A 118,253-nucleotide genomic window follows, 5' to 3' on the forward strand; every position below is an offset into this window, starting at 1 on the left:
CCTTTCCCCTCATTTCTTTATTTAAATTTAAATTAAGTTTTGGACTTACATTTATCACCCTCAAACTGAATGTGAAACTCTTTAAGTTATGATCATTCTTCTTCCGCGGATCCTTTTCTATAAGATTGCTAATTAATCCAATTTCATTACCTGTTTTCAGGTCTAAAAGAATCTCTTCCTTGGTTGGGTCCACAACGTATTGTCCCAGGAAACTGTCCCCATTGTATTCCATGCATACATCCTCAAGATTATCCTTGTGTTCTGATTTGTCTAGTGTAAATGAAGGTCATTGCATTGCCTTTCATACAAGCACCCACAATTATTTGTCTGGAATGCCTTTAATGCAGTGAAATATCCAGAAGTTCTTCCAAAAATTGAACAGGAGCAGGTATTAAAAGAATTGGGGAGCTGACTGAAGGGGTTAGACCGCCATCAGAAATGGAGCAAGTTAGAAGCACAGAAGTATGGTCTCAAAATGACTTGCATACTAAGAGTTAAAAGGATTCCCTACATCTGCCACAATGAATATTATCTGACAGGGTCCTGAGGCACATATTTCAGAAAACATGCCATAATTTTTAAAATAAGATACAATTATTTTTTCAGTTCTGCATGAGATGATCTGTGCTGATTAATCTGATTTAAAAGCTTTGATTGAGTTCATTACTCCTTGAGGATAAAGGCTGTTGAAGGCTTGGAATCTGATTAGCTCTGAGTCAGGAAAAGCACTGTTGACTTCCCAAATTTAAGCATGTGAAGAATGTGAGATGAAGCAATGTGGGTGATGCAGTGTGAGCCTTCTGGTGATTTCAGAACTAAAATCAATCTCAAAGTCATGGTGTTAATCACGGAAATAGAGTTAGAAAAATAAAGCCTCATCCAAGGATTCAGTAGATGTCTGCAGCCTTGTTCTCTTGTTGAAAAGCAGCTTTAAGGGCCAGAAGCATTTCAAAATCTCTAAAGCCTGTTTTTATTTTTCTGGTGGACCGCTCTCATATTATATCTCTCCTTGCCTTTTCCATTTATTGGTCCTTCTTTGTTTGTTTTTTAATTTCAAGCTCTCTTTTTGCCAACATCTTTACCTTTTATCTAAAACTACCTTTAACCTGTCTTATTAGCCACAATTGGATCAATTTTCCTGTAGTAGTTTGTAGCTTAAAGGGATATATATCTTAGTTGTAAACTTTATATTAATTCTTCAAGTATCAGCCACTGGTTGACTGCAGGCACACTAATTAATATTGTTTTGCAATCTACCATAGCCACTCACACCTCCTGCTTTTGTTGTTTGCTTTGTTTAGATTTAAGACCCTGAACGAAATAACTTACAATCTTTCTCTAAAATTCTGTCATATTATGATCACTCTTCCCTAAAGGCCCCTGGACTTCAAGATTATTAATTAACTCTTTCTGATGACTAGCCTGACATCAGTGGTAGGGAAAATGCTGGAATCTATTAGTAAGGCAATAGGAAAATAATAATAGGATTGGCCAGAGTCAGTATGGATTTATGAAATCAGTGAGAGTTTCTGAGGTTGTAAGGAACAAAATAGATAAAGGCAAACCAGGTGATGTGATGTATAGTAAAACTCCAATAATCTGGCACCCTCAGGACTTTGGTGGTGCCAGACTGGCAACCTATCCAGACTTTTGGATTTTAAGATAAGTCAAGATAAGATTTCTTTATTAGTCACATGTGCATCAAAACACACAGTGAAATGCATCTTTGTGTGGAGTGTTCTGGGGGCAGCCCGCAAGTGTCCCACTCTTTGAGCACCAACATAGCATGCCCACAACTTCCTAACCCATATGTCTTTGGAATGTGGGACGAAACTGGAGCACCCAGAGGAAACCCATACAGACACGGGGAGAATGTACAAACTTCTTACAGACAGTAGTGGGAATTGAAGCTGGGTCGCTGGCGCTGTAATAGCGTTACGCTAACCGCTACACTACTGTTACTTCTATTAAAAAACCACAATTTTAGTTAACTTTTTTTTAAATTAACGGTAGTATGATACATTTTCCAGTGAACAAGGTGAGTTTAAAGAGAATGTGGGAAAGAAAACCCAGTGAGTTTACAGGGAGCACATGAAACATTGCCTGTTGAGTTTAAAGGGAGTGTGGGAAGACAGTGAGCTTACAGGGAGAGTGGGAATAGGACTCTGGTGAATTTACAGAGATTGTGGGAACCTGGCCCCAGCGAGTTTAAAGGGAATGTGGGAAATAGAAGCAGGTGAGCAAATGATAAGCCATCAGGTTTTCTGAATAATAGGATAGAGGATTAATGGATTTCTATTGTAATTAGACTTTCCAAAGGCCTTTGATGAGATTCCATGCATGAGATTATTAAACAAAATTAGAACACATGAGGTTGGGGCTAATATGTTGGTCTGCATTGAGGATCAATTAATGGATAGAAAGTAGTAACTAGGAATTAATGGATCATTTCTGAGTCGGCCATTCCTTGGGAGGCTTTGACTAAGGAAGCACCATGGGGACCATTCCCACTGTTCACAGACCAGATCAGTGATTTGGAAAAGAGGAGTATATCCAAGTTTGCTGTTGACACAAAACTGGGTGGCAGTAGAGGTGGGGAGAAGGATGCAGAGGAGATTTAGGTGGATTAAGTGAATGTGCAGAGACATATAATTTGGAAAAATGGGAAGTCTGTGGTAGGGAAAAGGAAAAGGAGCATAGTTTCTAAACGGAGAGAGATTCAAAGGTGTTGGTGTTCAGGGATCTGAGTGCCCCTTGTACATGAATCACTGAACGTTAACACACTGGTACCCCAATTATGAAGGCAAACAGTATGTTTGAGTATAAGAGTGGGGGTGTCCCCGCTCCAGTTACATAGGGCCCTGGTGAGACTTCATATGAAATATTTTGCACAGGTCTGGTCTCCCTATAAGACCTGAGAGGGTAGACGTAGAGTTTTGTTCCCCTGACTGGGATGTCTGGAACCAGTCTCAAAATAAGGGGTTGACCATTCAGGACAGAGGGCAGTGGATTTTGTAATTCCTTACCCCAGAGGGCTGTGAAGGTCAGTTGCTAAGTCAGTGCAAGATGAAAAGATTTTAAGGGAATCTAGAGATGTGGGGTTAGTGCAAGAAAATGGCACCCAGGTAAGATCTTATTGAAAGTCAAAGCAGGCACGAGGGGCCGATTGGTCGCTTCTACTTCTGCTCCTTTTAACATCTAAGGCAGCTGTTCCCTGCTTAGTCCCTCAAAATACTGATCTAAAAAACATCTTGAATTCACTCCACAAATTCGTCCTCCATACTATCACCACTAATTTGGTTTGTCAGGTCCATATGTGATTAAAGGCCTCATGATGATTGTTTTCCACATTACATGCACGTGCCTGCGGCAGCCCAGGTTTGGTAGTGTCCTCCACCTCACTATAATGTGGTCTTGATTTACAGGCTTTCTATGGAAGTTGGATAGGGCTGGGTAGATGTTGTTTTCAAAGATTGATCACTGGCTATGCAGAAGGGATTCTGAAAGGATCTGGATGCCCCTGTACATGAATCACTGAAAGTTAACAAGCTGGTACATAATGTTGTGCCAGTAACATTATCTTGAAATCCTTGAAACATTACAAAAAACCCAGTTCTGATGAAGGGTCATTGACCGGAAACATTGACTGGTTTCTCTTCATACAGATGCTGTTTGACTGTCTGTTTCAGATTCCAGGATCTGCCGTTTTCCATTACTGATGAAAATCACCAGATGGGAGTTGGAGGGAGTGTGTCCTCACCTGCACTCACTCACTGCCACACCCCCACCATGGTCCATCCACCTGCACTGCCCCCACATGTGCTCACTAACTGACAAACACAGACTCAGCACCACACTTTCCGTCTCAATTCTCACATATTCTCCGCACCATTCATGTTGAGCCTTACTAACTCACACCTCACTCACCACAAATTCCCTTGCACATTCACTGTGCAAAAGTCAGTCCCCTTGTGACTGGTTTCTGATTTGCTTACACAACTAACTTCAGGACACTGAGGTATAACTATGGGACACAGTCTGGTAGGGATGGGTGTGGGTTGGGGTGTGGAAATGAGATGTAGATTAAACTGTGGATTGAAATGCAGTTGGAGATTTTCTCTCTCTCTCTCTCACTCTGTCTCTGTCTGTCTGTCTGTCTGTCTCACTCTGTCTCTCTCTGTGTTAAAATCCAAAGCGTTCCCTCATACTCTTTAAAGTGCAGACTGAATCCAGAGCAGTGTATGCAGTGGGGCTGCAAGTAGAGTTGCAACCACACAGCACCAGAGACCCAGGTCCAATCCTTACCTAGGCTGGTGTCTGTGTGGAGCCAGCATGTTCTTCCCGTGACTGTGCAAGTTTCCCCAGGTGCTCCAGTTCCCTCCCACATCCCAAAGACATGCAAGTCGGTAGATTAGTTGGCTGCTATAAATTGCCCCTGCCGTGTAGGTGAGTGGTAGAATCTGGGGGGAGTTAATGAGGATGTGGAGAGAATAAAAAATAAGATTAATGCAGGATTTGTGTAAATGGGTGGTTGATGGTTGGTACGACTCACTGGCCAAAGAGGCTGTTTCTGTGCCCTGCTCCTCTATAACTCAACGCTTCCACGGTTTGCTGGATTGACCTCCAAGCTCAGAAGGACACCACTGCATTTTTCCAGGGGCACTTTATGGGAGATGGATCACCAGCTGTGACTGTACTAAGCAATTTGAGCCACTATGCACTGAAACAAACTTTTTTGTAAATGGAAATTTAAGAAAACTAAGGAAGGGCCAGGACCTGTTCAAACTGAATTTAATTTACTAGCAGGGCGGTCAAGGAAGGTAATAGCTTTTAAAGTAGAAAGAGCACCCCTGTAAACCACGGTTCCAATGAGTGAGTTTGCAAATTGGATCTTTGATCAGATACAATGAGACCCGTTGAACAGGATATAACAAGGTTTCTGTGAGTGGAAGAACTCCTCCAGAAAGATAGATGAAGCAGGATAGGAGTGGATTGAACATTTCACTTGATTGTTACAAAACCTCATTTGTTACACAAGGTTCCCTTAAAGGGAGTTGAACAGTTGTTAATGGGTAGGGGCGGTATTAATGAGAGTCTAGTAGGGTGATCGCTTTCATGAGACTTCATCATATATTTCTACACAGTTACGGAATATAAACTCTCCATCTCCACCCCTTTAAAAAGATGACAAATTCATGTGGGACGTATCTGTGCATTGCCAACAAGGCCAGCATTTATCGCTCATGCCCCAGTGCCCACGAGAAGGTGATGGGGAGCTGCCTTCTTGAACCACTGCGGTCCTTCTGGTGAAGGTGCTCCCACAATATTGTTGGGTGGGGAGTTCCAGGATTTAGACCCAGTGATGGTGAAATATTTCCAAGCAGGGATGACATGAAACTTTGTAGGGTTACCTGCTGCCTTTGTCATTCTTGGAGGTTGAGGACACAGGTTTGGAAGTTACTGTCAGAGTAGCCAGGGGTGCATTTTGTAGGTGGGACACACAGGAGTCACTGTACACTGGTGGTGGAGGGAATGAAAGGTCTGGATAGGTGAGGGGTACCAATTAAACAGGCAGCTTTGAATTGTTGGCACCACACTCACCCAGACAAGTGGAGAGTATCCCATCATGTTCCTGATTTGAGATCTGAAAGGCCCTGTGCGTCAGGAGGTGAGTGACTTGCCACAGGATACCTGCTCCTGTAGCCATGGGATTTATGTGGCTGGGCAGTTAAGCTTCTGGTCAGTGGTGACCCCCAGGACATTAATGGTGGGGATTTGGCAATGGTGCGGCATTTGGTCCTGTTGTCTCGCAACTCCAGACACCTGGGTTTGAATCTGACATTGGATGTTACTTAGATGGAGTTTGCACATTCTCCCTGTGCCAGTGTGGGTTTTCCCAGGTGCTGCTTCCCTCCCACATCCCAAAGGTCTGCCGGTGGGTTAATTAGCCGCTGTAAATTACTCTTTAGTGTAGATGAGTGAAAAATAATCAGGGCACAAAAGCGGAAGGGATATTGCGAAATAAGAACTAGGAATGGGTCTGATGGGATTACTGTGCCGAGAGCCTGCATGTCTCTCAACACCTCCTGCATTGTAATTAGGAAGGTTCGGTATTTATGATGGCACTGAATGTCGAGGCCAAGTGGTCAGACTCTCTCTGGTTGGAGGTAGTCAGTGTTTGTAGTGTAAATGTTACTTGTCACCTTTCCATCTGTGACGGAATGCTGCATTTGCTATCGAGCTGCTAATGGAATTGAACATTGTTTACCAAGTATCAGTAAATCATACAAATTAAGTATTTAAAAAGTATTCCTCAGTTTATAAGTGTCCATTTTATGAACTGTTACAATATGTCTTTGGGGTAGGTGCTTTTAATTAACAAAGCTATATTTTGTTATACTAAACAGCACACCACTCTCTGTGCCCAGGAGAACGTTATACTAGAGTTCCTATAATGCACTTTGACCAGCATTTTTGATTTATACAATCTCGCTCAATGAAATGTTTTCTGGGAACCATCCCTTCTGTAAATTGAGGAAGGCTGCAGTTCACAAATGTGTAACATACCAGCCAACTAATTTCCACACAGACTGAGGAGTAAATGTCAGTCAGAGCCCTGTGGATAACCCTATTGCTCTTCTTCCAATCAGTGTAGACCAAATGAAGGAGGAGGGATTGGCTTAACAGCTTATCACCACAGTATTTTACTGAAGTATGAGCCTCGAGGAAAACAAGGTATAACTTCTGAAATAAACATTTGCAACAAAAAGAGAGAGAGAGAGAGAAGAAATAGAGGCAGATCAGCAAAAAACTGAAACATAAGAGAGACTGCAGATGCTGGAAATCTTGAGCAACACACAAAATGCTGGAGGAACTCAATGGGTCAGGCAGCATCAAGGGAGGGAAATGGACACTTCGAGACCCTTCATCAGGAAAGAAAGAGGGCAGAAGCCAGTATAAAAGGGTAGGGGGTGGGGGTGGAGCAAGAGCTGGCAGGTGATAGGTGGATCCAGGTGGGAAGGGGTGATAGGCAGGTGGGGGAGGGGGACTGGGATTGACGTAAGAGGCCGGAAGGTGATAAGTGGAAGTGTTAAGAGGCTGAAGAAGGTGGAATCTGATAGGACAGGACAGTGGACAATGGAATAAAGGGAAGGAGGTGAGGAGGGGAACCTGAGGGAGGAATGTGTGGGTGATGGGCAGATCGAGAGGGCAGGGGAGGGGAAAGAGATGGGGTGATGGGGCTGATGGGATAAGGGAAAACAAAGGGGGTGACAAAGGGGAGTCGTTTCTGGAAGTTAGAGAAATCTAACAAAAAACTGAAGATGTTGGAAATCTGAGATGAAAAAGAAAGTGTTGGAAATATTCAGCAGGTGAGACAGCATCTGTGGAGTTAAAAGCAGGGTTAACATTTCAACCCAATAACCTTTGATTAGACCTTCATCTGGAAGGAGTGTTTGGGTCCAAGGATAGTGGGAAGGGAAGAGGCAAAAAGGCAGCTGTTGTGGTTGCTGTGGTTGCTCAGGAAGGGGACGGGGTGCTGATCGAAATGGAAGAGTGAGCCTGGGATTTCTCTCCCCTCCTCTTACTCTGCAACTTAAAACATACCTCTTTTCCAGCTTCTCCTAACTCTGATGAAAGGTGTGTGTGGCTGTATATGTTGTAGAGAGACAAGGACAGAGAGATAGAAAATAGCAGGGAGAAAGGGAGGAGGTGGGAGCCGGGGGTGCAGAGAGAGCAGAGTGGAGAGTAGGTAGTGTAAAGTATGGATGTCATAGAGATTTGGAGGAGTATCGGGCTGGAAGTTGGAGAGCTGGGGAGGATGACGGCTAGATGGATTTGATTATGAAGATGAGAATTTTAAAGTCTGGTTTTGATGGACAAGAAGCCAGTGGGAGTCAGTGATCCCGGAGTGAATGAGAGAACGAGGGCAAGTTATGATGCAGGAACCAGAACTTTCAATAAACCCATGTTTAGTGAAGATTTCAGATGGCATTCTATGATAAATATTAGCCTGGAGGTAATTGAGTGTATCAGAATCATCCGGGCAAAGGCAGGAGTGGAGAACTTGATGGTAAAGATGTGAAAAATGGCATTCTTTGTAATGGAAAGGTCAGACAGCCAGGGTCACATGGGGAACTGTGGCTGGGTAAAGCCCAGCAAGGAATATATAAAGCTAATCCATCTCACTATTTTCTGTAAGTTGTTTAAATAAGGCAGTGCTTTTCCTAATAAAATGCTTTTCAATTTGTAGTCCAGTAAAAAAATGCATGCAAGCAGTAGTCCAGGTGATGTTTCTGTTACTAAGTGGAACAAGACTTCTCTATTACAATCAGGTCTTGCTTAACCAGAAGACAGAGCTCTTCAAATCATAGGGAACATGAGATCCATTTGCTGGAGTATTCATGCATATGCAAAGCTCTGCCCCGGACAGAACAATATGTTAGAGGGCACAGTTTAAGAAAGTTTTTGTCTTGCTAGAATTAATTCTGCAGCTATCAATTTCATGCCAGTGTTAAGGAAATTTGAATCCAACACAAATGTAGGATATCCGGTTGGATTTAAAACATTAATATACAAACACAAAGGGACTGTGCCAGATAAATGAACTTAATTTGTCAGCAACTGGCCATTGCACTTCACAGGACTGAAGTGTATTCTGCCTGAATAGGCCCTCATCACGTGGTGTGTGTCTGCATGGCTGAGTCAGTGAGGGTGCAGGTAAAAGGTTCATTTGTTAAGAGGAATGCAAAGCACAGCTGGAGCACAATGTTCAGACATCTCCATTACAAGCAGCCTTTCAGAAATCTTTCATCATTCCCTTCCAACATCTTTGCTTCGAAGCAGGAGAAGAGCAGAATCTTAACACCCATTGGAGCTACTTAATAAGACCTTGTCTGCAGCTGAACCTTGAGTGACTAATACTTTCACAAAAGTATGCAGTTATCGTCTTCCTTTAACCTGCTGCTTTGTAGTCACTGTGCGTCACTTGTCTGCCTCCTGTCAACGAAAGAACTAAAGAGTTCAACTCATTGCATTCCGCCTTTCATTCAGAGGAATGTACTTCACCGATCAATGGCACACAGACACAATTGTATTGAATACGGACAGAGAACTCTCAACCTATTGATTAGAACATAAGAAAGAGGAGAGGGAGTAGGCTAGGCAGCCCCTCGTGTCTGCTCTGCCAGTTAATAAGATCCTGTCTTGGCCTCAACACCATTTCCCCTTCTCCCATTCCCCTCAACTCCCTTGTGGTTTAAATCTCTTAATCTCTGTCTCCAATGATTCTGCCACCACAGTTCTTTGGGATAAAGAATTCCAGTGATTCACAATCCCAAGAGGAAACAATTCTCCTCATCACCACCTGAAATGGGTGACACCTTATTCTGAAACCATACTGCTTGTTCTGGATACCCCCATTAGGGGAAATACCCTCTTAGCATCTGCCCTGTCAATCCCCTTAAGACTTGCATGTTTCAGTAAAATCACCTGTCATACTTCCATACTCTAATAGCAAAGGTTCAATCTCTCTTCACACATCAACCCTTCATCCCAGAAACATTGTCAGCACTGCCTCCAATGCCGAAACGCCCCATAAAGTTTCATGAAAACTTCCCTACTTTTATACTCCATTCCTCTTGTAGTAAAGGCCAACATTCCATTAGCTGCCTTAATTACTTGCTGTACCTGCACGATAACTTTTGATGTTTCATGAACATGGGCCCCTGATTCCTTTGCACTGCAGCATTTTATAGTCTCATTTTATTTAAATGACAATTAGCTTTTTCATTCCTTAATTTATCCTTCCAAGTGGATAATTTAAGAAAATAATGGAAAGTTTTGCCAACACCATGCTAACGATATCCGTCTTCCCATTATTGAATTGTTCCTGATTAAAAAATTAAAATCACATGTCCTTCTAGAGTATTATTTAGTTATGCATTAATTCTATAGACATAGTAAATGAGGATGTGACAGATGGGCAAGACCTTTCCCACAATGTTGGAAATCTCAATAAGATTTTAAAAAAACATAGATGATGGAGATGTACAACTGTTTTTGAGCCCAAACTCAAAACATAAGCACCTTCCTGAGTTATTGGAGTTGACAGCTAAATTTTGGTATGTAGTTCTGACAGAACCTGGATGTAAATAGTGGGACAAATAGAGTGGGTTCAATAGCATTTTCTCATTCCTCTTATTACATGTTATTAATATCTATTGTTGGCTCTTCAGATCCAATTCCGCTTCACCCAATTCAATGTCCATTCACCTCTTAGGAAGTTCTGGATCAAGTCCACTACCAGGACGGAGGGAGTGCTGCATTACCAGACATTTTGCCTTTTGGTCAAGGTATTAAACTGCCTGTCATTCAGATGGATGTAAAAGATTCCACATAATAATTTGAAGAACAAGCAGATCTTCTCATCATCAGACAGCTCACCCTTAAGGGAACACCAGCTACATAATTAACCAGCCATTCATCTCATCTCGGTCAAGAAACTAGGTTGTGCCCAAACTGGTTGATGCAGTTACCTACATAATAGAAAAAAATTAATCGTACTTTATAACTCATTAGTTCAAAGAGTTTAGTTCACAGTGATAAGGAGAAAGCTGCTATATAAATGCAGCTCTTCACTGGCATCAGAAAGGCAGTTGCAAGCTAAAATAGGTCTGACTTCCAAGACCTAATTCTCCCTTCTGAGTCCAGTAAGAAAGATTCCGTTTGAGCTGAATGCCATGCTGATTCTATTCAGAGGCAAGGTTGACCTACCATGGAAGCTCGCACGGAGTAATTTTTATTCATTGCATTGTTGGAGCCTACACACTGAAATCCCAAGATATTATCAATTAGGGAACACTAAGAATTTTCCTCAAATGCAGAGGAGCAGTTATACATTTATAACCTAGTTTTAGGGTTTTTCTACCCCCATAAGACTTTTTTTAAAATCATTTTTGTAATTGACACCCCTTTGGTATTGAAGATTTGGTGTCCAATAGAATAACCTTTGAGAATAAGTCTACCTGCTGCAAATTATTCTTTGCTCCACTGGGTCTCTCTCCCACCTTCAAGTGATAAAGCACTGCAGCATACATTCTGTTACGTATAAATTAGCACAATTAATGATCATATAAATTACTTCTGTTAAATTTCTTGGCTGGAAAACTTTGAGTTATAATTACATATTTTTTGTACTTAAGTACAGATCTTTGACGATAATCTTTGTATTTGCAATGCTCTCTTTTACTAATTCATCATCACTTTGGGAGATGTGCTGGGCTGATTTACGTCTTGGATGTAACAAAGTGAAACATAATGTATTAGGACCACACTTAAAATCAATGTAACACCAATTCCCTGAACAGATCACTCCCAATATGACCATAACTTTGCTCCTTTCAGTCATTGGAGGCAACTGCTAGTGACTGGACTTTGCAAGGTAGCAGCTTTATTCTGGTTTAAAACTTTAGAAGTCACCTTCTCCTTAAACACATGTATTAGTTGAAACATCACTGAAACTGACAGAATTTGTAAGTTTAAAGGTGGCTAGGAGGTGTACTTGGAGATTAAAGTACATTCCTGGGCAACTGCCAGTACATTTCATATTGGTATCTTCAGGCAAAAAAAGATTCAGAAGCAAAATACCATAGAAATTGCAATTACACAAGTAGGAAATGCTGGAAATATTCATCAGGCTGGACTGGTTCTGTCAAAAGAGAAACAGTTAATTTCACAGATCAATGACCACTCTGCAGAACTGGGAAAAAAAACAATATGCTTTCAGGTATTGTACAGATGAAGTGACTGCAGAAGTCCAAGTGCATTACTGAATGTTTCTGAAGTGCAGTCACTGTTGTAACATAGGAAATGCACAGCTAATTTGCATACTGCAACATCCCACAAGTAGTAACGTGAACATGGGCATATATTGTGTTTATAGCTATTGGTTCTGGCATAAATATCAGCCAGGATACCAAGGATGACTCCTTTGCTCTTTTAGTGTCACAGAGTGAACAGATAAACCTCAGTTTCAGGACTCGTCCAGTGCTATCTCATATTGCAACACTGTCTCAGATCTGCACTGAATTATTGGAGATCAGAAGAGTCAATCTTCTACCAGAGAAATGGGAATGCTTCTAATTAATCCACAGATGGAATTGAAGGAAATCAGTTCCACAGGACAAGAACAGACAAACAATGGATCTACCAGGGAAGTTGAGTGTCAGGAAGATCTTTGTGCAGGGTTGGGGGGTGGAGCAATAACATGGTAGTGGAATTGATGGAAATTCAAATATACATTAATAGACAAGTGAAGCACAAAGATATTGGTCAAGCGAGTGTTCATAGGGAATGCAAAACGAGTTGATGGATATTGATTAATGAAACAAAATTAAAGGAACAAGTGTAAAATATCCAGAAAGTCAAAGCAGATTTCCTAATATTCAGGAGTTCTGAAAAGCAGGCTTATCTGCTCAAGGCAGTGGTTGCAAAAGATCCCATGGCACAGACTGAAAGAGCAGAGGAGTTATTCCCGGAAATTGCAGACTCCGAGAGGTTGGGCGACAGAGGCTGGAGACCACGGAGGGACGATATCAGTGGCAGTCTGGGAAACTATATTTGATGGTAGGGTCTAACTTTAGGAGGGTTGGGAAAAAAGAGATGCAATACCATTGGAGTCCAGCAACTGCAAGCTAATCTTTCTCAAATCGCAACATTTTCTGTATCAGCAGGATCGATGACCACGTTGTGGAGAGATGAGAGAATGGAGTGCTGCATGATCAGAGGTAGTTAGCAATGAACAGAATAGAAAGTCAGAGACAGCTGATGTCGAGCTGACAGCTCTCCATTGTGTACTGCCCAAGTCCAAAATCAGGAAGAATCTAACAGTAATTCAGGGAACTGGGCCAAATATTCTCCGGCGATTCCTGAGATCCTGTAATTTTCTGGTGGGCTGTACTTTACTGCTCCAGTGACACAGGTTTGATCCCAATTCAGCTGCTGATTGCATGGAGTTTGCACATTCTATGTGACTGCATGGATTTCAACTGGGTGCTCGGATTTCCTCCCACATCCCAAAGATGTGCTACTGTAAATTACCCTTTCATGTATGTAGTGGTAAAAGAATCAAAGGGGAGTTGATGGACCTGTGAAAGAGAACAAGTTGCAGGGCTACAAGGAAATGAAGGGGAATGAGTTTGCACTGTTGAAAGCTGACATGCATCCGATGGGCCAAATGGCCTCCTCCTGTGTTGTTCACAGAATCGTACAACAAAGAAACAGGCCCTTTCTACCCACCCCGCTCCATGCGAATGTGATGCCTATCGACACTAATCCCATTTGCCCGCATTTCTCTACACCTTTTTTTATCCAAGTTTCTGTCCAAACAGCTTTTAAATGTTGTAATATATCTGCCTCTACCACCTCCCTCTGGCAGCTCATTCCAAATAACCACTACCTTCTGTGTGGAAAAACTTACTCCTCTGATCTCCTTTAAATTTCTCCCCTCTCATCTTAAACCTGTGCCCTCTAGATCCAAACTCTCCTGCCCTGGGAACAAGATTCTGACTATCTATGCCCTCAATTTTATAAACCTCTATAAGGTCACCCTTCAGCCTGCTAGTTCCAGGGAGAATGAACCCAGCCTATCCAATCTCCCCTTACAACTACAGCTCTCCATTCCAGGCAACATCCTGGTGAATCTCTTCCGCACTCTCTCTATTACTACTGTGTCCTTCTTGTAGTGTGGCAACCAAAACTGTACACAATACTCCAACTGCAGTCTAACCAAGAAAAAAAACGGCTTTGCACTTATCATTTTTCATTTTTGTAATTTATGACAAAAACACAATTATACACTGAAAGACTGTTTAAATTCTCTTAAACTCATTAAATTGAAAACAGCATTACTTCAACTTACTGTGGACATTACCCAAACTGGTTGTGGATATATTGCTGTAAATAACCAGAAAGTCAGCAGTGTTCCAAACCTGGTGTCACAATCAATCTTTGATTTGCAAATAAACCACTGTTAGGCTATCACAGAGTAACGAAAGTTATACAAATAATGATTTAATCTTCCAGTCTGACTGGAGATAAATTTAATTTTTAAACCAAAAGCCAATCTTGTTATTATAACCCTAATGAAGACCATTTAGTAGTACTTAGAAGTAGGAACACAAGATGGATATTCCTCCAATAATCCAAAGACACTGTCTACGGAATAAATGTGGGATCTGTAGAACACTGCTCCTCAAAACTTAAACAGCTTTTAAACACAGTTTATATAACGAATTATAGAAAAATAGAATTCTCTTCTCCCAGAAATCTATGGATAGTAGGATAATTGAGGTTTTCAGAACTGAGTAGTATGAATTTTTATTAGGTCATGGTATCCACAATATGGAACTGAACAAGATAAATGAAGTGCAGGTTAGCCAGGATTTATCTGTACAGGGGAGTTGACTTGGAATGGTTTATTTATTTTCATTTGTTTCTTTTAAAAGTGAAACGCATTCCTGAAAAGAAAGAGAATTAACACACAAGTGCTGTTTGTTGTGATTTACTAGTTCTATTTATTTTTTAGGTTGGAGGTTCAAGTACAAGATGTACATTTCAATGTTTAAGCTTTACAAAAGAAACCCTTGCATTCTTTAAAATATTGACACGGGAAAACCTTAAAGGCAATATGTTAGAACTTGTAGAATTTCAGGACAATTATATCATATCTTTTCTATAGTACAATACTGAACATACAACCCTTGTTCCTTGGAAAGTTACAAATGGCAATTATAACATGATGCTCCAGTGAGATTGGGTCTCCATCCCACCACTGTTGTCCGCAGGTCGATTTTATTCCTTGCTTTACATTTTACATAGGCATAACCAGTGTCTTTGAACAAAAAAAAATGCTAGGCCGGTGTTGTGTTAACCAATAAAAATGAAAGTACAAGATGCCTTTTAGTAAATGTTCCTCATATTTGATTCAGAAATAAGCTTTTGTATAGTTTGAAGTAGGTTTTACAAGCTAAAACACAGCATTTTATACAATTCGGACAGGGTTAGAATGGCTTTTAAACAAGAATAGTTTAGGCAAATTTTTAATGGGACAAATTAAAGAACAAAAGAAATAAGAAATAACGTAACTGAAACTGACAGTGCTTTGCTTTTGTCAGTTAGCTATAAGAATCAATAAGGTTGCTGCTGTCTTTTCTTCAAAGCTTCTGCCAAATTAGTTATCAGAGCTTCCTGGCTTGATCTGTCTGCAAGTGATGCCACAGACCTGTGAAACAAATGAACAACAGTTAACTAGATGAAGGACTGCACAACACTCTGCCATGAAAATCAAATCGGCAGGTCAATTTGGTGGTATTAAAACAACAGCAGCAAGGATGACTAAAGGTGATATCACCACAGGTGCATGGTGTGCAATTACAACAGCCCCTAAGCTTAGCTCTTTCATCTCTTGGACTTCAACATGCTTCTCATTATATGTCCTGAATCATCCCAAGCTGCGCATTCCATTCCCCATTTCACCCTTTGCACTGTTCCTGTTTTTTTGGCCTACAGTACATACTTAGACCCACTACACGAATCTGCACAGTTTGTTTTCGGAAAAACAGTCATTTGGAAAATTCACTCTTTTGCACTAAGATCCTGTTAAATTCTGCTGATATGACTGTTAAATGAAAATAAATCTAGGATACATGCAAAATTCCCTAGATTCCAGAGAGGTCCTAGAGGATTGGAAAACTGCAATGTAGCACCGTGATTAAGAGAGAACGATAGAAAACAGGAAATGATAGACCAGTTAGACTAGCATGTGTTATTGGGAAACGTTGGAGTCCATTGACAATGTAATAAGCAGGAAGACAACCCAACATCACTCTCCTGTTCTCTCCCTGCACCCCAACTCCTGTGCAGCTTAAATATGCCAATTTCCACCATGAATATATTCAATGACACTGCCATCATAGTTTTCTGAGAATTGCAGAGATTTGTGATGCTTGGAGGAGAAATTGCTCCTCATTCCTGACCCCTCATTCTGAAACTCTGCCCCTAGCTGTAGATACCTTCACAAGGAATATATCCTCCCAGTATCCAACTTGCCAATTCCCCCCAAAAATAAGATAAACAAGTCAATATAGTTTACCAAAGGGATATCATGTCTGACAGATCTGCTGCAGTTTCTTTGGGGTGTAACAAATAGGGAGTGAAAAAGGGAAACAGTAGATACAATGTGGATCCAAATTTGCTGATGATACAAAGGCAGGTAGGCTAACAAGTTGCCACAAAGGAATACAAATGAATGGGCAAGAAAGTTGGCAGGTGGCATGTGATGTGGGGAAACGCAATGTTATCCACTTTGAAAGAAAGAATGAACAAACAAAAACTACTTAAATGGAACGTGTCTGGAAAATGTTTGCGTTACAAATGGTTCTGGGAGTTGATGTATAAAAAAACAAAAAGTTAGCATACAGGTAAGTAATTAGGAAGGCCAATGGAATGTTAGCTCTTATTATAAGGGGTATGCAATATAAACGTAGGATAGTCTTAATGCAACTCTACAGGACGTTGATGGAACTGGTATCCTGCATGTGGTTTTGGTCTCTATATTTCAAGATGGATTGCAATTGCATTGGAAGCAGTGCAAAGGCGGCTCACTAGGTTGATTCCCAGGATGAAGGGCTGGCCTACACTCATGAGATCACAATGAGAAATAATTTTATTGAAATATTTGACATTCTGAGGGGGATTGACAGGATGGATGCTGAGAGGATGTTTACCAAGTGGGGGTATCTACAACTAGGGGGGCAGAGTTCGTTGAGGATCATGAATCTCTGGAATTCACTAGCCAGAAAACTGCAGAGGTAGAGTATTTGATATATTAAGGTGAGTATTGACAGATATTTAAACCATACGGGAGTCTAGGTGTATGGGGAGAGAGCAGGAAAGTGGTGCTCAACCCAAGATTGGATCAACCACGATCCTATCGAATGGCAGAGCAGGCTTGAGGGGCCAACTGGCTTACTCCTGCTTGTGATGTTCTTGTATCAGCCTGTCTGCTGAAGAGGGAATGAGTATGTTTACTGTCAGATTAGTGTGTCTTAGTGCTTAGATAGATTCTACTGAACAAATATTCTAAATTAGAATGAACCCTCTGTAAAGGGAATATTAGGAAAGGGTGAAAAATGGAAATTTCATCAATATTTGTCACAAATCTCATCAACCAAATAGATTCCTTGAGTTCTCATCTGCTGTCCAGTACAGATGCAAATATTGAGTGTTATCTCAATAAATCTACAAGAAGTATGGCTGGTGGTATTTTGTGGTCTACTGAAAACTAACACAAGCTTTTGAAGCAAAGTGACAGAAAGGTTAATCAACTTCAACATGTTGAGAGGGATTTTATTCTATCAAGACCAGGATCCAACTAAAGAACTATTTCTGTTATCAAAATATTCCAAGGCACTAAGTAAATTTTATCTCAGCTGCCAACCTAAAGAAAACTAAACTGCATGAGGACAGTTCATTTAATTTTAGTAATTTAGGCATTGAATTCAGAATGATCGTTCAAATTGTAGGTGGAAAGAAAAATGTGGCCAGTGCCACAGTAATTGTGCGTTTTGTCTCCTGTTAATCCACAGTTTGATACTTTCCCATCGGAAAACAGGAGGCTTATGCTAAATAATCTGAACAGTGGTAGAATTTCATCTGCACACGTTAAATCCTGGACACCTGAGCATTCTAGCATATTATTAAACTTAGAAATGAAGTTTCACACACTTTTGTGGTCATGGTTGCAACATGGATGATGCAGAGAAATGGTACAACCAAGTGAACTGCACCTTTGACAGACTAACGGCCTCTGGATAGCAGTGAACTTGTGCTTTCCTTCACTGGAGATCCCACACAAGCGTCTTTTTGTGAGGAGTCATATGGAAACAAACTCTGGAATCCTGGCATTAGTATTGGCTCAGTCAATGGTGTTTAACCATTTTAAGATCAAGACTTTTCATCCAAAAGGGAAAGGTTTCCCTTGCAATTTTCTGAACATCAGTGCTTTTAGAAGTCTAATTGCATAGGAAACAAGACTCCAGCTAGAAAGAGAAAATTTGTTCTTCAGTCAACAGCAATTATTTTAGGTTCAAATATTAAGCTTGGGCAGATAGCATGGATGCTGCTCCCTCTCTCAGAAGTGCCACACAAGTGGTGCAGCCAACCCTGGCCCTGCTCCCCTTTACCCTGAGCACTGAACACATCACTGGTACTTCTACAGATGGGGTGACTGGCCTGATATTGAGCCCTAACATTTAAGGAACAATTTAGGCTTGAGAGAACATACAGAATTGCAAGTTTAAAGGAGCTTCGGGTAAGAAAACCAAATAAATGAAATACTGGTCCAACAGCACAAGCCTTTTCAACAAAATGAGAACCTAGAGATTATTACGCTGATCAGAAATGCAAAAAAAGTGAATGTAACTGAACTAACGCTGACTTAGGGTGAGAGGCTTTTTGCAACTTGTGTACACACAGTAGCAACATGTACCAGTACCAGGGCTTCAGCTGTAGGGTTTCTGTGTGCAAGGAGTTATTCAAAAGTTGAAAGCTAATAGTGAAGGATTTTCATTCACTACTGGATACTGGTCATTTTAGGGGCCAGAAGAGCCAAGTAGTTACACAACAATCATTTGTTTTGAAATACAAAAGTTAACCTTTTTAAATAAAAAGTCTGTAAGTAGTCAGTCATGAAGTACAATCACATGTTGAGAATTCTCCTTGCTGAGTTTTTAAGGCCTTTTTAAAGGCACTGTCATGCACAACTTAAAGCCTCTACTGAGTTCCACTACATGCAACAACCAGCATGCAGGGAACTCCCAAAATATTAAACTCACGTGCAATTACTTCATTTAGTTTAATATGACATCCATTTGGCAACTTTTTTCCATCAAGGTTTTTGTTTTATTTTTGCCAAGTAACAGCAAGCAGATTATCAAGGTTATTCTTCAATTAAGCACACACAGGATTTCCATCTCACATCGTAATAGCTACATTCAAGTGAGATGCAGCATCTTTTGTGCATTTAATGAACAGCATTTCCCTACTTTCTTCTGAGACATATGCTCAGTGTCAGTGAATTAATAAGCTGGGGGACTCAATCATTCCTTCATGAATCAAAATAGGTCTCAACTCATTTCACTAATTACTCCCAGCAGTCACACAGAGGACCCATATCCCACTTCTCTGTACTAAACACTGATCAAGAACTTAAAACATGACCAGTCACATTTAGCCACCCTGCAAAGTAGGCAGTAGCAATGGCCTCAAATAGACAATGCCAATTCTAATAGAACTTACACACTGAACTAAATGGTACCAAATTAAAACTAAGATTTAAATTGAAATCTTAACTTGATTAATGTATTAGCTGTATCTTTTTAGAAGTGGCAAAGCTGGAGAATAAATTATTTTTCTCTTTCATGAAGATGTTGCATCCTGGTGAAATGCACTTCATAGATCTTTATGCAACTATGATATTGACAATGAAACCAGAAGACTTTTGGAACACAGACTGCATAGGCAACCTTGATCTCTGCCTCACACTTTACAACAAAATAGTTAGATGGCAAATAGGAAATAACAACCCTAGACCCCAATTCCAAATTCCTATTTCCAAGAGATCAACTGATTGTACAAGTCCAGTAGCTGTTCTGTATGATTCAGTAATCACACTTTTCCTCTGCTAGGATTTGTCTCTGAACCATGAGAGATATTGAGATGCTTTGCTACATTAAATGTACAATGTGAACAAATTTCTGCTATACGCAGGACGATGCATTTACCATTGAAGACAGTACTTAAAACTTTAGTTGGAAGTGGCAGGACTGATGAACTCTGCATTTCAAACTGCCCAAAATTAAAAAATTAGTAATAGTCTATGAAAATTAATAATCTCTCATGGAAGTCATTAGTTTAAAAGCATGAATGTGTATCAAATGAAAGGTCCTTCAGTACTTAGAACATCCTTATAAAAGCTCTCAACTGAAAAATTATACACAAACTTTCAACACAACTGCATGTCAAGATCTAAAGTTATTGAAGCACTTTCACAGACCACGTGTTGCAAGTGTTGTGTTCACTCTGCAGTAAAAAGCAGCAGTTGCCTTGAGTGAGGTGGGTTAAGGGTTAGATTTACCAATAAAAGTTCATGCAATGATAAAGGCTGATCATTTCAGCCCAGTTAAGTGGTGGTTAATCACATTTTAAGCCTCACAGGCAGATACCTGGGCATTTAATTATCAGGCTGGATGAAGATCTGGCGCTGAGTCAGTACTTGAGACAGTTCCCTCTGTAACTGCTTAAGCTTTTGGGTGTCTGGTAAATCATCAACTGATCTATAAAAATGTTTTATTTTTGTATGAAAGTAAAGGAAAAAGAGAAGTAATCCAGAAACATTAAAAAAAAATCAATAAAACCAAGAGATACATACAAACCTTAAGAACAGTGCTTTCTTCATACACAAAACTCATTTTAACAAAAGTCCTATTTTGGATAATATGCTCAAAAATGTGAAGCCAATGCTCCTTAGCTAAATTATGTCTGAATATTTCAATATTATACTTCAACCACTGTTTATTTAAACCCCTCCATTATAATTCCTAACCAGAATATCAGGATACCCACATTTAAAAAAAAGACATATTATTTGTTTGAAACTTTTATCTTTAGTGGGCATCTTTATCTCTGAATACATTCCCTAAACAAAGACTCTTATGAGCTGGAGCTTCAGTCCCAATGAGGGGAAGGCAAAAATCACCTTACATCATAGACAGCATTACAGAAATTTAAGGAGGGGAGAATGCCATTGGCCCAAGGAGTCCATGCTAGCACAGAAAGAGTTATCTGGCCTAACCCCAATTTCTAGAACTCTGTCTATAGCTTTTGTAGGGCATTGGACTTCAAGAATATATCAAAGTACTACTTAACTGCAGACTACTACTATTACTACTGAGTGTGTGCTTCAGGGCTCCACCACCGAGGGAAAATGTTTCTTCTCATCTTTCCCATTAACTTGGCCCGAAATACTTCAAATGTGTGCTCCCTGCTTTTTAATCTCTTTGCTAAGGAAAAAAATCTCTTTCCTTCCCATTCCAACAGAAGAAGCTAAGGCAAGGTTTAATTGAGACCATAGCTGTGGACTAACCAATGTTTTTTTTTAAAGTGTTTCAATGCCTCAGCTGTTAGCTGGAAGAATCCCATATGCTTTCATAACCACCTTCTGCAATTATCCTTCTTATTGTGCATTGCTTTGTCTTGCTCAGTTTACCCAAATGCACCATTTCAGACTTAGCTGCATTGAACCCCCTATAACATTTTCCTGCCCACTTACCTTTGCTCATTGATATCTTCCTTCAGTTTATATCCTTCTTCCTCACTACTCTTGGATTATGTGACTATGCTTGTGTCATCAGCAAAGTCCTTAATCATTCCCCCTACAGTCTAAGTAACTGATGTGTGCCATAAACATCAAGGGATCCAGTACAGAGCACTGTGGAACATCATTCCAGTCACAAAAAAAGCAGTCAACCATTGCACTTTGTTTCCCGTCAGATGAGACCCGAGTGAATAACAATGTTCAAACATTGCCTCTTGCTGCATGTACAAGAACATGAATCTGCACCTGAACAGGAGCTCTGCTGCAAGGCTGGAGTGGACCTTCCCTCTGTTCCTCTCACTAGCTGAGATGAAACAACGCAGCTGTCTACAAGTCAGGGGAATGCTCCCAGCTTTCTCTGCACTCTGAAGCTAGTCTGTTTCCTACCACTTTTGGTTATGCTTCTCTTAATCACTCATGAAGAAAAATTTCAGAAATGAGGTATCACCATACAAATTTGAGTGTGCACACTTTTGAGGTTTAGGAAGGTTCAAATTGATTAAAAATGCCCTACCACTTTTGGTTATGCTTCTCTTAATCACTCATGAAGAAAAATTTCAGAAATGAGGTATCACCATACAAATTTGAGTGTGCACACTTTTGAGGTTTAGGAAGGTTCAAATTGATTAAAAATGCCAAAAATATATTCCACAATGTTTCCTCAGGTGTGGGAGGGGGAGGGCAAGACTTGCCTACCATGAATGAATACCAAAAATTCAGGAGGGCTATATAAACAATTTGTTGGAAAATATGCCTCAATTCCTAAATTGAAATCTTGCAGCTAACATTATGAACCAGAAGACAGAATGTTAACCCTTTAGTATCCCGAAGGTACATGTGTGACTGTGACTACGGTGCACCATGCCTTATCACTTCCCAAGCCTTTGGACACAGGTGGCCAGACCAACCACTTCTGACTACAGATCTCTGTGGCCTAGAATGGTAGGATCAACCTCATTTGGTTTCACTCTCTATCCAGTCTTGGTTATCACATCTCCGTCAACAGCATGCCTTCTTGGTCTACACTCCACTGTTTCCAGCCAAACATCAAAAAGATCAAATCCTGTGACTTTGGCCCCATCACAAACTCCATACCTTTGTTGCTGATATCCAAGCCAAACCAAGTGACATTCTCCTGTCATCCTCAGAACCTTTGATCCCAATGTAAAAAAATGTCATTCTTGTTTTGAAGTTCATTGACGGCCTTGCCAGTCACACCCTCTAATCTCCTCCAACTGTGCACACACAAGGTTTCTGTGCATTTCACTCTAGGCTGCTATCGAGCCATCTCTTTGTCCCACGTTACTCTGTGCTTTCAGCCTCCTTGGCCCACATTCCAGGATCATCCTAAAACTTTCCATCTCCCCTCCTTTTTAAGATTTTCATTAAAATCTACTGCTAAGACAAAACTTTGAGTTAGACATTCTAATATCCTCCATTGGAGCCAATTTTTATTAACATGTCTGAATCATTTGGGGACATGTTAGTTAAAACAGTTCCAAAGTTTACATAGAAATAGCATTTCATACATTACCTTAGTCCATTCACAATATCCTTTGTTTTCCCAAAGTAGATATCATTCAATGTACTTCTGATCTTGTTTTCCATATCCTATGAGAGAAATGATAACATGTATCAATCCATCAGCCAGATATACAAATTGGTTTCTCACACTTAATAGATTTTCTTTAGTTTTCCAGCTAAACCTTATTCATGGCCAACAGTATTTAATGGAACCATTTCCAAGTATTAAGAGTTCTACCAGATGTTGCCAGAGCAACATTGTATCAACTTACAACCTTCACTGTGGCATCATGGAGATGCCAGGGTTCAGGTGCCACATTCCCCTATCATGAGAAAGGTCTCAAGGGTAGGAGAACAAAATGGTAGCAAAGCCTCAATTTGGTTTCTGCCAGATACTCTTTTCTTCCATGTAATGAGCAGCATAACACGAGCCAAACTAAAACTGGAGACACACTGACCCCACGTTTGGCATTTTCTGCGTCCTAGAAAGTCCTTCTGATACTGAGTGAACAAGCATTCAGCAGCACACACCTGCTGATCTGCATATCTGTAACTAACCTCTATTGGTATTGGTTTATTATTGTCACTTGTACCGAGGTACAGTGAAAAGCTTGTCTTACGAACCGATTGTACAGGTCAATTCATTACACAGTGCAGTTACATTGAGTTAGTACAAAGTACATTGATGTAGTACAGGTAAAAACAGTAACAGTACAGAGTAAAGTGTCACAGCTACAGAGAAAGTGCAGTGCAATAAGGTGCAAGGTCACAACAAGATAGATTGTGAGGTCATTGTACATATCAATGTATAAGGGAACCGTTCAATAGTCAACAGTGGGGTAGAAGCTGTCCTTAAGTCTGGTGGTACGTGCCCTCAGGCTCCTGTATCTTCTACCCGCTGGAAGAGGAGAGAAGAGAGAACGTCCTGGGTGGGTGGAGTTTTTGATTATGCTGGCTGCTTCACCAAGACAACAAGTAAAGACAGAGTCCAAGGAGGGGAGGCTGGTGCCCATGATGCGCTGGGCTGTGTCCACAACTCTCTGCAGTTTCTTGCGGTGCTGGGCAGAGCAGTTGCCGTACCAAGCCGTGATACATCCAGATAGGATGTTTTCTATGGTGCATCAGTAAAAGTTGATGAGAGTCAAAGGGGACAAACCAAATTTCTTTAGCCTTCTGAGGAAGTAAAGGCGCTGGTGAGCTTTCTTGGCCGTGGCATCTACGTGATTTGACCAGGACAGGCTGTTGGTGATGTTCACTCCCAGGAACTTGAAGCTCTCAACCCTCGCGACCTCAGCACCGTTGACATAGACAGGTACATGTACACTGCCCCTGTTCCTGAAGCCAATGGCCAGCTCTTTTGTTTTGTTGACATTGAGGGAAAGGTTGTTGTCATGACACCATTCCACTAAGCTCTCTATCTCCTTCCTGTACTCCGACTCATTGCTGTTTGAGATACGACCTACAATGGTGGTATTATCTGCAAACTTGTCGATGGAGTTAGAGCAGAATCTGGCCGTACAGTCATGAGTGTATAGGGAGTAGAGGGCTGAGGACACAGCCTTGTGAGGCACCAGTGTTGAGAATAATCATGCTGGAGGTATTGCTGCCTATCCTCACTGATTGCGGTCTGTCTGTTAGAAAGTCAAGGATCCAGTTACAGAAGGAGGTGTTGAGTCCTAGGTCTCAGAGTCTGGTGACAAGCTTGCTTGGGATTATTGTATTGAAGGCAGAGCTGTAGTCAATAAACAATAGTCCATCGTAGGTGTCTTTACTGTCCAGATGCTCCAGAGCTGAGTGTAGGCAACCAATCTCTTGGCTGCAAAAATACATTTTCAAGAAAGGACCTACATACACGAAAAAAAAATCACGCTCTTTGTTGAAGAATAAAGAGCAAAGATAAGTGTAACTTCTGGCCAAAGCAATTTGGCTCACTTTTTGAATTTCAGAGTTCAATCTTTGAAAAAGGGAAAAAAAAACTTACATCAATTAGGAGATACACCACATTGGCTCCAATCTCTAAGCCATGTGGGAATTTAAAGGACTGTCTGCAATCAGGGTAGTGGAGTACTTACAGTATGAAATATTACCTAGAGCTCTACCATGTGGAGGGAGCCTTTGACATTAATATACAACATCACCAAGGTGCTGGGAACCTTCTCGTATCTTGACAAGAATACTGTGGGCACATCTACCAGCTAGCCCATTCACCTATTTAAGTTGAAGGCATTATCAACTCCATTCCATCAATACAACAGTGGAATCTAAGTATTCTCACCAGATAAACCATTACAGTTCAATACATTAAATCCTAAATCTCCTCTTGCCTGACATTAAATTTACCTTACAATTCAATAAACTACTTTAAATCATTGTATTATGAACGCAGAGGGAACCTCACAACAGCAACATTTCTTCTGACCTCTTACTCCCTGCAATAAAAATTAAACCATCATGTTTCCTATTGATCCCTGTATACTCATCCATCCAATTTTCTAGCATTCTAATACAACCATTAAATCACAGAAGAGCATCGAACTAGACCTTCAATATTCCCAACTTTAATTGGTAGATTTCAGACATTTGACACTGTGGATCTCACTGGTGCACTCATTTTCTTTTTTTTAGATAACATGATTCGTGTTCCAACTTCAAACCCCTTGGATTTTATTGTGAATATTTCATTCGTTTGAGACTTAAGAGCTTCTTGAAGCACCAAAGCCTGTATGATGGGAAGATTCACAATCCACTTTTATTTGTAGTTCTCAAAAGAATCAAGGAAAATGAAACAGGTTCTCATATGGCTTGAAACACTTTCTGACTGGGTATGGTGCAACTTCTTTTCACCACAAGAGGACACTATTAGTCCTTCTCACATGCAATGCCTTCTCGTTAGGTCAATTTCATTGTAGCCAGCTTGGGCTCTGTAGCAGCGCTATTGAACTTTCCAAAGAATTTTGGCTTCTGAAATAATAAATATGTTTTGTGTATGAGCCAGAATTCTGTGGAAAATTTTATAGTACAGCTACAGAACACAGACAAGCCACAGTGATGTCATCCCTCCCAGACTGCACACCATGAAGGCAAACAAAGTTATTATCCTGATGGTGCAAAACATTTGTAATGCTTCAAGCTGAATTTTTTCACATCGCAGAAAAATGTGACTTTGACCAATGAAAGCATAATTTTTATTTTACCGGTTCATTGGTCAACTGTTAATCATGTCTTCCATTAATTAACTTACATCCCTCTTTACAATTATTTTCTTATAAAGTCTACATCAATGGCTACACAGCTCACCAGCCTCCAAATGTCTATAACAAATAGAGTGAGATCACTTGGCATCCAATCTTTTTGTCAGTAAGCTGGTTATTGTATCCAAACATTCTGACCATTATTACTGCATTAAAAATTATCAGTATATACCTGCAACTTACTTTTCTGTAGCATGGTACCAAAAAGAAAACACTGCTGTGGAACTTTTCTTTTATATAGCAGATTCCAAACATGCAAAATTTCAGAGCCACCTGCCTTAAATAGCTCGAAACCAACATCCAAAGTATCTGTTTTTTTTAAAGCATGATTAAGAAATTAATTAAATTCTTTGTGGTTACAAACAGTGATCATATGCAGTGACTCAGTATTCAAGATTGCACCACACATCTCACCAATCAGCACAAAAACATGCAGTAACCTTGTTTTGAACAACATTCATAAAAATGATTGCCAAATTCGGAAGAGGAAGGTTAAAAGGTAGCTGGGTTATGAAGAATGTTTTTATTATGGGGAAAGTGTGTGAATATGAATCCATCAATAAGATGTGCCATTCACTTTGCACTGTACTCAGACAAGAGCTAGTTACTGTCAAGGTATAGAATACATTCTCAAAAATATGTAAGTTCAGAGGATCAATCCAGTTCAACTGCTTTGAAAATGATAGAAACTGATTAAAATCTCATCGTGCAAGAGATTGAGGAAGCAAAATTTTTGATGATCAATGGCCTCAACTCCTGGAAAAATTTCCTCCCTTGGAAAGAATGGGTGTCTGAAGTCTATATTTATTCACTGTAATTTGGATAATGCATGTTGTGTTTACTGAATAGCTCTTTCATCTGAGTAATGTTTGCTCAGCCAGCTTACTTAGTCAGCACTGATTGAACTATGACTATGACTAAGTTGAAATGAAAACAGAAAATACAGAAAGCATTCAGCAGGTCAGGCAGCTTCTGTGGAAAGAGAAACCGTTAGTGTTTCAAGTCTGGAAACCTTCTTTAGCATTGGGAAAGAAAACAAAAATCACATTAGTTTTAGGTAGCAGAGAAGGTGGGGGTGGAACTTTAATTGCCAGCCAACTCCCACTTTGACCTTTCCCTCTATGGCCCCCCGTATTGTCACAGTGCAAGCTTGAAGAACACCTCATTTGTCTGGGCGTGGTGGAGCCCTTCAAGATTCAATATCAAATCTTCCAACTTTAGGTAACTCACATTTTTTTTCCTGTATCAGAGCTAGCTGCTTCTGCCTATCATTTTGGTTCAATTTTTCCTTTACTGTATAGTCTGGCCTGCTGGGCATGTCCCACAACCTTAGGAACACATTACACAGACAAAGAAGCTTAATCTGATTTTAACATTAAGTCACATGGTCTCACCCTATCCTTGGTATACTCATCCCTCCCCATCTTCTCCACTAACTTGCTTTGTCTCTTTTCCACTTCTGATGAAGAGTCTTGGACCTGAAATGTTAACCGTTTCTCTTTCTACAGATGCTGCCTGAGCTGCTGAGTATTTCCTGCATTTTCCATTTTTGTTACAGATTTTCATTTACTCTAAGTTGAAGTTTACAAGTTGGCTGGTGGAAAGTTGGGATTGCAAATTTTGTAGCAACTGAGTTTGATGATCCTTTTGATGGAAGCTCTGTACACAACTTAAGGACAGTTGTCACCAAATCATTCAAGTCAACATTTCAAGTACATTAGTCACTTGAAGTATTTAGATTGTAAATTAACCAATAATAACCATTTAAAAATAAATACAGAAAATGCAGGAAAAATGGGCTAAACAAATTAAAACTGATGTAAAAACAACAAAAATGGAATTACTCAGCAGGTCAGGCAGCATTTGTGCAGAGAGAAACAATGCTTCAGTACTATTGAAAGATGTTTGACTGGTAACATTAACTTTTTTTCTTTCCACAGAAGCTGCTTGACCGACTGAATATCTCTAGTATTTTTTATTAGTATTGCAGAATTCCGGTATCAGCAGCGTTTTTGCTTTTACAACATATGTAGTTTGTCACTTCTATGGCCTGCTGTTAATGCTGACGAAAGCTGTTCAATATACATGCACCAAGTGTCGCAAGAAGCCACTCACTCAGCTCCTCATCCGATAATACGTAGAGAACTGCTGCACCTACCTCTACCAGCTTTCCAATATTAGCAATGTGAGGCGATGATTCACTCACATTCTCGTCCTTCTCCATCTGTAAAAACAAACACTCTGTGAGTTGGACTGGACAGGGAAATCCATCATAAGTGAGGCTGTAGCTCATATCTGTACTCAAAACAGTGAATGAACTCTCAAAATATTCTCAAGTTCATTGTGACAGCAGATGATCTCAGTTGCATACTGTAAAACCACGTTCAGTTCCTCAGTTAGAAACTTTATATAAAAAAAATTGATTTTCAGCACCAGAGACTACAATCAAAGTTACTGCTGCATAATTTCTTTGGCCATCTGTCTGCACATTATAGTAGTAACTTGGTGGCGGACGGTTATGAAAGGAGTTCATGAAACTGGACGCCTCTGGGCCCTGCAGGCTGGTGCACAATAGGGGTATTGATCAGGCCATGGGATTCTTCAAAAGACCCAATTCCGCAGCTGCAAGCAACTCGATAGCTGGTGTCCAAACATTTTCCATGATTCATACAATTACTAACAAAAAAAGCAACAAAAAGATACAAATGTATTAACATGACTCATTATGCTGCATTAGATGGGTGGTCTGCTGAGAACAATGGCTGCACATTCACACTAACAACCTTCGTTACAACAATGCACAGAGAGATTCTTCATACAAGCAGCACTAGAACATAGAATACATCCCAACCTAAACATTTCAACTCAAATCACAAATACATTATTCCCAAGAACATGATTTTTTTATGGTAGGTTTTCTTTAAGCAGACAGGTCCAGTTACAGCATTCTTCTTGTATAATGCCTTAAACAGGATCCCCAAAGATGAACTGAAGTACAAATGTAGGGAGAAAAGATGTGCAGATTGCCCAAACAGTATCTGAGATCCAACAGTGGATCTGTGAAAAGCATTATTTGACCACACATCTTATGCAATACCAAACTGTAATTAACACAATATGTAATACATTTTGCTGTTATAGAGCAACACAATATACTGAAATGTCCTAAGGCTTCCTGCAACTGAGGTTCTGGTTGGTATTGATCTGATTCACAGGGACTACAAGCATCTCTATGTTCCTGAGCTAAAAAGACAAACCAACCAGTGAGCAAACATTAAACTGCTGGAAGAATTCTGCAGGTTGAGCAGCAATGTGGAGGCAGAGGGATGGTCAACATGTCGGGCCGATATCCTGTGTCAGGACGGAAGATAGCCAGTATATACAAGAGTGAAAGGGGTAAGACAGAGGCAGGTAGGCGATAGCTGGAACCAGGTAAGGGAGGATGATGAGTCTATGTTATGAGAAGGGGTGGGGGGAAAGGGATGGAAAAGGTGAATAAAGGAAGAGACCCTGGGTAGACTGGTAGGAGTGGGATAGGAACATGGGTTAACTGAAAATTGGAAAATTCAATGTTCATACCATTGGGCTGCGGGCTACCCAAGTGGAATATTAAGTGCTGTTCTTCTCGTTTGTTTGGCCTTACCTGTGGCAGCAAAGGACAGACAGGTCCGTGCGGGAAAGGGAGTTGAAATGACATGCTACTGGAAGTTCAAGATGGCCACTGCAGACAGAGCACAGGTGTTCTGCAAAACAGTGGCCTAGTCTATGCTTGGTCTCACCAATGCAGAGGAGGCCACAATGCAAGCACCAAATACAACAGGTTGGGGGTGGTGCTCATGAATCTCTGCCTCATCCGGGAAGGCTGTTTAGGTCCCTGGAAATCGTCACTTTCAGAAATATAGGAACAAAGTTAGGTCTTTTATCCCCTCAAGTCTCTTCTGCTATTCAATTAGATCATGGATAATATGTATCTAAACTCATTTCCCTGCTTTTCTTTTAATATGATAATCTTTTTGACAAACAAGATAGTCAGTCTTGAAATATCAACTGAATAGACATCGTAGCCTTTTGAAGGGCAGAGATCCAGAATGCAACTATATTTTAAAAGAAAAAGTACTGTTTTCACCTCTAAATGGCCTAGATCTAATTTTAAGATAGACTCTTGTTCTGGATTCCACCAGGAGAGAAAATATTTTCTGCATCCCTTTATCATTGAAAACACTTTGGTTAGATCACCCATCAACTACTTAACTCAAGGGAATATAGGTCAAGTTAATACTGCATGGATTCACAATTTAACCCTTTAAGCCCTGGTATCATTTTGATTAATCCCCCTCAAAAAATTCAATACATCTTCCCTGTAATTCAGTGCCCAAAATGAAATGTGCTATTCCAAATAAGGTAGATGATGTAGAACACAAATATCACATCTTCTCTTCTGTGCCCCATTAACTCACATTTTGCTGGATTTTTAAAAATTATTTTAATATCTTTACATCAACGTTTAACGATCTGTGCACGTAGATATCCAAAACTTCCCTCCACAGCTTCTTACCTCCCATTGTCTCAAAAATACATTGATTTTTTTGTTCCAGGATTCAAAGAGTATGCCCTTGTGTTTCTCACAATGAACTCCAGCTGCCATAGTTTTCCTCATTTGCTTTAAGCTACACGTCTTTTAGAAACTTCCTGTTCCCATCAAGACATCATTCTGTACTTCCTAACATAGGTTTGTAAAGAAATCAATTGGCAAAGAGCAGATTTAAAAACCCACTCAATTAAAAACGTTATTAGGACATGGTAGAGAAGTGGAAAATCCATTTTAAGAAATTTCTACTCAAGGTTATACCTCAATTTTTAAACTTCGCATGCATCCAAAATCAATTCCTCATTTCTATCTTTTTCTGTGTTGTCTCAATTTAATGCCAAGAGGAAAGAACGTTTATATAGCACTTTTTAGACCTGCGGATATCCCATATGTTTCACATCCAAAGAAATCCTTTTTGAAGGGTAATCAATACAGTCACATGGGGAAAAATCAAGACCAATTTAGCAAGACTGCAAAAACATCAATGAAGTAAATTATCAGATAATTGAAAATTGAGGATGAGGGTGTTGGTTTGAGGGTAAATAATAGTCAAGAGATCAGGGGAAATCTAGGGCTCATTTTCAAATAGTGTCACAGGATTTTCCATGTCTTTCAGGGAATTGCTAACACATGAATTTGTATAATGAGGTTGGAACCCAGTTCATTGTCATCTGCCAAAGTAGAATTTCAAACTCTTTCATTCCCCTTGTTCCAGCACTCTCATTATCAAACTAAAATTAACTAGCACCAATTTATCTGCAAAGTTGGATAGAAAACAAAACTTAACCAATTTGGAAAATCAGTATTGATTGCTTACATAACTTCAAAAGATTCTGAAGTCATTATTAAAACAATCTGATTAGGTTCAAATTATGATCTCTGTAACACACCCATTTAATTTATTCACTTCATCTACTTCGTTACATAAATAGTAATTTTTCATGTCACTGATTTTCAGATTAGGTAAGATCAGAGTTCTCGGACCAGAAACAAATGAAGGCCACTCTGATTAACTGCATCATCTACTTTTGTAGATGAATAAAACGATACTCACTATACCTTACACTTCATACTTGTTACGTGGTTGTATTACCCAATATCACATGCAAGGCACTCATCCATATTTATGATATGAATTGTGAACCATGAACTTGGAGAAGATTCTAAGTGTGCACTGCCAGTACCTAAATTGCAAAGTTGATTTCCACACTAGTTTTTCCATTTAATACCTGCTGCCTAGCCACTTTTCAATGAGACTGAGCAATTACTCATTAATTTCATTATTTTAATTTAAAAAAGTCTGCCAAAATGGTCTTTCAAGCCTGCTCCCACCATTCAATAAGATCATAAATGATCCTGTACCTCAAGTTCACGTTTCTTGTACAATCATTGAGAATGTTGAAATATTTACAAGTTTGCCATTGTTAATAACTGTCAAATCTCTTAATTTGATATCCCAATCTACCTGAACTAATACAGCCCCCATGCCCACATAATTGCCTAAGTTGAAGATCAATTTTGATTAGCGATCACCTTTCCCAAGAGAAAATCTGACTAGGTGATTAATAATTAACTGTTTCACTGCATAAGGAAAAGTTCTAAGATAGCTGCCAAAACATTTTTCCAGAAAACTGTCTGAAGTTAATTCTAAGAACTCATCCTCTACATTACATCTGATGTGATTTACGTGGTTCATTTGAAGATTAATGTTTCCTATGATTATTTTTATTGCCTTTGCTATTGGCTCTCTATTACTTTCTCCAAGTGCAGTGTTAGGAGGCCTGGAAACCAATACAACCAGTGGTTCTTCTTCAATTACTTGCTCTCTTAATTCCATTTATACTGATTCCCCCTGTACCGCTGTCTAAGTCATGCCTCGCTCTTGCCTTCATGAGTGATCCTTTATTATTAGGGCTCCCCCCAGCCCTTTTCTATTTTGTCCGTCTTTTGTAAAAAGTCATGCATTCTGGAATAGTCAATCTCAAGCTTGGTCACCGTATAACCTTGCCTCTGCATGAGCAATTACAGCAAAAGTGAAAAAAACAAGCAAACGCTGGGAGATATGGAGTGAGAGCACGAGTGAGAGAGGTAACATTTCAGGTCAATGATCTTTTATTGGAATGGTCAAACTAATGTGTCCCTACTTGTGCTCTTTGTTACAAATGCTTTGCACATTCAAATACAATACCTTTATTTTAATCTTTCACTTTTGCTTGAAATGACCCTGTTTACTGATGCCGTATTACCATTAAACTGTCTCTTCATGTCCCACTGATGCAAATTTCTACTAGTTCTATGGTCTTGACCTAATTCTGCACCACTCTAAGGAACTTCATCAATCATTTTCTTAAAATTCAAATGATATCCACTGGATCAGGTAGTCCTCAACAAAAATATCAGCAACTTAAATGAAGCATGATGACCACTGGCCCAAAATTTGCAGTTCAAGTGGCAGCAAACTTCGGGCCAGTAATGCCATCCAGCAATCCCCGGCATCTGCAGATAAACAGTTAAATACAGAAATCTGGAAGTCGCAGAACAGACTGCTGCAGTATTCCCACATGCATTCAAGACAGAATCATCAATTTGACAGGAACTTCATTCCCCCCCCCCCCCCATACACTATTCTCACTATAAAAACTAGTGACTATAATGTTCCATATGTAACTGCAATTAACTGCCAACAAGTCATAATTACTGAACAACTTCAATAACCCTGAAAAACAAATTTTGTATAATAAATCTCATTTCCTCAGAATGTGTAAAAAGCAATAATCATTTTACGATCTGTTTGTTTCATTTATTATTTCTCCTTTTCTATAATGTTTCAATTACTTGAAATCAGTGGTTTCTTGTTGGGTGTCTGAGAGTTTCTTTTCCCCCCAATCAGTTGAAGGCACCCATGTTGCCAGTTGCCACAGATCTCACATGGAAAGTGCCTGACTGCAAGTCATGTCAAAGAATGGGAAATGCGTGCCACAGAGCCCACTGGTTCTTTATGGACAGCTTTTTTTTGACAACAGTGCAAACATTGTCACTGTTGACTAGAAAATCCAGGCTTTGTTACATGTTTTTGGCCCAAAACAAAGTTTATCATGCATATGCTCCAGCAGACACTGTGTCTGCCAGATTGGGCTAGAGTGTTGATCTCTGAAAGGCTGAACAATTTTTCCGAGGCTTTACCATGTCATTTACTCAACTACCAAAAAGAGACCTTTCCCAAGAAAAGGCAACTCCAGCAGTCTCTCTGGGAGGAAATCTGATAACATTTAAATCAGACATACTGGTGGAGGATAAGCTGAGTCACAGTGCTATCCCATTACTTCATTACATGAGTACCTTTCATAGCTTCTACAGTAATACTTAAAGGCAATCTTAATACATCTTACATATCCATTATATACCCTCCATGTACAAATTAAAAGCAGAAGCCAAGGTGCCTAAATGGAGAGTCTTAAAGTTAGTCTCCACAAGGCTGACAGCAAGCAGTACAAAAACATCTATTTTCACTAAACACTGTTTTTGTTGGCAAGATCCACAACTCGGCAGTAATACTTCTTGGCTTTATTCTTTGAAAAAAATTAAGCATTTATGCTTCATTTCTATCAAATATTTACACCACACAAGGTTTCACTAACATTTTAAAAACATTATAATTTAATTGTTCAGCATTCAATTATATTTAATGCAATTTTCTGCCCTACAATTTACATGTTATTTATCAGATGTAACCAGAAAATATGGCCATTTCTGAACAAGATTTAATTTTCCAATATTACAAACTAAAACTACTCCTCTCTACGATTCTGATCAGAATTCATCATGAATTGCTAAAAATAAACTACTCACAAAAAAACATTTAACCATACTGGATCTGCACCACATATTAATTTTAAAAAAAAATACACCCAGATGTTTAACTATTCAGGCTTCCCATTGCAACTTCATTTATCACTCAAAATTTAATGTTTAACATCAAAAAAACCTAGTAAAGTTGTTTGACACTACTTGAGTTAGATGGTTGAAATATCCTAACAATTACACTGTAGTCTAATCTCCTCTACACATTGGAATTGCCTAAAATCAAATCAGAATAAAACACATTCAGTATTTTGGGAAAAGTATGAGAAAGTGTTAAAGCTTTGCATTTTAAGGTTCAGACTATAAATTGAATAGATCAAGAGAAGCCCTCCTCTCATTCAAATTTTTCCAATACCACCAAAGATGAATTTGCATCCCTAAAGCTCAGAGGCCTTGAAGACTTGTGGGACAAGATGAAAAGCTTAGGACTTAATTTTTTATATTGCAAATAACAAAAACTATAATCAGTTATTAAAGATTTGAACAAATCAAAACAATTAATTGGAAGAGCTTGCATCAAAACAGCAAAACTATTTTCAGAAACAGAAAGACCTGGGGCTACTCTACAAATCTTTAAAGAAAGCAGAACTCATTGGTAAGGTCGTTAGCTGAGTAAACCAACTGTTAAAGCAAGTTTGCCTAGATCTTCGGAAAATTACTGGTCAGCCCTGGCATGAGTATTGGACTAAAAGTACTTGCTTTTTAATGGTGGTTTGTTAGAGAGCCGTAAATGAGGTGCACTGTGTGGGTCAGTAGTTCCCCACTTCCATACCTATGCACTTCAGTACCAAAGTCAGGATTTCCATGGAGGTCAGATGGCGATGCATCTGCTGCTGAGTCCAGGAGTAGAACTCAGTTATATTGAGCCCAGAAGGCCATCAGAGCAGTCCAGGGACGGGGCCTTAGGAACCACCAGCTGAGGAGTAGCATTCACTGGCAGATCATTTTGCCTTTTGAGACAACCACAGTAAGAAAGCCTGTAGCTCAATGTTCGGCCATGGGAATAACATTGGAGAGAATGGGGGGGGTTGGTTGGAGTGGGAAATAGGGAAGTGTACAAGGCATGGGATGGATCCATTGAGTCCAACACCAAAGGAAGATGTCAAGTATTTGGAGAGAAAGAGTTTTATTAGAATAGAACCAAAGTTCAAGGATTCCCATTATGTGAAGAGATGGATGAAACTGGGATTGTTCCAGTTAATGCAGAGGGGATTAGGGGACATTCATTGATAGTGTTTGAAAGTATGAAGGTCATTGATAGAAACCATTTTCCCAGCAAGAATGCCAGTAACAGGAGATTAGATACAAAGCCACTTGCAAATGAAGGGGGACTGAGGATTGTGAGAACATGACTTATTGTGCAGTATGCTATGATTTGTAATTTTCCTGCTGACAGGATGGTGAAAAATCACATCAATAGTAACCTTTGAAAGAGAAATGAGTATGTAGAAATGGAAAAAAATGCAGGGTTTCGAAGCAAAGGGACAAATTGATTAACTTTTTCAAAGAGTCAACACGAATACAATGGGCTGAATGGCTGCATTGGATTAAATGGAAATGGATTGAATCTCACGTTCAGCATAACTTGATAAGCATTTATTTGTTCCAATCTTAAGAGCACTGTTGGAGATAAACTGAAGTGCAAATGAGAATTTACATAAAAGCATTCACTTTTTAAAAAAAAAATTTGTCCTTGCATTCCTGGCCTCTGTCACTCAGCTACTCACTAGGAGGTACACAGAACAACCTCAGCTATGCCTGGAAAAAACTCTCCCTTCAGAGAAGGCATGTGTCTTCTACACTAGTCCCATTGCAGAGTGAAAATCAAGACCTTGCAGGAAAAAAAATCACTGGCCTAGACCCATTAGAGTCACAATTTGGCAGCATGGTAGAACATCAACGTAATACTTGCATACGGTGCTTTGCCTTCCTTCTATATACAATTAACTTCCTTCCTCATGTCAGACACAAGAGATCCTGACTGTAAAAGTGGCAGATTGAATGTACATAAGCGATCAATGTAGCGTGACCACTGTTTTGGACAATATTCAACTTCGATAATAAAGCTGTCATTGAAGTGAAATTTTCACAAAACTTATTCACTTAGTTCAAGGTCCTGCAGAATCACACACAGCTCTTTGACCCCCTAGTCCAAATCAAGGTAGTGTGTGGCTTAGAGGGGAATCTGCATGTGGTGGTGATCCCATGCACCTTTTGCACTTGTCCTTCTTAGTAGTAAAGGTTGATGCTGTTGCTGTAGCCTAAGCAAGTTACTGCAGACCATTTTGTATATGGTACACATTACAAGTAAATGCCAGTGAAGTGAATGGATATCTAGGTGGTTGATGGGGTGTCAATCAAATAGGTTGGATGGTGTCAACTTTATTGATAAATTTTTGAAGTTATATTAACTTAGGCAAGTGGAGAGTATTCCATTACATTCCTGACTAGTGCCTTGTAGATGGCTTTGGGGCGTCAGGGATGAATCACTCACTACAAGATCACTGGCCTTTGACCTGCTCTTGGAACCACAAACTTTTCTGTTTAGAACAGTAGAAGTATTATCCTATAAACGACAAAAGCATATCACAAATACCTGTCTAGTCAGACTGCCACCAAGGTTCATAGTGCCAGAGCCAGTCTTGTTTGTTTGTAGCCAAAGCATAACTGTGGAGGTCAGCTTGTAGTGAGCAGTACGTCCACTTGATTTCTCCTGGAAAATGCATTACAGAATCATTCAGCATAAATACATTAAAAAGTCTAATTTTGTTCATACATGCACATTTTGAGAATTGTTCAAGCACAGAATGCATTGTTGCAGAATGGGCAACAGACAACTGTATCTTTGAAGAAAAAAAATGGATACACAAATGAAGCAGAGAAACATACCGGTTCTAGAAGACAGCAACTTGGTTTTTAATTGTTCTAGCAAAGAATTAGCCTCCTGCACTGTAAATGTCTATGATTGTGCAATATCATGAGTGATATAAAGTGTAATATAAAGTTGCATATTGGTACATAATGCAATTAGGAATTGTGCCAAGACCATTATCTTTTTTGCATTTTACCTAATTAGATAGAAATGTATAGCTTACTTTTGACTTGAAGGAAGAGAGTGGTGCATCCAAATGTGGAAATAAGTCAAGTTGGGAAACAGTAAATCGTACAGCTGTAATAACTCAGTTGCAAAGGGACAATGAAGCCACATGACAGGGCAACACTGACAAAATTGAGGAGTATGAAAGAAAGAAAAGTCAGAGCAATTTAATGGGAGAAATTAGCAACTTTAGGGGACTGAAATTTAGGGTGCCTATGTACATAGATCACTAAAAATTGATGGACAAATTCTAAAGGTAATGAAAAAATACCAAGACTATTTGGCTGTTATCTTAAAAGGTATTGGAATATAAAATGGAGGAAGTTGTGGACAAATCCTACCTCGAATACACATTCAGTTTATGGACAAACTTCAAGGAGGATAACCCAAATTTGGAAGTCCAGAATCACCAGGACATTGCAAAGGCTTAAAGGATTAAACTACAAGGTCAGTATAAACCTGGTTTATATTCCTTCGAATATATGGGGTTGAGTGATGATCAATGCATTTAAAATGAAAGAAGAATTTGGTATTAGGGATATGAATCAGCTACTTCCTCTTGCAGGGCAATCCAGAACAAGATTACAAAACCTTCAAATTAAAGCTACACCATTTGAGAATGAAATTGCAAAGCATTGTTATTTTCCCCCCACAGCTCAGTGTTAGAAATTTGAATCACTCTTTGCAAAAGATTGGGTGCAAGGTTAATTTAAATTTTAGCACAAAAATCAAAAAACATTTGCCAAGTTAGAGGAATAAAGGATATGGATTAACGACACATAAATGGAGCCAAGGTACAGATCAACCATGAACCTTGAAGAACTGAATAGTACACTCCTATTTCTGTGCAACATAAATTATTTCACTGGAATTGTGTGTCAGTTCACTATTTCTATTAAATGCTTTGTTTCTTTATGGTCATACAAGTTATTCTCTGCACATCTTACATAGACTTTTGTAAGGAAAGCTGCAGATAAGTGGCTTCAAATCTTGAAACGTTTTGGAGGAACTCGATATGTTGGGATTCTAATGTTGATATTATGCGCAATATGTTGATGGTGTGCTAAGATGACAAATCCATTGTAGGTGTTGAGCTTGGTGATAAAACTTATTCAGGTAAATACTAAGAGTTATATTTTGTATATCCTAGTTAGGAAAATGACCACTTCATAATATTTTACAAAGCAAAGAACACAAACTTTGATAGGTTTCCATGAAATTTTTGGACAATTTCAATTTAGGAGCCGAGAGGTATTGTTGCAGCTATATAGGACCCTGGTCAGACTCCACTTGGAGTACTGTGCTCAGTTCTGGTCACCTCACTACAGGAAGGATGTGGAAGCCATAGAAAGGGTGCAGAGGAGATGTACAAGGATGCTGCCTGGAATGTGGAGAAAGGGTTGAGGGTACTCAGCCCTTTCTCCTTGGAGCAATGGAGGATGATGGGGGACCTGATCGAGGTAGATAAGACGATGAGAGGCATTGATCGGGTAGATAGTCAGAGGCTTTTCCCCAGGGATGAAATGGTGGCCAGAAGAGGACATAGGTTTAAGGTGCTGGGGAGTAGGTATAGAGGAGATGTCAGGGATAAGTTCTTTACTCAGAGTGGTGAGTGCATGGATTGGGCTGCTGGCAATGGTGGTGGAGGTGGATACGATAGGGTCTTTTAAGAGACTTTTGGATAGGTACATGGAGCTGAGAAAAATAGAGGGCTATGGGTAAGCCTAGTAATTTCTAAGATTGGGACATGTTTGGCACAGCTTTGTGGGCCGAAGGGCCTGAATTGTGCTGTAGGTTTTCTATGTTTCTATATAACATGATGCCCAGGTAGAGAACAGAACCCTCTATGAACCTTACAATGTCCATGAACTGTCAGTTGGATAGCTACTGGAAAGATACATTTAACAGATCTAAAGTCAGGGCGTGAGAAGTACTGGCTCCTCTTTTTGTTAATAAGATGTGCAACATCACAAGTCGGAGGGACACTTTGAAGTTAAAGTGCATCAGGGCAGAGTGATTCAAATTAAATGGCAGCTAGAAGTCAACACATTGAGCCTTGAATTATAGAGCATTTTTGAGTCTGTAGCATGTAGTGAATTACCTTAAAATATTTTACAAACTTAATTAGTATTAAACAGCACCCTAGCAGCTTCCATCATGTATGTACCTGAACTTCCACCACGTGTATGGAGTCCCAGCAGCCTTTGATCTTTTTTGATCCATCACCAGCTTTCTTGATCAGTATCACACCAGCAAAACCATGGTCTAAGTCCCAGAGGTAGACAGAGGAAACTCCTCCTTCAAAATATCTGCCAGGGAAATTTAGAAGTTACATACTGATTTCTGGGCTTCAGTGAGAACATAAGCTCTTGTTAAATTTCAATTATTATTTTAAACCTCATCTTCATCAGCCTAGTCCATAGACTTAAAAGGTTTCCATGTTCCATTTTCAGAATCATTTGTTTATCGGGAGTTTCAAAGACAGATTTCAGTCTAGCTTTTTGAATTCAGTAATATTAATAAGTATAATCAAATAAATGCATAGCAGGCAATTCAGCATCCAAAGGGGAGGTCAATGATGTGCTTCAAGTAGGATCCATCGCACACGAAACATGGTTATCTTCTTCAACGATCAAGAATTGAATTTTACGGTTGATATTAAAATAATGCAGAACGTGACAACATATTTTTGTCCAAGGTAAACTGAGTTCTTATAGCCAATTATGAAAGTTATGAAGATAGCGTATGTGATTTAGTAGATACAAAGCCATTCTGAAGTGATACATTGATGATTAACGCCTTTCTGTGTTCAAAATAATGTACAAGCATTAATTGGATTGCATCCATAACTGAAATGTCCTTTGCCCTTGAATGGGAACATGCCTCATAGACCTTCCTAAATATTTGTAAGGGTGAAAGCATTCCATTCAATTACATTTATCTGGTGAGGCTGTTTAGAGTCCATGTTTAATGGCTACGTACATACAAACAGATGCTGTATTCAATCATGTGAATGTCTAACACCAAAAAGATGTTTTGAAGAACTGTACTTTGTTATTTTTCTGGAAAATCTTCAAAGAAATTTATAAACATATTTCAGCTGTCATGCATCTTAAAAGCAGTCAATTAAAGACTGTTAGGGGCATGAAACCAATCAAAGGCTGACAGTTTTTCAAAGGTCAATTTTACACTGAGGGTTAGCGCAATTAAGACATCTGTGTTGTTTTGCAATTTGAAAAGGAACAAAGCTTGTGAACATAAATTACATACTTGATGATAAGCTCATTTACCTGTTTAAAGTTACACAAATGTGTCTGTTAATTCATATACAGAACTACAATCAGATGAAGTGAATACCCTTCAATTTGATGATGTGATATATTCCAGTAAATTGGAGTACAGGAACCAGGATTCTTAGTCTGACTGCCAGTCTCACTAATTGATCTAGCTATTGGACAAAATACCACCTAGTTTATATGGTAAGCAAGTTCTGCTTTTGGTAATTAATCTGAATCTAAAAGAAAGCTTCCAAACTAAAATGCTAAACTTTAATGAACTGTTAAGAATGAACGCAGTACTAGTTAATTTTTGAGGTGTACACTATTACATTTAATTAGTGTCACCAGGACATTTAAAAGGCTCACTAATTTTCCATAAGATGTCCAATATAAAAAGTTGTCAAAAGCAGTGTTTACACTGTTGCTCGAGTATCAAAGTAGCTGTAGAATGCTACATTGATGTACATCAAAATGAATGTGCAAGTTAGCATATACGAGATAAACAGAAATTTAGGTGCAGCATTCAATCAACAACAGAACCAGACCAATGTGGTACTTGTAATGGAAATAAGAGCTCAGAAGTGAAAAACTGAAAGCTATTATAAAGAAGCTGTCAGTGGCAGGTACAATATAATTCAATAATCTGTGAATGTTACTTAAACTTATTGAACATAAATTCTTTAAATGGACTTTTCTCCCTTTATGAAATAAACTAGATTTTCGAAAGAAACTGCATTTTAGATCTCAAATAATAGTCACATTAAATGCTTTGCCTCCAATTAACATCTCTTTAAGGCCTTCTGTTTTTATCCTCTGTGATATTTCTACTGCCTTAATTTTGACCTACTGGTTAATCCCAAATTTAAAAATCACTCTATTACTGGTGGCTAAAGCCCAAAACCTCACCACCTCTTAGAGTCATAGAGCACTACAGCACAGAAAAAGGCCCTTCAGTCCATCTGGTCTATGCCGACCTGATTTTCTGCCTAGTTCCATCTACCTGTACCCGGACCGTATCCTTTCAAACCCCTCCCATCCATGTACCTATCCAAACTTCTCTTAAATGTTACAATTGAACCTGCACCTACCACTTCCACTGGCAGCTTGTTCCACACTCGCACCACCCTCTGAGTGAAGGTTCCCCCTCAGATTCCCCTTAAATATTTCACCTTTCACCCTAAACCGATGTCCTCTAGTTCTAGTCTCACACAACCTCGAGGGGGGGGGGGGGGGGGGGGGGCTTGCATGCATTCACCCTATCTAGACCCCTCATAATTTTGTATACCTCTAAGATCTCACCTCATCCTCCTGCACTCCAAGGGAATAAAGTCCTAACCTCTTCAACCTTTCTCTGTAACTCAGGTCCTCATTCCTGGCAACATCCTTGTAAATTTTCTCTGCACTCTTTCAAGCTTATTGATATCTTTCCTGTAGGTAGGTGACCTGAACTGCACACAATACACTAAATTTGGCCTCACCAACATCTCAATTTCAAAATCCCAACTCCTCTACTCAATGCCGTGTTTTATGAAGGCCAAAATGCCAAAAGCTCTCCTTATAACCCTATCTACCTGTGACACCACTTTCAAGGAACTATGGATCCGTATTCCCAGGTCCCTTTGTTCTACTGCACACCTCAGAGCCCTATCATTCACTGTGCAAGTCTGACCCTGGTTTGTCCTCCCAAAGTGCAACATCTCACATTTGTCTGCATCAAATTCCCATCTGCCATTTTTCAGCCCATTTTCCTAGCTGGTCAAGATCACACTGCAAGCCTTGATAGCCTTCCTCACTGTCCACTCTGCCCTCAATCTTGGTGTCATCTGCAAATTTGCTGATCCAGTTTATCATCATCTCAATCATTAATATAAACAACAACAGCACTGATCCCTGCAGCACACCACTAGTCAGAGAGACAACCATCCCTACCACTTTCTGCTTCTCTCACTAAGCCAACGTTGAATCCAATAAGGTACTTCATCCCAAATGCCGAGCCACTTAACCTTCTAGACCAGCCTCCCATGCGGGACTTTGTCAAAGGCCTTGCTAAAGTCCATGTAGACAATGTCCACTGCCTTTCTCTCGTTGACCTTCTTGGTAACTTCCTTGAAAAACTGTACAAGATTGGTTAGACATGACCTACCATGCACAAAGCCATGATGACTATTCTTAATCAGCTCCTGTCTATCCAAATACTTATATATCCTGTCCCTTAGATATCTTCCAATAATTTACCCACAAGTGACATCAGACTCACTGGTCTATAATTTCCAGGCTTATTCTGAGAGGCTTTCATGAACAACATTAGCTATCCTCCACTCCTCCAGTACCTCACCCGTGGCTAACGACGTTTCAAATATCCTGCCAGGGCCCCTGCAATTTCTGAACCAGCTTCCCATAAGATCCAAGGGGACACCTCGTCAGGCCCTGGGATTATCCACCTTCATTTGCCTCAAGACAGCCAGCACTTCGTCTTCCCGTAATCCAGATATGGTCCATGACCTTGCTACTCTTTTGCCTCAGTTCTATAGTCTCTGTGTCTATCTCCAGAGTAAATACTGATGCAAAAAAATCATTTAAGATCCGCCCTTCTCTTTTGGCTCCATGCATAGATGACCATGCTGATCTTCAAGAGGACCAGTTTTGTCCTTTGCTACACTTTTGCTCTTAATATAGCTATAGAAACCCTTGGAATTCTCTTTCACCTTGTCTGTCAAAGCAACCTCTTGTCCTCTTTTTGCCCTCCTCATTTCTCTCTTAAGTGTTCTCCTCGCATTACTTTATACTCCTCAAGCTCCTCATTTGATCCTAACTGCCTATACTGAGTATGCGCCACCTTTTTCTTTACCCAGGGCCTCAATAACCAAGGTTCCCTAAACCTGTTAGCCTTGCCTTTTATTCTAACAGGAACATATGCCAAGCATGAGATTATGTACTCTCAATATTTCATTTTGAAAGCCTCCCACTTACCAAGCAATCTCTTTGCCGAAAAACAGCCTGTCCCAATCCACGCCTGCTGATCCCTTCTGATGCCATCAAAATTGGCCTTACTCCAATTTATAATCTCAACCCAAGGACCAGTCCTATCCTTCTCTATAATTATCTTGAAACTAATGGAATTATGATCACTAGATCCAAGGTGTTCCCCTACACATACTTCTGTCACCTGCCCTGTCTTGTTCCCTAGAGAGAGATCCAGTATCACACTCTCTCTAGTTGGGACCTCTACATATTGATTAAGGAAACTTTCCTGAACACATTTTACAAACTCTATCCCATCCAATCACTTTACAGTATGGGAGCCCCAGTCAATGTGGAAAGTTAAAATCACCTACTATCACAACTTTATTTTTCTTGCAACTGTCTGTTCTCTACAAATTTGTTCCTCTAAATTCCGCTGACTATTGGGAGGTCTGTAATCTAGTCCCGGTAATGTGGTCATCCCTTTCTTATTCCTCAGTTCCACCTATATTGCCTCAGTAGACGAGCCCTCCAGTATGTCCTCTTTGAGCACTGCTGTGACATTTCCCTGATGAATAATGCCATCCCTCCCCCTTTAATACCGCCCTCTCTATCATGTCTAAAACATTGGAACCCCAGACTCATCACCAGACTCCAAGACCTGGGACTCAACACCTCCCTCTGCAACTGGATCCTTGACTTCCTGACTAACAGACTGCAATCAGCAAGGATAGGCAGCCACACCTCCGCCACAATTATTCTCAACACTGGTTCCCCACAAGGCTGCATCCTCAGTCCTCTACTCTACTCCCTATACACTCATAACTGTGTGACCAGATTCTGCTCTAACACCATCTACAAGTTTCCAGATGATACCTTCAGGAAGGGGGGCAGTGCACATGCTCCTGTCTCCATCAAAGGCGTGGAGGTCAAGAGGGTTGAGAGCTTCAAGTCCTAGGAGTGAACATCACCAAAAGCCTGTCCTGGTCAACCACGTAGACACCACGGCCAAGAAAGCTCAGCAGTGCCTCTACTTCCTCACAAGAGGCTGAAGAAATTTGGCATGCCCCCTTTGACCCTCACCAATTTTTATTGATGCACCATAGAAAGCATCCTATCTGGATGCATCACAACTTGGTATGGCAACTGATCTGCCCAGGAACACAAGAAACTGCAGAGAGTTGTGGACATATCACAGAAACCAGCCCCCCCCCACTCCATGGCCTCCGCCTATACTTCTCACTACTTTGGTAAAGCAACCAGCATAATCAAAGATCCTCACCCACCCAGGACAATTCTCTCTTCTCCCCTCTCCCATCAGGCAGAAGATTCAAAAGCCTGAAAGCACGTACTACCAGGCTCAAGGACAGCTTCCATCCCACTGTTATAAGACTATTGAACAGTTCCCTGGTACGATAAGATGGACTCTTGACCTCACATCTATCTCATTATGACCTTGCACCTTATTGTCTACCTGCACTGCACTTTCTCTGTAGCTGTGACACTTGACTCGGTGTTCTGTATTGTTTCAACTTGTACTACCTCAATGCATTGTGTAATGAATTGATCTGTATGAATGGTATGCAAGACAAGTTTTTCACTGTACCTCAGTACCAGGCACAATAATAAACCAATTCCAATTCCCTCCTGCAACCAAGTCTCATTAATGGCTACATCATCACAATTCCACATGCTAATCCAAGCTCTAAGTTCATCTGCCTGACCTACAATACTCCTTGCATTGAAATAGACACATCTCAGAACATTTGTCCCACCATGGTCATCAATCAGTTGATTTCTGTCTTTGCTTGCAGGCTTAACATCTACTTTCCCCTCAGCCACTCCACTCGCTGCCCTGCCACACTGGTTCCCACCTCCCTACAACTCTAGTTTAAACCCCCGAGCAGCACTAGCAAACCTTCCTGCAAGGATATTGGTCCCACTCCAGTTCAGATGCAACCACCCCATCTGTACAGGTCCCACCTGCCCTGGAAGAGAGCCCAATGATACATAAATCTGAAACCCTCCCTTCTGCACCATCTCCTTAAACTGCACAATCTTTCTATTTCTTGACTCACTAGCACGTGGCACATGTAGCAATCCTGAGATCACCACCTGGAGGTCCTGTCTTTTAACTTAGCATCTAACTCCCTGAACTCACTTTGCAGGACCTTTCTGACTACGTCATTGGTACCAATGTGGACCATGACTGCTGGCTGCACACCCTCCCCCTAAGAATGCTGTGGACTCAATCCCAGATGTCTCTCACCCTGGCACCTGGGAGGCAACGTACCATCCGGGAGTCTCTTGTCCACAAGAATCTCCTATCTGTTCCCCTAACCAATGAATCCCCATATCACTACTGCACTCTTTCTACCTTTAAAGCTTGGTTTCAAGCTATCTCATTGGCCAAGTTTTGATCACCTGTCAGCACATCGCTCCATGTAACTCAATGTCAATTGCTTGCATGTTATGCTTGAAAATGTGTTGCCCTGCTAAAGGAAATATAGAATTGGAAGTTGTCATTGTTAATCTGTTTAAATTTGCCTCTTAGACAATGAAATGCATCCTTGGAGTTACAGGCCTAAGGATTCTTTGCAATGATCTGGATATTACTTTCCTAAAGTAAAAATATAAATATGCAAGGAACACCAACAAGTCATACACCATTATGACCAACAAAACTGTTTTTGCCAGCCATATCCATAACCTGAGAATAAATGAACTTTAAAAACATACAAGGGCTCTCACTCATGCACACGTATGCAGGCAAAAGCATACATACATACACAAAATTATGGTACATCAAAAAAATTAAATGTGGTGTAGTTTGCCGATGATGCTTCCACCTTGCATCCATTTTAAGTTAGTAAAATAATGGGCCTACCAGATCAATCTAACATTTTATGAATGCTTCATTTATATAACTATTGTTTGAATAAGGCATAAAATGAATGCAACTTCGCAGAGAGTTGGAACAATCTGTTATGCATTAAATACTAGGGAAAATACTGGCAGGTTACAGCACATGTATAATATTCTACAACATGATAGTGGCATTTTGTCAAACATCATATTTTACCAATCCCTCCCCCACCACCCTCAAATTTACTTGAATACAAAAAGTTCTACCACAGGGCAGAGCAATTTTCAGCTTTTATAGACAAGCTTCATTCCTTGTAAAATATGCAAACTATACATATTAGACGACACAAAGTCTGTTCTTACTTAATTTGCAATTCCTTTGCTGACACAGATCAATTTAAGTTTGATTCAAATACCCCCTGGATAGCTATTTACATTTCAAATTCTATTATATTTTTCTGAAGAAAGCTTGCTAGCAGCTGAACATTCAAAGACTACAGAAAACCTTAACTGCTAGCTTGATTCAATTCATAATACAATGCACCCCAATAAGATTGCACATTCATACCACCCCATTTAACACTCAGCAGCAAAGAGAATGGCATTGTCTGTGATATTTTTCCTATATGATATATTAAAACAAGCCTGACCTGTCACAAGGTTAGAAGTGGCACTGTCGTGACAATTCTACTGCAATCACAACTCTAACAATAAAAAGGCACATGCCAACCTCCAGCAGGATTTTGATAGATTGCAATGACAAGTTAAAATTTATTGCCATAAGTATCAGTTAATGACAATTTCCCATCAATCTTCAAAGGCACTACTAACAGAACAACCACCACATTAAATCCCCAGCCCCACACCATTACAAACACCACTCCCATAACAGATTCTAACCAGGTCTGGGAGATATTTGAAGATGTGGGTTTTGTGGTGATGGCCGTCTTGATGCAAACTGACGGAATATCACCACAGAAGACCACAGCAACAACATTAAGGGGACACTATCATCTCCAAGACAAGATCCAAACTGGACATATATCCGTATGTCCATAATCACTATATCCAAATCCTGAAATTCTCTACCTAACAATAACATGAGAGCACTGCCATAAATATTCAGGGGCTTCAAACAACAGGAAGTGGTCCTTGTGCTGAAGATAAAAAAAATTGATTTCCACTTCTGAACAAATGAATGGAAATAATTCAATTTCCAACAGATCAGTGGAGAAATCAACAAACTATACTATCACATTTTTTGGTGTATTTCCGAGATCACGTATGATGTTTTCTGTTCCAGCCAACTCATTCAAATGAATGTTTGTGTAGCTTTGGTGTTTTTATTTTTTTTAAATAAAATCAGCAAGGCAGCATCATTGTACAACTGATATAAAGAACTCATTTCACTAGGGCTTGCCACAGCCTGTTAGAGATACAACTTAGCATTCCACTGCAGACTTTCTGTATTTAGTAGAAACTCTGGACATTATGAAAAAGACTTAAACAGTCACAGTCTTAAGTCAATCTAATTTCAGGGGATCATTTGAAGTCAAGAATCTGAGAGTTATTTCAACTTTAAATAGACAGCTCAAATGACTCTAATTTCAAGACGATATTTAAAAAGCATGGGATATTCAAAATAACATTTGCAATAAACAAAAGATCAATCTGCAGTTTAAAAAGCATACCTACAGAATTAATAGTACAGAAAACTGTATTAAACAACTGTACAGACTTACAGATCTCGATACTGATCAAATGCTTTGTTGGCTTCAACTTCCAGTTTCCGCAGGCGAGCTGATGGCATAGCACCATCTTCCAGAGGGGGATCATACTTATTACTCCAAGGTGACCTATAAAAAAGACAGCAATGCAATCAGGAACAGACAGGCATTGAAGTCCTCTGTCAGAACTTGGTTTACTTCAGAATGCAAACTGTAATATCCAGTGCATGCCATTTCAATGTATTGAATAAGTTTTACAGCAGGCTACCCATTTAGGTAATGAGTGACATTCTTGTGTGGTGGTTTTCTAGGATGTATACATGCCAAAAATATTTTATTTTGTGAATCTCATGCCTTAAATAGATTCAAGTGCTTTCCTGAAAACTGAGATTGCTGTTCACACACTTCTAGCTTGGTTACAGCCATCAACTATTTGAGATGGATGAATTAATTTTGAATCATTTCAACTATGAAGAAACTGCTGAGAATACATTTAATTCCATTCTGTGTTAAAGTAACCACTACACTCAGCCCTCCATTGCTATTCATGGATCTGCTTACTCGCGAGGTCAGCCCCATTTCAATTTTTTTCCCTGAAATATAGCTATAAACTTGCATGTTGAGGAGCCAATCACTGTGTATATTAAGATGGTGATCAGTTTCTAAAGCACTTGTGTTAAGTAGCTCCCTAGTGTGCAATGTTTTACCCATCTTCATTTACACAGCTACACCTTGTGATGTCAAAAGCTATCAATGCTTGTAGGTATTAATACATTCAATGGATGTAATTTTTCATCTAATATCATTTGTTTAGGTATTTAAACATATTAATGTCCTTATTAAACCTTGTTAATGCTTTTTGAATAGTATGGGGTATGTGTGTATGTATTTGGAGATGTATTTGGTAAAAAGGAGAGGGTCTTGGTGGCATTTGCGCCCTTTTATTATGCACAGGGAGTCCGGTTTCCCCCTGCACCCCCATCCAAGTACTTAGTATATTAGCAATTAATTCATTGTTTAATAATATGTTGAACACCTGCATTTTATCTTAATATTCAAATAAATTTCATGAATCTCAAGGGGAAAAAATATCTTAATTATCTAGTGCTCAGTCACTACCCACCAAACTTAAGGATGAAGATGCACAAAGTTGTAGAAGAGCATTTATGGCTTTGCCACCACAGGCCCTTTCCAAGAATTTATAAGTGCCTTGGACAAACCTAATGATTCTGTTCCATTTATGCTTTGAAAGAATTCAATACAACTTTTGTGAAGTGCTGCACAAATATATCCAAGTGGTGTAGAATGTTCCACCTATATCTATACTTCTGTTTATCAAATTATTTATAAAGTAAGTTGATACTGCAATATTTTCTGCTTCCTGAATGGACAGAAGACATCTAAATAAGCAATCCGCCACATTTGGAGTTAAACTCCACACGGGTAGTCTGGGCAATGGTTTCAAAATTATATTCTCATTCTTTGTTGCTTCGGTCCTTATTTTGCATGGTAAATCTTTCTATATTTAATCTATTGTCTTCTGTTTAACAATTGGAATCCAACCCTTTTGGCTTTTTCTTGAAAGAATTTAAATAGCTTGATCTCTCACTTGTTTAATAAATTACATGCAGCAACCATTTCTGTTGCAATACTCTGAACAGTTGCTCTGCCTTTCCAGCTACACACCTACTGATACTTCAAAAATTCTTAGGTTTTTCTTTCTTGCACCAAAATATTTGACAGATGATATTGCAAATTCCAACATTATTTGCCTTTCTAATTAAGACCTTTTTGACTTTTTTGTCACTGAAGCTGTCTCAAACTTTATTCTCTACTTTTGTTACCTCATAACAAAAGTGCCCCCATTCTGTTAGTAGTATACATGTCATTTCTCAAAAGTGAAAATAGCATATTTAAAGTTATTTGACCCACTAAAACTCTGTCACAGCACACCTTCCATTGTCAAAAATTGCTTAAGTGATATTTAAAATATTTAATTTCTGAGGAAAATATTGCAGTCAGGTTCAAACACAAACATGGTTAAAAAGAGTTGCGCTGTGAAGAAAATTGGCAGAGCTTATCCATGTTTACGTGGCATAAAAGCTTGTTTATTTATATGATACAATAGAGGAGGAGGGAAAGGACAAAATATTAAACACAGATGTTACTGATGGCAGCGAGTAAAAGGTTTGTACAACAAGCACAGGCACAAAAGCACAACTTAAAGATGCTGATTAATTTAACTCGTTAACCCCTACTGTCCAAGGAAGACTGTTGACCATCAATTTTTCCTTGGCCTCAGAGAAACGTACAATATGGAGATCCAATGGAAGAAATGATATCTGTTTCAGAGACTAAGACTGAACTGAAAGATCATTAAATACTTTAAAAATAAAGTATTTATTTTTAAAGTATTTAATGATCTTTCAAGTTCAGTCTTAGTCTCTGGAAAAGGATGGAACTGAATTAATATGGACTGGCTTGCAGCAAGATATAAAAATCATTGAGTGGCTTGGAACTGGAAATTTCTTTGCTAACATTTCAATCAACTTGATTTTCATTCTTCATATAAGTGAGACACATCAGTTGATCTAAACAACCTCATCTACATTCATGCTTTTAATTTGCTACCTCCTGTACAACTTTAAAAGGCTGCCCGCTGGAAATCCTCTCTTCACCATCTGGTTGGTGATGCCTTGGTCTAAAATTTCTTAAGCAAGTTACGATATATTGACTCATTTTCATCAGAAATAAGAGATGTCAAAATGATTGAAGACAGACAACTTCCTCAAAAAAAAACATAGCTTTTTAAATTCAGCAGTACTCTCACGAGTACATTAGACCACTCCTAAAATAAGCATATGATTTTGGCTAATTTCTAGCACAAAAGAATAAGGTAGCAGGTTAAGTGCACCTACTCTGGGGAAATTTAAGATGGCTCCACAACATTGCGTGAAGAGCAGTGGAAGTTCTCTTGGTCTTCGGCAATATTCTTTCTTCAACAAATGCCAAATTATGAATTAGTTATTCATCCCATCACCATTAGTGAACTACTGTTTACTGTCTACATGACCATCATTGCATTTCAAAGTAATTTTCTATATGTAGTGTTTTGGAAAGTTCTTCAAAAGCCCTGGTTGGAAGATCTGAAATCTAATTAGACTATGATGGTTAGCTAATGACAATCACAGGAGAAATTATATCTTTTTTCCCCAAAGCCATATCTCTGTCAGTCACTGGGCATTACATTTTCTCCCCAACATGCCCAGCTTTCTTGTAATCAAATGGCTTTTACCAATTGTTGGTCTAAAATCTTTTAAATTGCCAAAAACTTTTTCCAGAGGGCGAGGCGAGGATGCTATATTAAATCTCACAATTAGTTCAATAAGTCAGTCAGTCTACAGAGTTAATTTCTAAGCAAGTAAACTCTTACTAAAAAACACTTCATAGCTTCCCAGAATGATTTTTCTGACCACTGGAAGTAGAACTCTGAAACATGGCTTTGGTACTGACCAGGGTGGAGGGTAGAGTAATAAGATCCTGGGGTAAATCTGCATATGTAACAGGTGGTTATGGAACAACTCTGTCAGGAAAGTAGAATCAAGTGCTAGCTATCTTCCTATAGAAAATCATATGTGGTACAGTGGACATAGAGGATTTAAAATTGAATTAAAATTGCTTTCAATAAAATTCAAGTTTTACATTTTAGTATCCCCACATGAATACACTTTTGTTTAAAAAAAACTTATTGAAACCATTTGGGAAACATTAGTGGTTCCAAACACCACAAATTTCACAACAAGTATTAAAATTTATAGACAGCAGATTCTGGCAAATGTCCTTTCAGATTAAGAACATGTGACCTTCAGGGTCCCAACATATTAGACAGGCGTATGTAGCAAAGTTATCAAGAGCTCTAATTGGCATGGTAACAATAGATGCCAAGCATTCCGTATTCAATAATTACAACCAAATCAACTGAAGAGAATAACAAACTGCACTAAGGTTAGGTCACAATGACGCCTGTTTGCCTTGGTTTCAGCACGACACAGCTCAAGAACAGAATTGACACATACAAATCACAGTATGTACATGTTTAAACTGTAAGATGGTTTATAGAATCATAAAATATATTAAATAATCAAAAAATACAAAATAAGATGGAATGTTGAAGATAGTGCTTTTTGTTCAGTTTTCCTTCTTTGTTCTTTCTTGCTTCTCTGTGCAGAAAGAATGCATTTGTAACTGACTACGTTTTGCTTTCCTTGCCCAAAACCGAATGGCTTGCACCATATGGCTTTCTGTTGTAAACATTGTATGGCTTTTAAAGGCTTATTAAATTGTAGTTGCAGAGACCCACCATTTCAGATCTCCATCACCCCAATGATGCTGCCAAAATGGAAGAGATGCCTATTTCCTGGAATGTATCCATTCATTTTTAAACAGTACAAGATTTATCAGGAAATATTCTCGAGCATGTGTCTGGAAGTCTTAACCTCAAGAAAACATTCAACAAACATTTTATATATAGATAACCTACTTTTTAATCTCCATACTAGTTAACAAGTCAAACTGCATTTTATGTGTGCAACAAAAAGCCACATGGCCCTAGTCACTGACTAGATGGAACATGTATTTTTTTCCCCACAGAGAATTTTTTTTTGCTAAAGCTAACGACTTCAAACTGTGTAGCTGGCACCAGTTTCCTCATAAGGATTTCATTTAAAAGAGAAATGCAGGAAAGAAAGCATGTGTAGACCTCAGAAGAAAACAATGTGAGAAATCTGAAGTCCCAAATGTATGTGTTTCAAAAACTAGATCATGCTCCAGATATTAAGTTGGCTAGTGTATTAATATTGTATATAAATATAAGAGTTTAAGAAAAGATTGTTTTAATATCCAGAGAGGTCCCCTACACTTACAAATCTTTGGGGACATAGTGAATCATGTGTAAAGAGTAGTACATTCCCTTGCTTCTTACAAAAAGGGTGGACTGACCCCAGAAATTCAGATTTAGTCATTGTGTGCTATGTTACTTGACAATTCATATCAAATAAAAAGTAACAGATTTTATTTAACTAAAACAATCTGAAAGACAAAACTAAAGTTGCAATGTTTTTAAAAGACAGTAAGACAAAGTTAATTTATGCAATTTCTAGTTATCAGAAAATGAAACATTGCAGAAGATGCACATTACATAAAATTTGCACCACCTGCAATTTGAATGACAAGTGGAACAAGCAAAAACCTCGAGAACAATTTACTTCTTCTGGATCTTGCAGGGTGACTGAGCATCCAGTAATGTTGAATCAAAAGAGGAATGAAAGTAACCTTTGCATTAAACAAGGGGATTTGACATCCTCGGGATCAGAGATACCAAGTAACAAGCCTGAGGCATATCTGATAATCAGGAATAGAGATAGAAGAATCTTCAACATTTAAAATCAGATCTATCTGTGGAGGATGATATATTGGAGTGCAAATAATGTCTCTACAACTAGGTTACTTGGGGGGGTGGGGGGGGGGGGCAGAGCTTTTTGGCAAACCTGATGTTGTACATACAAGAGAGTTGTAACAAGTGACTCAATAATGAATAAACTTATCCAATGGACATGGCAAATTGTAGCTTTCAACACAGGTAAGCCATCTCCCAGACACTGAACTCTTAAGTTTATTGCATGAATGACATACTTTACTTAATATCAGCTTTGCCTCAGTGAAAACACTCCCATTTTTTTTTTCTTTACCATTGCACTTAGGCCGGTATGTAAATGATTCATTAACATAAAACAAAAAAAACCACAAAAGCAATAGTTTCAAATGATCTTAAAATGGAACAGTGTTGTTCAGAAATTAAGCAGGAATAATCAAGCTTCCACCCACTTGTGTCACATGCAGTTGGAGGACTGGCAAAGAAGTTCAAATCAATACTGTTGATACGAAAAGACTATATTCTGATTCACTATTCATCCACCCAATCCTGTCCAAACTTCTAGTCAGACAAATTCAGTGAATGAGACAAAAAAAACACAAAAAGCATTGAGTACTCAGGGCTTCAAGGGCTTACCTGAGGAATGAGCGGGGGGGTGGGGGGGGGGGGCGGGTTGAACCATGATGTTAATTACTGTAAAGTTTGCACCATTATTTTGGTTAAAGTCTACAAAGTGCTTCCACTTCAATTATCTCACCTGTAGGAGTCACCATCTCTATTATAGTCACAAAGTAAGTAATCCTTTCCAACCACTTTATCCCTGGCGATCTTTAGTGGCTGATCGACTGATGATAATAGGTCTTCACAGAGAGTTGGTACCTGTTTGCAAAAAAAATAAATCACAAAATATATTACAAATCATTTTAACAAGGTATGGGAAAAATAGAAAGTTCATGCATTTCAGCAGGACTAATGACTATTTAAAACACAATTAGCTGATCCATCATCTTTTAAAACCATTGCAGCAAAGAGAAATACAGATCAGTGAAAACGTTTTAACACAAACTTGTAAATGTTAAACTGAACAAGCTTCTACTTTCAGAATGGCCCCAACAGAATCTTGTTCATCTGCTTGAATGAACATTGGGGCATGCCAAACACAGCATGATCTCAAGCTCTGCAGCAGAAATTGCTCTAACCGCAGAATAAGACATCACATATTCAAGGTTATGCAACCAATCCAGTTTCCTACTTTGTATATAATGTCTGCAAAGAAAATGGGCAAGAACACCATAGTCTACAAGTCAGAAAAATTTCACGAATGGGAAGAAAATTACATCAATCTAAAACCATTTTATTTAGAGAGCTTCATAGCAAATAAAAAAAAAATGGATTCTAATCATCATAAAAAGATTTCATTAAAGACAACTTTTTAAATTATTAAATCTTTAAATAGAAGTTCTTTGCAGGCTTTTGTAAAAGAAAAAGATTTAAGTTTTAAAGGAAGTAGCACACATCCAATATTATGCCTTCAATTTTAAATTCGTTAATCTTAATGGACAATCATACAGCTAAAGGTATTATGCTGATACATTTTGCTGCATTTAAACTGCTTCATAAAATCCTAAACATTATTGAACTGAACTCTGAATTAGTTTCCACTCTTCTTTTTCCTTGTTTATATTTTCAGGGAACATGGAAGTAAAACTTCCACACAGATTTGAATTTAAATTTGTGTTTTGTTGGATGAGAACAAGAAGTTGCAATTCAAATGCATACTTTCAGCCTCCATTATAATGCTGAAATCCAGTCAGAGTCTGTTAATTTTATCACATCAACCATGCTGATAAATTTTAAGAGTTCTATCTATCATTATTAATCTTGATAAGGGTATGGAGAGACACACAAAGGGCAGACTAGGAAAGTTTAAAAACTGAATAGATGACAGAATCATTTATTAAAGTATTTGAAATGGGTAGTTACCAAGAAAATTAAAAGCAGTTCTGTTCTCTCTCAAAACAAAACAGTTAAAGGTGGGGGGGTGGGGGGGGTGCAATTTAATTAGAACATTGAAAATGACTAAAGTCAACAACAAAGTGCATCAGGAAAGACTCACAGTAATACTAAAGCATCATACAAATTATTCACCCCTCCCTCCAAATATTCAGTTTACTGCAATCCATCAAAAAGTGATTTAAAAACATCTCAGTATATTTTTACTTGTGCATGACCAAAGTCCAAAAATTTCATGAAACGGCAAAGCATTCCCGTCATTACACCATCTCTTCCACAGGTGTCTCCCTTCTCAGTAAATAGGCCAACTATAAATTGCAGTTTTAAGTCAACAGGAAATAAAATAATTGGAAACAATGCAAAATACAATACTGTTACTGAATACAAAGAGATTAAACTGAATACAAATGAATAAAACAACTATTTGTATTGATTGTGCCCCTTCCAAGTACATTACAGGAAGCAGATTTTAAAGTTTAATGAAATTTAGGAATTTAAAAAGGGAAATTACCATGTAGCACAATTATCAGAAAATAGTAAATCAAGGAATACTTCACTTCAACTCTTCCATAGAGCAGGAAAATAGACAAATATTCCATTACACAGATAAAGTAATGAGAAGGATAATTATGAAAAATAGATAATTTTTTGTGTGATTTGTTTCACATAATATTCTATCCTATTTCACATGCAGGCTGCTTGTCCCTTTCTGGAGCATCCAGCATCTCCTATAGACAGCGATAAAGGTACCAATACCATCAACTTACTCTGTACTCAAAAGTTCCTGGTCATCCATACCAACAAAATGGCTGACATCATGATATTATTATATAGCAGACTGTGCATGAAAAAAAAACAAATATTAGCAACATGCCAGCACATTCAAGTTTCTGTGTGGACCTACAACAGCTGCACAAAGTTTTAATATCTGAAGTAAAACTGGACATTTAGAAGAGTGTTTTATAAATTTATTCCACTTTTTTTTTATTATGCCCTTGCATGGTCTCATCATGAGTTACTATGGCACACAGAACTGTTTGAAAAGCAATTTAAAATACACCTAGGGGATTCAGAGTACATGCACCAGATTTCAAAATAGAGTCATAAAGAAGAGGTCAAGCTGTGAAGGAATGTTAACAAAGGAAAGTATTTAGAATTAGAGTTTGTACAGGATGCAATATATATATTTAGGATTATACAGTCCTTATTGAATGCAATATGTATTTAGAGTCAGAGAGCTTGCATTGTATGCAATCTGTAAGAGTTTACAATCATAACTTGTATTGTATGCAATATATTAAGATCAAAGGGCTCATGCTGTATACATTCTGTATAGATTAAGGATCAAATTGGCCTTTATTCAATCAATATTATTTAGGTTTGCTAGATTTGTACTATATACAATTTTCTTTTAAGACCATAGTTTTAAGTATAACTTGACTATGGAAAAAAAGTGCACTGACAACATCACCACTGTATGAAGCCGGATCTATACTTTTGTGTTTAGTTTTCATCCACTGCCTGAAGCCCCCTATTTAAATATTTATTTCAAAATGGGGCATCGACACAAACCACAAACAAGATTAACAGTCTGCACTTGTCTCTAGCATTATGAAAATAGGATTCACTAATTTGAGTTTTAATAAAATGTTTCAGTTACTTTAATCATAATGGCTGTGAATTATCAGCACATGGAAGATGTCATGTAGGTCAGTTAAAATAGTGTGGTTGGAATTTGTGGGAAAAGCATGGATTAGTTGCTTTAGCTGATGCTGCAGAGCTCCAGAGATCAGAATTTGATTCTGACCTCAGGTGCGTGTTCAGCTTGTGACTTTGCGAGTTTTCTCCAGGTGTCCGGTTCCCTTCCACATCCCCAACACATGCTGGTGGGTTAACTAGTTAAATTGTTCCCAGTATAGGTTGACCTCAGGAGAATCAGGAAGTTGACGGGCTTGTGGGAGAGAGCAGGTTATAGGGAAATAAGTGATGGAAGGGGACAGGTGGGAATGCTGAGCTGGCATAGACTCAATGGGCCAAATGGCTTCTTTCAATTCTATAATAAAATGTGGAAATGCGAAAAATAAGGTTTGGATTTAAAAATAATACACATTAATTAGGATACAGTTTTTCACACATTTGCATTTAAGGAACAAAGTTTAGATCATCAGTACCTTTTATTTTAAAAAAAAGAATTTGAGATGTCATTTTATGCAAAACATATCGTCAATCTTTTCCAATATTTTTGTGAAATGAAAAAGTAATGTGGATTTATGTAAAAAAATGTGTTTGCAGTTGTATACTGTAACAATGTCGAAAACAGGCAACTCTCTGTAATGTTTCCTTTACTGGATTAATTAATTCCAATCTGGGCTAATGCAGGCCAAACACGTTCCCTCCTACACAAGTAGGCAGTAAAAAAAAACATGTTCTTTTTGGGGAAAGGAGAACAATGTAAAACTTGGATCAATTGTGTCTCTATGTTACATGTCAAAGAATGTGAAAAGTGCCATATAAAAAATATCAAATCATTGAACTGGGACACAAGGAAGCTAAATGCTGTTTGGAAGAACTGAAGTGTATTGACACATGACAAAAGATCAAAATCATTTAAATTCTATCAAGTTTTGCAGGATAGTTATCAAGATAGTTTGATACAGCAGTATATTGCTTTGGCTAACAAACATCAGATTTTGAATATAGACAAGCAATGTTTCCAAAAATGGGCACACATCTCACATAATCATACGTGTTTTAAGTTCTTTGATATTTTGCTGGACATACATCTGGCACAACCATATTTGCATTTTTAAGTACTTTGACATTTTGCTGAGCTGTTCACCTGACAATTTCTACTTCCAAAACTCAGCAGAAATACAGGATGACCTGCTCCTGCAGTTTTATATCCGGACCACACTGCAACAAAAACAAACCAGGATTCTCTAGGGCAAGTTTCAGCTGTTCAAACTGTGTGGTACAAATCCAATAATGCTGGAGAGTGTGCAGCTGGAAAAAGCAATGCAAAATAAGTAACACTACATAAGGATAAAGAAAACCATAAGGAATGGCGAAAATAGCAATCCGCTTAAAAAACTTTCAGAACAATGCTTCCATTATTCACCATGTAAGAAAGCTCTTCAGTGCTGTTAATTAACCAAATAATACTACTATAATTAATATTACGCACTTGATTGCTATGTAATCTCAAGAGTATACAAAGTTTAAAGGGAAACTTAAGCCCAAAAACAAAAGATAGATGCTGTTCTTAAAATGACTAAACAGAGATCTTGCTGCATCTGTCCTTTTGCAATACACACAAGTACTGTTTTAGATGGTTGGATGGCAGCCCAAGACCACTGCCAGGCACTAAACTGCTGACATATGGAAACTGCTACACTGGTGGCTACAATTTCGTCACAATATAAAAGCAAGTTAAGTATATCATGTCATCAGGTGGTAACATTACAACATGCAAAATGCTGGGTCAGGCATGTATGTGGTGATGTCAGAGAACGTGCCCAAATTATTTCTGCTGCAATGTTTTTATAAAGCACCATTAGATCAAGAGTTGTCAAGACCCAGGTCACTGATATCAAAAATCAAATTCTTTTTGCTTCTCTTGGTCTCTGGTATTATGGGTTATGTCAACCAATGGTCAAAGATCATTAACAGACAGAGCAGTACTTTATACATCAAGGCTTTTAACTTAGCTTTTGATCAGCTGAATGGTTGCTGTGGTTCTGTACTGAAACAAGATATTTCAGATGCTGTGTGTTCATACTAATGTTTTAACGGGTGCAGAGCATGCATGCAGCATGTCAAAAATGAGGACCAACTGCACTTCATTAAAACTTTTTCATTAAGGATCTTCTCTATTTTCACATTCATTGCTGTGATATGACCCACTACCAATCTAAACCTTATTCTTCAAGTGAGCCAAAAGCAAAATGCTAGAAATCTGAAATAAACACAAAGTCCTGGAAGTACTCAGTGGTGAAGGAAACTCCCATCTTTTCTCAGGAAAAGATCCTTTCTTCCCCTCTTTCTTTCCCCCCCCCCCCAGTCAATTGTTATGTGGAACAGCCCAAATTGAATTAGAGATTCAAAGAATTTGAGACTTTGTGATATTTGTCCCAATTTTAGTCACCATCTGCAAATAAAAATTAGACATGAACAAGTTCAAACAACACATTATCTTAAGATTCACCTCAAGTTTTACTCATTGCTGTAGAATATGCAGCCATCAGATAGTTTATTTGATAATGTACATCTTATAACCACATAGGAGGTTGTCATCCAGTCCACGTCAGCCCTCCTTATTTCCATTTACCCCTGCAAATTATTCTCTTCCATCAACTCCCCTTTGACTTTTTTTTGCCATCAACCTACATTAAGGTGCAACTTACAGTTGTATTTAATCTGCAGCACATCCTTGGAGGAATTGGAGCACATGGAAAAAAAACCAAACAGACAGAATGTGTAAGCTCGACACTGATAGCATCCAAGATCAGGATCAAACTTGAGCTGTGAAGCAGCAGAATTAACATGTCACATATGGGCTAATTACAGCCACAATGTCACATATGGGCTAGTTACAGTAAACTACCAATGACAGTTGTTACTAACACAAATTACCAAAGATAGCCTTCACCTAACCTTGGGAAATTTCCATGAAATTTACAAATAACCCCTCCCCTAGCAATGCCTATCAAAAAGATTGTACTTTTGAAACCTTTTAACTAAACCAAAAGTAACAGCTGCAAGATACAGAATCTGCCTTTTAGGGTCTGATGGCAGTAATATTAACTGAACATGGAACCCACCAGCATGCATTTTTAAAGACTGAAAAATGATTAATAAACAATGGTTAATAAGTAAACCCTACAGAAAATATTAATTTCTTCCAGAGTAAGGTAAGTTTGTATTTACAAAAATGTCAAGCTTAGTTTCTTTCATTTCCCTCCAAGAGACCAAAATAAAGAGCAAAATGGGGTTTGTGTGGATGGATTCTTAATAAAATTGGCAAAATGTCGAAGCGTGGATGGGCATGGGCAGCCTTGGCCCAAGGAACTGCGCACTGGAGTTGGGCTGCGTATCACTGCTTGATATTTAGGAAGAGACAGCTTTGAGGTGGTTCCAAGCCCTCAGAATAGCTCAAGTATTCTTGGCTGTCTTGTCTCCCAAAAAGTCCTGGTATTACCAGGATGTGACCAGGCAGCATCAGGAATACGTGGAGGACATGGAAATGTACAATCTCCTTTATAACAAAGGTGCTTCTCTTCAGCAATAAAACTGACAGGCTGTTCTACCTGCATGTTAGTATAAATATTTTGTAAAAATAATTGATTCATTTTTTGGGATCTTGGTGTCACTGGTAAGGCCAATAATTATTCTCACTTTTTTAAATGCCCTCGAGAAGGTGACTAGATGGGCGTATGATGGAATAAGGCCTTTATCTGAGAATGGATGGGAGTTTGGACACAACTAACTTACTCATACTTTTTTCATTGATCTTCAATCGGAATTTGTACACGAACTTATTGAGCAAGCATCACCAATAAAACAAACCTGCAGAAAAACATCTAACAGCATCCTTGGCATTCGAAAGGAAGCTTGCATCACACTGAAGACGACACGAATCTTATGCTTCCCACACCACCTTTTGAATAATCCAGAGCTATAAAAACATTTAGCCATCTGCACCTTTCATAAGGCTGGGAAAGATGTGTTTTTTTGCTAAAAATCTGTCAGCACTTCATCAGGGGTGATCCAGCCACATAGGCAAGAATCCTGCCACCCTACTGGACAGAACTGCATATGTTTTAACCCTTCACAGCATTAATCTGCAAGCACATGAAAAATGTGCTTTAAAGTCTGCACACCATTAGAAAGCATGGAAAACTACACAAACAAAATAAGAGCAATGGGACAAATGATTTGATAGGGAATGGATGCAGGGTAGGGAGAGATACCGTACCCAACTTAGAGACCACTTTGATACATGTTAAATTGACTGAAGTGATGTTTCCATTTTGAAGTCACACAGAAAAGCTAAATTACTGCTCTGGTAATTTTGCTAAATCTTAAAACTTTACATGTGTTTATTAAACACAATTGTATTTAGAGTGAGGCCAAGGATGACTGGGACCAGGCCTCTCCATAGTTTTTGTGATGCACTGCCAGAATTGGAGTGACAACCTGTACGGAACAAATTCAGCCATTTTAACTTATCAATCTGCACAAGCTATTTCCTATTAAGCTTCTAGGTTGTCAAAAAACAAATGAAGCACAAAGTAATGCATCATGAAGATCAGAAAACTTCGGAATTGATTTTTCATCTTTGCTTTTTCAACTCACGTCAAACAGTAGGAGATGGGGCCAGGTGGGGGAGGGGTGTGGCAATGGCACCTTCATTTTAACATTTGGGATGGGATATTGTTTTATGTTTCATGTACAAGTGCACCCAGATCTCCCTCTACTATCTAATTTGCAGCCTCTTTCATTTCGAAGGTGGTCTGCCCTCTGATTCCTCTTACTGAGGTGTATGACCTACATTAAACTCTAATTGCCTAGTTTTCACCCACTCACTCAAGCTATCTGTATGCTGTTGCACAGTCCAAATACTAGCGGCATCTGTCAGTTACTAATCTTATCACTAGTCTCTATTTTAAGCTCTACATAATTTGTTCAACTATACTTCATTTATTTCATTCATGGGTATTAAAAAATCAGAAAGAAATAAAGACAGTGCAGCAGATAGCTGTTTATCCTTAGGGTAACCTGGAGGAAATAATGAAAGCTTGTAAAGTTGGCTGTTCCACTCACATGAATCTCCCCAAAAGAATGCCTTAGCAAAGGAAAAACAAATTGTATTCATAGTTAACATGATTACAAAGACACAATAAACTTAGTTCCATTAATAAGGGCCAGTCAACAAAAGCTCTCTTCTTTCAGCCTTGTCTACCAGCTAGAAACACAGTCTACCTCAGGATATTCACTCAGATTTATTTCACCTCTGTAGGGAAGTAGGTTCTACAAATTTCTTTTCCATTTTTCATTAAATCTTTATCATGAATTCAAAAACTTTAAACCTTTGACTTACCAAAATTAGTTATTTCAAAAACCATTAATACTAAATTTCCATCAATGCATTTGTACAGTTTGTGTGGATTGTCTTTTATCCATTTGAAAAAAATGTTATGACTATTGATTATTTATTTTCATTTATTCCAAAGGGGTTTCCTGCTGGAATACTACAAACTTAAATTCAGAACTCAAGGCATTAATACACAAGGTATAAAATTTCAACTGACCAAGAATCAAATGTTTAAAACGTAAATAATTCAAGAGTCAAATGTCAGCCTATAAATGAGGGCTTTCAGTCATTCAAAAAAATCTCAAGGTCAATTTATCTATTTTAAGAGATTAGAATATTAGAAAGAGAACACCAATTAACTCTTTAAGCCTGCTCTGCCATTCACAAAGATCCTCGCTGTTCCTGTGCCTCGTCTATTTTCCTGTCTGATCAGCATATCCCCTGAAGTAGAGAACTTCAAGGGTTTTCATTCCAGTCCATACAGAAATTTCACCTCATCTCAGTTCCTGAATGGCTTTCACCTTATCTTGAGAGCCCTAATTCTGTGCTCAGAGAAAAACACCTCTTGATATCTACTTTGCCAATTCATCTCAGAACCTGTATGTCTCAATGAGAGCTTCTTTCATTCCAATGAGTTCAGACCATGAATACACAAATGCTAGAAATTAGTAAATCCAGTTAGCCACTGAAAAATGTTAATCAGCTCTTCAGATATAACTATTTCTTGGAACCAAAGCAAGGAAGTTTTCTGATGGAAGCAAAGGTGATTGAACAAGACAAAAGATGACAAGGCAGCATTTTAGAATTAAAGAAACAAAGGACAGCAGATACTGGAATCTAGATGAAAAACATGATGATACTGGAGGAACTCAGCAGGCCAGGCAGCATGAAGGAGGGTCCTGACCCAAAACATTGACCACCTGCTTTTCTCCACGGATGCTGCCTATCCTGCTTAGTTCCTCCAGCATCATGGTGTTTTTCATCTTAGAATTAAACATTGGTAAGAAATGGCAACAAATTTTATAATTAATGAGCTTAACAAACACACTAGTCTTCAGAAAAGAACAGGAAAATTTTGCCTTTTAAATATAAAGGTCCACAATGGGGCCCTGAAAAATGTGGACTAGATCCTCTCCCACATTCTCAGGAAGCATTTGCCAATGAAGGCAGACATTCAGAATGAAGTTCACCATTACAGCATAGCCTTTGGTCATCTGAGGGAAAGTGTATTTTAACATCAACACCTCAAACCCAGCACAAAGCTCAGGGTGCACTGGACAGCCATGATTCCTTCCCTCCAGGCATGGACCATCTATAGCAGGTATTGGTATGGGTTATTACTGTCACTTGTACTGAGGTACAATGAAAAACCTGTCTTGCATACCGACCGTACAGGTCAATTCATTACACAATGCAGTTGCATTGAGTTAGTACAGAGTGCATTGAGGTAGTACAGGTAAAAACAATAACAGTACAAAGTGTCACAGCTACAGAGAAAGTGCAGGTAGACAATAAGGTGCAAGGTCACAACAAGGTAGATCATGAGGTCAGAGTCCATCTCATCATATAAGGGAACCGTTCAATAGTCTTATCACAGTGGGATAGAAGCTGTCCTTAAGCCTGGCGGTATGTGCCCTCAGGCTCCTGATGGAAGAGGAGAGAAGAGAGAATGACCCATGTGGGAGGGGTCTTTGATTATGCTGGCTGCTTTGCTAAGGCAGCGAGAGGTAAAGACAGAGTCCAAGGAGGGGAGGCTGGTTTCCGTGACGTGCTGGGCTGTATCCACAACTCTCTGCAGTTTCTTGCAGTCCTGGGCAGAGCAGTTGCCGTACCAAGCCGTGATGCATCCAGATAGGATGCTTTCTATGATGCATCAATAAAAGAGGACATACCAAATTTCTTTAGCCTCCTGAGGAAGTAGAAGCACTGGTGAGCTTTCTTGGGTGTGACATCTACGTGATTTGACCAGGACAGGCCATCGGTGAAGAATACAACCAATGCTGCCTTGGGAAAACCCACAAAATCCACTGGCAAGCTAAATAATCCTATGTCAGCATTCTCTCCCAGGCCAACACTGATCCCTAATTATACTCAGTCAGTGACCAAGGGTAGGCCACAGCAATTCATATGCACAAGAGTAGATTAATGAAACATACCACTATTGCCAGTTCCTTTACGACAACGGTTTACCAAGTACATGAAGGTAATGATTCAAAGATGTTCTCAAAGCCTTCTTAGAAAGGTGCAACAACCCTATCAACTCATAGGAAACCCTGGCCCACAAGTACTCAAAATGGTGAAGGAATATTTGGGAAAGAATTGAAAACTAATTTGTTGAGAGTACTCAAAAGCCTAAATATACACAGAAGTATCTCAAAGATGATACAAAACTCATAGGGGGATTTTAATTTAAGTATAGACTAGGCAAACAAATTCACCTTCACCCCTCTCAGTGGTAATTTTATGGAGCGTATAAGAGATTGTTTTCTAGCTCAGTATATTGGGAAACAATGATAGAACAGGTTATTTTAGATCTGGTAGCACATAATGAGAAACGGTAGTTGATGACTTAACAGTTAAGGGGCTTTAAGGAAAAGAATTATAATATGATGTTAATTTTTTTTAAAAAGTAAGATCTAAAATTATTCTGTTCAATTGGAATAAAACATGCCATGAAGACACATGGATAGGAAAGATTTAGAGGAATATGGGCCAAATGCAGGCAAATGGGACTAGCTCAGTGAGGCAACTTCTTTGGCAAGGTCGGGCTGGGCAGAAGGGCCTGTATAGTTCTATGACTATGTATTGCCTATGAAAAATATGTGAAAACTGATGACAATAAACCAGCAAAGGCTAACTTTTAATGATTTAGTAGACAGCTTACAAATACTTTATATTCCTTCAAGACTAAATAACCCAATAGGAAAAGTAGTTCACCTGTGATTTTTTTTAAAAAGGAAAAGGCTTATAAAATTGCCAAGAGCGACGAGCCTGGGGACTGGGAAAATTTTGGAGTTTAGCCAAGGAGGAACAAGGCATTGAAAGGAAGGGGAAAGTAGAACACTAGAGTGAGATAATAAAAAAAAGTGGATTGTAAGATCTTATTCAGAAATGTAAAAAAGGGAAAAGCATAGTAAATTAACATGGTTCCTTTGCATACTAAGACTGGAGAAAATATAGTGGGGAGTAAGGAAATGGCAGAGAAATTAAACAAGTGCTTTGTTCTAATCTGGAATATTACAGATCTCATCTCCCTAGCTACCTGCAGGAGTTCACCAGATTGATTCTTGGGGTGCAGATTCTGTTGTGGGAGGAGAGATAAAGCTGGCCAGACTTGTTCTTCTAAACTCGAGGGTACAAGTAGTAATCTCTTTGAAACACAGAACACACCCATCAGACTTTAATTGATGTTTCCCCTGATTGTGTATCTAGACCTAGGGTCGGTCTCAAAATAAGGGGATGGCCATTCAGAACAGCAATGAGAAGGAATTTCTTCAGCAGAAGTCAGTGAATCTTTGGAATTCATTATCAAAGAGGACTGTAGAGTCTTAGTAGCCGAGTATAATCAAGAGAGAGATGGGGAGATATTTAGATATGAAGGGAATCAAGGAATGTGGCTTTTATACAGTAAACTGGCACTGAGGTAAAGAATTAGCCATGATTTTGTTGTATGGTGGAGCAGGCAGAAGTATCAATTGGCCTGCTGCCCTTTCTATTTCTTATGTTCCCAAGCTATCCTTTTGCCCACCCAATCAAGAACCATCTCCACCTGTGCATCCCACATTGGGTTCCAAGGTGGCTGATGAGACCAAAGAACTGTAGTAGAAGTGAGTCATCCTCAATCCCGTGGGTTTACCCAAGAACAACACAGCAATAATGATTGACTTCTGTTTCATTACTAATCCTAACAACTGTAACCATTGCAATGAAAGGTTCTTGATGTGGTTAACAGCTGGGTAGTTTGGGAGCATAAGAAATTGAAACAGGCAAAGGCTAGACCAGTCCTGATGCAGGGTCACAACCCAAAATGCTAATTATCCCTTGGCCTCCAAGGATCCCTTATCCTTGACCAACTGAATTCCTCCAGCAGTTTGTTTATTTGTTCTAGATTATGCCTACTCTACCACTCAGTAAAAATTACTGCTGATTCTTTGCCTCAGTGCCACATTACTGCATAAACTCCACATTGCTCTAGTCCCTTAATATCTAGTCCAAAAAATGTGAAGGCTGCAAATTTTGTCATATCTCAATTTACAAAGCCTATTGGAAGTCACCCTGAAAAGTACTGAACTGCTTTGACCAATACCACTCTAGGTTTATTATAATTTGTGATGTCACTGCTTGCTGGCAGTGCCACTGATATATTATTTAAATGTTTGCATTTATAATTTTTAAAACAATACTTGGGATCAAAACCTTCAAACAAAAAGAAAAATGACAGAATATTTGTTGGCAAGATATTATTCAATGAAGTATGCCAAATGTTGCAAGAATATTTTTAGGCATTTTGGTGTTTTCTTTTAAAAATATCCTCCCCCCCCACCTATAAAAAATATCCTTCCCTAATTCATGCAAATACTAAAAATGATAATCATCCTCTTCACTCATCAACGCACTCCAACTTAGGCTAGAATGAATTCATAACACTTTCTTGGCCACAAAATCCAAACAATTTTCCATGTGTTATCATAGAACTTAATTAGAAGGCATAATTAGGGGCAAAAGCCATAGAGAAAATTACAGCAGAATGCAATGATTCAACATCTTACAATGAACTGATCTTGTAGGGCTGTTTTAAAATAAAAGATGCAAAAGTAATATTATAAAATATCAAAAGGACTCACTTACAAGGTTTGGAAAGTGAAAAGAGAACCATGGCTTAATGCTCTACATCCTGTAGAAAAACTACCTTGCTGTAAACTTTTACTCTGAATCAACTTCTTTAAAAAAAAGACACAAAAAACTTGGTTGTAAAAAATCAGTACCGAACTGATGAGAAATAAGGTCCTGGTATTTCCAGAAAGGAATTTAGGGTTCATGGACAAGATACTCAATGACTTGTGAAACAATGAAATTGGGCTGGGGGGGGGGGGGGGGGGGTGGGTGCAGGGGAAGGAAGATGTGATGGGAAGACTGGAAAACATAAGAACTTGGGAGAGAAAAAGATGCAGAGTGCAAAAGAAAACAGTAAAATAATTTCAATGGAAAAGAGTCTCAGTGGCAGCATTATCACAAAGTGGCTTTGCAGCTGTACTGTATCATCTAACAAACTGTAACGTCAGCACTGACGGGAGGTGTAATAATGTAACCCATTTATGCAAGGAGTTTCCATTATACATATATGCATACAGATTTTTGAGGTGGACAGGAGATTTTTGCAGATAAGATTCTAATAATATTTACACACAAAATGAAGAAAGTCGGTAAGCATTTTTTTAAAAATTAGAACCTGTTGATTTCTTGGATAGACTGGGATTTTATAGTTGCCCTCCTGGGGTTCAAAGACCCCAAACTGAAAACCTGAACTCTCATTAGTTTATAACACTCAGTGTTGCAGGAGCCATCATGCCTTCATCTCAAGAACTGTCAAAAATGTCTTAACTACTTCATACTTAAGCAATCATAAACAGACACCAATTATTTATGTATTTCACACAGCCATCCATTTTACTTTGACAAGCAGCAATTTAGTTCCAGAAGCTAAAGTACTTCAGAACAATATTTTGCGAGATAAATTTCTACTTTCCACACAGCATTGAAATTAAAAGCAAAGCACATATAACAACATAGCACAATATTTGGAGGCTAATGTATCAATAATTAGAAAGCACTCTCCTGAAGTACATTCTACTGCAATAGGACTGACATTTTTTAATGAGCTATAATTGCTAGTTCTGCAGTCACAGAAAAACAGCAACAGATGTGCCAAAGGCCGGATTGTAAATCAACTTCTTAATGAAAACAAGTGATTGTGGCGGTATATGATATACACAAAAAAGTTACGCACAAAGACTACTTAACATTTGTGTGGAAAATAATTACCACTTTTAATTTTCAATTAAACATTTCAGCAGTCATACTCACACTATGACCCCAACAATGCAACAGCTATGTATTATAATGAGCTATTAACTTATTTTAACTTAAAAAAAAGCTGACTGGTCACATGTAAATAAATCACCTAAGGAACCAACTTCTGTGCAGCACACTTAAGAATTCAGAGCATACAGCTGAAACTGCAGCTATGTCTTTTAATTTTTCTATGCATCTTCAAATAGAAATAATCTATGGATTCACTGGGACAAAATTTCCAAAACCACCTGGGAGGATTGTAGTGCATCAGGCAGCCACAGGCAATTCTTTTGCTGCTGTAGAACCAGCAGCTGGTCCTGATTATGAGGATGTACGGGCAAAAGTGCTGCAAAAAAAAAAATCAGAAGGGTCAAGTCCTTACCATTTCTGACTGACCAGGCATCCACAATTTCCAAGATTCATATGGATGCAATTCAGTCGGACACAGAAAATGCTGAATAACAAGAAATGGTTCATAGACAGATAGGTCTGGGCTTTATATACAAAATCTGGAGTGTTCTGGGCAAATCAAAGGAGCACAATGATGGAAGGCCCAAAAAATAATTACTTTTGGAATGCTGCCAACTGTGGACCCCAAAATCCCCAAAAAATTAATCCTATTATGTTTATAAAGGATCTAGATTTAGCAACAGATTAAACATGCAAAAGGTCAATTTAGCAGCAGAAAGGAAATTTAAATATCTTGTACCACAGGCATAGCTTCCCCTGGAACACCAGGTCTGCATATGACTAACCAAATACAGGTGAGATTGAGTGAAATAAAACAAGCATTTGTGTATTTTAGCCAGATTTGGAAGGCAAGATTGAAATGTTTCAGAGATCAAAAAGTTTACATTTATTAGAAACCTATAGATAAAAGATGCTTACAATATTTCATTGCAGTAGAAACATATCCTAAAAAACTGTAAAATGGAAGATATAATAGTTCCTTGGAAATGCACAGGGCTATAATGATTCTGGGATCAAGAAATTGAAAATTCATTAGCTAGCAGAATTGCCCTACTTGTCTAAGCAACCCTTATGAGCAAAAAAGTTTACCTAAATTTATATACATATGAATTAGAAGGTGGCCACTAGGTATATCCAACCTGCTACATTATTAAGGTCATGGCTGATCAGCTTGCTACTTCAATTCCACATTCCCACCTACCTATGATAACCTTTCAACCCCTTACTTTTCAAGAATCCATTTACCTCTGTCTGAGAAATACTTTAAAGACTATTTCTACCAACCTTTGAGGAAGAGGGTTCCAAAGACTCATGACATTCTGAGAGAAAAATTGCTGCCTTTGCCTTAAATGGGGAGTTCCTTACTTCCAAGTAGAGACCTCATTCTAGATTCTCCCACAAGAGGAGATATCCTCTCCACATTAATCCTTTCAAGACTTCTCAGAATCTTTTATGTCCGTCAAGTTGCCTCTCATTACTCTATATTCAAGTGGATGCAAGCCTAGTCAATCCAATCTTTCCTGAAAAGGCAACTCGACCATTTCAGATTGCAATCAAGTAAACCATATCTGAGTTATTTCAAATACATATACATCCTTCCTTAAGACCAATACTACATACCATACTCCTGTATGGTCTCACCAATGCCCTATTATGCTTCAGTTCTATCTCTCTACTTTTGCATTCCATTTCCCTAGCTATAAACAATAAGATTGTTAGCTTTCATAATTATTTGATGCACCTAAAACTAGCCTTTTGCAAATCATGCACTTGGACCCCCAGATCCCTCTGCATCTCAGAGCTCTGCAATCCCCCACTGATAGTGTTTATTTTACTTTTTCCTGTCAAAGAAGATTTCATGTTTTCCCCCACATTGACAGGGTAGGTGCTTTATTTGCTAAATCCTTGCCAACTCAATCTATCCATATCCATTTGTAGCCATCTTATGTCCCCTTCACAACTCACTTTCCTAACCATCTTTGTGAGATCAGCAAATTTAGCAATCATACCTTTGATGTCTTCATCCAGTCATTTATATAAACAGTAAAAGTTGAAGCCCCAGCATCAGTTCCTGTGGCACACCACACGTTACATTTTGTCAATCAGAAAATTACCTATTTGCATTTATTCTGTGTTTCCAGTTAGTCAGCCAATAATCTAGCCACACATCTATCAATGTCTTACTTCATACATCATGAGCTTTAATTTTCCACAATAACGTTTGATGCAGCACTTATCAAATACCTTCTGGTCCCCGTTTACCCATAACACATTACTTTTTCAAAGACTAATAAATTGGTCAAACATCATTTCCTTCCACAAAGCCATGTTGACTTTGTTTGAATACCTTGAATTTCCTTTGGTGCCCTCTAAAATGTCTCTAATAATAGCTTCTAGCATTTTCCCTATGACAGATGTTAAGCTAATTGGCCCGCAGTTGCCTGCTTTCTGTCTCCTTCCCTTTTTGAATAAAGGAGTTACATTTGCTATTTTCCAGTCTAACAGAACCTTCCCTGAATCTTGGGAAAATTAGAACTACTCATCAACTATCTCATTTGCCAGTTCTTATAAGGCGGCCCCAGGATGAAGTCCGTCAGGACCCGGGAGGGAGGGGGGCTCCAACAATTTGCTCAATAACACTTCCCCAGTGATTGCAATTTTCTTGCTTTCCCAACCTCCCTTCCAATGAATGATTTACAGCTACTTCTGAGATGTTACAGGATTGATGGAAAATACCTGTTTAATTCATCTGCCACATCTCTTTTCTCATTCACAAGTTCCCAAACACATTCGCTATAGGACTAAAACCCATTTTGTTAATCCTTTTCTTTTTGAAAATATATACACATCTGCTTTTGCATTTCTGGCTAGCTTTTACCTGTACCCTAATTTTCCTTCCTTAGTAATATTTTTGCCAATCTTTGCTGCTTTCTTAAATATTCTGCCCTAACAGTCTACTGAACTGTTACCCATCTTTGCCATTTATCTGCTTTTTTCTTTTATCTAACCTGTTGATTACCCATGGAAGGTGGATTCCCTCCTTCAAAGTTTTTTCTTCTTGAAGTATATCTATTCTGTGTATTTGCTCACTCTCAGCCCACACCTCTGCTAGCACCCCAAGCCTTCAAAAATATTTATCAAGATTAGAGGTATCAATCTGCATAGAACACCATAGGCACTACTGCTAAGGTGCTTGCAATATTTTGATTCAGTGGCAACTGCTTGACATTTCTCATAATGTAATGTGCCTGCATTCCTTGTGCATTTATGGGTGACAGAGGCTGTTAATAGCAGCTGTTCCTTTCCTAGCCAGACTTTTAGTACAAGGCATGTGGTGTCCTAGTTAGTGTTGGGCAGAGATAGTGCAGTCTGCCAAGTGGCTGTGCAGTAGTGTACAGAAATACTGGAAATCTGATTTAGGTTTTCCATACAAGTCCCTTCTTCAAAACCACAATGACAATATGTAATTCTGTATTTAATATTTTAAAACCATCAAAATTCAGCAGTTACATGCAAGCAATTATCACTTTGTTAAATCATAGCTGTGGTGTCAAATTCCAATATTACAGTACATGTCATAAACTGCTGGGACGTTACTATAATGGGCATGGACTATGAAACTACAATATTCCTTAGATGATTTTTGTTCAAGAATCCAAACTGCTTTAGCTCCCTCTTCCCTGCTTGAGTTTATGACTAATTGCTACATTTACTAGACGAAAATCAAAATCAACTTCTGAATCAGATTTCTGAATGGTCCGTGAACCCAACCTCATTATTCCTCTTTTACGCTATTTATTTTTGTAACATAGTAATGTTTATGTCTTTATGTCTTGCACCGTACTGCTGCCACAAAACAACAAATTTCACGGCATTGTCAGTGATAATAAACCTGATTCTGATTCAATTTCTCTTATTCGTTTCCTTTCCAGATCTGGGCATTGCTGGAAAAACCAGAACTTAGTGCCCATTCCTAACTGAGAGACCTACTAGGCCATTTCAGAGGGTACTTATGAGGTGGGTGGGCAATGAGGGACATATGGACCAGACTAGGCAAGGATGGCAGATTTACTATCTTGGCCATTAATTAACCAGATTGTCATTAAAAACATGGTAGTTTTCTAGTCGTCATTGCTTTAGGTGGTGTAGGTAGCTGAGTGACCACATGTCAACACTAATGTTCAGTTTGTCTTTGAGTCCTCAGAGAGAGGACTGGGTGAGGTTCTGACATGAGCTCACATTAAAGTTAGTGTCTTGCGTGGAAAAAGTCTCACATCTGTAGGGAAAACTGTGAGGTGGTGAGATTCTCTTTCAACCTCAATCTAATAAACCCAACACAGCAGGATCAAGCTTTATAATATGCCATGGAGTCATTTACTTTTCATCACTTGTGGGTGCTGCTTGATGCTCTCATTTAAACACTTGATTAATGAATGCAGATCCACACAGAAAATCAAAAAAGTGCAGGTGCTGGAAATGGGAAACAAGAACAGTACTCTCCCACTGATGCAGACAACACAAAATTTGGTGACATTGTGGAAAGCAAGGAAGTATTGGTCAAATGATTCAGCAGGATATAGACCAGTTGGAAATTTGGGTAGAGAAACCGCAGATGGTGTTTAATCCAGATAAGTGTGAGGTGTTGCTCTTTGGCAGGTCAAATGTAAGAGGAAAGTATACAGTGAATGGCAGGACCCTTAGGAGGATTGATGTACAGAGGGATCGTGGGATGCAAGTCCATAGCAGCCTGAAAGTGGCAACATAGTGGATAAAGTGGTCAAGAAGGCAAACAGCATGCTTGCCTTCGTTGGTTGGGGCATTGAGTGTAAGAGTCAAGAAGTCACGTTGCAGCTGCATAAAAGTTTGGTTTGACCACATTTGGGGTATTGTGTGCAGTTCTGGTCACTGCATTACAGGAAGGGTGTGGAGGCTTTGGAGAGGGTGGAGAAGAGGTTCAGTAGCACGTTGCCTGGATTGGAGAGTATTAACTATAAGGAGAGATTGGACAAATTTGGATTGTTTTTTCTGGATCGGAGGCTGAGGGGTGACCTGATGGAAGTACATAAAATTATGAGAAGCATAGACAGGGTGGATGATCAGATACTAAAGGGTGAGAGGGGGAATGTTTAAAGGAGGTTTACGAGGCAAGCTTTTTTTTTTAAACAGAGTGGTACCCTGGAACACACTGCCAGGGAGGTGGTGGAAACAGATATATTAGCAACTTTTAAGCAGCTTTAAGAAGACAGGCACATGAGCAGCCAGGGAATGAAGGGATACAGACCACGTGCAGGCAGATATGCAGTTTAAATTGGCATCATGGTCGGTACAGACATGGTGGGTTGAAGGGCCTGTTCCCTTGCTGTACTATGTTTTATTATGAATGAATATTTTTCTTTTAATTCCAGATTATAACTCAATCTAAATTGTATGGCTCCCATGGGTCTCTGGATTATTAATTTAAATCTTTGATTTACTAGTCTGATAATTTAACTGTTGCACCACCACTGTAACCTCTTGCTCATTAAAACTTATTTTTTGAAATTGTGAATTACTTGGAACACCTTGCTGCATGAGGAACATTTATATATCACCTTTCCTATCTCTCAGTACATCCCAAGGTTTTCCAGCCTATGAAGTACTTTTGAAGCATGGTTAATGTTGTAATGTAGGAAATGCAACAGTCAACCTGCATAAAGAAAGCATCCATAAATAATAATGTGATAATGACTGGGTAACCAGAATTAGCAATGTTAGAAAAGTTAACAGTGAGCAGGACAACTTTTTGGTTATTCTTCAATTTCACATCATTTTTTTTTCCATCCTCTCTCTCCCTTCCTAATTTCCTTTTCAATTTCAGGTGTGTATTTTCTGAATTCCTCTAGGCTTACTCAATAGATCTCTCGGTAAGTGACATAAGCTTTTCTTTTTTAGTTGACGTTATCCAGTATATTTTTTGACAGCCAGGCTTCTCCCAATTTGAGAGTCCCATATATTTTCTTACTGGAAAGATTTTGGTCCAACTCTTAATGAAGTATTCACACTTTTCTGACATTGATTTATCCTAATACAACTATTTTCAGTCGACTTTCACTGAATTGTATCTCAGCAAATTAAAATTGGCCCCTCTCCAAATGAGAACTTTTACACCATAGCCTTCCTTAGTCTTGATTATGCCAAGCCTAAGTGACATAATCACGATCAAAATATTCTCCCCTTGATAATACTTCTACCTGGCTGGCTTGATTCTCTGAAGTTTAACATTTTCTGCGTACTAATTTTAAAAAAATCCTTTTACATGCATTCAAAGGAATTCTGCATCGTTTATCTTTGCTTGTTTCTCTCCACAGTTAATTAGTCCCCCATTGCTGTCCTTTTTTTTTGCACGTCATAAATCTCTTAATATATTTGCTCTTTTACTTCCCTCTAATTATTTGATGCAATGCAGTACACTTATAACGGTGTGACTGTTCATTTTTTGTTATTCACCTCAATCCATTTTGTTCCTTTTGCTTAATTTTCAAACATTCCTTGTTCTAATCCAGTGCAAGCTCCCTTTCTTGAATTTTTTGCTGTACCAATGACTGTACTGGTAATACTTCGAGCTCTTGCAATGAACCAGAAAGAAGCTCCCAATTTCCACCTGGCTCTTGACTCCTTTGTCAACTCTCCATCTTCCTTCCTCAACTTCTTAATCTCAATTTCAGGAGTTAGGTTGGAGAGTAGCATCCAATACAAATGCACAGATTTACACAGCTATCTTGACTACACATTCTCCTACCCTGCCTCTAGCAAGGACTCTAATTCCATCCTCCTAGCATCTCTTTCTCCGTCACACCTATTCCAACAATGCCACCTTTAAGACAAGTGCTTCCAATATTAGGCCACAAGCTATAGGAGTAGAAGAATTAGGCCATTCAGCCCATCGAGTCTGCTCTGCCATTCAATCATGGCTGATTTTTTTTTAACCCCATTCTCCCACCTTCTCCCCGTAAACATTAACCCATTTACCAATATTCTTCCTTTTTTCTCAATTGTGATTCTCCTTTCACAACAATTGGCAAGACTTTCAACTGTTTCATTTCCCACACTTCTGTCATCACCTCATCAACTCTGTCCCAGAAGAGGAGTTCCCTTTGTCCACACCTTCCAACCCATCAGCCATTATTTTCAAAAGTTCATCATCCATAACTTCATAATACCTCCAAATGTGAACCATCAAATGTTCCCCTCCCACACCTTTCAGCATTCTAAAGGAACCACTTCTCTCAGGATGCATGGATTGACTCCCTCTTTACTTCCCCCACCCTACCTTCCCCTTCAAATTCCTGTGCATCTCCTCTTCTTGTCCCACAATCTGAGGGCCCCAAATACTCTTTCCAGATGAATTAGTGATTTACTTCAACTTTTTCCAATTTAGTTTACCACATTTCCAGCTCAAGTTGTTGTCATTTTGCAGTGGGGAAACCAAATGCAGGACCGGGTGATTGATTGCATTTCAGAACACCTTATTGCATGACCCGTGCTTCCATCTGCCTGACATTTAATCTTCATTCACTCCCACTCTGATCCACACTGTTCCAACAAAGCTCAATGCCACTTGTTCTGACTAGTCACATAGTCTTCTGGGTTTAATATGGATTTCAGCAATTACAACCTTTGTACCTTGTATTTTCAGTGTCCAGATGTTTTTTTTGAAATCTTTTCTGGTAGGAATTTTACATATTTATTTATCTCATCTCTTCCGGGCTCTCCTTTTAACTATGGTGCCTTTACCACCATTTTCCACCCTTCAACCCTTTCATTTAATCCCTCAGACCTCCCCTTCTGTTCTCTCATCCCTCCTCCATTCTTCTACATAAAACTAGTTTTACTTCTAACTTAGCCATTTCTTATCAAAAGGTCATCAACCTAAAATATTAATTGTGTTTCTCTCTCAACAAATGCTGCCTGGCCTGTTATCTATTTCCAGTATTTCTTGTTGTCCAACTTGAAGGGTGTGTAGTTTGCTTTGGATTCTCTCTAATGAATCTGCTTATCATTTAAAACATGCACAACAGATCATCTCCACACTTTTTAAAAATTCAATGAGCTACAAACAAATTTTTCATTTTAAGCCCTGGTTATCATTCTGGTGAATTGCACTCTACCCCTGCCATGACCAATGCCCTTTCTGAGATATGCAAAAAATACAATTCTCCACTGAATCCTTGAACATAACTTCCTCACTGTTTGAATTCCAACTTCCCTGAGATCATAGAGAATGTTCCAATAGCCTTTCTGATTACTAGTCATCATAATACTAAAGATCCATGGCAATAGTCAAGACCTGACATTCAGATGAGTGCAAGAGAATGAAATTACTTTTGAGATCTTATGCATAAAGATGGCAGATTACTGTAGAAATGGAGAATCAAAGTTATTTTGAACGTGCTTTCAAGACATATTAGATAGACATATGAATGATAGGGAAATGGTGGGGGCGATGTGGGAGGGAAGGGTTAGATAGATCTTAAGAGCAGGATAAAATGTTGGCACAACATTGTGGGCCGAAGGGCCTGTACTGTGCTGCAGTGTTCTATGTTCTAGTAAGAGACTCTCAGATAGACATATGAATGATAGAGAAGTGGAATAACAATTTGATGAAACAGCAAACAAATGAGTTTTCACCATAGTATTTATAAAGATAAACATCTATTTAAAAATTAAATTGCACCTTTATATGTACATTCACATTTCACAGTATGACCAAAATAGTAAAAGCAGCAATGGAAATCATTTAAATCCTCATCAGAACAAGCAAAAGGCATTTAATAGAGACAAGATGAAAAATCTGAGTTGAACACTGTGGTGATAATGATATGAAAATATTAAACCACAGTTGGGGAAAAAAAAGTGATGAGAGCCCAAATAGGAAAGTTACATCTACATCACTGAACAATTATTACTTATAGCTCCAATTCTACAAATGGTTTCTCATCATGGAAACAGATTTCTTGACTTTATCACATTTGGAAGTCCAGAAGCAGAGGATATGTCAGCAATCTAGGAGGAGGAGGAGAGGTTGCTATATTCTAAAGCTTGGAAAAAACAATTTACAATGTCAAAATGTGGTGGCATCAGGGATAACCATACTAAATTTGGACAAGATTGAGTAGGCATTAGAATAAAAACGCTCTTGAATATAAAGAAAACAACCCTGCCACATTTACCAGCAGCCAGATAGATCTTAAGTATTGCAAATGTTACGCTTACATTAGTGTAAAAACAGAAGCCAAGTCTAACGAAGAGAAAATGACAACTTGTTTATTGCTTCCAATCCACCCACAACCTAGAGCTGCTGACAGATCAAATGCATATTCAAAGATTTTCTGAATTTAGATTTCCAATATTTGCACTTTTTTGTTATATAAAAAAAACATTTTCACTGCCTGCACAAAACCTAAGTGGCAGGTGCAGACAAGAATAGCACGGCACCCAAATACACAGGAGACATAGGTTGATATTTTCGATTTTTACTCACCAAATCAATCAGATCACTGAGATTCTTCTCAATTTGTTGAGGTGGAAGACGCCTCATCAAATCCAAGGCACAATCCAGCTGTTGGTCACTCTAGGAAAAGGATTAGATAAAGATGTATTAACAACAGCGAAGTCTGCATTTAGACCATAAATATGGAATAGAAGAGAAGCACTATAAGATATCTTTATTAGTCACATGTACATCGAAACACACAGTGAAATACATCTTTTCGCGTAGTTTTCTGGGGGCAGCCCGCAAGATTCGCCACGCTTCCGGCGCCAACATAGCATGTCTATAACTTCTTAACCTATACGTCTTTGGAATGTGGGAGGAAACCGGAGCACCCAGAGGAAACCCACACAGACACGGGGAGAACATAATATATACTAAACTGAGCTCCTTTGCTCCGAGCCCACTCATTTTCTGAGAAGCAATAAAACATGATTGAAGTGTCAAGATACAATTCCAAAATTTCTCCATGATCCTCAGAAGGTAATGGGGATATTATTCTACTCACAAATCAAACCATACACCCCAAACTGTCATATTTCCCTTGCTAAAAACAGAAGCTACTACATTTCCTAAAAACAACCATGGCTAAACTGCAAAATATGTGTCTTGGTTGCAAGGCACTTTGGGATTTACTGAGATCACAATAAGGCATTAATAAAAGCAAGTACGTTTACTTTCTTATCAATCATAATTTTATCAAATATTTATATTTGTTCCTTGGCAGCCAATTAAATGACACAGAAATCTGAAGTATCTATTATTTTGTATGGAAGTTGCTAATCAGTTGTCAGAATTTCATTTCTTCTTCCCTACTTCTGTTTCCAGCATCTTAAAAGCAAACATGAACACTTAAAAACAGGGAGGCAAAGTTAGGTGACCACAGAGTACAAGAATTTAGGATGTAAGAAAACTCTTTAAATCAACAATATGAGATCCAAAGAATGTATAATCAAACAACATGAATGTATCATAGGCAAATATTATTTGACAAGCTTACTGAACTGAATGACTGGCTTCTGCAAAAGATCCTCAGAAACTCTTTACCAACTCCAAGATGGAATATCATTTCCAAGTTACCTATCATTCCAACTTGAACACTGTTTGTCATTTGTAGAGTGTCTTTGGGTTAAAACACTGGCACTCTCACCCAGCATCACTCACTATGGCCACTAGGAAAAACTGCAGTTATTGAAAGGGGCCACATGTCATCGTTGGTTTAAAGGTTGGCATTGGAATAATTATTCCCTCTGCCATTAGGTCCAATACCCCACGAAAGAAACTTAAAAAAAATTGTCAGACAGGTTCAAATAAATACAGGAAGCCTCTAAGAAAAAAATTACACACAAGAGGAAATGAAAAAAACCTGGAAAAGATTTTAACTGTAAAACATTGTTAAAATTAATTGATTTTAATTTGGAAGAGGCAGAAGTTGTGTATAACAGTAGAAAAAGTTTAAAACTGAAAAGGTCTCCACAAAATCTCAGGATAATAAAGACATATTAGAGGATTGGATAGACATATGACAAATTTAACGGCACAGGTGTCAAGTAACGTAGTTGGAAGAGTACAGAATTCTTTGATGAAAAGTTACACCTTTAGCTAGTTTTACTACAATAGCAGTCAAGGGAAAGAACCAATAAAGCAGCATCCTGGGACACAATCACATGACTCAAAACAATTTTATTAATTTACTGCCTGCTATAGAAGTGTACACTATTCTACCAGCATTCACCACAAAATGATGACTCGTCCCCTCCGTTCCTGGCAAAAAAAAAGATACTATCGTGTTATACTATAAGATTGGGTTGGAATATCAGTTACAAATACATAAACTGCTTCAGATGACATTAAGTTGCAATATGTCTGTCAAATAACCTCTACACTTGAGACCGCAAAGCAAACCTAACCAGTTGAGCAACAAACTCATTCTCTGGAATGCTTAACGTGCCAATGCCTGTACAACAGCAATGACGCACACATGATCTGTTCCAGGTGTGCAACTGAGTCTTGATCCCAGAAGAAATAGTGGATCATTTAGATAAATATAATTATTTGGGACATTCTGTGCTCTTTAAATTGAGCCCAGGGTTGCACCAAATTGAAAAATATAATGGATAATAACTGCCCCAAGGCACAGCTGTACTTATCTAATTCATTTCCTGTCCTGCAATGTAATTTCATCCATAAATCCCATTATATTCTCCCTACAAACAACAGTTACCAAGATACTTTGTCAGTAAAAAGTTCCAATGGAGAGTGAACTTTGAGGCTGGATCAGAGTGGTAACTATTTCACTTCCCAATCATCTGACAAGTTTATTTTCTTCCTTTCCAAAAGTCCACATGCAGCTCCTCCACAAGGACCAAGTGGGAGCAAAAGAGACATTGTTGGATACAATAGTCAGTTTAGTCACTACGTAAATGTCTAAATGTTGATTTATTATTAAACTGATAGCCTTACTTTTGGTTAAGAACATTATGTTCATTTGGGACGAGACCAATCCAATGCATTCAGGAGTCAATAAAATTTACCCAAGCTATTAATTAGCAGAACAGTTCATCACTGAATAAAAATTTTATGTTCTATTGTAAGGAGGAATTTTTAAAATCAGTAAATTGCACCAATACCAGGATGAAACAAAATGAAATTTTGTGTGAGACTGTATACAAGTACTTAATAACCGTGCTCATACTCAAACATGCTCAAATATTCAAGTTAAACAGAAATGCAAATCCAACTTCAAAAGTTACACTAGCTTACCTAACTTTTGCAATTTTGATGCAGCTAGAATGCAGTACAAACCACAAGCTATCTAGTGCACCATCTTAAAGGAAACCTTCCACCCAGATATTAATGCCCTAGGGAAAGAAATATAGTTAAGACCTGTATGCACATGTAAAACAATGTGCATTTTAATGCTGTTCATTTTTTAAAAAGTGAAAATATTTCTTATGTTGCAAACACTGAATAACCTCACACCACCGGCCCTAGCAACTGAATTTTGCTTAGCACTTTCACAAACTTGCAGAAGTGTCTACAGACTTTGACCTGCTGAACATCCTGTTGTGTCTCACAATTATCACTTACTATTTCATTTCAGGCAAGGGGCATCTTCTACAAAATAACTCAGAATAGATAAAAGATACCAAAAATTCAAAGTACTAGAGCAGTTCATTCATACCATTATTAGGCCTTAAATGTTAAATATCTGGATAGCAGTTCTTTTCCAGAGATTCAGATGATGCTGTTGACCATAAGGATAACCAAGTTTTAATTTCAAACCATAATGTTCTTCATATGATCCTATAACTACACTAGAACAAACTACTACGGCTTGGATAAGCTTGTGGAAACAATTTCATAATAATTTTACTTCAATGATGAATAATTGAGTATTTGAAACATTAATAAACCCAAATGAAAATTTCCAAACAAAAAATGCCCTCTTTAGTTTGCTCTGCTACATATAAAAAAATTAAGTTCAATTCTACACAGCTGTGAAATCTGTAACTATTATCAACACCTCAGTATCTACCTTTAAGTACATATTAACTGCTACTCAGACAAAAAGGCATACACTTCAGCTAAAACAAACACAGGAATTCAACAAATTTGACTCAAATTTATAGTAAATTTTCAGTTAAAATTTTCACTAGCACAATTTAGTTGTGGAAAAAGGCCAACAAGGATACATTTTCATAAAACTCAGTTAAATCAAGAACATGCAAGATAAAGGCAGTCCCTAGGTAACGAACAAGTTGTTTTTACAGACGTCCATAAGTCAATTTTGTCCGCAAGTCAGAAAATACTCAAAAATGACTCAATATGGTAACCATACCTCCACGGTATTATAATGAGTGGCACCAAAAGCACATTCAGACTGATAATGGAGGGAGAGAGGAAACTAGTTCTGTGGTTTGTAAGATGAATATATACATGCATGTCATACTTCTAAATTTAATATTTTGGGAGCTTGTTTTTATGTAGGGGGTGTCCATAAGTGGGGCATTTGTAACCTGGGGACAGCCTGAATATATTTTGGGACAATATGGAAAATCAACAGTATCAAACAGTATACATCATTTATAGGATTAAGATAGTACACAAGGATAAAATGAGTACCTTAAGGGATAATGGCATGCATATAAACTAATACATATAAAGAGAATGTTCAAGCCACTAATGTGCACACAGATAAAAATTCCTAGTTAGAGACATATAAATCGATTTTAGCCAAGGCAATAACTGGAATGTTAGAATTTACTGCAGGTGTATCTGGATTAGGATTCTGCTTCACTTAGCTGAGATACTATATCATTCACACAGAAACATCAAGAATAACTCAAGTTCATGCAAAAGAGGAAGATTAAAATATATCTAAATGGGGAGGAAAAAGAAAAAAAAATTGCCTCTAACATCCTATTTCACAAGGACAAGATAATCTAGTAAAAGAATGAGTTCCAACTGTTAAATACAAGATTAAATACAAACAAGGTTTTTCTTCTACTGTTTTTCAAACAAACACCAGTTATGAAAACCCTTCTGTAGGGCAGCAGATGTTAAAACCATGCTTACTAACAATGAGACATTAAAAGTTCATTATCGATCACTTTAAACTCAGGATACAGCTGAATGCCATCCAAAAACTATACCCAATGGCAACAAAACAACACAGAAGAGGAATGCAAATCCAGGTAAGAAAAGCATATTTGAAGAGATGAAATTTCACTTGAAACAGTGAGCTCCAGGGCATAAGCAACAATCGCCAATGCCAAGGGCATTAATGGTTGGTTCTAAAACCACCCGAATCAAGAGATTCTAAATATGCAGAAGCACGAAATCTTGAATTAAACACCTGACTGTCCAATAAAGAATGAAAGCTGGAAGTCATCTACAATTTATACTGGGATAATAGACATGTCATAAAACAGTTAATATACCTTATCATTTCCTCTTCATATTAAAATAAATGTGACTTAAAGAAACACCAACACTATAATAAAAAAACTATTGGTCTCAGACACTTCGATAACAGAGTACTTTAATAACATATGAAACCTTGTATTCCCATTATCTAAGACTCAGCATCAAGTACAGAATCGTCACAATGCAATGCAAAAGGCAGGTTCACGCCAACTCTTTGTGAAGCAATCCAGCCAGTTCCATTCCCCTACTCCTTCCCTAAAGCCCCGAAAACAAGTTTCCTCAAGTGTCAATCTACTTCCTTTTTAAAGTCCTTAACAATTCTATTCCCACGATACCAACAGTGAACTTCAGATCTGAACTGCTCTCTGCATAAGAATACTTTCCTCACATTTTTGTGTAAATTTTGCACACTTTAAACTGTATCCCCTAGTTCTTAAACCAGTGGCTTATGAGAAGCATTTTTATCCAAACCTATCATGATCTTGTAACCACCATCATTTCTTTAATGCCAAAATTCAGGCAATCTGGAATTATATAAAGCCACTATTCCACACTGACATCAAATATGAATATGGAGATTAAAATATTTTTATGTATAAATATCCAACTATAAAAATATATATACACCACACCATACACCCATGCATAAAACTGGACTCTGATTTAAACCACTACTGTAAATCTTTACCATACAAAGGAGATATAATCACGCTATTTTCCAGGTCTCCATTAAGTGTGGGATTTCCCACTGACCACTGTCTCAGACCATCTGTAGCTGAAACCTTCATGTGTGCTTTTGTTGCCTCCTCACTCAACTTTTCCTGTGATTTTTTCTGGCTGACACTCCTCCTCCCCACCCCCCCATCTCCACCCCACACACGTCCAGTTTCCATATGAGGGTTCCTCAAAAAAAAACTAATAAAATTTGCAACGTCCCATTAACCACATGATCACCAACTATGACCAATTCCCAGTTAGGTGATGCTTCAGTTTTAACATTGTCACCTCGGTGTTTAAATTGAGGCACTATGGCCTTACCATTACCGATTTGGTAAATTTTTGCACTTCTCCAATTCTGATCTCAACCACATTCAATGCTTTGAGAACCTTGGTGTAAGCTATCAACTTTTCTGCATTTCTACCATAAAATCTAAACTACTTGCAGACAATTCTTGATTTTTTTTACCCAAATAGCAGCTTTGCACTTACAACAGTTATAACTCACATTGTCTGAGGTGCAATGATAATAGGTGTGAAAACAATGGTTATGTTTAAGTCATTGAGGCTAGAGAAAAAAATTCTCAAAAGTCATGAAGGCCTGCTTTATCAAATCTACATGAACTAAAAGGATACAAGAGATCTTAAATGACAACAGATTGCTATCGCACTGCAACATTGTACACAATTTTTCTGTGAAGTAAAAATCTATACAAAGTAAAAATAAAAAAAATTACACTTAAATTCAGACCAGATAGAATTTGCCAAAAAAAGTACTGGATAACTTGAATGATGTGCTTTATTTCCAGACAGATTTCTGATTAAGTCAAATTCTCATAGTAGCACTGCTCAACCAAGAGCTTTTTTTTTACTTAATTGTAAGAGAGAATGCAGAGATTACTGGAATATACAATGAACTGGTATTTGCTTCCACAGGAACTGAAGACCATCCTTAAAGATCAGTGCATGAGCCTCATCAATTACTAGATGTAAGGAATGAGTGTCATGCATTCAAATATGCCAACAATACAAAAGCTAGGTGTGAAAATGAGATGTGAAAGGGATGCAAAAAGGCTGCAAAGACAAGTTGAATTGGAACAAATGTGGCAGATGGAATATAGGAGAAACGTTTAGTTATCTGAAAGGAAAACTGTAAATGGTAAGGAAATGCTGGAACTAAGAAGTGGTGAGGGGAAGTGTTTAACTATCCTTGTACATGATTCACGCAAGCAGCTACAGAAAGGAAACCAAACAGCATGATAGCATTTATTGCATAGGCTTGGACCACAAGAGAAAATAAATCTTACTGCAATTATATAACGTCTTGGTGAAACGACTCATTCTGTGCAAGTTTAGGTTTCCTTGCTTAAGAAAGTATATACTTGCCTTAGAGGGACCGCAACAAAGGTTCCCTAGATTGATGTCTTGAATGAGAGGGCTGTCCCATGAGAATAGACTACGTAGACCTGTTTTATTTTCACCAGAGTTTAAAAGGATGTGTCTTTGACTTTGCAGATGCTGAGAGGACTTTTTTTTCCACTGGTAGGGAAGTACAGAGCTATCAGTTTCAGAATAGGGATTGGCTAATTTAGACAGCGAAAGGAGAAATTTCATCAGAGTTGCAAATTTTTTGGAATTTTATATCTAAGACAATTATATTCAAAAAACTAATTCAGAGATTCATTACTAAGGTTATCAGTTGGAAGATAGTCAATATACTAAGCACCCAACATCTACATTCAATATCCATTTAGAAATGATGGGCATCAATTAATGACTAAGACACTGTAATACCCTTACAAGCACTGCATCATTTCTCCAGTGCAAACTTATTTACAGAAGTTTATTGCCCAAAATATTGACTTTTTTTTTTAAAAGTGTTGAGGTAGTTTTATTTTTTTAAAAAATGAAAACATTATTTAAATCAAGTATTCAAATAGAATTCCTCAGAACTAATGTCACAGGCAAAATTCTGACTGGTCAAAGATCCAATTCATGTCAAATGAACTCTGTCTGATACATTTTGAGAAATATTATATACTACCAGTTAAATATAAATGACAGATCCTAGATACTAAAAATTTTTAAATATGGAAGCAGTCATCTAGTTTATAGAGGAGAATCATGTTCTGCCAAGAAGTAGCTATCTTCAGTAGTACAACATTTTAACTGGAATATTTTTTTCTTGATATTGGTTAAGCAGGGATGCTGATAATGCCAATGTTGGTTTGTAAGCTATGAAGTCTAAAATTAAAAAAGCTAGATGACCTTGATGAGAATCAATGATCCCTAATGCTTAACTTTCTACTGTACAAGTTGGTTAGCAGCACTTCCCCAGATGAGATCACCACTTAATGTTAGAAGAAAAAAAACCAAGCACGTTCAGATAATTATATGACTTTTGAAAGAAGCTGGATATCAAAGTATTCATTTTCATATATTTGCTTACTGCGCATGCCACAACCCGCTGAATTTTATCTCCCAAAACTTTGGGAGGAGAATTTAAATCAACCTAATCTACATTGCTAACATCAAAGACTGGATACTTCCATTAATAACAATAACTCTTATTTATACAGTACCTTTAACATAGTAAAATGCCAGAGGCATTTCATAAGAATATTATTGAACAAAATCTAACATCAAGCCATACAAGGAGATATTAGACCAAATGACTAAAGTTAGGTCAAGAGAGCTTGGCTTTAAGAAGCAACTTATAAAGGAGAAAAGAAGGAGAAAGATTAAGGGAAGGAAGTCCAGAGTTTAGGGCTTAGGCAGCTAAATGAGAGATCACCAACGATATAGCAATTAAAATTTGGAATGCACAAAACCTCAGAATTTGATAAGGTAAGATAATTGCAGGACCAATGAGATATCAGAGGGATGTACGGCTGGAGAAGGTACGAAGAATGGAAAGACTGAGACTATGAAGGGATTCAATAACAAGATGAGTATTTTTGAACTGCAGTCTTTCTGGACCTGGAAGACAATCTGGGTCAATGAAAACAAAGGTGAGGAATAAATGGCTCAAGTTCATTGGCAGAGGTTTAAGTGCATCTAAAATAATATCATTCATTACAGAAAACAACCTTCAGTATGATGAGAGATTGGGGTTCACAAAGAAAAACATTTATACAAAAGTTTTACAAATATAAAAACTCACACATTTCTCAATTCAATAACTTCTCAATGCACCGTGTTCAAGATTTCCTAGAAATTTTAGTTGTGTTAGCAAATAGAAAATTGTATCCTAATGTGATCAATACACTAGATCACAAGTGAGGGTCAGGGGGTGGGGGGGTGTTCAGGGATACAGTGATGGGGAAGGTGAGCACAAGAATGAAATAGGTGATTTTGTGAATTTTGCACTCAGACCAGGATTAATCGTTGTTGGGAGGAAAAGATCCAAGATACAGTAATTACATAAATACCTTGAAAAGGCTGAATTTCCAGGGCTGAATGATCTTTTTTACTCTGGGCCTTGCATTTCTTGTTTGAAGGCCTGCATTGCCAAAAGTGTCCATGCTAATCAATTCCATAAGGAATTATTAGTCACTATATGACAAAAAGGATCCCACCATAGTTACAGGAAATTCAGATTCACCAGGCAGGTATTATAAATATTACCATTTTCCTCTTAAAAGTGACTTCTTCTTGGAACCAAATATGCAGGCAAACAACACTAGTTTGTGCATTTCTCAACTTTCCACATGTAACAAGATTACAATTATTATTATAAAAAAGCAAGAACAATGCATCTTTTAAATTCAGGAAAAGCATCTTATGTAAGAGATGGTTATAAAAGTTAGTTGCTTCTTAAACACTACCTCTTTCTGTAAGCCTCCGTAAGTTTTCCTCCATGCTTCAGTCAGAAGAAATTTCACATAAGCACAGAAGTTTCAAGATAATGAAGGGATAAGTTTGTTATTAATGCTTTCCACAATTTTCCATTATTTTCAGTAATCTTTAAATTTTGGAGAGTATATTAATATAATCCCATTCCAACAGAAACAAACAAAATGGTGATCTAATTGGATCCAAAAGGAAACTACCCTGCAGATATTAATGATTTGGATGAGAATGCTGATGGCACAATTAGCAAGTCTGCAGATTACACCAGAATTGATGGTATACTGTACAGTGAAGAAGGTTTTCGAAGATTACAACAGGATATTGATCAATAGGAAAAAAGTGGGCAAAAGAATGGCAGATGAAATTTAACTCAGACAAGTATGAAGTGATGTATGTTGGGAGATTAAAGCATAGGCAGTGAATGGCACTGGAGAATGTGATTGAACAGACAGATCTACTGTTACACATACGTAGTTCCCTGGCAACACAGGTAGACCAGGTGGTGAAGGCAACGTATGGCATGCTTGCCTTCATCAGCTGAGGCATTGAGTACAAGAGTTGGGATATCACATTACAGTTGAACAAGATATTGGTTAGGTCGCTACACTACAGGAGGATGTGATTATGCAAGAGAGGGTGCAGAAAAGATTCACCAGGAAGACAGGATTGGAGTCACAAGGAGAAATTAGATTGGCATGGTCCATTTTCCCTGAAGCAAAGGAGGTTGAGAGGTGATGTGCTGAGAGGTACATAAAATGACGAGAGACGTAGATAGAATGGATAGCCAGAGTCTGTTTCCCATGGTAGGGGTGTCTAAAACTGGAGGGCAAAAGTTTAAGTTGAGCAGGAAGAGGTTTAAAAGAGGATGTGAAGGGTAAATTTTTCACACAAAGAGAAGTTGGTATCTGGAATGAGCTGCTAGAGGAGGTGGTAGAGGCAGGAAAAGCAACATTTAAGGAGGTGTCTGGACAGTTACTTAAATCAGCAAGGCATAAAGGGGTATGGAATTTATGCAGGCAAATGGGAACGGTATAGATAGATAGGCATGATGGTCAGCATAGGAGCAGTGGGCCAAAGGGCCTGTTACTATGCTATACAAATCTGTATCACTTTATAGACTGAAAGGTTAATAGGTGAATTTTCCTCCCTTAAATTAATCAAATTCAAGGAGCATCATACTTATCACAATTCCTTAATTGTTCCAGAAGAGTGCAATTTATAATATTAAACTTTGATAAATTATTTTTAGGAACAGTTTCAGGATACTATACCTAGAAATCTCTACCAATACGAAACATACGACTTAAAAGCAAATACAAACAAACTGTTAGTCACTATAGCCTTTATTTTCTAACTACAAAGTAGAATATTATTGTTTCACTTAATTCAGAGAAACGTAGAAACAAGGAGCAGACGTAGGCCAGTTCTTCAAGCCTTTTCTGCATTCAGTATAGTCATACGTGATCCTCTATCTCAACACCACATTCCCACTCACTCCACATACCCCTTGATACCCTTTGGATCTAGAAATCCAAGGCTTTCTTAAATATATTCACCAACCATGGCCTTCACTGCATTCTATGGTAGGGAATTCCACAGGTCCTCTACCTTCTGAATGAATTATTCTTCTCTCCTCTCAGTCCTTGCCCTTTATCCCGAGGTGGTCACCCCTCATTCTTGACTCCCCAGCCAGCAGAAATATCTTGCCCGATCCAGTCTGTCTAACCCAGTCAGAATATTGTATGCATCAACGTGATCCTCTCATTCTTCTAAACTTGGTGACACCATTTCTCCTCAGACACCAGTCCTGCCAGTCTAGAAATAAGTCCAGTTTCACACAGCTGAACACATTATTTGTAAAACTTGGTGATATTATCTGGATGCAGCATCTTTTAATAAGACAAAAAGCCAATGCCTATTAACCATCAAGATACCACAATTAATTAATAGATTAAAAACCCCTACTTCACATTTCATATGACTTTCCTGTAGTTATGGCCACCAGTGAAAGCAGGGCCATAGACATATTCTGCTTAACAATGAACTCTGAAAACTACTGGTTTAACCAAATCTCAGAAATCAGTATAATGTGGGAATTTAAAAATTTAAAAATTCTACAATTGCTACAGGCATAATTGTTTCTCTTTCTGGGGCTTGGGGGCCAGTGGGTGGAAGTGGGGGGTTGTCAAGAGCAAGGGTGGTGAGGGGTGGCAGCCAGAAGCATTTTAACATTTATGGATCTGAAGGATTTTCTCTGAAACAAGGCACCAATGAGAGCAGGTACTCAATTAGCTGCTGCTGCACATCTTGGGAAACAAGGAGATCAATCCAAAACAGCCTGCCTATTATTTGAAGGGTAGTGCCAACAAATGCATTCAAGAAAAGCTACCACTAAACCCAAGAAATAGGCTGAGGTCAAATCATTTCCCTGAGCACTGAAATTGAAGCATTCCTTCAAGTGGGAGTTCACCACTGAAAGTTGAAAAAATAAGTAAAAACTGCAACAAGCTTCACAGAATTTCTTCAATCATAGACCATGATAACAGTCACACAAAGTAAGAGATAAATTCATGGACTGAAAGAACTTTTTACTTTCACTGTCAAGACAAAGAATCAAATAAAAAGGGGGAAGAGAATAAGTGTACTTTTATAAAATTCTGCAAAGGTCATTATACAGTTTATTTTTAAAAAGGATCCTCAACATTAATTTAAAGCTGCTGTGGTTTAATTTCACAAATACAAGAAATATTCACAAAACAAAAGCAGACAGCACCAATTTGGTGACATGCAGTGTTGGTGCATTCTTGCAGCCTGAAGATGGGTGCACATCTGAATTGTGAACACGCCTGCACTCACCACAAATATTGACCACCTGCTGCACATTTCCGGCATTTTCTGTTACTGTTTCTGATTTTCCATACTTGGCTTTTTGCATAATGCTCATTATGACTGAAGTACAAAATTCATCAAATATAGTTTACATGAGAATTTCCTATTTTACAGTACAAAGGTCACTTCCCCACAATATTATCCAAGTTCCTGGAGCCATCTACTTCCCTTCCCCCAACGCCCAAGTTGATGACGTTCTTTAAACTTGCATGTGTTGGCTATGCACGTAAGAATCACTTTCTTGACCACAGAAAAGTCACACATTTATGGATCTAAGAAGATTGGGAACATATAGGTGTATTAAAGGGTATGGTGGTGGTGTAGCAATTGAGTTACCAGACCAAAAATCCAGAGGCCTGGTCTGATAATCCCAGGACCAAGATTCAAATATGGAATTTAAAAACAACCACCCATTAGTAATGACGACCACAAACTACTACATTGTTGCAAAACTCATCTATCTGGTTCAGCAGTTTCCTCCCTTGATGGACATTGGCCAGGCTGGGTAAGCTTGGCTAATGTGACTCCAGACCTAGCAAAGGCCTAGCAAACCACTCATAACCAATATGATGGATCATAATGAAGAAAACTAAGTGGATCATCCAGCATCGACTGATGCACTGAATTCTGACACACCTAAGTCACTACCAGCTGAGTCAAACTTACAAAATCCTCCTCACAAATATCTGGGGACCACTTTCTAGCCTGGGAGAGTTATCCCACAGATGATTGTTGTGCCTCACAACATTAGTTATAAGTGGGACTGACTCATCAGCTTTGAGCTGCCAGATTTGTTATAACATCAATGAGTTGCTATGGGCTATTAGCAGCAGAAACATACACCGATGCAACCTGTAACCTCACTGCAAGACATATCCCTCACTTTACCATTATTATCATCAAACCAGACAATCAATATCATTTTAATGAGTGCCGACTGCATGCCAGAAACCGTGGCAGGCATACCTAAAAAAGTGCCAACCAGGTGAGGATTACATACATTCTAAACAACAAAAAAAAGTGATCAACAGGACTAAACCCTCTCACAACCAACGGATCAAATCAAGGCTATGCAGAACTGCAACATTTAGTCATGAATGATGATGGGCAAGCAAATAGCTAACAGGAAGAGGCAGCTCCAAGAACATCACCATTCTCAATAATGGTAGGGCTGAGTAGGTGAGTGCTGAAGATAAGGCTGGAACTTTGGCAACCATAGTTAGTCAGAAGTTCCAAGTAGATAATCCAGCTCAACTTCATCCTGAAGTCCCCACCATCTCAGAAGCAGACTTCAGCAAATTTGATTCACTTCAAATGATATCAAGAAATGGCTGAGAGCAGCAGAATCAGCAAAGACAGTGGAATCAGCTAGCACCCCAGCTGTAGCACTAAAGATATGTGCGCCAGAACTAGCTGTGCTTCTAACCAAGCTGCGCTTCTAACCAAGCTACCTAGTTACAACACTGGCATCTACCCAATAATCTGGGAAAATGCCCAGATATATCCTGATCACACATAGAACAAATCCAATCTACTTAATTACTGTCCAGCCTTGCTCAATCTACCCATGATGGAAGCCCAATTTAACAGTGCTATCAACTGGTACATAACCTGCACATTGATGCCCATTGCAGACTTCATCAGGACCAGTTGGTGCCAGATTTCATTACAACCTTGGTCCAAACATGAATCAAACAGCAGAATTCCAGAAACAGTGAGAGTGTTTGCTCTTGACGCCAAGAAACACTCTACTTACTGCAGCATCTAAGAGCCTTGGTAAAACTGAGGTCAATGGGCATCGAGGGTGAAATACTCCTATGATTGGAGTCCTAAAGGAAGATGGTTGTGAGTGGAGGTCAATCATCCCAGCCTCAGGAGATCACTGTAAGATTCAGACAGAGCAGTATCCTAGTCTTAATCATTTTCAACTGCTTCATCTATCATCTTCCTGCCACCATGAGGTTGGTAATGAGGATGCTCGCTAATGACTGTGCAATATTCCATTCACAACTCATTCATTGCTGCATGCAGCAAAACCTAGATAACATTCAGACGAGGTGATAGGTGGCCAGTAACATTCACATCACAAAAGTACCAGCAATGACCATCTCCAACAAGTCTAACTGGTTACCCTCGACATTCAATGGCATTACTATTGCCAGCCCTTTCACCATCAACAATCTTGGGTGGGGGGAGGCACGTGAATGGAGCATCACCATTAATCAGAAACTCACCTGAACCAGCCACACAAATTCTGTGGCTACAAAATCTGGTGGGATGCTCATATCCTGCAGCAGGTGATTCACCACCAGACACCTGGAAACCTATCCATCATCTACACATCAGGAATGTGATGGAATTGCCTGAACAAGTGCAATACAGAATAAAAGAATAGGAAGATTATGGTACAAACATAAAACATTAGTTGGAGTACTGTGTGCAATTCTGATCACAATGCTATAGGAAGGATTTGAACGGAAAGACTACGTAGGCTGGATCAGAGAAGACCAAGGGGAACCTGATTGAGATATACAAGGTAATGAGGCACACACACACGGGGGGGGGGGGGGTGGTAAATAGTGAGAAACATTTCCCCTGAAAGAGGTGTCAATGGCCAGTGAGCACAGGCTTAAGGGATAGGAGATTTAGTGGAAGTTTAAGGAAGAATTTTTTCCTCTACACGTTGCCCGAAATCTGCAATGCACGAAGGGTACTCTCACAACATTAAGTATTTAGACAAGCTAAAAGGGCCAAGTGAGGAAAATGGAGTTAATGTAGATAGGTACTTGTTGACCGGCATGAACATGGTGGGCTAGGGGCCTGTTTATGTGCTGTATGATTCTACAACATGAGCCCAAGTATCCTGCAATTACTGATTCAACAGGGGACATCCTTCCACCATCTACAAGGCACAAGTCAGGGCCAGGATAGAATATGCTGGATGTGCCTGGGCAGATACAGCACCAATATCACTCAAGAAACTCAACACCACTGAATAAAGCCACCCACTTGACTGGTAACCCATCACCACCACGGACACATCAGGCTCATGTCTACAAAGTGCACTGCAATATCTACACAGGCTAAAATGATGCAGTCTCCCAAACCCATGGCCTCCAATTGCCAAACAGGACAATGGCAGTAGGCACATGGGAACACTATGACCTGCATGTTCCTTTTCAAGTTACATATAATACTACCTTGGAAATGTATCACCATTCCTGCAATTCCCTACCCAATGGCAATGCAAAGGACAACAGAGGTGCAGGCAATTCAATACTTTTTCCAAGGGTAATTAAGGAAGGGCAATAAATGGTGGTTTTGCCAGCAGCACCCACACTCTGAAAAATGAAAAGGAATACTTGTGTATACTGAAGATCAAATTGTACATTACACTTGCCATAGCATTTTTCCCTCAGTTTGGTTTTGCTAAACAAATATTAAAATAGAAGATTACAATGGAAACAGATACAAATTATGCAGGGAGTATTCCTAACCGCACCACTCCCCCCCCCCCCCAACCATCCCAATTCTAGTGGTCTGCATTTCACTTGATTATAACATTCAAACCCCAACTCAGCTTTCAAAAAACTATACATTTACACAGCACAAAGTCAGAAGAACTTGACTTAATATGGAATTTTTCATGATGTTAATTATTACCTTAGAAGTCCAACCATTGCTGTAAAAACCTGAAATGTGGCAGCCAATTTGCACAAGTTCCCACAAATAAAAGATCAGGCATTGTTTTAGTGACACTGGCTGTGGTATAAATACTGGTTTTGATATCACCCTGCTCTTTTTTATATGATGTAAAATGGAAGATTATTTACACTTGAGAGATCAGATGGGATCGCAGTTTAACATTTCATTCAAAAGTATAGCATTTCCTCAGTTCTACACTTGAGTATCAGCCACGAAAACACCAAATCAAAAGGAGAGACTCCTAAAACCTTGCATGGCAATTTATTCAAAACCATGCAATGGTTAAAAAATCTGCAGGAAAATGGTTTAACTGAGAGAGATGTACCTGCCAGTTTTAAAATGGGATAACCATGAAGTAAATGCATTCATCAATTTAAGATCTTGCATTCTAATACAGAGCACTTAAGAATTTCCAATGCAATCATTAGCAGATGAATTATTGCAACTAAAACTTTCTGCTAGTTTCTGCAATGTACATTCCTGCCACATAAAAATGTCTGACCACCATCAAGAACATCTTCAAGAGGCAATGCCTCAAGAAAGCAGCATCCATCACTAAGGACCCTCAGCATCAGGGACATGCCCACTTCTCATTACTACCGTCAGGGAGGAGGTAAAGGAGCCTGAAGACCCACACTCAACGATTCAGAAACAGCTTCTTCCCCTCTGCCATCAGATTTCTGAACGATCTATAAACACTACCTTGTTTTTTTTTGTTTGCACTATTTATTTTTGTAATTTATAGTAATTTTACGTCTTTGCACTGTACTGCTGCTGCAAAACAACAAATTTATGCTAAATAAATCAGTGATAATAAATCTGATTCTGAACCAACAGTTGATTGATTAACCAATTAAAGCCAAAAGACTCCTTTCGAAAGAATGAACCGTGAACCAAGAGAAGATTGAAGCAAATGATTAAAAAACACAATATAATAACTAAAACTGCTGCAAAAAACACTGGATTCCATTTTGCACAACATCATAAGCATATTCCTGATGAACTCCAGATTAAATAATTCAATTGATAGTAAAACAAGACAAATGTGCAAAGATAAAAAGATAAAGGTTTACAATACACACAGAATAAATCCTTGAAAGTTACAGCCCTTTGAAAATATTTTCCCCAATCTTAAATGTGGGCACACAAAAGCATTCTAGAAGGACATACCTAACATTATGCCCTTTTCCTGAGGTTTAACAGCTATGTACAGTAAACTGCTTTGCATCCACATTATTTCTATCAAGCAACTGCATTTATTTTCCTGTCTGGATATCTGAAGCGCATTAGATTTCAAACGAGATACATGATATGTAATTAAGATCAAGTAACATTAAAATATGACCAGCACCCAAAACTGATATAGTGTTAGTGATGTCATTGAAACAATGAGCATATAAGAAAGGAAAACAAGATAAAAAGTTATCACCTAAATATACCAATTTACATCCACTTCTGCTTTCAGTGCCAGAATAAGTGCCTGCTCCTAGCATTTCACCCATATAAGCAGATTCACCAATTGAAAGCCAATTATATCAACCCCATACTAGCAGATCTGAACAGCTGGTTATATACTGTACTGCTCAACACGTGGGCTCAACCACATACATCACTGTTGTGGTATTAAATGGCAATATCAATCAGAAGCACACAGGGGATAACTTTCAAGAAATATGGAGAATCTTTTCCTTCCAGAGAAAATAACGTTAGAATATGGGAATTGCTAAGCTAAAAGAAAGCTGGGTTCTTCCAGTTTACCCTCTCCCATAATGATAGTCAATACGATACAATAATAAAGGGCTTACTGACTAATCAAAAGTCTTCAGTAGATCCAGGTACGAGGCAAGAATATTGCCAGTGATGTCAGGTTTTAGGAACTACAAATACAAAGCCACTTGTTACACCATATTTACATTTTCTCTACATTAAGCCAAAATGCATGAAGGAATTTCAGATAAGTATTAAATGACTCTTTTTAGTAGCAGCCTTCAAAATAAAAAAATAACTTTTTGTATCAGATTTTTCTCGCTCCAGATGCAAATTCATTTGGTTTAATATTAAATATTCAGCCTGGAGTCTAAGCAAACATGGTTAATTAATTGAGTTAAAGACCAAAGTCTAATGTAGAACAGATTCAGTAGGAAAACAAAATTTACAATTCCTTATACTGCACATAAGCATCTATGCAATGCTTGACTAAATTTGTGTGACCTTTTAAGAGCTGTGGCATAAATATTAAAAAAAATCCAAACATATTTCAAGGCATGTGTAACAGTTGACTTGCCCCCAAACTACCATTCATCCTGTAACAGCAAATGCAAAACCAGATGCTCAGCATGCAGAAAACTGAACGATCTTACATCCAACAAAACCCAAGATTGAGCTTCATTACACACTTGGGTCCTTCCCCACCCCACCCCCCCATGTTAACTGAACTATAAGAGTAAATGGGGATTTTAATTGCAACTGATGTGCAAATTTACAATATATGCAAGTTTACACCCATATACAGAAATGTGTTACAACTGAAGATTTTTTTTTGTTTAAACCAAAGCAAAAGTGTCTTCTTTCTCCAGAACTCCAGTCATACCCCCATCCCCACTCACATCCACACTCCTGAACCAACTAAGTACACTGGAAATGTCATCAAAAATGCAAGAAGTAACATGGCAGAACTTGTTTCCTGTCATTCCTCTGTAGTGCTGGCTTTTAAATTTTAAAATTTATACAGCACAAGAAGTTTAAATCTTAGTTCAATATATATGACAATTTGCTACCCCGGAACAGGACTAATAAATGATGAGGCAGTTAATTGAATTTCTGTTGCAAAATTTACTTAAAAACATTTTTACATTTCTCAAAGAGATACCATTACAAAAATTTCCAGAACTACCCAGAAATGCTTCCTCTGTCACAACTGTCAAAACAAAAAGGTGCTATAAATATAGCTGCCTCTATAATTGCAAAGACTATCCATGCAGATAATGAAAATCAGTAGGGAATCTAGAATTTCAAACTGTACCCAACGAAGTACAAGATGAAATGAGCGCAGTCATTTTTCTTGATCCGAGTGGTTACTTGTAACAGATAACAAGTAGTGATGTAAGACAATCTGTGCAAGGCTTGATAAAAATAAAGGGCAGATAACTGAGAATGTTATTTTGGAGGTATCGGTGTCCTTGTAGGAATATTATACTGCAGAAATTACTCCCCCCCCCCCCACCTTACTCTTAAGATTAAGAAATAGCCATCAAAAGAAAATTATTCTCCCCTCTCCTTCTCTGAAACAAGTACTTTTCATAATCCCAGGACAGGATCAAACAGGTAATAGAGCACATTAAGTGTAGAGGAAGCTGTTACTCATCCTGACAATTAGCTAGTGGAGGCAAAGATAAGAGTAATCCTTAACACACACACCAGAAGTAAGCCTTTGCTTGAGTATTATAAGAGAGCATGTTTTTTTTTTAAAGGGGACAGCTAAAAGGGAATTTAACTATAAAATACAATAATTAATACAGTATACTTGATGTCCTCTAGTAACACATGGTCTCAAGCTTAACCACTAGATACTCCATGCACTTCCTCTGGGACTGCCAGAAGGTAACAAGACCCAGGGACAATGTATGTGGGCAACCATAGTGACCAACCCAATACACTCCATCAACCTAGGTCAAGTTGGCAATTCACAGGCCAAGCCCAGGAAAAGATCAGCAAGCAGATCTCCCTGCTACCATCTGCATGGAATCATGGGAGTAAGTGACATTAAAAATTGAGGAGCATTCCATTTAGTGGAAGAGCAGGTGGAGCCCTTCATTCAGTGAAAACGTGGAATACTGTCTCACCCAAGCTTTAAAAAGTTACATATCACATCAAGAATATGAGAGCTGGAGTAAATAAGCAAAGGAGAAATTGAACAAGATACATTTCTTAATTTTTCCAAAAACCATCAAATGTGAAGCTCTCAAGCTTCACATTGGTCATGTGACTATGCCAGCACTCTTGCCTCACACTCATAAGTGTGGGGATAAATCCCATTTCACACATATCATCCAGGCTGATATTCAATTATAGTTCTATGAGTACCATACTATCGTAAGCACAATATTGCAGACAAAATTAAATCATGGCTCTGTCTGCTCAAGTGGATGCAAGAATCCATGATACGTCTTTTTTTTGGAAGATGAGCAGGGAATTTTGGAAAGGATCTTTGCCAATGTATGTATCCCTCATTGCTTTGTGCATTGTGGTTGCTGGGATCCCTGATTATTCTTCAAGACTAATCTATTGAGATTATAAAATGCATCAGGATGTCACAAGCATATTAGTACAAGTTCTCTTTCTTCCCCCCCACCCTCTAAGTTACTGATTTCAATCAAAGGGAAGTGTAACCTCTGGTTTTATACAGCAAATACCTGGGCAACTGGATCATTCCTGGACCACAATTACATCAAGTGTTTTGGAACAAGAATTTCTTTTTTTAAAGTGAATTGTTCATCCATATACAATAATTTGATGGAAGGAAAATTAAGGAAGCTAGGCAGAGAAAAACTAAAATAAGATTTTTTTCCCCCCCATTTAGGCTCATGGTGAATAAGATGTTTAAAATCACTAAGATTAAGCTACACCACAAACTTAAATGCTATGAGAGTCAGCTTTTAGTGAAATTGCTCCCATTACCAAAAGAAACATGTAAATGCCAATACTTTAACCAAGTATCATATTCTATTAAATCATTCCACTAAAACAGATATAGAAAATCTGTATTCATACACTTGTGACTTTCATATATTAAAAAATTACATGGTCATTACACTTTACTGAAACTCTTAATTAACTTTTAAGAGCATCACAAATATGATAACAATATTATTCAGCCTGTAACCAAAGATACTCTAAAAGATTTGTACTCGTGTTAGGGAGTCTGTTACCAGTCTTAAATTCAAGCATAAGGATAATTTTCACAATGACAATTACATTGCCCAAGTTAAGTTAGGCCTGGCTACTCTTTTCCCACCAACTTCCTGTTAAAAGATTTATCAGCAAATAAAGGCATCAGTGTTTTTTAGATCCACAAAAAAATAAACGTGACCTGGAACTGCATATACAAAAAGACATTTTAAAAGTAAAATGGCTAAAAATCTGAATAGAAGTGTGTTTAATCTCCCCCAATACATACCAATGAATCATTTTTTAAAAATCCTACAAAAATGACTAAAGTTTCAATAAATCTGAACATAATCCAAATTTGTCACTCAGATAACTTCCTCATTTGTACAATTAAGCATGCATCAAAGTCAAAGTTACAAGATAATAAAATGTTTTCAATCCATGCAGGTAGACAAATTAAAATACTTTATGTATACACATCTCTCTAATCAATTGTTATATGACTAATAGTTTTATTTAAAAAGTGCTGATATTATCCATTGAACAGTTCTTTTTCACCCTTTTTCATGTCCTGTCATTGGATCATAGAAACATAAGGAGATGTTAGGGCAAATGTGAAGAAGATTTTAAGGGGAATTTTAAAGGAGGAATGAAATGGCTGGGCAAAGAGGTTTGGCAAAGAATTCCAGAGCTTAATGTTTTGCAAACTGAAAGCAAGCCTGTATAAGGATTAGAATTGGGAATATCAGAATTAGAAGACAACAGATATCTCATTGGATTCCATGGCACAAGGAGATTAGAGACGGGAGGGACAGAAGCAATTAAATGCTTTGAAAATGAGCACAGAAATCTTAAAATTGAGGCACAGCAGCTAGTGTAATGATCGGTGAGAAGGAATTGGAGGGAGTTTAACACCATTTCATTTGTAGAGGGTAGAATAAGGAAGACTGTCAGATGAGCAATGGAACAGTCAAGTCTTTGGGAAATAGAGGCCTGAAGCATTTCAGTTAATGCAGTGCAGATTCAGGTCTAAACAGGCAATCTTAATGGAAGCACAGATATGTCATCTCAAGCTCTTCATAAGATTAGACATGACACCAAGTTTGCAAACAGTCTGGCTCTGCTCCAGACAGTTGCCAGGAAAAAAAAGATCAAGTTGATGAGTGGCTTGTGATAGACACCAATGACAACGTCTTCAATCTTCCCCATTCAATACGAGGAAATTTCTGGTCATCCAGTACTGGATGTTGGATAAATAGTTCTGAAACACCATAGGGTTAAAAGTTGTGGTTGTGAAGTGTTGTCAGCATACAAATGGAAAATGACCCTGTGTTTGTAGATGAGAGAACCAAGAACAGATCTTTGAGGGACACTAACTGTCCAACAACAGAGAAGCCATTAAAGGTGAATTTCTAGGCACAACTTGAAAGATAGGAATAAAACAAGACACAAAGGATTCCTTCTACCCCAACAACTGTGGAGAAGGAATGGAAGATGAAAACACTGCTAACTAAGTCAAAGGATGCAAACAAGTATAGAAAGAACAGGAAGGATAGACTTCCTTTGTCACAGCCATTCAAGATGTCATTAATAACTTTGACATCAGTACAATTGCAGAGGCAGAAAGCTATCTGGAGTGATTCCTGTGTTACAACTATGCAGGGTGTTGGTGAGGCCACACCTAGAGTACTGTGCACAGTATTGGTCCCCTTACCCAAGAAAGGATATAGTAGCATTGAGGGTAGTTCAAAGGAGATTCACCAGGCTAATTCCTGAGATTGTCCAACCAAGAGAGGCTAACCAGTTTCAATCTGTATAGAGTTTAGAAGAATGATGGATGAACTTACTGAAACACATACAATCTTCAACAGGCATAACAAAGTAGATGTCAAGGTGTTTTCAATAATGGGAGAGTCTCGAATGGAGGGACAAAGTTACAAGATAATGAGCCAGTCATTTAAAACTATGGCACATAGTAATTTCTTCTCACAGAGCAGTGAATCTCTCGATTTCCCTGCCTCAGATTGCTGTGGAGGCTAGCTCATTAGAAATATTAAAAGTGGAGCAGATACGTTTTTGAAAGATCAAGGGGTTGAGGGCTATGGGGATCTGAAGGACAGCAGATGAGGAAAGAAAATGTAACTCTTTGCAAAAACAGGAACTAAACAGGAAAGCTGGGTAGTCAGCACTTTAGTATGAATAAGATCAAGGGAAAAGGCAGAGGATCTCATGAATAAACTGAATTTTGAAAGTAACCTATAAGGAGGTAGGAGAGCCAATCCAAAGGCTGGAAGTCTGAGGACAAGGGAAAACCTTAGATGACATTTGGCCCATGGGCTTGAGAAAGAATCAAAGAAGCAGTAGCAACTGATTAGATAGTTTCACATAATGACAGTGCTCCACTCAATTGGTTTTGCACAGAGAGTCAGAGTTATACAGCACAGAAACAGGCCCTTTGGCCCAACTTGGCCATGCCGACATAAAGGAAGGAAAGCAGAAAAGAACTACTTAAGGTGGTTTTCAATTGAGAAAGGCAGTCAGGAGTTATCTTTCGATCCTAGTATAATCATGGAGTAGTTTTGGTAGATGAGAACAGAGCTTGACAATGCCACAACAATGGAAGGGGAAGGTGGCAACTTTGGTTTCATATAGGATGGAAAGTAATGGTATGGCAGGCAAATACCAAAAAATAACCATTCTTATTTCAAGAGCAACATGGGATTTCAATTTGACCAAGTGAAAGCTGCAAACTAACCTTACTGTTTAATTATCATTTTATCAACCATTCAAATCTTCACCCCTCCACTTTGACAACAATGTGATTCACAATTTCCCTGCAAGTATCCAAAATAGCACTCATCCTTTGCTGAGTTACACTTCTAGGTGACACAATGGGAAGATGTGAGATCACAATAAACTGACATCAGAGATAAATCCAACTGCCTCTGTTGAGGGTCTAGAGAACATTTAAGTCACAATTGAAACAATACACCTTCAACAAAATTTGATGTTAGAACAGACCAGCGAAACTAAAGTGGTGACAAAAAGGCAGATTATGACAGTTCCAAGGACTAAAGCAGTCACCCACGACTCTCAACCCTCACTCAGATGGTGTGAATGAGGAACAGTATTTGGCAGGAAGTTTGCCTCCACTTTTAGAGGGAGGTGCAATGCAAAGGGAGAAAGGATACTTTACGACAACTCCCACCAAATTTAGGAGCCCTTAAGGGGGCCCCGCTCAGGAGCCGTCACCGAAGGGGGTGGGTGAGACAGATGCGGCGACGGTGGTGGTGTGAAGGGGCGGAGAGAGCAGCCCGGGCCGGGCGGCTCTTCCCTGCCACCGTTTCCGCTCTTCCTCTCTCACACACACACCCGAGCACGGCTTCCACCGCTCGCTGCTCCCTGGGGCGGGACGGGCAGTCAAAGGGCTGCGCTTTCCTCTGGAGGCCGGGCACGGTACGACCCCGCACTGGTACTCACCATGGCGACGGTCGGCGGTGAATCGGCGGCGGCGGCGACTATCTGGCGGACGGTTCCTTCCCCGGGCCCGAGTGATCATCCGGGTCACGCAGACAACCCCGCGCTGAACCAATCAGCGCCCGAGTCCCCAGCTTGCCCAAGTATGGGCCTTGTAATGCGGAAGTGGCGGTTCAGTGCATCCACACTCCCTGCTGCAGTGTAAACATGCTCCCTGTTTCTGTATTATACCAGACGGGCACACCTAGCAGTCTAAAGCAGTTCCTTTTAATACTGCAAACTATGCACAAATTCTCACCATTATTTCAATTATTCATCCTCTGTTGCACTCTGCCAACTCCTCTTGCAATGGAGGGTACTCCCAATCACACTGTAAACATGTGTGAATGTTCTCTCTTACATTGCAAACATGCTTCCTGTTACATTATAAACATGCTACATGTTAGATGAAAAATAATCCTTAGTGTATAGTACACACACTATAACACTGTATGCACCCCCTTTAGTGTATACACACATTCCTGACAAAGGAAAAACTAAATATTGCACTGAATTAACTGTGATACAGTACACAATCTCTTTTATACTACATTACATTTATTCCCTCATATTTCTTCTCCTTAGACAGCCCCTTGGGATTGAGGATGACTCCCAGTTTTGTGGGAACCCAGTTTTGTGGGTTCTGAGACTATTAATGAGGCCATTGTTGGAACTGCAGACACAGCCACTGGTGATGGTTGTTGAGGCATGTAGATGGATAGTTTGTGAGGTGGTGCATTCCTTCCACCACTTACACAGGGCTTCTGTGTGCTCCTGAATCATAGCCTCAAGGTTCTCAATGAATGGATCATAGGCCAGTGATTCCCAGGAGCCAGTAGATAAGTTGCATTTCTTCAAGGAAGCTTTGAGCAAATCCTTGAATCTTTTCCTCCGTCTGACTAGTAATTTCTTCCCATGACAGAACTTGGAATAGACTATCTGTTTCAGGAATCTGGTATCAGGCATGCATATGACTGGATCTACCTAATGCAGCTGACTGAGTGCAACCAGGCCTTAAGGCAGGGGAAACAACAATCAATCTGCTGGAAGAACTCAGTGGGTCAAGCAGCATCCGTGGGAGGAAAGGAACTGTCGACGTTTCAGGTTGAAACCCTGCATCAAGACAGTCCTTTCCTCCCACAGATGCTGCTTGACCCACTGCGTTCCTCCAGCAGATCGTTTGTTGCTCCAGATTCCAGCAACTGCAGTCTCTTGTGTCTCAATGCAGGGGATGTCGGCCTGGGAGAGGAGACTGATATTGATGTGCTAAACTTTCTGGCTAATTTGGAGAATGTTGTAGGCACACCATTGGTGATGTTCTTCCAGTGCCTTGAGATGCCTACTGTAGGTAGTCTCAGAAGCACATAGGAGGGTAGAGACCAATGCTACCCAGTAGACCATGAGTTTTGTGCCAGGTATGAGGTCTGGATCTTCAGATTCCTCTTTTCCTCATCAACCAAAGGCTGTGTAATATCTGCCTTAACCAAGAGGTGGCTCCTGAGATAGGCAGAGTAGTCCACAATTTCCAGGGTCTTGCCATGAACCTTTATTGTTAAAGAGCAATATTGTTTGCTGAATTTCATCATTAATATCTGCCTTAACCAAGAGGTGGCTCCTGAGATAGGCAGAGTAGTCCACAATTTCCAGGGTCTTGCCATGAACCTTTATTGTTAAAGAGCAATATTGTTTGCAAGAGCTGGTTGTCTTGAAGATACTGAGTGCAAGGCCTAGCCCCTTGAAAACGGCTGATCCTTTATCCTTTGCCCCCACCCAGGCTCAGCTGAAGACCTTCCATGGCACAGGCTGTAATTAGTGCATATGCAATTCCCAGCATGTGGCATACCATTCGCTTACCTACCTTCATATCCTTTATATCCTCCTTACAACTCACTTTCCCTGGAATATATCAACAGCAAACTTCAATGCATTCCTTTCTGATCTTACATCCAAGTCCCCAATGTAGATTGTAAGTGCTGAGAATCCAATAATAATCCTTGTGACTCCCCACTAATAATAACTCACAAACCTGATATTGAACTGCTTATTCAACTCCCTGGCCTTAATATATTATTACCGACCACGTTAGCTGTTATTTTAATGTAACAACTATTTCTGGGATATCCCATCAAAAGTCTTTCAAAAATCTGTGTATACTAAATTCACTGATTCCCTCAAAACTACTCAGCTGTATTAGATTTATAAAACACAATTTCCCTTTCATAGGGCCATGCAAACTCTGCCTAATCAGTATGATTTTATACAGCTTTAATAATGTTTAATGTAAGACTTACTACAGTCACTACTTTCTCCCTCGTTCCTTTCTTTGACAATATTTCTGCGTTCTCTACCTTCCATTCTACTGGAACTTTTCCAGTATCCATGTGATTTCAGAAGATCATGAGTAATACATCCACTATCTTAGTAGCCACCTATTTTACAACTCTAGAATGTGGGCTATAGGGTAAAGGTCTGTAACTTCAATAGCTATTGATTGGCTCAAATACTCTTTCACCCTGCCTTTGATGTCATTGCCCCCAGCAAAACATTTACTCTTTCTCATCCCATTTGCTTCTTCTGCTGTGGCCCCACCTTTGATCTCTCAAATCCAAGGGGCAAAGGTAGGATTTCTGGTACACAAATGGCTTAGTCATCCACCAGACTTACTTGGACCTCATCAAGCAACATTAATCTTTTTTTCCTCTGCCTATAAATCCAAAACAACCTCTAGTTCTTCACTACTCAAACTCTTCTCCCCAAACTCATGACCCCTCACCTCCACAACGTACAAAGAGTTTATGCATTTTTGTTACTAAGATTCAAATGTAACTTTAATGCATCTTTACTGCTGTACCCACTAAATTGAATCAACCTGTGGTTCCCCCAGTCTAACCTTGAATTTGTACCCCACTAGCATCCCACTCACCATCTCAATTTTTCTAGTTTGCTCACTTACTCTTGCCTAGCAAGTCCTGAAGCTGCAGCTCTTCATTTACGTTGAACCCAATCATTTCCTCCAAACATAAGATCCAGCTATAAATGCCTCTTCATGGGATAATTGGAATATTCTTATTCCAGACCTTCATTTCCTCACTCACCCCCTTTTTGGTGCATTAATGATTGCACTGGTTCTCTTCCTGCTCTTATCCTGAACTGGAAAATTCCATCAACTTTGTTGCCAATTTCCATCTTTCCCTCACCTTTACACATCTTATCTACTATAAGCCCACTGCCTCCCACAATGACATTCACTACACTTCCTCAGATCCTTCTTCCATTCCTTTCTGTCACGTGTTCTGAAAATCCCACCTTCAATACAGGTGTTTCAGATACATCTTCCCTTGTCTTCCGCTCACATTTCCCCTCTACTTCAGGACCTTCTCCTGGAATCTTTTTTCATTCTTTCCCCTCCCTTCTGGAGCCAAAGTTGGGTTCTTCTTGTCCTCATCTAGCGCCCCATCAGCCTCTGTAGTCAATGGATCATCTTCTGCCATCTCCAGCATCACGTCACCACAGCATCTTCCTCTCCTTACCCCTTTCAGCATTCCAGAAGGACTGTTCCCTTTGAGACGCCCTAGTGCATTGTTCATTCACACTGGACCCCCTCACCTCCCCATGGCACAAGCCCTATGTAGTGTCAGCAGATACATCATCTTTTCTTTTACATCCTCTGTTCCCACAGTCCAGGGCCCCAAACATTTTTTTTCCAGATGAAGCAGTAAATTATATATATATTTTAATTTGACACACTATATTTGCTTCTCACAATAAGATATCCTCTACAATGGGTGAATGCTTTGCAAAGACTGCTGCACAGCACAGTAGCATGACCCAGAGCATTCAGGAGCCTGTTACTTTAATTCTATCTCCAATCTACTCTGACATCTAAATTCACCCTCCTACATAGTTGTAATGAAGCTCAACATTTCTTGATTTCTAATACTACCTTCACCTTTAGCCTTGCACCATTTCCCTTTTGTCACTTAACCACTCCTGCCTTCAGTATTATACAGAACAACTTGTTTTCTCCTCCTGTTCTCCTTTCCCTGAATATTATTTTTTATTTCTAACTTTTCACAGTTCTGGAGGGTTTTTCTGGGCTATTTCTTTCTTTGCACATGCTGCTGGACCTGTTGATTATTTCCAGCAATTTCTGATTTATTTTTACCTCATCCCCATTCACTCTTTACTCTTCAATATTATTGAATATAATGACACTACTCAAAAATCACCTGCTTCCAACCTGTATATTCTCAATCAAGCCTTCTTGGCTTCCATATTCAACAATACAATTCTCTCCTAGAACCCCCTCACTGGTGTACACCTTAGGTCAGTATCCTCCTCATTGTTTCCCATTAGTCCATTCTTACAAAATTTATATTGATTACTGATTTCTAAGTGTTTCAAATTTAAAATTCTGATCTACAAGTTTAAATTATTGTGGCTTCACCCACAATTTCTCTGTCATTTTCTCCTCTCCTGCAACTCTCTTCCCAAACTCCATTCATTTTACTCTATCCATTTCATATGTCTCTCTTTCACAGCCTCACCCTCTGGTGCTCTTCTCCAAAATCTCTGTGTCTCTGCTATCCTATCACCCTTTTAAATTCTCTTTAAAACTGCTTCTTTGCTGGCTACCCCAGATGGATACCCCTTTCAGTAGCTCCATTCTTAGTATCCATCTTTTGATATCACTTCTAAATTGGTAAATAGTTTATTATAATTATCACACGTACTGAGGTACAGTGAAAAACGTTGTTTTGCCTGCCATTCATACAGATCATTTCATCACATCAGTACATCATGGTAGTACAACCGAAAAGCAATAACAGAATAAAGTGTTACAGTTACAGAGAAAGTACAGTGCAGGCAGACTACAAGGTGCAAGGCCATGACGAGATAGATTATGAGGTCAAGTCAAAGTCAAATTTATTGTCGTATGCACAAGTACACGTATGCTCAGTTGCAGCAGCATCACAGGTATGTAGCAGCATGACAAGCAGCATTCACAAGAAAAACATAAATTAAACACAATTTTTACAAGAAAGAACACAATTAGAACAAGAAAAAGTCCTTATTGGTGCAAAGTGATCAAAGTGGTCATAGTGTTGCTATAGTGAGGTAGTGATTTGGGTTTTGCCAGTTGGCTCAAGAACCAAATGGCTGAAGGGAAGTCGCTGTTCTTGAACCTGGTGGTGTGGGACTTCAGGCTCCTGTACCTCCTGCCCGATGGTAGCCGCGAAAAGATGGCATGGCCCAGATGGCGGGGATCTTTGATGATAGATATCGCCTTCTTGAGGCAGCACCTCCTGCAGTTACTACCATTGGTGGGCAGGGATGTACCTGTGATGTATTGGACAGAGTCCAGTTTGTTACGTTTCTGTACATTTGAATTGCTGTACCAGACGGTGATGCAACCAGTCACGATACTTTCAACAGTACATCTGTAGAAGTTTGTCAATGTTAAGAGTGATAAGAATCCATAGAACACTACAGCACAAAAAAACAGGCCATTCGGTCCTTCTAGTCTGTGCCGAAACATTATTTAGCTACTCCCATTTACCTGCACCAAGTCCATAACCCTCCAGACCTCTCCCATCCATGTATCTATCCAATTTATTCTTAAAACTTAAGAGTGAGCCCGCATTTACTATATCAGATGGCAGCCCGTTCCACACTCCCACCACTCTCTGAGTGAAGAAGTTCCCCCTAAACCTTTCCCCTTTCACCCTAAAGCCATGTCCTCTCGTACTTATCTCTCCTAATCTAGGTGGAAAGAGCCTACTCGCATTAACTCTGTCTATACCCCTCATAATTTTGTAAACCTCTATCAAGTCTCCCCTCATTCTTCTACGCTCCAAGGAATAAAGTCCTAACCTGTTCAATCTTTCCCTGTAACTCAACTCCTGAAGACCCGTCAACATTCTAGTAAATCTCCTCCGCACTCTTTCAGTCTTACCGACATCCTTTCTATAGTTGGGTGACCAGAACTGCACACAATACTCCAAATTTGGCCTCACCAAAGTCTTATACAACCTCACCATAACATCCCAACTCCTGTACTCAATACCTTGATTTATGAATGCCAGGATGCCAAAAGCCTTTTTTACAACCCTGTCTACCTGTGACGCCACTTTCAGGGAATTATGTGTCTGAACTCCCAGATCCCTTTGTTCCTCCGCACTCCTCAGTGCCCTACCATTTACTGTGTATGTCCTACCTTGATTTGTCCTTCCAAAATGCAACACCTCACACTTGTCTGCATTAAATTCCATCTGCCATTTTCTGGCCCATTTTTCCAGTTGGTTCAGATCCCTCTGCAAGCTTTGAAAGCCTTCTTCGCTGTCCACTACGCCTCCAATCTTAGTGTCATCAGCAAATTTGCTGATCCAATTTATCACATTATCATCTAGGTCATTGATATAGACAACAAACAACAATGGCCCCAGCACAGATCCCTGAGGCACACCACTAAGTCACAGGCCTCCAGTCTGAGAAACAATCATCCACTACCACTCTCTGTCTTCTCCCATACAGCCAATTTCGAGTCCAGTTTACAACCTTTCCGTGGATACCTAGTGTCTGAACCTTCTGAACTAACCTCCCATGTGGGACCTTGTCAAAGGCCTTACTAAAGTCCATGTATACAACATCCACAGCCTTTCCTTCATCTACTTTCTTGGTAACCTCCTCGAAAAACTCTACAAGATTTGTTAAACACGATCTACCACACACAAAGCCATCCTGACTATCCTTAATCAGCCCTTGGCTATCCAAATACTTGTATTGGAAGGTGATCCCTCAGAACACCTTCCAGTAATTTACCTACTACTGATGTCAGGCTCACTGGCCTGTAATTACCTGGTTTACTTTTAGAGCCTTTTTTAAACAACGGAACAATATGAGCTACCCTCCAGTCCTCTGGCACTGCATCCGATCCTAAGGACATTTTAAATATATCTGCCAGGGCCCCTGCAATTTCTACGCTAGTCTCTCTCAATGTCTGAGGAAATATCTTGTCAGGCCCGGGGGATTTATCTACCTTTATTCGCTGTAAGGCAGCAAGCACCTCTTCCTCTTTAATCTCTGAATGTTCCATGACACTACTGCTTGTTTCCCTTCCTTCCATATCCACTATGCCAGTTTCCTGAGTAAATACTGATGCAAAAAAACTGTTTAAGATCTCCTCCATCTCCTGAGGCTCCACACATAGACGACCACTCTGATCTTCTAGGGGACCAATTTTGTCCCTTACTATCCTTTTACTCTTAATATACTTGTAGAAACCCTTTGGGTTTACCTTCACATTACCTGCCAAAGCAACCTCATGTCTTCTTTTTGCCTTCCTGATTTCCTTTTTTAATATTTTCTTGCTTTTTCTATACTCTTCAAGTACCTCATTTGTTCCTAGTTGCCTATACCTGCTATACACCTCTCTCTTTTTCTTAACCAGATTGCCAATATCCCTTGAAAACCAAGGTTCCCTATGCTTGTTAACTTTGCCTATAACCCTGGCAGGAACATGCAAACTCTGCACTCTCAAAATTTTGCCTTTGAAGACCTTCCACTTACTTAACACATCCTTGCCAGAAAACAACTTATCCCAATCCACTCTTCCTAGATCCTTTCTCATTTCCACAAAATTGGCCTTTCTCCAATTTAGAACCTCAACTCGAGGACTAGACCTATCCTTATCCATAATTAACTTGAAACTAATGACATTATGATCACTGGACCCAAAGTGCTCACCTACACATACTTCTGTCACCTGACCTGTCTGGTTCCCTAATAGGAGATCAGGTATTGCATTCTCTCTCGTTGGTACCTCTACATATTGATTTAGAAAACTTTCCTGAACACATTTGACAAATTCCAAGCCATCCAGCCCTTTCACAGTGTGGGAGTCCCAGTCAATATGTGGAAAGTTAAAATCCCCTACTATTACGACTTTCTGTTTCTTACATCGGTCTGCTGTCTCGCTACAGATTTGTTCCTCCAATTCTCTCTGACTATTGGGTGGTCTATAATACAACCCTATTAGTGTGGCCACACCTTTCCTGTTCCTCAGCTCCACCCATATGGCCCCTGGAGACAAGCCCTCCGGGCTATCCTGTCTACGCACAGCTGTGATATTTTCCCTGACTAGTAATGCCACTCCTCCCTCTTTCATCCCTCCCCCTCTATCACGTCTGAAACAACGGAACCCCGGAACGTTAAGCTGCCAGTCCTGCCCCTCCTGCAACCAAGTCTCACTAATAGCAATAACGTCGTAATCCCTTGTGCCAATCCACGCCTTACCTACCATACTCCTTGCATTGAAATAGATACACCTGAGAACATTTCTATCATGTACAAATCTTTGATTTCCGTTTATACCTGCAGTCCTCACATGACCTTTTTCCTCCCCCACCTCACTATCTGCTCTAACAGTCTGGTTCCCTTCCCCCTGCAAATCTAGTTTAAACCACCCGGAGCAGCACTAGCAAACCTACCCGCAAGTATGTTAGTCCCCCTCCAGTTCAGGTGCAAACCATCCTGTCGGAACAGGTCCCACCTTCCCTGGAACAAAGCTCAATTGTCCAGAAACATGAAGCCCTCCCTTCCGCACCTTCTCCTTAGCCACATATTTAGCTGCATGATCCTCCTATTTCTAGCCTCACTAGCACGTGGCACGGGTAGCAATCCTGAGATTGCAACCTTGGAGGTCCTGTCCTTCAACTTTGCACCTAATTCTCTAAACTCTCTTTGCAGGACCTCCTCCTCCTTCCTATCCACATCATTGGTCCCTACATGGACCACGACATCTGGCTGCTCACTCTCCCTCCTGAGAATATCGAGAACTCGATCCAAGACATCGCAGACCCTGGCACCAGGGAGGCAACAGACCATCCGGGATTCTTGATCTCTCCCACAGAACCTCCTAACTGTCCCCTAACTATCGAATCCCCTATCACTACTGCTCTCTTCTTTTCCCTCCTTGCTTTCTGAGCCAAGGGTCCCGTCTCGGTGCCAGAGACACAACCACTACAACATGTCCCTGGTAGGTTGTCCCCAGCGGTATCCAAAACGGTATACATATTGTTGACAGGAACGGCCACAGGGGTGCTCTGCTCTTTCTGTCAAGATCCCTTCCCTTTCCTGACAGTCACCCAGCTACCTGTCTCATCCATCTTATCATACAAGGAGACTGTTCCATAGTCTTATAAAAGCAGGAGAGAAGCAAAAGATGTCCTATGTAAATGCACGTTGTTCTTGTCACATGAATACTCTGAAATGCAAGCTCCCTGTTACATGGACATTAAAGTGCCTATATCCCTGTTACATTGACAATGCATTTTCCACACTCACACAAGAAAACAGGAGCAGGAGTAGGCCATTAGGCCCTTCAAGCCTGCTCTGCCATTCAGTATGACCGTGCTGATCTATGCTGGCCTCAACTCCTCTTCTGTGCCATTTCTCCATACCCCTCTACTCCTCAGTCTATCAAATATTTACCCACCTCCATTTTAAATACTTCCAATGATCGAGCCTTCACCACCCGCTGGGCAGAGAATTCCAGAGATTCAGCACACTCACCAATACATTGGCAATACAGCTCCCACCTTCACTTCTATACAGATACTGCAAATCAGTCACTCCATTTTATTTGGTCACTAACATTTCCATATAGCCACAACACTGACTTTAAAGTTTCCAGGTGTCAAGTTACACGGTTATGGCAATTTCCACGTTCCCTTCTGTGCTAGTGCTGCAAATTTGCAGTTCCTGTTACATTGTTACTGGACTTACCACACGCACCAAATAATTTGCTGACGTTCCTCCCTTCAACACATCCTAATTTCCTCTTCACCTCCTGTCTTGTTGGTTTTACTGCTGCCCTCACATTTCTCTTTGCTACCTTGCCAAATGGCAGCTCTTGGTACCTATAAAGAACATTATTTATAGAACATGTTTCACAGTGCTTCACATGCAATGTGAACTACTATTGTTAAGTGTGAACCTTGACAGTGAGTGTCACAATCTTCTCCCAGCAAATTTTAATTTAATAGCACATTTAATGTAATAAGATAACTGAAAACACTTCAGGATGAAATAACTAATGGGAAAAAATTAACATAGGCACAACCAAACAAATGAGTTTTGAAGTAAAACAGGAAATGCTAGTAATGCTCAGTGGATCTGTTGAGCATCTCCAGCATCTTCTGTTTTGTTACAGATTTCCAGCAACTGCAATATTTTGAAGAATATGTCAAAGGCAGCAAGAGGGGTAACAAATTATAGAACAGGAACATAAAGACTTAAGAAAAGATGTTAATTACTAGATTTCTTTGGAGAAACGGGGACAAGGAGACGGTTGGGAATCAAGTCAGGTAAGGACCTGAAAGTTTTGATTTGAATCAAAATGGACGAATTCAATATTTTAGATGTTCAGTGGAAAAAATACTTTGCCATTCATGATTTGATGTCAGATAAGCTGCTATATTTTAAGCTCTGCAATTTGGTACAAAATATTCCTAGAGAACACAAAATATATTGGTTCAGTACCCTTATTCAGTACACTATATCAAATCCAAAGTTAAAACTTGTTGGGTAGTACTGAATCTGATTTTATATCAAAAGAAGAAGTTTAATTACAATACATTTAAACACTAGAACTAGGGCTTCCTTTTAAGCATGATGCTGCATTTTAAAACCGAAATGTGTGAATCCCATTCTAAAGGATTGGGATAATAGGTGCCATCACAGGAATTCCCATCTAGATCCTATCCTTGCTCGACATCTAGACAGTCATAATTTTAGCAGGAGCCTTCAGAAAGATTTAAGAATAGCGCAGGGAAGCATAAGGAAACTGGAACTATTTGTTGTAAATATAAATGTGCACAGTAAGAACATTTTGTGATATCAAGTTCAGTTATCATAAGTGTGTCACTCTTCGGGTTTTGTGTTTCAATCTTCTCCAAGTGTGAGCCTCCCAGAAGACTGAAAGTTGAATAGAGATTTTTATGCAAATAGTATAAGGTCAAAAGGCAAGGTTTTGGGTCACCGTTAGAAAAAAAGATGCTTTGTCATTTTCAGGACCACGAAAGGCACATGCTCTACCTGTTAATTTTCTCTTGCAAATGAAAATCTATTTTTAATCAGACAATTGGTCTACAACAGTTTTATTTCTGGGTGCCAATTTGTAGATCAAATCTAGTTTCAACCAGATTTTCTTACTGAACCATATTTTTTAAAATATAAAATTAAAACAAAAAGTGCTGGAAATACTCAGTGGAGGATTGCTTCAGGTCAATGACCTTTCATATAGACTAGGAAGCATTTCTTGTTGCTGATAAAGCAGAGGGTGAAGAGAACAAAGGGAATGTTGATAGGATGGAGTCTAAGACTGAATGATACAAGTGTTGGTGATGCTCTCTGAAAGAGGGTGTTGAAGGCTTGTTAATGGAAGCAGATCTCTCTAGACACAACGTAGAGGGTGAAGAATGAGAACAGAAGATAAATGGAAACAAAAGGAAAAAATCTGAAACAAAAGAGAATGCAAGAAATAGTCAGCATGTCAAACAGCATCTGTGGAGAGAGAAAACACACTGACCATTCATCAGAACCAGCCAGTTTTGAAACAATCCGTCCAGCTAGAAGATTGAGCAGAAAGTCTGTCCAAGTAACAAGTAATCTAGGCATGATGATTGCTGGCAAATGCCATGACAGACCCATGTTTACAAGCAATTGAAGGTTTAAATCAGATGTAAAAGGTATTTGAATGTAGCAGCTACCTGGATGTGGGAAATTTGTATGGCTATGTTTGATGATGACAAATACCCAAAAAGTTACTTACTAAGGACTAATGCATAGAGTTCCAGTTATATCCTGATTTCTCTGTCTTTGTTCTATGGTCATGGTAACATGCTTATTTTCCTTTCAGTCTGAAAATATTAATCTGTCTTCTCTTTTTGTGTTTGATGACTGATTACTGTACATTTCCAGCATGGAGTATTTTGACTGATTTTGCAGCCATTTTCAGGGTACTCTCTTATATCACACTCTTCCAGCTCCAAGGCCCTCTTCAGTGAATGGGAGCAAAGTTTCTGAGTTAATGTAATCCAGAATGCTCAAAGAGATCAGACCCAGAGCCTGAAGAGTTGATGCTCTCAGTAAAAGGGATGGATAAAGCAATCCTTTGCTTTTGAATTTCATGGTGTGGTGTATGCGGTAGAAATGTTTGGTACACCTATGGAGTTCAGATAACCAGCTTGGGAAAAAGATATAAATGCTTGCATTGTGGAGTGGATGCTTCCCTGTAATACCTGTTCTTCAAAGTTCACAAACAAAATTGAGGATTGAGCAACTCACACACTTTGTAAAACAGAATATTTGTGGCTAATTATTAACAGTTTCCACCAGGTATTTTGTTTGACGGTTCAGCAATCTGCAAAATTAAGTTTACTGTTAATCTTCAACCAATTTGTTAATATTTCAAATAATTCAAGTAGTTATTTGTTCTTGATACCAGTTGGTCCTGCACATAGTCTATTCCTGATCTTTTGAGTGATCGTTTGATTAATTTGAAGAACAACCACTACTACAGGGATTAGCACAGGCCCCAGACTCACTGTATGTATTTACCAGTGTAGTTTCCAGAGATACCTGAACTTGAACTTAAAACTTTTAAATAATTAAATATTTAATCTGCCTGCACAACTCAATTTCCTGTCATCACAAGGCAACATTTTTACATTATTAGTTTTTATATCAAACTTTTGCAAACTTAAAACTGGGCTTCACAAGTTATTTAAACAATTCTCTAAAGAATATTTATTTGAAAATTCTTGATGAGACTTCCATTTCTAATGACTAAAATTTCCATTGTTCATTTTGTAACGTATTTATTTGAAGGCTTCAGCTTGTCCTAAATGTCTGTGCTAGTACTGGATATCTTTTCCTAGCACTGTGACACTCTGAGCTGAATTTAGATCAGGCAATCTGAACATGTTAATAAGAATTGCAAAGAGGACACAAAAGGAAACACAGAGATTAGGACAGGAATGGTGAAGAGTCCCCGACTGCCACATTCTCCCCAGGATCCCAAGGCCTGCTAACATCCCCACCCCCGAAAAAGAGAGAAAAACAGGAAGGAGAATTATGGAGAGAAGCAGCAACAAAAGGGCAGCAGAGGAAGCTAGGAGATGGTGAGGGGAAGAAACAATCAAGTTTCTAAATTTGCTTATTGTCTTTTGTGGCATTTCTCCCTCATCTGTCTCAGCAACTATCACTTTAGGCCAATTGCCAAAGAATGTTCAAGGTGCTAATTTAATCATTTGCTAAAACAATCAGGGTCTTTGACCTCTGTTAATTAAATCACACACATTACTATATGTTGCAACTGTTCTCTTTTCCGATTTTCAGCATTACTATTTCCTTCCCGTGTCTCAACGTGCCTTCCCTTTTTTGGTTTTGACCCTCCCGCCAGAAGCATGTGCAAATAAGGGATGACAGGAGCAGGCAAGAGCTTGTTCCTTCCAATAATCATCTGTGTGCATGCAATTATGCTCAATTTAACACGAAGGATATGCATGCATTTGAATTATTTCTTCCTAATTCATCCATGACCTCTTTTGTACTTTCCAAGTTAGCCTACAATGTATCCACTTTTGGAATATTTTTGAGCATAACTTAGTTACCTAAGGGACATAAGAAATACAATCAGAAGCTGGCACTATAACCCTTCAAACCTCAATTTCAGTCTTGAATATACTCAACCATTGAGCATCAGAAGCCTCTGAGGTAAAGAATTACAAAGATTTGCTGCACTCTGCACAGAGAAGTTTCTCCTTTTCTCAGTGCCTAAATAGCCAGTTCTTACCTTGAGGCTAAGTGTTGACTTTCCAGCTACAGAACATTTGCTCTGCAGACTCCAAGGCTAGTTCATCGGATTATGCATGGAGAGACCAAATCTGCGACCAGTTGAATAGTTGATCAGATGGCTGGGCTGATTATCCTTGGGAGCATTAAAGTGTACTTTATGTTTTCCATTGCAGACTGCACTCAATCATTAGATATAAGTTATGAAGGAACCAATATTGATGGTGAGAGTGGCACTGGATGGGAGGCATGTAAAGTCTGACAAGGCGATGACCCAGTCTGACTTTTTCTTGACCAAATTGCCTATTGCTTTCATAATAATGCTCCTTTCAGTGTGTGGTTGAATGCTTTGCCACCCACTGGGTGCTGGGTGGTAGAAGACGTGGAAACATTTTTCCTCTCCAATCAAGCAGCACAGATGAATCATCACATCCGCTGTAAAATGTGATCTGTTTTTGATTTCCAGCTTCTCTGGAAAACCCCAAGAGATAAATGTTGTACCCACAGAATCTTAGCTGTATTGGTCGCATAACTTTTCTAGGCCGGAAGCACTCCATCTGGTGAGCACATAGATGAATCACTTGTACCCGTGTGGAACTTGACAAAATTTTTTCTCCCCACTGTATCAACAACTGCATTGGTGCCACCTCTTGTACCAGTGCAGAACTCGACAAAATTTCATCTAGATTCCAGCATCTGCAGTCCTTTGTTTCTCTAGATAAATCATCGAGGTGCATCAAAATTTAGGTGAAATATTTTCCAATAGTAAACAATATTGTATTGCTCTACATACACTATGCTGCTACATAATCCTTTCATTTCATTGAATAATCACCGTAAGACTACCCATAATTAAACTAGTGAAATATATATGGTATCCAGACATTAATGAACACCATGAAGCATTTTATCATTATTACTAGCTTGAAAAATGCTTTAAAATGTATAGGAGAACATGCATAAAGTCTGTAAGTCAGATCTTTCATAATCCGGGGAGCTCTTGCATAGTCTTCTTGCACCTATATTCTATGCATTGGCTAATGAATGAATGCATCTTGTATATCCTTTTAACCAATCTATCTACTCATTCTGTTATTTTTTAAGGATGTACAAACATGCATTCTAACATCCCTTTGTTCCTCGACATTTCTTAAGATTGCCCATATATTGTATATTCCTTCTTCACTTCTTGCACCTGCCCTATGACA

General features: G+C 38.9%; 1 protein-coding gene across 2 annotated transcripts; it reads right to left on the reverse strand.

The window, feature by feature from the left end:
* Positions 1–14,549: 14,549 nt before the first annotated feature.
* Positions 14,550–103,391, reverse strand: capzb (capping actin protein of muscle Z-line subunit beta). Of its 2 annotated transcripts, XM_052039189.1 has the most exons (10): positions 103,153–103,290; positions 78,685–78,774; positions 54,774–54,895; positions 48,601–48,714; positions 39,922–40,063; positions 37,254–37,370; positions 28,367–28,432; positions 22,968–23,044; positions 20,283–20,393; positions 14,550–15,280 (listed from the first exon to the last, which is right to left on the reverse strand). In XM_052039189.1, exons 1-9 carry the CDS (start codon positions 103,153–103,155, stop codon positions 20,291–20,293), a joined length of 834 nt encoding a protein of 277 aa, XP_051895149.1. In that variant the 5' UTR covers positions 103,156–103,290; the 3' UTR covers positions 14,550–15,280; positions 20,283–20,290. The 2 variants fall into 2 exon arrangements, with proteins under 2 accessions (XP_051895149.1, XP_051895150.1); XM_052039190.1 differs by lacking the exon at positions 20,283–20,393 and having other exon boundaries at positions 103,153–103,391.
* Positions 103,392–118,253: the final 14,862 nt, after the last annotated feature.

This window comes from Pristis pectinata, chromosome 26 (assembly GCF_009764475.1).
Source record: "Pristis pectinata isolate sPriPec2 chromosome 26, sPriPec2.1.pri, whole genome shotgun sequence".
NCBI classification, from domain to species: domain Eukaryota; kingdom Metazoa; phylum Chordata; class Chondrichthyes; order Rhinopristiformes; family Pristidae; genus Pristis; species Pristis pectinata.

What these genes read in the sequence shown, in the direction of transcription:
- capzb (XM_052039189.1), bottom strand. An exon ending in TTTGATCAGTATCGAGATCT is followed by an intron (nt 40,064 to 48,600) that starts GTAAGTCTGTAC and finishes TTTCCCTGGCAG; the next exon opens with ATATTTTGAAGGAGGAGTTT. An exon ending in GTGGCAGTCTGACTAGACAG is followed by an intron (nt 28,433 to 37,253) that starts GTATTTGTGATA and finishes TTGTTTTTACAG; the next exon opens with ATGGAGAAGGACGAGAATGT.